At 34.5% G+C, this 144,179-nt stretch overlaps 14 protein-coding genes and 1 non-coding gene across 17 annotated transcripts in view; 8 read left to right on the forward strand and 7 right to left on the reverse strand.

Moving 5' to 3' along the window:
• Positions 1–2,768: 2,768 nt before the first annotated feature.
• LOC132275348 (NAC domain-containing protein 101-like) lies at positions 2,769–5,856 on the reverse strand. The gene is made up of 4 exons (XM_059776814.1): positions 5,772–5,856; positions 4,804–5,122; positions 4,341–4,666; positions 2,769–3,603 (listed from the first exon to the last, which is right to left on the reverse strand). Exons 2-4 carry the CDS (start codon positions 5,018–5,020, stop codon positions 3,190–3,192), a joined length of 957 nt encoding a protein of 318 aa, XP_059632797.1. The 5' UTR covers positions 5,021–5,122; positions 5,772–5,856; the 3' UTR covers positions 2,769–3,189.
• A 5,525-nt stretch (positions 5,857–11,381) lies between these two features.
• LOC132275349 (ubiquitin-conjugating enzyme E2 32-like) lies at positions 11,382–16,354 on the forward strand. Its single transcript, XM_059776815.1, has 5 exons — positions 11,382–11,661; positions 14,245–14,376; positions 14,537–14,621; positions 15,349–15,512; positions 15,586–16,354. The coding sequence occupies exons 1-5, from the start codon at positions 11,551–11,553 to the stop codon at positions 16,003–16,005; spliced, it is 912 nt and encodes a 303-aa protein (XP_059632798.1). The 5' UTR covers positions 11,382–11,550; the 3' UTR covers positions 16,006–16,354.
• Positions 16,355–18,329: 1,975 nt separating this feature from the next.
• LOC132275350 (universal stress protein PHOS32-like) lies at positions 18,330–20,246 on the reverse strand. Its single transcript, XM_059776816.1, has 4 exons — positions 19,953–20,246; positions 18,908–19,017; positions 18,673–18,791; positions 18,330–18,576 (listed from the first exon to the last, which is right to left on the reverse strand). Exons 1-4 carry the CDS (start codon positions 20,128–20,130, stop codon positions 18,492–18,494), a joined length of 492 nt encoding a protein of 163 aa, XP_059632799.1. The 5' UTR covers positions 20,131–20,246; the 3' UTR covers positions 18,330–18,491.
• Positions 20,247–23,335: 3,089 nt separating this feature from the next.
• On the forward strand, positions 23,336–25,051 carry LOC132273177 (DELLA protein RGL2-like). Its single transcript, XM_059774196.1, has one exon. The coding sequence runs from the start codon at positions 23,336–23,338 to the stop codon at positions 25,049–25,051; it is 1,716 nt and encodes a 571-aa protein (XP_059630179.1).
• Positions 25,052–33,746: 8,695 nt separating this feature from the next.
• Positions 33,747–35,320, reverse strand: LOC132273178 (putative F-box/FBD/LRR-repeat protein At4g03220). The gene is made up of 3 exons (XM_059774197.1): positions 34,430–35,320; positions 34,120–34,302; positions 33,747–34,016 (listed from the first exon to the last, which is right to left on the reverse strand). The coding sequence occupies exons 1-3, from the start codon at positions 35,318–35,320 to the stop codon at positions 33,747–33,749; spliced, it is 1,344 nt and encodes a 447-aa protein (XP_059630180.1).
• A 1,996-nt stretch (positions 35,321–37,316) lies between these two features.
• Positions 37,317–38,926, reverse strand: LOC132273179 (uncharacterized). Its single transcript, XM_059774198.1, has 3 exons — positions 38,021–38,926; positions 37,740–37,919; positions 37,317–37,610 (listed from the first exon to the last, which is right to left on the reverse strand). Exons 1-3 carry the CDS (start codon positions 38,924–38,926, stop codon positions 37,317–37,319), a joined length of 1,380 nt encoding a protein of 459 aa, XP_059630181.1.
• Positions 38,927–40,375: 1,449 nt separating this feature from the next.
• On the reverse strand, positions 40,376–41,826 carry LOC132275351 (NAD(P)H-quinone oxidoreductase subunit I, chloroplastic-like). The gene has a single exon (XM_059776817.1). The coding sequence runs from the start codon at positions 41,470–41,472 to the stop codon at positions 40,969–40,971; it is 504 nt and encodes a 167-aa protein (XP_059632800.1). The 5' UTR covers positions 41,473–41,826; the 3' UTR covers positions 40,376–40,968.
• A 3,454-nt stretch (positions 41,827–45,280) lies between these two features.
• TRNAS-GCU (transfer RNA serine (anticodon GCU)) lies at positions 45,281–45,368 on the forward strand. The gene has a single exon. It is a non-coding gene; the product is annotated as a tRNA-Ser (tRNA).
• Positions 45,369–67,497: 22,129 nt separating this feature from the next.
• Positions 67,498–68,130, forward strand: LOC132273180 (uncharacterized). Its single transcript, XM_059774199.1, has one exon. The coding sequence runs from the start codon at positions 67,498–67,500 to the stop codon at positions 68,128–68,130; it is 633 nt and encodes a 210-aa protein (XP_059630182.1).
• A 1,016-nt stretch (positions 68,131–69,146) lies between these two features.
• Positions 69,147–73,151, forward strand: LOC132273181 (uncharacterized). Its single transcript, XM_059774200.1, has 5 exons — positions 69,147–69,607; positions 69,749–70,337; positions 70,493–71,143; positions 71,293–71,412; positions 73,059–73,151. Exons 1-5 carry the CDS (start codon positions 69,147–69,149, stop codon positions 73,149–73,151), a joined length of 1,914 nt encoding a protein of 637 aa, XP_059630183.1.
• A 3,285-nt stretch (positions 73,152–76,436) lies between these two features.
• Positions 76,437–77,354, forward strand: LOC132273182 (uncharacterized). Its single transcript, XM_059774201.1, has one exon. It carries the CDS (start codon positions 76,437–76,439, stop codon positions 77,352–77,354), a length of 918 nt encoding a protein of 305 aa, XP_059630184.1.
• Positions 77,355–100,473: 23,119 nt separating this feature from the next.
• LOC132273184 (putative ubiquitin-conjugating enzyme E2 38) lies at positions 100,474–101,770 on the forward strand. The gene is made up of 2 exons (XM_059774202.1): positions 100,474–100,579; positions 100,767–101,770. The coding sequence occupies exons 1-2, from the start codon at positions 100,474–100,476 to the stop codon at positions 101,768–101,770; spliced, it is 1,110 nt and encodes a 369-aa protein (XP_059630185.1).
• A 3,253-nt stretch (positions 101,771–105,023) lies between these two features.
• Positions 105,024–105,665, forward strand: LOC132273185 (uncharacterized). Its single transcript, XM_059774203.1, has one exon. It carries the CDS (start codon positions 105,024–105,026, stop codon positions 105,663–105,665), a length of 642 nt encoding a protein of 213 aa, XP_059630186.1.
• A 21,076-nt stretch (positions 105,666–126,741) lies between these two features.
• The window catches only part of LOC132275352 (uncharacterized), an 18,240-nt gene continuing 802 nt past the window's right edge, over positions 126,742–144,179 (reverse strand). The window contains exons 1-9 of one of the 3 annotated variants that reach the window (XM_059776818.1): positions 143,314–144,179; positions 142,945–143,109; positions 142,070–142,853; positions 141,262–141,878; positions 140,715–140,835; positions 136,065–137,119; positions 127,567–130,344; positions 127,270–127,311; positions 126,742–127,000 (exon numbers count right to left, since the gene is read on the reverse strand). The exon at positions 143,314–144,179 is cut by the window's right edge and continues 802 nt beyond it. In XM_059776818.1, the coding sequence (XP_059632801.1) occupies positions 142,566–142,853; positions 142,945–143,109; positions 143,314–144,060 (1,200 nt within the window). In that variant the 5' untranslated portion in view covers positions 144,061–144,179 and the 3' untranslated portion in view covers positions 126,742–127,000; positions 127,270–127,311; positions 127,567–130,344; ... (2 more) ...; positions 141,262–141,878; positions 142,070–142,565. The remainder of the gene's footprint in view (positions 127,001–127,269; positions 127,312–127,566; positions 130,345–136,064; positions 137,120–140,714; positions 140,836–141,261; positions 141,879–142,069; positions 142,854–142,944; positions 143,110–143,313) is intronic. The other 2 variants (XM_059776820.1, XM_059776819.1) reach the window with 2 other exon arrangements.
• LOC132273186 (uncharacterized) lies at positions 134,903–135,589 on the reverse strand. Its single transcript, XM_059774204.1, has one exon. The coding sequence runs from the start codon at positions 135,587–135,589 to the stop codon at positions 134,903–134,905; it is 687 nt and encodes a 228-aa protein (XP_059630187.1).

Consider the following 144,179-nt stretch of genomic DNA (forward strand, 5'->3'; position numbering starts at 1 on the left):
TTGGGCATATCATGGTATATGGATTATTTTTGTGGACTTGTTTGTTGATTTTGTGAGATACTTGGGGGTTGTTAACTTGAGAATGCGAGGGTTTGACGCTCGCGGGTGAAACATGAGTTTCCCCACTTTATATTGAGCAATCGGTTAGTTTTCGTCGGACTAGTAATCCGAGAATGACTATTTTTATTTAGGCGCATAGCATGGCTATGTGACCGAGAGTGTGGGTGTGTTCCGAGTTATCCCATTAATTGATTTCGACTTTTATTTTCAAATTGGCATTTATGTGTTATTGCAATTTGTGGATTTATGTACATTACACTATATTATTTATGCTTGTTTTGATAAATGAATTAATATTATTTATGTTAGATTAGAATGATCCTATTTAGGTTTCCCTTGAGACTTGACGTTAGAACGCATGTTCCTTGTATTGTATGGCCATACTATGTTTGTAGAATTTTGAGAAACCTAGTTTATATTCATGAGACATCCTTACGGAGAAATTCATTGCTCACCCCGTTGATTCTTATATTTTTCAGGAAGGACATTGCCCAAGAGGAGGTTCCTCATTCCTAGCTTGATTGGGATCTTCACAATATTTTTGAGCTACTTGTGATAATTTTGACATCCATTGTGTAGCTTACTTTTGAACTTGTATTTTGACACATGGTATATTTTGGATATTATAATTGATAATATGCTCGTTATATTTTTTTGAAGGAGGAAAATAACTTAAGAACTCACCCATCTATCTTTTGGAGTTCTTTTGAAATTTTCTCTCTTATCTCTTCTCATATAATCCCTTAACATTATTTCTCACTTTATGGATTGTAATGAGACCACGGGAGCCGTAATTTCTATTTAGATTATATGCATCCTTATCATCCCATAGCTTTGGAATTAAAGTTATAAATTTGTGTAGTGGGATTGACCAATTCTTACATAATGTATGTAAATGGGCTCACTTGAATAGTTTAATGTATATAGTAAATTAATTATTCAAGCATCTTATTATCATTACAATTATGCCTATATAATTAGCTTTTAATAATATCACTGTTTGGGGCTTTTGATCGATCAGTATAAGTGCATGCCAGGATTCACTTTTGTAAAGCCTTTTTCTTTTCTTTACCTTATTATGTAGGGAAAATTACATATAAATGGAGTTAAAGTTCCATATTTACTTAGAGGCTGAGTCAAAGTTCCATATTTCTCTAAAATGGATTGCTGAGGTGGCACATGGTTTTTTACTGTTTAGAAATTGTGGTGCCTAAAATACCCTTCCGCGAAGGTACTACTTTTTCTTCGAAGGTATTACTTTTTTGAACTGAAGGTACTACTTTTTGGTGTCCAGGTACCATGTTTTTTAAACACCCGCGAAGGTACTACTTTTTCTTCGAAGGTACTACTTTTTTGAACTGAAGGTACTACTTTTTTGAACTGAAGGTACTACTTTTTTGTTAGGGAAGGGCATTTTAGGCACCACAATTTTCTAAACAGTAAAAAACCATGTGCCACCTCAGCAATCAATTTTAGAGAAATATAGAATTTTGACTCAGTCTCTAAGTAAATATGAAACTTTAACTCCATTTATAGGTAATTTTTCCTATTATGTACATGTAAAGTTGCGGATCCCACTAATTGATTCCATTTTTTTTTTTTTATGATTTGTTCACCACTCATATCATGATACTGGTACCATCTAGTCACTTAAAGCCTTGTAGTGTTGTTGCTCACTGACTTTGTTGTCTATATTACCCGAACCAATTGGTGAATTAAATTTCCTTGCTTATTGTATTGTATACCACTCTAGGCATGTGGTCGTCCAAATTATTTGGGAAAAATATGAAGTTGTTCACTATGCTAGCAACAACCACCCCCTTTAATGTTGACGACCATGTATATAATATATATTTAATTAATTATTATTATTGTTATTATTATTATTGTTGTTGTTGTTGTTGTTGTTGTTGTTGTTGTTGTTGTTGTTGTTTATGTGATGAAAGACACCGATTTTTTTTAATTAATTATTTATTTACTCAAGTGAATTTATTTATTTATTTTTCTTTCTTTTCTTCGTGACCCGAGTTATGGGGTTCGGGGCGTGACACTTTTTTCAAAGTTTTTAAAGAAAACATAGACTAAAAATATGTGAATATTTAAGGCTAGGAAATAAAATTTTGAAATACCCGAATCCTTTTAAGTTAAATTTGTATACATTATCATCAGTTGAAATGTTAGGAGATAGACGTGCACATGTTCTATTTTGTTAAATCTTTGGTTATGGATCTTGTGGTAGAATCAACTCAGAGGATTCACTTCTAAGAACCTAAGATTTATGAACTAATTTGAGAAACATAACTGCTAGGATTCAAGACTTTGAAAATTTTCAAGTGAGATTATGTGCATTTTATCAATAGGCCTGTGGCCTAACGGTACAAGGCTCCTACTTCTCAAAGGGAGATTAGGGGTTCGAACTTCAGTGGAGGCAGTGTGTGTGAGTCCCAACTAGGAAAAAAAAAAAAAAAAAAAAAAAAAATTGTACATTTTTAAAAAACCATTACCTTGAAGTGTGTTTGAATATTTCGCTTATTATTTGAAGCCCAATTTTCTATCTTTTCTGATGCTTTTCAAAGCACTACAAAAATGGCCTGTCAAGATTCTGCTTCACAACACTTGCAAACACCCATTTTCCATTCATAGAAGAGTTTCTACTATCATGGATCAAATCAATGGGACTAGTTGCTCCTTTGGTTTCAATAATATGCTTTCTCCAAAAAGTATACAATTTATATATCAAGAAAATAGAATACAATCTCATCATGTCAGATGTTTCTCAGCCAAGGTCATATACATGCGAATGGAGATCAAGGACTCCCTGATTTACAGTTTAATCAAAACACACAAATGGGAATTCATCATCACTCAAATTCAACAGGTCCAGCCAAGATAAATCTTTATAGCTGTCAGATTTTTCTTGTTCTTCACAAGTGGATTTCAGCTCCTGTAGTACTTCTCCCATGTCCGATTTTTCTTGCAGATCTTGAAAGGACATGTATGCAAAATGCTCTCCTTGCTCTTCATGATCACATACAGATTTCAGGTCCATCCAAGATAAATATTCTTCAGTCTTTGCATCTGAAGTTCCCAATTCCATGTCAGATTGTTCTTGTTCTTCACAAGTGGATTTCAGCTCTTGTAGTATATCTCATATGTCTGATTTTTCTTGTAGCTCTTGGTGCAAAATATTTCAAAATGCTGTTCTTGCTCTTCATGATCACCGAAAGATTTCACGTCCATCCAAGATAAATATTCTTCAGCTGCAGTTCCCAATTTCATGTCATATTTTCCTTCTTCACAAGTGGAATTCAGTTCATGTAGTAATTCTCCCATGTCTGATTTTTCTTGCAGCTCTTGGTGGGACATGTTTGCAAAATGGTCCTCCTGCTCTGCAATTGCCAATTCCATATTCGATTTTCCTTGTTCTACACAAGTAGTGGTGGAACTTTCCTGAAAATCATGAGTGCCTTCATTCTTATGTTTTCCTTCTTCCTTGCTTTTCTTACTATTATCCCTTATTCGGCAAAGGACCCATTTTTGGAACTGTATCACACCCAAACAGAACATTTATCAACTATGTCTACAAGTAAATTTCAAAGGGTGACATGATTACAGTAACAATAAATTAAATAGAATAATAAGCAAGCATGTACTAAGCAAAAGAATTTAGTAGTAGAACTGATACAACTAAAACACACCACTAATCAATACCATGTATGCATGGCAAACAGATTTATAATCTATGGCTTATATATATATATATAGAGAGAGACACACACACACGCAAAGACTCAATTTTTTATAGCTTGACATTTTACCATACAATGCTCACATGAATTAATTGAAAACATCTTTCATTCTAGAAAAAAAAAATATATCAGTCAATAACAATTGCATATAGAAATTACATATACATACTTCAGGTTGGTTTACTTATTTTCATTCCGATCTGTCTTAATTTGTGCAGCTCATCACCAAGGATAAATTTAAAAAAAACAATCACAAACTAAGTAGTGAAAATTAGGAAAAATAGGCCTAAGAATTTCTGTGGCTGGTTTCTCCAGAGCACATCATAAAGTAACAAGGGACTATTGACTACACCAAGAGTACTGTGCAACTAGCTAGCTAGCTATTTTCATGTCTAGCTTAAATTTTCCAATTGCAATATCATGATGTAATAATGGAAAACATCCATTGTTAACTGATATTAACTATAATCTCAGCAAAGAATACATGCTCGCAAATTAATTGATTGAGAGTTTTATATATAGAGTAAGTACCGTTTCTCTTGAAAGACAATATTCATGCATAATCCAATCAGTTTTGATGCATTCCTGACGATTCCTATTCTTGTTCTTGTACTTATAAAATGTCAAGGTTTTGATGTAGCCAATGACATTCAGATGTTGGGTGTTTCGAATGCATTTGTCTCCAGTGCTGGCCTTCCAATATCCTCCAACATCAAACTTCCCTTTCACACCTCTTTCCGGCCTCTCCCCTCCATCAGTAGCTGCACATTTCTTCTTTCGATTCACAAAATAACATCTATCACGCTGATGCTCATGCTCTTCATTATCCATATTGCCCATGGACCCATGAATATCATCTGCTAGACAATAATTATAGAAATATATATATATATATATATATATATATATATATATATATATATATAAGAGATTATTTAATCAATAATTGAATTTAAAGAAATATAGATAGATCATGATATAATTAATTACGTACATGAAAGAAACCATGGTTCACATGCGTAGATATCCATATCAATGACTGCATTGGATGGCAGTTCTTGTTCACCATTAAGCTTCCCCTTCAAGTAGCCAGGAATGAGTTCTTCATTTGTTGGTTCAAACCTATATCCAACAGCTAGTACTTGAGTGTTTCCAAAGTAACCACAAGTACTAAGGCATTGTTCTGTTTGATTGAACCGATTAATACTCATGGGATCAGTAATTTGAAGCTGCAAATTCTCAGTGCCTTCATATAATTTCTTGTTTATTCTTTTACTCCCATCCTGGATTCTACACAAAACCCATTCTTGGAACTGCACTCACACCGAAACAGAACAATAAATGAATATATAAATCAAAATAAGTAAACTTCAATTAATATGATAAAGAGAAAATAAAAAAGTCATTCTCACTGAATTAAAAATTTCCTTCTTGTATATTAATACTAATATTTTGTAATTATCAACAAAAAAAAAAAAAAAAAAAATACTAATATTTTGTGTAATCTTTAATTTTTGCATCTTTTTCACATATGCACGAACTTTATATGTCCATTCCTAATTATAGTGAGAGAGCTAAAGGTAGCATGGCTCCAAGTATGCAGACCAAAAGAGGAGGGTGGACTGGGCATATATATACCTAATGTGGAGCTTAATTATCAACAAAGCCTTAAGCATCTACGGAATGGAATATCACAATCAACAACAAAAGTGGCGGTTCAATGGATTCATGACCATCAAATAAAAAACAAGTGTTTTTGGGAACTCAACATTCCTCAGAGGTGCGCTATTGCAGCTCAGACCATTCTTCAAACACCTGGTGTGTGCAAAGATTGATGATGGAAGCCACATGTTTTTCTGGCACCACAATTGGCTCTCTGTGGAGCCAATATATATATATATATATATATATATATATATGTTGCAGATTCAACAGAGAGGAAATCGAAAATTCAGAAATTACCAGCAATTCTAAGCTTCCTCTCCAAGAGCACCAGATTCGCCAGAAGGGAGATGATATAGCATTGTCTTAACCGGATTTCAATTAACTGATGATGTTCAATGGGCTTTCGGGCTAGAGGATGTTATTGGTGTCCTAGGTCAATTTGGGCTAGATTGGTTTTCATCCTCCATATGTTGGGCCATGGTAGGGGTTCATTTGTTTTTTGGCCCTATAATTGGGCATCTTTTTGTTGTTTTTGGCCCACTGGCTCTTCTCCACTAATGTGGTTTGTAGTTTGGACTTTGTACAGTCATTAGTCAATAAATTGATTGAATTTCCGAGGAAAAAAAAAAAAACTCTTCATGAAGCACAAACTGGCAAACAACTTCACCAAAGGAAGCTAACACAGTAACTAAATTTCAAGTCAAGCTTTACACTAAATTAAGTATCAAAATTATTCATGAACATGCATATATATATATATATATATATATATATATATATATATATATATATATTGAATTAATTAATTTTACTTGATCAATTTACCTTATTCTCTCATGCATAATCCAGTCTGTTTTGGTGGTTCCTTCACTTCTTCCATTTATATTCTTGTAACTAAAATATGTCAACGACGTCACGAAACCAATAACACATTGCCGAGCTTGTCTTGAATAGATTTATTGTTGTTGGCCTCCACCATCCTGCACTGATGTATCATTCAACTGTCCGTTTTAGGACTATACCATTTCCCGTTGCAAATTTCTTCTCTCTTTCTACGAAGTAATATTTATCACACATATTCCTATCATGATCTGTTAAACAAACATATACATGATATAATTAAAATATACTATACATTAAGAAAATTAAATCACAAGAATTAATCTAGTGAAAGATAATACATAAAGGGATCATCTTACATCTTTATAAAAGAAAATATAAAAAATGTGTACAAGCGTGGCACTGTAATTTGGTGCCCAGGGGTGCTATTAGACGTACAATATAAAGAATTAATTAATTAAATAATATATGATATACTATCCATGTCAATAACGGCATTAGATGGCAGTTCTCCTCCCTTAACCTTCTTCGAATTCTTGGTCTGTTGGTCTAAACCTATACCCCTCTGCTAACTGCATATTGCCTGAACAATACCAAATCAAGAAATTAAAACAATGATCAGTATACGTGTGTATATATATATATATATATATATATATATACCAAGAATCGAAGTTCAGATTAGCAGCGCTAACAACATTCAACGGCTGTACGTTGCTCTCCGAATTGGAATGATTAACTTGTTCTTGATGATATTCATATGTTGATGCAAACGACGATGAACACAGATGGTCCATCATCATTTTCTCCATACAAGTATTCGTACGTATGTGTTCTCTCTCTACCCGATCTCTGCTAATCTCTCTCCCTCTCTCTATACCCGATCTCTGCTACTCTCTCTCTCTACCCGATCTCTGCAAACTGATCAAATCTTTTCTTTCTGCAACGTGAAATCCAAGCTAGTTATACATATACACACATGTGTGTGTGTGTGTGTGTGTGTGTGTGTGTGACGGTGGTATCTCCAGAAAGATCAATTAAGGGAGCGTGTTGTTGAGTAAACATTCCAGCTAAGACAATTTGTTACGAGGCGAACTTTTGATTGGTTTATCAGCTTTAGAAGTAAAAATTAGAAACAAATGTGAGGTTTAGTTCCACCTTGACTCCTGTTGACTGATCCGCTCATGTTAGACGTTTATTTACCATAATATTATAATTAGAAACTAGTAGATACCATATGAAACACTCGATCACTGCAAGGAGGGTCTAATTTAATTAGAGTACTAATAAAAAGTTGGTTGCCTCAAACCCTAATTAGACTAGATTAATTATCTTCTTAATTAATACTATATAAATAAATATTAACAAAACAATTAAAAGTGATAAACAAACTGTACTTCATAAAAACAAACAAGATTTGAGAGAATTAAAGTAAAAACGCGTGCACATACACTCTTATTTAGGTTTATAAGTTAGGTGGGTTGGAAGTAAAACTCGAGACCAGTCCGATATATGAAATGTTCAATTTAACTTATTTATAATCAAACCTTCAATCCTAACTAGTCATCCTCAGCCTAATCGATGTTTTATTTTTAAATTTGTGTTTGAAATTCGGACAGAGATTTTGGATAAGAAATTTTAGGTAATCTTAATTATTTTTAGATTAAATTACTCCGAAACATAAAAAGTTATTACAATTTTAAAAAATAAAATAAAAAACAAATTCTTAGAAAATTAATTATTCAAAGTGTTAACATACAATAAATTAAGATTTATACAAAATGTCAACCCTATGGATGCTAACTTGAGATCACAAGAATTAGGTTTTTTACAGGTTTATTAATTCCAATCTGGTGAGCACTGAAAAACAAAACTTGAGACAAAAGTATAGGTAAAATGGATTCAGCTGGGTGACAACAATTCTTCCTTTTTGGTCAAGTCCATTAGTGTAAGAAATAAGAGGGGAAAAATTATTTCCCTCTCGGATCCAAATGGGAATATTATTCAAGGATATACCCAAATTAAATATGTTTTCTTTGTCCACTTCCAAAATCTACTACCTAGGTACAAACAACATCTGCTTTCTTAGTAAATCACATATCTTACCATGGATCACAAAGACATTCCCACTGCACATGCTTGATAGTTTTTCTGAAATCCCCTCAAACCATGAAATCCAATCCTTTTTCTCTCACTAAACATCGACAAGCAATAGGACCAAAAGGTTTCAATGTTTTCTTCTATCAGAATGCATGGAATATTATGGGTAGAAACGTCATTAAGGCCATTAATTATAATGTGTTTGAGAAATTTTGAACTAAAAAAATAAATAGTAAAGGAGGGGTCTTTTTTGAATTTTGAAAATTTTATTGGATACGTGAGTTAGAAAATGATCAGGAGTCCTTTTGAATTTTTACTGTTTTTAAGACTTTTTTGTAAATCTTTTGTAAGTTCAATGAGGACAATTTAAGAATTATCAAATTTCGTATATAAAAAATATAAATAAGTAAAAATTTTAGTGGGGGCAATTGCTTTCACCAGTCCCAATGTGGTTACCAATTGGAGTTGAAAAAAAAAAAAAAAATTGTTCAAAGTTTTATGAAAATTTGAAATTTTGACTTTTTTCAAAGTTTTTAAAGAAAACATAGACTGAAAGTATGTGAATATTTAAGGTTAGAAAACAAAATTTTGAAATTCCCCAATCAAAGTTAAATTTTTATACGTTATCATTCATTGCTTTCTCTATTTCTCAACGAATGAATCCGTGGATCACATTTTCTTTAAGCGCAGATTTTCTGCTGAAGTTCGGAAGTTTACACAGCATGTTGCAGGGCTCTATATCCTACCTCACTGTTGGTCTGATTTTTGTCAATCCCCAAGTCTTTTATATTGTTAGTGAGCTCAAGTTGTGAGTCTCAGTTCTTGTCTCCTTTGTTTTCTTGTTTCCATCCTTTCTTTGTACATTCTCTCTTTATTATTTATACAAGCTTACCTGTAAAACCAAAAAAAAAGAAAAAAAAGAAAAAAGATTTAAACAAAATATCAACTCACTATGGATGCTAACTTAGAGATCACAATAATTTGGTTACACAATCACTACAAGCAATTCGAAATTGACTTTAGAGTCAAATCTGTGAGGAAACTTTCAGCATAAAAATGACTTGTCTTAAATTAACATTTTACTTATGATTTTGGATGTCTCTAGTTTTTGCAGATATTAAGTACATTCAGTTTGATTTTATATTTGGAAGAAAGAAACCAAAAAAAAAAAAAACTTGTATAAAAAATACATAATTTCAATAGAAGTGTTGTTTGAATGAGATCGAAGTTAAAACAACATTAATAAAAAATAAAAATGAAAAAAGTCAGAGACAGGTTTCAATCCTGTGGCAGGTGGGTTATGGGCCCACCACGCTACCACTGCGCCAGGCTGACTAATTATTAATAATTTAATATATTACTATATATATAATAACTTTTGCTCATTTTATAATGAAATTACTAATTTAAAATTTAGAATTTTTATTTAAATATTATATTATCTAAGTACAAAAATTTTTCAATTTCAAATCTAAAACGTTGATTCAATATTCTCAAATATTTCGTAATTTTTTTCTTTTTTCTTTTGTAGTAATATTTTAGTATAATACAAAGAATATGACCAAAAAAAAAACAGAGACTAAAGTATAGCCTATTAGGGTAGGTTTTGTACAGTGCCAACTTATTTCAGGCTGGGGTAGAGTTCATTTAATGCAGAGAACATTTCTGGGCCAGGTTGGGAAATACTTTGGGCACAAACTCTTGATTTGCAGCCCAGTCAGATAAATGAAAACTGAGAAACAAGTGAGATGGGCCCAATGGTTTCCAGTTAACCCAACGAATGGTACGAAAGCCCAGCCCGGTAAATATCTTTCATGGAGACTGGAGAGTTATGATGGGCCATTTTGGGATAATATCACTTACCTCATGTTAGGCTTAATTACACGCGGTGTCCCTAATATTTTAAAAATTACACTAACCTTCCCCAAACTGACCGGCATTTTATTCCAATAATTCTCCCGGTTAAATTACTACCATATCCTCTAATATATTATAAACGCGACAGCCATAACTATCATCACCGTTTGCCACCATTTTCACTACCGGCACCACAACACAACCACCATCTTCACCACTACCTCAACGGCCATAGTCGTCATCGCCGCCGCAGCATAGACGCCGATCATATGCCCCTTCTCTACCCTAACCTCACCACTACCAAGATCTGGAGTCTAACGAGGTTCGACAGAGCCGTGTTGTTCGGAGACAACTTTGCGATCAGAAAACTCGTTGAAAATCCTACACTTGTGTTTAAAATAGAGAAGTTAATTCCAATTTTGTTGGTGATTTACCTAGTGTCATTTAATTGGATCTACGTGTATTGAATGATCTCATCTCCAGTTTGATTTTCCCCAATTTCCCTTCTTCATGTTGTGTGTGTGTGTGTGCGTTTTTTTTTTTTTTGACCTCTGTTATATGTATATATACACATATAGATCAAAAGAGAGAGGGACATGTAGTGTGACCAATATATATATACACATTTATATACATATATACATATATATAGAGCGAGCAGTATATTATGTGTGTGTATACACAGAGAGAAGAGTTAACCATGTTTACAAAGAGTTAACCATGTTTACAAAGCATGAGGTTTTGAAGTGTAATTTCTTTTGTGATAGTAATTTTTAATTTAAAAATTAGCGTGTAAATGTCTTTATAATTTTTTAAAGTCTAAATATGATATTTTATACTTTAAAAGGGGTGACATTAGTATAAAAAGGTCATTGACCAGGGTTGACTATTACTAAAAGGGGCAAACTGTTATGCCGGAGTTAAGGTCATTGTAATTTTTGAAACGTCAGGAGTATTATGTGTAATTAGGCCTAACTTTGAGGGAGGTAAGTGTATTATTCTGCCAATTATTTATTCCGGTGAATCGGTGGCACGTAAACAGTGTGTGCTCTCATGACGTGTCGGGTCAACAGCCAATGTAGTGGAGTTAAAATCTCATCAAGCTCTCTTTTTCTCTCTCTAAAAATACATAGATGTGTGTGTGACTCTGTATGTTTGTATCTCTTGTTGATCCCCGTCTCTCGCGTTTGTCTAGATTATACATATACATATAAATAGAGTGGAAATTGATTGTGTGTGTAATCGATATAAGAGACGGCGTAATTGTAAAAGCGTGAAAATGGCGGAGGACAAGTACAACCTGAAGAATCCAGCTGTGAAGAGGATTCTACAGGAGGTCAAGGAGATGCAGTCAAATCCTTCCGATGATTTCATGAGCCTCCCTCTCGAGGTTCTATTTTCTATATATATATATATATATATATATAACCCCGACTTTTAACTCTTCGTAATTCCATTCAATTTCATCCTTTAGGGTTCTAATTCAGGATCTCAATTTTACATTCCTTAATTTCACATTGAATCAAATTAGCTGTGGAAACTATCTTCAGGGTTCTTGGATGGATTGTTCAACTTTTAATTATATGTATTTACTATTTCAATTTCTGGATGTATCTGGGAAGTACCTACAATTTAGGTGATCATGTTTTGTGAGATTTGCAAATAATTTTCTCTGTTCATATTCTTTCATTTGATTAAATGAGCTTATTTTGATTATATAATCCAGGTTTTTAACTCTTAATTATTGTTTGAGGAGCAGTTTTCTTGGAAATTGCTGGAAATCATGGTGTTGATAGTTTTCAAATTTTTTATTTTATTTTTTCATTTTTGAGGACCACTAGATAATGCCCATGGTCTTAATGCAAATTGTTTTCTGTCTCATCGAAGTTGTTAAGGCGAAGGAAATCCTGTTCAAGGGAGATGATGAACTGGCGGGCGGGCGGGCGTGGGGTTGTAACTGTCCTCTCATCTTAAGTCAGCCCCAAAGTTTGTACAGTTCCTCCTTCTCAGCTCTAAGTCCAAGTTGTGCAATCGTTAGTTGTTAAGCTTTACATGATAAATATGCTTTAAGTTAGATTTCAATATATATGACTAGGCTTTATCTAAATAAAAAAAAAAAGTATAAGAAATATGTATACACATATCAAATTTTCAACTGATGACTGGGTGGGCTTAAATTTAAAGGGCTTATGCTTTACATAATACTTATGGCAATGACTAAGAAATATGTGTTGATTGGTGGTGGAAGATCACCTGCAATGGTAAAAAAAAAAGTTGGATGTCCACCCAAGTGATTAGGAATTATCCGTTTATCATCTTATCGTTTCATATGTCTGTTGCAACTCTTTTGACAGTTGTAAGATTTGGCATTAGCCATGACTTACGATACACACTTCAATCAGCTAAAGAAATGAATGAAATCTCTACGAGAATGTAATAGACGGCATTCGTTAAGGAATAAAGTAATGAGTTGTAGGTGGAAGTTCACCCACATGTTCAAAGGTGGACAATCACCCTACCAACTGGCTCTTCTCATTGTTTATTGTGATCTTTGCGTGTGGGGTGATTAAGGGAGGGATATTGAGTTGCCAAGGGCTGGCCCGGCTGGGTACAAAATTAAGTTCTTAATGCATTTTAGTAAACCCACCTTTTAAGGGAATAGATGATAGTTAAGTTTGAGACATGACGATACGTTGGAGGAAGAAGTTGAGATACCTAGATTCACCATTCATGGTATGTAGTTAATAGAAGACCAATCATGCATTATGGGGAAGAATGTAAACTTGAACCTGGTTTATAGGGAGCGCCTAAGGAGAACAACTCGGAAGCTGCATCCTTTCAACAAGTTCTGCTAAGATATTTTGTTGAGGCAGCTGATTGGAAAAAAGAGGGAGAAATTTTTTTCTAGGAAAAGCCTAGAAGTAATTTCCACAGTTGATGAAGTTTTAGGCTGCTACTGTGGTATAGTCTTGTCTAGATGATCAACAACATTGGTGGGAAGGTCAATGTCACCAAATGGGAGGAAGGTGGAAGAGGCCCCAAATACTCACTCTTCAGCAAAAAACTCAACTTTTTTACTCAGGTTAAAATGTAGCAGCATCCAAGCAACCAAGTAAGAAATACAAAAAGGGACTTTTGTCAGTTTAGTTAAATGTGGTAATGAATTAGTTGCATGAGAATCTTACATGAGCATGGACTTTGCTTCCTAAAATTTGAGGGACATGGACATGGGCATATCAGGACTGTGTGAGTAATGTGTCACACGTATATGCATATCAATACATGTTGACACAAACCTGAGTTTATATGGCTGTGCCCTTAATATTTGGTCTGCATGGCACAAGATCATGGATTTAGAAAGTTCATTTAAAAGACATGTTTACATGTGTATGGTCACTACTCTGTGTCCTAATTTTTTTGTTTTTGTTATAGAAAGAGAGAGAGAGTTTTTTTTTTTTTTTTTTTTTTTTTTTTGGTGTTGGGGGGGGGGGGGGGGGGGGGGGGGGGGGAATTATTTGTCGGGTAATCCTGCGTCTTCATTAGCGCTCAACGCCCTCGGGTAATCCTACGTCTTCATTAGCGCTCAACGCCCTTGTCTATGTCCACAAATCAGGCCAGAACTAGAACCAGATTTCCAAATCTAAGCCTTTTTACAGTTCTGTTATCCTCCTTCATATAGTTAGATTCAAATTTATTTTCAATAATTACAGATTCTTGACCAACTATGCTCGACTCTCTCTTTTTTTTTTCCTTTTTCCTTTTGTACTTAAATATCCCAATTAAATTGTTTTTCTTCATTTTATCAATTTAGTTGATTCATATGATATTATGTATCAATCTACCTCATTGAGAACTAAGCAAAATGTGGAATCTCTCTCTCAAAACATATTCTAATTTAAGCTTTTGATTAGTTTTATGCATGAATTTTTTTATTGTCTATTGTAGAAATGAAGCCCATAATTTGTGTTGTCAGGAGAACATATTTGAATGGCAGTTTGCAATCAGAGGACCTGGTGAAACCGAGTTTGAGGGAGGCATCTATCATGGACGAATCCAATTACCTGCAGAATACCCATTCAAGCCGCCTTCATTTATGCTACTGACAGTAATGTTCCATTTTCTATTTGAAACTCGTATCACTTGAATTTGTATAGCTGACGGGAGATGTTATGAATTTCTTCATGTTGGGGCTCTATATCCTTTTTTTCTTTCATTTTTAATATATTATTATTATATACTAATTAGCTTCATTGCTCTTTTTTCAGCCGAATGGTCGTTTTGAAACCCAGACTAAGATATGTTTAAGCATATCGAATCATCATCCTGAGCATTGGCAGCCATCATGGAGCGGTAATTCTTTTTCTTATTGAGACATTATAGATAACTTTTAGTACAGTGATGACCTAGCCACGAGTGATGTTCATGCATTTGAATGTGGTTGCTTCCAAGGCCATTTAGTATAATTCTAACTAGCAATGACACTTTTTAAGTGATTGTTTATATGTTAGACACATGTATATTTACTTACTAGTTACTGCACACTCCAACCTACAAATCTTGAATGTTGAGATATAACTTTCTTTAAGAAAATAAGTTTAATTGTTAGAGAAATCAAATTACTGGTTTATGTATTATTAATAAAAATATGGGAAGCAGAGTAAAATCTGATAGCAGTCACATCATACAAAATAATGTCAAAAGGTTCTGTCTGTTTCCGGTCTTTCCCTCATAGCACCCTGTATGGGCATGATTCTTGGTATTTACCTCTAATATTATCTACAAAAATTATTTTGCATACAAGCATAACAATGAACAGCTAAAAATTATTTAAAACTTATAAATAATAGTTTGACCATACATATAAAACAAAAGTATGAGTCAGAAGGGTTTTAATTGGCCGAGGGGAGGTCAAAATTATGTTCATGTTTGACTTGCCTTGTGCTGGCTGGCTGGTTGGTATTTTTTTTAACAAAAAACGAACTTCACATGCATCGCATTTCTATGATAATTTCCATGCTGTAATTTTGTTCATTGTGGCCATGGTTTTCACCCAGTTGATGTATTATGGCTTTTGCAGTTCGAACTGCTTTAGTAGCTCTAATTGCATTTATGCCCACCAATCCAAATGGCGCACTGGGCTCACTAGACTATAAGAAGGAAGAGAGGCGTGCTCTTGCAATCAAATCTCGTGAAGCTGCCCCAAAATTCGGGAATGCTGAACGTCAAAAACTAATTGAGGAGGTCTGTATAATTCTCCTAAAAATTTGCTTTGTACCAGGGAGGTATCTGACTAACAGGCAACTTCATTTTACAGATTCATGAATATATGCTGAGCAAGGCACCCCCAGTTCCTCAGCTCAGCTCCTCACTTAGTCCTGAGGAACACTCCACCAATGAAGAACGTGAAGCACAGGCAAGTCACCAAAATGTTGGTGAAGCTGCTGGTGAAGGGCTCCTGGGGCCAGGCGTTGGTGACAGGATTGTTGACGAGCCGCATGAGGCTCCTTTGAATGTAAATCCCATTTCTGAGGGTGGGAGTGTGTCAGAACAAGTTCCTGCTGGACGCTCAAATGAGCAGCTTCTGCATAAGCCAGAAGCGAAGGTTCAGAGGCCGGCTGATGATCGGTTGTTCACATGGGCTGCTGTTGGACTTACCATTGCTATAGTCGTTCTTCTATTAAAGAAGTTCATGAAAGCTAATGGTCATGGTGCTGTTTTCATGGATGGATCTTAGATACGGCGGTGTTAGTGCATCATAGTTTGGAAGAGTATACAAATGCTGTGCCAAATGGAACATGCGGTAATATCTTATTACTCATACTACATGTATTGATAACATTAAGCTTAGAAATATGCAATATTCATATTTGTAAGTATGGTAAATCAGTTGTTCTACTTGTGGTAGATTCTGTTTGAAGGGAGAAAAGAGTTTGCATATCTGCAAGTGTGATAGATTAGTAGTTGTGGGAGATCTGCAACAATTATCATGACACATTGATGTAAAATGAAAAATATATATATATATATGTGTGTGTGTGTGTGTGTGTATATATATATATATATGCACCTTAAGTGTTTCCGAATGTCTTCTGCAATACTGTTGAATTATCATCACAGTAGAAATTACTGAAAGCTTTTGCTCTATCAATTTGTAACTAAATCTCTTTACATATTTGGCAGCACATTTTCGAAAATTTCACCTATAGATCCCATATCCTTAACTTTATATAAGATCGCCAGAATTGATGTGAATATAGAGAAGTTTCTCGGATCAAAAATGTCACCTCAAGTTGTCATATTTTAAAAAATAAATTTATTGCCAATGAATCTTTAATTAATAGAGGATTAGAGTAATCTAGCATTGTATATTGCCTGCATTGAGAGTAATCCGACATTGTATAGAATTATCTTTCCATTAGAGTAATCTAACATTTCCATTGAGTATTGGAGTAATCTAACATTATATATCGTCGTGGAAGGTTAAGCCACTTAAGACACGAATATCTTAGCCATTCATTGAACTGTCCTTGACCTGTCGTCGTGGAAGGTTAAGCCACGTAGATCGGTAGATGCACGCAAGCGCACACCATGTGTTGATAGGGAGACGCCACACAAGCACACAACAGATGATGATAGGGAGAATTTGCATATAGCTAAAACATTCTAGACTTCTCTATACTAATGTGGAGTTATTTGTATAAATTTGTATAGTATTGCGTAGTTTATCTATAGCATTGAATCGATGACACACATGTGTTATTTTTTATTTTTTAAATTAATAACTAATATCCACACCCCCACTTACACATACTTTACGCCCTTGGAAGGTTATGTTATTTGATAGTTCAATATTTCTGCTCCCATTATGATAAAATCATGGCTGTGTCACACAAACGAAATTCAGGATTGCTCCCAAAGACTCTGTTTATGATATTTCTTAGTAGGATAAGGAGATTATTCTACATAAGTCGGAAGAACTGATATCAGCATCCAAGTGGAGATCCAAACAATACATGGGATTTTCTGAGATAAGAGATTGAGAAAGGGAAGGCTGACTTTGATACCCTAGTAGCTCCAGTCTGTTATTAATGAGAGTCTAAGTGTAGTAGTTGATCCCCTTAAAAAGTAATTAATGCTCCTATTTATAGAGTTCAACCCTCGGTCAATGCCCGTAAGCCTTTAGAGGTAGCCCTCTCTTACCCATGGGTTCCAGAGTCTTTTCCTCTGATAGATGGGATATTGACAGGCAGCAGGCCGCGGCACTTTACCCCTTGGTCCAAAGAGGTAATGGCGCTCCTAAATTAATGCGGGTCTTATCAAATGTTCCTCCATAATTAATGCTTCTTTCGCTTCACTCAAAGCTCCAGCTAAGGTATCAAATGCCCTTTCCCCCATGTATTGACCCTAAGTAGAGGCATCAAATGCCCTTTCCCCCATGTATTAACCCTAAGTAGAGGCGAGTCCTTGGATCCGAACCACCTGTTCATATGTCCTCAGACTCCCGATACTGAAGATGAGAAAAGAACTCTCCTCGAAGTCCTGCCTTCTTAGCTCCGTGGAGTTCTTTCCCTCGCCTCGAGACCCTTTCAGTTCAAGGGAGTGCTCTGTTAAGGAATGTCCGAGGTTATGTGAAGTAACCTCGGGAAAGAAAGGGAGGAGGGGCCCATCTGACTGGAGCGGGGCGCGTCCACAGGAGATAAAGGGTAACGGTCCCTTCCTCGATCAATGAATTCAAATTTCAGAGCAAGTAGCTCGAGCCTACTTGATCCTTTTAGAGATATGATAGGTCAGCAAAGATCAAGTGTGCCCATTTCCAAGGTGGGTGCCACTTCAATGGGCACTGTGGCACGTATATCAACAGACTCGTATTTCTTTTAGTTGTTGAGCCAATCTTTTTTCACATTTCTTTCTCACTTTCTTTAAAAAATCCGTTCTTCTTCCACTTTCACATAAAAATGGGATTGGTACCACAGGCCGACTTTGCCCTTGACAAGCCCCGGGCATAAGATTTTAAACCTCACCATGGTGGATGAGGGTAGAATAATAAGTAACAACATATACACAAACTCCATCGGTTTATAGTTAACTACTCATCCAACATCAAAGTTAAATTACAAATAGAAGGATTGATTATTGATACAAATCCATTGATACCATGTGAATTAGGAGGAGGAGTCGTCCAACTAACGAAAGAAATCCATCCAGGCTCAGCCGCAAATACTATTCATGGTGCGGACTCTTCACAACGGTAACGGGACAGGAAGCATTATTCACCACATAGTTGCTAACACTGCCCAAGATAGCCCTGCAAAAAGCAAAACCAAACAAAACCTAAAATCATCAAATCCCAATCTCAATTCTGTTACAAATTGAATTAAGTTGGGGTCTGAAAGAGTTAAACCTCTTGATTGTGCCAAGACCTCTGTTCCCTATGACAAGGCAGTTCAGAGGAATTTTATCAACTGCTTCGCAGATCTTCTCCCGAGCATCTCCCCAGTAAATCTTCATCACCGCCACAATCTGCTTACAATATATACACATAATAAACATACATTACTGACTTTATAGAGAGAATTTCACATTTCTTCAAAAAAAATTAATGTCGTCATGAATTTAAGGAAGAAGAAGAAGATAACCTCTTTCTGCCTAGCAGCACAATTGACAATATCCAATGTTTCAGGATCAGGGCTCACCCCATATTTCTTCATGATCGCAGGGTCAGAGAACTCACTCAAAGGGATTAAAGCTGCCAACAGCAAGTAATGAATAAATATCACAAACACGAAAAAAAACAGGTAACACACATACATAAATATACCTTCCCGGACTTCAAAACAGAGAGGAAAAAAAAAAAAAAAACTTGTCCTAAATGGCAGTGCCCAATGTTGGCCCAGTCTATGCGAGAAGCTAGGAAGGGAAAGTGAAAACAAACTTGACCTTTGTCATTATTTTTTACAAAGTGATATGTTATTTCATACTCGAGCCATTCTATCATGTTAGATTAAAATACAATTATGCTATATTCGGTTGCATGAAATTAATGTTTTATAATTGAAATCATAGAAAAAATAGTTAATCCTAAAATGTCATTATTAGGTTTCACTTGTCAACAATGTCACAAAATTTCCAATATGGCTGTCTTATATGTTTGTAGTTTTGGAGCAGGCAATGTTATCAAAATTGATTTGCATATATCATTTCTTGAAATGCAGCATCCCAATAATATATAATAAGGAAACTAATCCATGCTTCATTTTGATAAATTGTGAAATTCTTGTGAACAAGTATATATCCATAGGATCCACTTCAGATATGGCCCAGCGAACTCAGGAGCTTAGCTAGTTTGGGGTTTGGGGTTTGAGTTGCGTTGGGGGTTCTTTATGGTTAACCCAAAAAAAAAAAAAAAAAAAAGGAGGTATATATCCATAGGTGTTCTATTACCATATCTAAGCCAAATTTCAGCAACACCTAGTAAAAAGGATAACAAAATTTGCCTCTAGATTCCGCAAAAACAACCAAAGATGATTTGATCCCAGATTAAATTGCATAATGTAAAAAAGTTCATAAAATCCAGATATGCATAGACATATATATATATATATATATAGAGAGAGAGAGAGAGAGAGAGAGAGAGAGAGAGAGAGATAGATAAAAAAAGTGAAGAAGGAATGATAATCATACGGGAACCGGTGGTTTCCCAGAGCTGCATCTCGCCGCTCTCGTAATAAGCTTCAGGGCGGATGGTAATTAGGATAAGGTGATCCCCTTTGCGGATAACGTTATTCACCGCCCATTGGAGAGCTTTCTTGCTGCATCCAGAGAAATCAACGGCAACACCAATCTTCCTTTCTGCTTCCATTCCTCTCTCTCTGTGTGTGTGAATGCTTCTGATTGATCAATAATACTCAATAATTTATGGGTCAGCGGAATAAATAAGACCAGCCCTCTTTTGCTGCCCTTTATGAGGAAGACAAGGACTGTATTAGAAAAACTATACAGTATGTGCGTGATCTGTTCACGTGGGATGCTGTTGGATTGGATAAATTATTAGGTAGGTCCCATGGACCATGGTCTGACCAATCATAACAAGCCATGCAATCAAATCTGGATTACCACCACCTTTTGTCTTCTTGTAATTCATAGCGGATAACAGCAAACTAATAAATACTACTAATAATTCATAGGAACTAGGTACCGGAAAGCGGTTATTTTAGAATAAATGAGATTAAAAAATTAAAAGTAATTTTTTTTTTTTTTTTTGTACATTCTTAATAGTGTTTTTGAGAAAAAAAATTAAAATTGAATCTAAGTGATAATAATTTTATAAAAATATTTTTTAATGTGATATTTGTCTAATCATCTGTCACGGTAATTAATTACATTTTTAATAACAGTAAATGTGTAACAATAAATAAGATTTTTAAAAAAAAATAGGATAGAATTTTTGTATAGAATATTACTATTAAAACCATAAATACATACCATAAATAGGGTTTTCAGAAAAACCAGGGAATCACATTATAATAGAATGCCTAATAATTTCACCCTAGATTATTCTTTGCTAACCCAACTTTCATTTTGTGATTGATTTCTAACATTAGATAATCGATTAAATGAAATATTCTCTCAAATAAGAATAGAAAACTTAGGGCTAAGTCTTTAGTTGACTTAGTTTCATTGTTATCTGATTACTAAAAATATAATATTTTATGTTAAAATATAAAATTAAAATAGAATTACACGTAATTGGGGTGACATTTGTCAGGATGAGGAACATTTTTTAATGGTATAAAAATGAGTGTGTGAAAAAAAAAAAATAAATAAAGGGACTCTCACAAATGTATAATATGGGCTTAAGAAGATAATGATCTATCATAAAACCTTTATGGGATGATCATCGTGTATTGGGCCTAGTTAGATTAAAGTCACTCCGAAAATTTAATTTAGGCCCATTTTCGAGCCGAGCTTACCCCAATTCATTTACGGACCCTAAGTTTGAAGCGGGCGGAAAAATTGTGGGCCGACTAAATGTCCATTAATTTGGATATATCCGTATAAACAATGAAAAAGCTAAAGCGGAATTCCCAATCATCCAATTATCGTCCAAATTGAATGGGTTCCATTCATACAATGTATATAAAGTCAAAAACCTTGTAATTAAGCCTGTCCTGCTCAAAGCTAGCTTTAAATAAAGACAATATATATATATATATATATCATAAAAACAACAAATCATCTTTGAAGTTCCCTGTTCGCTTCGTCTTGTTATCTTCTCAATTATCCTTTTCAGACTTTGTTTTATTTTGTTGTATCTAGGTGAAGACGAACATCCTTCTTATTATTATATCTAATTTATATTGTTTGCTATATATATGTACATATCTGTGACGTAATTTTCTTGTCCATTAATTTATTAAGTGTTCTGTACCACCACTATACCTTTTCGTAATGATAGGCTGCTGATTTTGGTAGATTAGTTTGGCCGAATATACATGACAGTCCGGGTAAGCAAATTTAATAATTAAAAAAAGAAAATAAATAAATAAAATAAACGGAGAAATAATATACGCGTCGGCAGATTCAACTTTTCAGAATGTCAAGTTCTAGACTAAGTTCTTCTCTTCTAATAGTTATCAAATCTCTTTCTCTTGGTTTTAGTCTCTTCAAACAATATTTCTTACTATCTTAACTTGAAGAAAGAAACAACTTTTGATTTTTAAAATATGGTTGCAACTTCATATCATATGTCATATATATATATATATATATATATATATATATATATATATATATATTAGAGAGAGAAATATAATAAGAAAAATAAAGAAAAAAGAGAGAGAGAAGGAAGTAGTTTTCGGCATCCACGAACCAACTTCAGAACAGATCAACCCACTTCTTGCTTCTTTCCCGGTAAGTGACATATTAGACAGAGAAATAGAATGAGAAAAAAAAATTAACGAGAGAGAAGAGATGAGAGGGAAAGAGATGGAAGTGACCTAGTTGGATAGGCCACGTAGATTCTGCCAAAGTAATTGGTCAGATACTTCGGTTGAAATATCATTTTTCTTTCTTAATTTACCTATAAAACTCCACCAAGTAAAGATAGACAAACTTGCCACGACACCAAAATAAAAAATAATAAATAAAATAATAAAAGTGGAGCCATTGTCAATGGATTGTTTTAGGCTTATTTGATGGGGACTTTACTGCTGCTTTATTTGGTTTAAGGAATATAAATCCATTTAATTTGCTGATTTTTTTTATAGAAAATTGTGTTTTAAAAATGATCAAGAACCAACAGGCCTGAAACTTAGCGATATCAGATTCGTACTTCTTAAAAAGAGATCAGAAATTCGAATCTTAGTGGAGACATGCATGCATGAGCACCAATTAAAAGAAAAAAAAAAAAATTACCAAGAAAACTTCTACTTGATTGTGGTCATTCAGCATCTGTTTGGAATATCCAATTCTTGTGTTTTGGGTGGTGATATAAAAAAATCTTCTAAGTAACATAGGAAGTTGTTTTTAGCCAGCTATTTAATTTGGCATTTCGTTGTTTGCAATGTGGAGGCTGTATGATACTGATACCATTGAACACATCAATTCCAAAATTATTTTCTAATGTTGGGATTTTCAATAAGTTTCTTGTAGTACGATAATCAGCGGGATTTTTTGCTTTATTAAAATCTGGAATTGCTACATCTAAATGCAAGCCGATGATGTGGTGTAAACATCAATTTTGCATTAGGTTGATTTTTTATTTATTTATTTTGTTTTGTTTTGTTTTGTAGCAAGTAAATTCAAATGATATTAAAATAAAAGTCATTGCGCGATAACATCAAAAGACATCACCATCAAACTTGATGTACATATATATATATATATATTTTACCAATAAGAAATTTGTAACAAGATAATCCAAAATTTCCTTTCTTTTATTTATTTATTTTGTAAATTTGTGGAATTTCTATATTTCTAGAACCAGTAGAGTTTAGAGTTTCAGTCTTCAGAACTGAAAAACCAACAACCTCTTGTGATATCTCAATTTTGAGTTGATCAGTGAAATGACATCTTTTGAGCAATTTGATCTTTTTGGAGTTCTGAATAACTATAGTCCTTCTAAGAGCTCCAACAGTAAGGAGGGAGGGAACTTTGTAACAGAAGATTGCGCAGAGTCAAGGGACAGTAATTCATTTTCTGCAACCTCTGGGGTCTATAAAGAAGACACAATTGAGGATGGACTCACATCATCCCAACATCAACAAGAACATCAACTTCAATTGTGTTCTGATTTTGGGTTTTTGGAGGATTTGTATTTTGATATCCTCTCCCCATTCCAACCATCTCAGGAAGAAATTGAAAAGCTCATTAGTCTCCAAACCGATAACTCAGAACATGTTGACCCTCAGAAGGAAATGCCACAACCATTTCAACTGGACTCACTTGGGATTCTCAAGAACTATGGAAGTGGATTCAGACGACTGAACAGGGAAAAGATCAACATTCCAAATTGTGACACAAGGTGTACTAAATTGGGAGGTAAAAAATTATCAACAGAAGCAATTTTGAGACAAGCTGCAGAAAACTTCATACAATCCCCTTCCCAAAGGATTGTTGGTAGTTCTCTGTTTGGCCTCTCTGCTGAGGAGACTAGAGATGTGCAACTTGTCCAATTTCTCCTAGCTTCTGCTGAGAAAGCAGGTCAGCAACAATTTAATCGCGCTCTCAAACTTCTCAACAAGTGCAATGAATCGTCTTCTGATACAGGAAGTCCTGTTCAAAGAGTGGTTTTCTATTTTGCTGAGGCTCTTCGAGAGAAGATTGATAGAGAAGCAGGAAGAATCACACCAAAACGACTCGTTTCTGTGGATATTGAAGAGGCCATGATGAGCTTGAATTCCGCCACTCTTGCATGCCATGAAACCTTGCCATTCTGTCAGATTGGTCAATTCACTGGAATGCAAGCCATCTTAGACAATATAACCCAAGCCAAAAAAATTCATTTAATAGATATTGAAATCAGGAATGGAGTGCAGTGTACAGTGTTGATGCAGGCTCTAGCAGCACGACATGAATGCCCTGTTGAGCTTCTCAAGATAACTGCTGTTGGAACAAAATCGAAACCAAAACTCGAGGAAACAGGTAAGCAGTTGGTGAGTTTTGCCCAAACCTTGAACTTGCCCTTTTCTTTCAATATAGTTATGGTATCAGACATGCTTGATCTCAATGAAAACCTTTTTGAGCTAGAAGCTGAAGAAGTAGTTGCTGTCTATGCTCAATATTGTCTAAGGACCTTGATTCCAAAGCCAGATCAGCTGGAATGTTTGATGCGAGTGGTCAGAAACATTAATCCATGTGTAATGGTGGTTGCTGAAGTTGAGGGAAACCATAACTCTCCAGTTTTCGTGGACCGCTTCATTGAAACTCTTTTCTATTTCAGTGCATATTTTGATTGCCTTGGAGACTGTATGGACCAGAAGGATCAAGATAGAATGATCACTGAATCAATGTACTTTAGTTATGGAATTCGGAACATTGTGGCAGCTGAAGGAAAGGAAAGGAACATTCGGCATGTGAAGATTAATGTTTGGAGGGCATTCTTCGTGCGCTTTGGGATTATAGAGACAGAACTGAGCACATCATCCTTGTATCAGGCGAAGCTCGTGGTCAAGAATTTGAATTGTGGGAATTCTTGCACACTTGATATGGATGGAAAATGCCTAATTATGGGGTGGAAGGGAACACCACTATCCTCTATTTCTGCTTGGAAGTTCCTTTGACGAGTCTGAGCCAAGGTTTTGAATTTTTCACTTGCTGTTGTTCTTTTTCTGAATTCTGTATTAAGTTCTCAGCTTAGCTAATACCAGAAACATTTCTGGTTCTTTGTACAGTTCTAATAACACCTTAAAATTCCAACTTAAAAAAAATGTTTGTCTTAATGACACAATTAGCTTTGTAACAACTTCAATTTGACACTTCTTTCTTACTGAATCGTAATACATTTTCTACAATCTGTCTACATTGATAAAATGACTGTCAATCTTCTCAAGTTTTGTGGGATAGTCTCTTCCCACTTTGTACTTCTGTTATTATTTCTTCTTTTAATAATTTCATGACTACATTAGTTTCAACCCTCCAATACAGACATTTAGCAAGTGCTTGAAAAGAAAATTGGACATAATAATATCAAATCAGCAATATTGCAGTACGAATAATAATATTAAAACCTATTTATTTTTATCTATCAGGGTGTCCATATATAGATCCATTTAATTGGGAATGTTAATTCCTTGATACAAACTCAAGTTCTAATAACACCTTCAAATTCCAACTCAACAAAATATAAGGAGTTAACACCACAAAAAAGTAATTAAACTTGTAACAGCTTCTCGTTTTAACACAAAATGTAGTGCTGCTGAATCGAATCAACTTTTCTGCAATACGATCAACCGGTCTCCAATTACCTCGTGTGACGAAATGACTGTCATCTTCTGCAGTGCATTTGCATGCTTTATCGAATATCCAATTTCAAATTCCTCCTTAGTAATCTCAATCTTTGCTGCCTTTAACTGATAAATAAATTCAAAATCTTGAGATTCCAGTACTTTAAATCAAATATTGATGGTTTTGACTAAAACAAAACATAGAAGCTCATTAATGTTATGTTTGGGAATACCAAATTAGCGCCTTGAATTTAAGTTGAAGGAAATTTAGTTCAAATTTACCTATGACATTTAAGGCATGGATTCAGTGCTCCCAAATGCAACACAAGTGTAATTTTCACATTTGCTCTTATTCATTGGTGCTCTCTCTACTGGAAGGCCAAAACTGATCTCAAGGGCATGCGAAAAATGGCCTTTGCATCGAAATTGTAGTAAATATGGATGGAAAGAAATGCCAGTGTCTTTCAAAATGAGAAATCATCTCAGAATTTGGTCCTTGAGAGAATCATGCAATCCAGGTCTTCTTCTTGGTGCTCGTTTTAAATTTCAACTGATGATCATTATAGAAGTCAGACAGTTTTTTCTGACTGTTATTTGTCTAAGCTAGTGGGCTGGGCTTCTTCTTTGTATTTTTGTTTGATGGTTATTTTGGAGCACCAATATCACCCCTTCTAATCATGCCTTAACATTCCAAACTTAACAATAAACAAGCATCAAAACAACAAAAATGATTATAAATTTGTAACAGAATCTTATTTAAATTAACACAAAGTATATTGTTGCTTGAACAACTCAAAAGAAATTACTTAATCTGACAAGGCGATTTCCACGAAAGACTGTCATCTTCTCTAATGCTTTTGCATGCTTTATTAAATATTTCACTTGTCCAATTTCAAATTGTTCCTCTGTAATATCAATCTCTGCTTCCTTCAACTGATGAATGAATTCAAGATCTTCAGATTCCCAGTATTAACTCTTTTGACTGAAACAAGAAACATAATGATGTTAATTAAGAAAAAAAAAAAAAGTGATCGAGGATAATCAATATATATATATTGAATACACATAATGATTGTGCTCCTTACTTCTTAGAATGTTGAATGAAAGCATCTCACACTCCGCTTCTTCATGATTAGGCACTCTTTTAGAAAAGAAGGCCATTGCAGGTATTTTTTGATGTCTTTTACGAACACCTTGTATATCCAAGTTTTGACATTCACCATGCAAGGAAGACTATTTTGTTTAAACTTCTCCTGAAAATTTAATAATAGTTAGTGAAACAACTCCAATTGAATTGACCATAAGATTCATCTAGTCAAAGTCAAAAATTATTAAAACCTGATGAGTTGATTCAAAATCCCGTGTAGCACTAATAGTTGCAGTCTGTAGATGCGTAAAACTCCCTTGGAAGCAGTAGTTTGCAGCCTGCCGTCCTCTCCACACGAAGTTTTGAAGCTTAGGCGCACTGTAAATTGTAAATGACAACAATTCCTTCAAGTAAGACTCATCCCTAGGGGATGTACGATGCCAAGTGACCGACAAGGTCACGAGCCTCTCGGCAGACACTCTGATCTCGTCAAAGATCCAGAACACCAGAAGTTTGACACACTTAGGCATTCAAGAGACGAAGTGGTGATGTTGAGATTGGTGATTCCCTTCACCCCTTGGAGATTCAACTCCTTAAGACGAGGGAAGAGACATGAAATCCAATTATCAGGCAAGTCCTGATTGAAACACACTCCTTGTATCCACAAAACCTCGACTGAACCGAATGCAAAACTACTAATGTAATCAGATGTTGGAGGCAGTGTGAGACCAACATCGATTAGTATCAATTTAAACAAATATCCACAACAAAATCTGGTACGTGGAGGGGCAAATACGGTATCTCGGCTGATTGTTACATCGAGCTGTTTGGGGTTATGAGCTGTTCGTGCTCTTGCCCCATTAATGAGCAACCTATCTATCCAATTACGTAGGTACTTTCGGCTGCGGGGGTGGACTCCCAAACTAATATTAAGGTCAGGAATACACGTGCAGATATTTCTAAATCTTTTGGAGACGGCACTGATACGAGCAATGTCTTTCAGGGAAAGCCAGGGGAGTAAAACAAGAAGTAGATAGTCTGGAGTAGACATACTAATATATCTAAATCTTTTGGAGACGACACTGGTACGAACGATGTCTTTTAGTGAAAGACAGGAGAGTATATCATGAAGTAGAACGTCTGGAAGACTGCTCAATGGATCCATGACGAAGAAGAAGAAGAAGAAGAAGAAGAAGAAGAAGAAGTATTGGTTTGGCAGCTTTTCCCGATTCTCTTTTCCGGATTCTCGATACCTTGTTTTGCAAACCCTAGTTTATGACATAAATAAAAATTGCCCTGGCCCATTGGGTCCAGTTCTAGTTCGGATTCGCCCTGCCACTTTTTTAGCGAACTGTGATTACCATTATGAAAATCGGATCACCTCCTGTCGGTGAGGATTGCTAAATAAAAACGGTTGAAAGGTAATTAGAAGTAATTAAAATAACTATATTTTTTGGTTGTTAAGGAGGAAAAATTATTGGTTAATTGTGCCATGTCATTAGTGCAATTAACCAATATGTTAAAACAAATTATCCCACAACAGCTTAAGTAAATTATGATGAATCGGTTTTTTTTTTTTAAAGGGCGAATTATGTAATTTATTGTTTTGTTTATGTGGTTAGTGTAATTAGTTTTTAGTTTTTTTATTTAAGTTGTTTTTTTTAATTATTTGATTTATTTAAATTAATTGGATTTGAGCTTAAGGGAATCTAGACCAAAAGATGTGGTTTTGGGCTTATATATTAATAAAGGACTATGGTTATTTAATTATTTAAATGATCATTTTTGTATTAATTATAAATATATATATAATTATATATAAATATAATTAATTAATAATTTTTATGGAAAGATATATATAGAGATATATATTTATGGATATATATAGGTCTATATGATTTAATTAACTCATGGGTTAATTATGAAAGGTATATATATATATATATCTGTAATATAATATATGTTTATAGATATATATTATTTTAGAATTATTATTTTATTTGAAAGTCCTAGTAGAAATAGGATTTGGATTCTAATGTATAAGACTTTAGGTTAAAAGTTTACACGTTAGAAAAATAAGAAAGAGAGAAAATGAGAAGGCCGACAAAGAGGAGGCCGGATTAGAGAAAGAGGGTATCGGATTTGGAAGACGCAATCAAGGCTTAAAGTTTCGGTTTCGTTTTAAAACCTTCAAGCGAGTTCTTCTCTAATTTTCCTCTTAGAACTCATAAGGATTTCACCTTGAGTATTAAAATTTAAGATTAAATTTATTGATTAAATGATGGTTAGAACGGAATCTTTAAAATATGAATTATTATATTTTATTTTTGGAATTTTAGATTTTTATTATTTTATATATGTGTTGTATATTTTGTTTATATCAATCGATCTGCTGGATCTAGACCCAAGAGGGTTAATTAGTGTTTCTAGAATTTATGAAATTTTTTTGTAATTTTCTAAAATTTTTAGATTAATTTTAGAATGTGTTTTATATTTTTTGGAATTATTCTAGAATTATTTTCTATCTTAATTTGGCAAAATTATATAGATAGTTTATATAATATATATATATATATATATATATATATATATTTACAACACTGAAAATCGGCGTCTGTAAGGTGGGCCCAATAATAGGGTAGTAATCTGGTGTAGGACGGTGCATGGTAAGAGGTTATACCACTAATCTGGGCCATTGGAATAGTTTAGATATAAGTGGAATGATTCGGTGCATTGCAGTGTACACAAAAGAGTGCGCATGTGAATCTGGACCATGGATTAGGTTTGGTCAACAGAAGATTGATCTGGTGTGGGTGCATAAATGTGAGCTCAAGTGAGCTAATCTGGTGTGGGTGCATTTGTGTGAGCTCAAGTGAGCTAATCCAGTGTGGGTGCGCTCACAGTAGTGTTTGAGCTCAGCTAATTATTTTGCCTGTTTGTGACATAAAATTAAAATGGTCATAACTTAGTCATCTTAAATCGAAATTGGATCATTCTTGAGTTCAAATTCAAGGATTTTTCGTTCTCTTTCCAATGGTATCAATTTCATTATCAAATTCCCATCCTACTAGAAGATATTTACGTTTTAGTGAGACGGTGTCGGAAAACTATTTAATAAATTTTGCCAAATTATTTCATTATCACATTTCCATCTTTTTAGTAATGGTCTTACCTTTAGGAATCACTCATAAGCCTCCATGAATGACCTCGGAAAATTAGGCTTGTGGGAGCCTCCATTAGATGAGAACATCAACCCTAGAATTTTAAAGAGAGAAAATATATATTCTTTTTTTCCTTCCAAAAGTCTCTCCTAAAATATACATAGACCATATATATATAGGCAACATAAAGATAAGAAAATAAAATAATAAATTCTTCTCAATCTCTAATTCACATGTCTCAAATTTAATAGGATTCCAATATCAAGTTGGGCTATGAGTGAGATTCCTTTGGGCTTATTATTTTATTGGCTACAATAAATTAATAATTGGCCCGATCCATGTACCCAATTCAATTAATTCATAAATTAATTTCTACTCCGCTAAAAGAAATTAATTGAACTTCAATTAAATAATAAATAACCTCTAAGTCAATGTTGCACTTTGACCCCTCTATGCATAATTAGTTATTGAATAAATCCGACTACTTAATTAATATATTTATTTTGGTACTTTTGATTATTTCTGACTTGATCACAATAAAACATTTGTTTGACAAAAATAATAATTTAAATAAATAAATATATAATAAATCATTTTGTCTAAAAATACACGAAGGCCTTCGAATTTAATTTGTGATCAACCATAATCAATACAAAATAAATACAAGTAGCATTGATGCAAATAACGAGAATATAACCCTCTAACTAGTAATTACATAACTACCCAAAGTGTTAGTTTAAGAATCCCGAAGTATCCGCCGAACAAATCAAAGTAATTATTAATTAATAAAAAAGTCTATACTTCTCTCATACTTAAGAGTCAAATGCCACGACAGTGATAGAGAGCAATTGTATACGACGGCTCTCGCAATATATCTCAATCTAATGCGGATCCAGTTCAAGTCTTAATTAATTATGAGTCCACTCATAATTACCGACTACGAACAATTTATGATTACTATTTATATTCATGTATTGATCGCCATCACATATATATATAAATATCTCTTGTAATCAAGTGGACACTATTAATTTCATAATAAATCGAAACATAATACATTGAATTAATCAATTGTATAAAGTATAAATATTTCAAATACGTCAGGAACATATGTCACTTTAATCCAAATAGGATTTCGCTATACCAGGGCATATAAATCCCAACATATATAACATCATGTGTGTATATATATATATAGCTAATCTTTTGTCAATGCATTATTTCAATTTTTTTTTTTTTTTTGAATGGTCTTTAAATGGATTCATTCTTTCCTTCGTCTTCTTCTTCTTTTTATTTTTATTATTTTTTTATTTTTATTTTTACATATATTAAATATTATTTATTTATACTTTATATATGAATTTTAATTGAAGTAAATTATAAAATTAAATTTTTTTTGAAGTAAAATTGTATAATTGAGTTTTATTTTATTTGTAAAAGATAAAAGCAAATGGTTTAGTAAAGACAAAGGAAGAGAGAAGTATAGTGGTGATGGGATAATCACACTTATTCAATTTTAGTTGAAGTTAAATTGTATAATTAAGTTTTTGTTGTTTGTAAATGATAAAAGTGAATGATTTAGTAAATAGTAAGTTAGAAGTATATTGATGATGAGATAGGCACACTTTAGAGGTAAAATGGTTTGATGAGTAATAGATAATTATAAATGATAACAGAAAATAACTTATTGGTTTTGAAAAAAAGTAAAGAATGAATCAGTTTAGAAAGATAATTAAAAAAAAAAGAAAGAAAGAAAAAAGAAAGATATATATATATATATATATATATATATATATATATATAGACACACACACACACACACACACAAACTGACAGGAGGATCACAGTCCCGACTGCAATTAGCATTTCTTTAAAAAATTTTAATAGTATAAAACTTGAATTTTATTTAGTTTTTTTTTTTTTTTGGAACAAATCAAAACCAAAACTCGAGGAGACATGAGTGCCCTGTTGAGCTTCTCAAGATAACTGCTGTTGGAACAAAATCGAAACCAAAACTTGAGGAAACAGGTAAGCGGTTGGTGAGTTTTGCCCAAACCTTGAACTTGCCCTTTTCATTGAATATAGTTATAATATCAGACATGCTAGATCTCAATGAAAATATTTTTGAGCTAGAGGCTGAGGAAATAGTTGCTGTCTACTCCCAATATTTTCTGAGGACATTGATTCCAAATGCCAGATCAGCTGGATTGTTTGATGAGAGTGATCAGAAACATTAAAATCCATGCATGTGTAATGGTTGTGGTGGAAGTTGAGGGAAACAACAACTCTCTGGTTTTTGTGGATCATTTCATTGAAACTCTTTTCTAGCTTCTACAGTGGTTTTTGTAATCTCAGTCTTTGCTGTTTTCAACAGATTAATAAATTCCAGATCTTGATATTCCCAGTACTCTAAATCAAGTATTATGGTCTTTTGACTGTAACAAGAAAAAAAATGATGTTTAAAACAAATAAGTTGAGAAAATTAATAAAAAGGGAAGAAGAATAAAAGTTATTGAATAGTTGATACATAATGATTGCGTTTCTTACTTGGAATGGTGAATGAATGTTCACACTCTGCGTTTTCAAATCAGGCAATCTTCTAAACTATTATTATTACGTGTCAAATATTAATATTTGTGCTAGAATATTAAACACAAATCATAATTTTAGAAAATTGAACTTCATTATTTCACATGTCTATAATGCATAAAAAAAAATATATACATATAAATATAAATACCTCGATCCATGATAGCAAACCAACCAAATGTGCTCTTAGCCTTTTAAGTACATAAACATTATACGCGTTGTTTCATTAGTTTTTTTTACTAAAACCAATTTCACTTTCAATCAAAGTAAGGAACAAATAGAAAAACACTTTTTTAATAATTAAATATAAAAAAGTAATTTATAAATTGACTAAATAATAAAATATCAGTATGATATCAATTTACTTAGCCACCAAATATTAGATATAAATTACTTGTCTAAATCATGTGGGTTACAAATATAAGAAAATATCTTACAAAGCTTGCCAAAAAGAAGGCCAGTGCACTTTATGATGCTTTTTACAAAAAGCTTGTATATACAACACACATTCACCATATAAGGTAGATTATCTTGTTAATTTAAACAGCTCCTGGAAATATTTTCAGGCAACGAGACACATTAGTTAGTGAAAAAACTCCACTTCAATTGATCATGAGATTCATGTAGTCAAAGGCACAAATTGATAAAGCTAAGTTTGCAAGCATTGAATTGGCTGAAAATTAATTATATATTACTGTATGTAAATTATTAATAGCATGATAATTACCTCAAGAATATCCAGGTCTCTAGTGTTAGAGATTTGATCGACTTGGCTGACAAATGGAAGAAGCTGAAATAATAAACTTTTGTAATTGGGACTTGATTCAAAATCCGATGTATCACCAATAGTGGCACTCTGTAGATCATAAAACTCCCTAGGAAGCAGTAGTTTGCAGCCTGTTGTCCTCTCCACATGAAGTTTTGAAGCTTCGGCGTACTGTGAATTGTAAATGGCAATTCCTTCTTTTTCGTAGAATAAGTAGGATGCCAAGTGACGGACAATAAGTGAATGGATACGTAGTAGCATGATGAAAATTGACATAAGCTAATATATTAGTTCTATTAGATCTCAAATAATATGAGTCCAATTTAGTTGAGCAATACAATGTGTAAACTTAAGTTCTCATAATATCTCGAAATTCTAACTTTATGGAAATAAAAGTATTAAAGACATAAAAATAATTTGTTACCAGTTTCATTTCAACACAAAATCTAATGTTGCAATCGGAAAACTCTCATAGAATTTTGATAACTTTTCGCGAATGGACCTTGATCTACTAGGATGAATTTTGCTTGAGAATGTGATTGTCATCGTGTCTAGCACCTTTGCATGCTTGATCAAATATTTTATGAGTCCTACTTCACATTCCCATTTACGAATCTCAATCTTCACTTCCTTTAATTGATGAATAAATGCAACATCTTGAGACTCCCAATACTCTATATCAAAATCAAAGTTGTTCGACTGAAACATGAAAAGCAATGATATCAAAGACAAAAAAAATGATGCAAACAAGAAATAAAGCAAATAAATAAAGGAAAGAATAATGATTGAATGGTAATATTACCCCATCACAACCAAAAGTCTCTCGATCAATGCATCTCATGGTCAGGGTATTCAAATTAGGCAATCTTCCAAAAAAGGAGGCCAATGCAGGCATTTTATGATCCATCTTACAAGAAACTTGCAGATTCAAGTTTTGCACATTATCCAACATAGTATATGGTAGTGAGTCTTGTATAAACAGCTCCTAAAATAGGATCGCAACTAACTAATATTAATAAATATTATAAAGTAATTGTGTGTTGATATAAATAAAAGAAGAAAAAAAAAACTGATAATTAACCATTAATTAGTTGCCCAATAATGAGCTTTACCTTAAGAATATTGGCTCGTAATGTAACTGATTTGGCATGGTTTATAAATTGAAGAAGCTCAAGCCTTGGAGCATCAATGTTCACACCTTTTAGGCACATAAAGCTTCCATTGAAGGAGTAACCATCTGCAGTCCATCTGATATTTTGAAGGTTGGGTGCGTAAATTTTAAATAACCAATCACCACCGGCGTGACATGACACCACACATAGGGTGTGGAGTCTCTCGGCGGACACAACAACTCTGTGAAGGTGACAGGTCTTTATGCTTAAACATTCAAGAGAGGAGCTTGTGATATTGAGATATTTTATATCTCTTACCTCTTCCAGATTTAACTTTTTAATTGCAGGGAAGAGAGATGAAACCCAATCCTCAGATAAGTTGTGAGGATCGAGTCTTATGCCTCTTATGTCCAAATCCTGGAGCAAACTGAAACTGTTGCTGGTAGAGGAGGGCAGTTCGAGAATGCCACCGTTTGAAAGAATATTCAATTTGATCGCTCTTACAAAGGTGAATGGTGGTAGAAGAAAGCATTGTTCTGCATACATTCCAAATGATAGATCGAGCTCTTCTGCTTTACAAATCCATTTGCATACACGAATAATACCCTCATGGTTGAGACAAGCATCCTTAAGAACAAAACGTCGCAATTTCGCCCCATTACGCAGAGTGAGAAACCTATCTATCCAATTACTCACTTTCGATCGATTGTGGGGTATCAAATCAAGAAACAAATCTGGGACAGAGAGACAGAGCTGTCTGAATCTTTTGGAGACGAGACTGCTACGAGCGATGTCTTTGATGGGAAGGAAGCAGAGAATTTCATGAACAACGTCATCAGGAATATTGCTGAATCTATCAAAAGTCTCTCTCTTATTCCATGAGGTAAGCATTCTGGGAGTTTATGCAAAGACTTAACCCCTAATCATAACCCTAATCTTTCATATATGAATAAACAAACAAAAACTCTTAATAAAAAAAGGAAAATGATAGGGTCACTGAATGATTTCCTCGAATGATAAGTCTCAAATTTGACGTGTTTTTGTCCACCTCATTTACTTAAACAGTTTCTAAAAATAATTGTTTAAAACCTGATAAGTATAGCTCAAATTCGATATTAATTCGGGAATTTCTTTTCGGTTCTCCTATCATTACTCATAACAAAAAATAGGTAAAAAAAACTAATTAAATTTAAAATAACTAAATTGTCCATCTTTATATATATATAATATAGGGTTGGGGGCAAAAAATACCCTTAATTGTACGCATATAGAGTATATAACCCCTATCTGTTCTAAAACGTCCTTAATTAACATTCAATTTTGGTCAAACAAGGACTTGAATATTGAAAAGACTAAAACATCCCTCAACAACTTAATAAAAAATAGGTAAAAAAAAACTAATTAAATGTGACAAGTGTATATATATATATTCATATAAATATATAAGAGCATTATCGGAAGAGACCATTGTATCTTTTAAAATTTTATATCTTAAAAATGTTATATGCAATGCACATGATTAAATTTTTAACAAAACAATGGCCTCAAAAGTCAAACCCTTTTTGCTACATTTTTTCAAATTTAATGTACTTATATACTTAAAATAAAGAATAGAAGTGTTATTTGCCCAAAATGTAAACATTATGAGTGCTTTTCTCACTTTGCCCTTATAAGGGCATTATCGAAAGAAATAAATATGTTTTTGGATTTTTATATCTTAATAGTACTTTAAACTCCCTTTTGCTCATTTTTCAAACTTAAGGAACTTATATACACAACATACGCCATTCTTTGCTCATTTTATTTGCCCAAAAGTAAAACATGAAGGGTGTTGTCCTCACGTTGCCCTATATCTATAATATTAATGAAAAATCAGGAAAAAATTCCCAAGCACATCATCGGTCCCGACCCTTGAAAAATTTAAAAACGATTCCATAAATTCTAACATGTATAAAAGAATAAAAAAGCATTCACGAACTCCCGAGTTCATGAAAATGTCCCTAATGAGGCACGAAAAATAAATAAAAAAAATTACGGAAAAATCCGGAAAACATCTGGGACATTATAATAAAAATCTTGATATGTGAAGTCTAGCTCCACTATTTTTGCATTCGACCTAGCCATCACCAAAACGTAGAAGCTCAGAAGTGTAATTTACCTATGTTCTATGCTGACATATAAGTTTAGGGTGATGAAGTGCATGAAAGATAATATAATTGATAAGTTTCAATATGTTTCAAAATCACCAGAAAATTCAATTGGGATGCAAATCTGAACAAGTCATCAATTTGATCAACACGGCGATGTTCAAAATTTTCCATAAATTGTCTCGTTGATTCTGCGAGCAAATGCACATAATTGCATCTTTGTCAAAATCCTTTGTTTGCCATAATCTACGTAGACAAAATTTGCCAGATAATTTCTTCCTATTTGTTCGATAACCGGATGTCTGATACTTTGCCCGACTAATTTAAGGGACTCGTGCACGACTAATTTAAGGGACTCGTGCAAGGCCCCGATAAATCGGGTTAAGCTCGGACTATGTTCATGGTTTTAGCCCCAAAGAAATTGTTTGCACCTAGAAAGAATCGATCCTGACTCCTGAGTCCTTATGCTCCTTGTTTTTCTTGTGCACAGAAGCAATCATCAAAAAATAAATTAAATATAAACAGTGACTGAAAACTTAGTTATAAGACCGACATTGTAGCATGATGGAAAATAACATAAGCTAATATAATAGTTCTATTAAATGTCAAATTATATCGAGTCCAATTTAGTTGAGGATTCGTCATAATACAAAGTGTAAACTTAAGTTCGCATAATATCTTGAAATTCTTACTCCATGAAAATATAAGTATCAAAGACATAAAAATTAGATTTAACAACTTCATTTCAACACAAAATCTAATGTGGCAATAGGAGATGCCTTGTAAAATTCTAATAGCTTTTTGCAGATCAACCTCTTTATACTAGTATCAATATTGCTTGAAAAAGTGACAATCATCTTGTCTAGTGCTTTTGCATGCTTGATCAAATATTTTACGAGTCCAACTTCACATCCCCATTTACGAATCTCAATCTTCACTTCCTTCAATTGATGGATAAATGCAACATCTTGAGACTTCCAATACTCCATATCGATATTAAAATCACGCGTCTCTAGAGCCAACAATACTTTTGACTGAAACATGAAAAGTAAATGATATCAAAGACAACAAAAATAAATGAGTAATGATATCAAAGACAAAAAAAATGAGGCAAACAAGAAATAAAGTAAATAATAACTAACTATTGAATAATATAATATTACCCCATCACAACCAAAAGTCTCTCTATCAATGCATCTGATGGTCAGGGTCTTCAAATTATGCAATCTTCCAAACAAGAAGGCCAGTGCAGGCACTCTATAATTTTCCTTACAAGAAACTTGCATATCCAAGTTTTGCACATTATCCAACGAATGCCCTATCAAATCTTCTGCTAATAGCACCTAAAATAGCACAGCAATTAGAGTTAACTGGTGTAGAAGAAAAATATGTGTGTATATAATTAAGCAATTGTAAAAATAGTAATAAGATTGGGAGCTAATACCTGAAGAATATTGGCTCCTACTGTAACTGATTTGGCATTGTTTATAAATTGAAGAAGCTTAATCCTTGGAGCATCTATGTTCGCATGATATGAATCTTTTAAGCACACAAAGCCTCCCTGGAAGGAGTAACTATTTGCAGTCCAACTGATATTTTGAAGGCTGGGTGCATAAATTTTAAATAACCAATAGCGAAGTAAGTTGCACGACCCCACACATAGGGTCTGGAGTCTCTGGGCAAGCACAACGACTCTGCGAAGGGTACACCTGTTTATGCTTAGAAATTCGAGAGACGAACTCGAGATATTAAGATCTTTTATATCTTCTACGTCTTCCAGAATTAACTTTTTAATTACGGGGAAGAGAGATGAAACCCATTTGTCAGGCAAGTTGTTGGGAAGTTTTATACTTTTTATGTCCAAAACCTGGAGCGAACTAAAAGAAGTGGTAAAAGAGGGCAGTTTGAGATTGCCGCCGTGAAGTCTCAATTTGATGGCTCTCACGAAGGTGGATGGTTGTAGAGAAAAACAATCTTTGTCGAACATTACAAATGATAAATCGATCTCTGCGGCTTCACGAGTCCAGTTGCATACCTGAATAATATCCTCCGAGTAGAGAAAAACATTCTTAAGAACAAAACGTCGCAATTTCGTCGTCCCATCAAGCAGACTAACAAACCTATCTGTATTAAGCAGAGTATTACCCACTTTCGATATTTTGGTGCATGAAAAATTAAGGAACAAATATGGGGCAGAGAGAGAGAGCCGTCTGAATCTTTTGGAGACCACACTTATACGAGCAATTTCTTCGATGGTAAGGAAGGAGAGAATTTCATGAGCAACTTCATCAGAAAGACTGCTGAATCTATCACAAGTCCCTCCACAACCTTCAGGATTCGAGGTACGCATTTTTGCGAATTTGTTTGATGTTCTTGCGAATTTCTTTGATGGTAAGGAAGGAGAGAATGCCATGAGCAACTTCTCTATTGGATTTGAAGAGAAGACTGCTCCCAATTGCTTTTTTCTTTTTTGGTGTTAAAGCTTATTTATGGAGTACAATCATAGAAGAGTCCTTCTAGGACTAGGAGCCCGCGTTTGAGATTGTTTAAAAGCATTTTTATTTTAGGTAAGTAGAGAATTAGAATTTGTAACTTTTAAAACTATATCTGAATATATTCTTTTTATTTGTTATAATGACTTATTTCTTAATAAAGTTGATATTATCAAATATATATTATATTATTAAAGGATATTACTGTAAAATTAACAATAAAAATGTTTAAAAAATATTGTTACAAAATAAATTAAAAAATAATAAAAATGTTTAAAAAATATTGTTACAAAATAAATTAAAAAATAATTTAATTATGAATAGTACTTATTATAATGTGTCACATGTTCGACAGAGATTGCAATACAAGCTTGTAGAGACCGGGTTTGAGATAGTCTCTCTGCCAACACATTTGACTCCATCGATCCTCATATCTGAAATGGTTATTTCTCTCTCATTTAATAAGAATTCTTGTGGTATCCCTTTACTTATTCAACAAATTCGATTGGTTGATACGAGTTGATTTTCGATTACGATAAATTGACGAAACAATAGCCAGTCCAATAGTTGCTTCAGCGGCTGCAATAGCTATAACAAAAATTGCAAAAATGGTTCCTTTTAATTGACGACTATCAAAAAAATCAGAAAAATGTTACAAAATTTATATTAACTGCATTCAATATAAGTTCAAGACACATAAGGGCTCTAACCATATTTCGACTTGTAATCAATCCATAGATACCGATAGAAAATAAATAGGCACTCAAAATAAGGACATGTTCGAGCATCATTAACCAACTCCTTATTGATCTCGATTTATTTCAATATGAACAACAATTCAACCGATTCGATTGACTCGAATATAACAAGTATGGAATGAATATATTAGTAATAGATCAAACTAAAAGCATTTCTATTTTATACACGAATTCAAATAGAATTGAAGGGAAATAAATGTGATAACCTAGAACAAAATTGGATTTTGATTCTTAGTTTTAAAAATTTATTATTGACGGGCTACAGCAATTGCGCCTATTAAAGCAACTAAAAGAATTATTGAAATGAGTTCAAATGGAAGAAAAAAATCTGTTGATAAATGAATCCCAATTTGTTGACTATTATTTATCAAATCTTGTTCTAGAATCTAGTTTGATCTTGTAGTCCAAATAATCCCGTACCATAACGTATCTAGAATAGTAGTAATTAGTGAAACAAAAATACTTGTACAAACCATCGAAGTAACCCCATCCCCAACGGTCCAAAGACAAAAATCTTTGTGATATTCTGAACCATTCATGAATATCACAGCAAATATGATTAAAATATTTATAGCTCCTACGTAAATAAGAAGTTGCGCAGCGGCTACAAAATGGGAATTAGATAGAATATAGAATAGGGAGATACAAACAAGAACCAATCCCAATGAAAGGCGGAAAAAATTGTATTGTTAAGTAATACTACTCCCAGACCTCCCAATATAATACCCAATCCCAGAAAAACTAAAAGAAAATCATGTATTGGTCCAGGTAAATCCATTCTATGTAAAATAAGAAATAAATAAATCGAAATATTTCATGACTTTATTGACCTGACCAGGAAAAAGGTGACTCTATATTTTTTTATGAGATTTCTTAATTGTTAATTGAATTCAATCTTAATGAGTGCGTATTAGGTACAGAAATCTCATTCTTTATCTGAAAGGATAGTTTGAAACTATATATTTTGAAATCATTACGAATATGGAATAAAATATAGAAATAGATTTTCTATCCAAATTGAGCCGCGGTTCTCACCAACTAATCAATAGTTTGGATTTTTAGTTATTGACCAAACAAAAACCGTATTCGTTTAGATCAAAACTTAACCTTAGTAATTGGGAATTGCTCTTGAATCAAGGGGTTTAGTCATTTTTTATTTGAGGCGAATTCCAAATTGTTCGAACCGTGGAATCGTCAATTACCGATATTGGTAAACGACCCAAAGCAATTTGATTATAATTTAATTCGTGACGATCATACGTAGAAAGTTCATATTCTTCAGTCATCGATAAACAATTTGTTGGACAATACTCAACGCAATTACCACAAAATATACAGATTCCGAAATCAATACTGTAATTAAGCAATCGTTTCTTTCGAATATCCGTTTCCAATTTCCAATCAACAACAGGTAGATCTATAGGACATACGCGAACACATATTTCACAAGCAATGCATTTATCAAATTCAAAGTGGATTCGGCCGCGGAAACGCTCCGATGTGATTAATTTTTCATAGGAGTATTGAATAGTTACGGGTAAACGATTCGCATGGGATAAGGTAATCATGAAACTTTGACCAATGTATCTTGCAGCCCGTATTGTTTGTTGACTATAATTCATGAACCCAATTACCATAGGGAACATATTGCGAACATCTATAAAAAATTTTATGCCTGTTTCTTTCTCTTGTTTGAGACAAGTCGTGAATATCGTATTCCTTTACAGTGACATAAGTTGGGAAGAAGTTGTTAATAATAGATTACCTAGAGAAATAGGTAAAAGAAATTTCCATCCAAGATTTAATAGTTGGTCCATTCTCAGCCTCGGTAAAGTCCATCTTGTTGTGATAGAAATGAACAAGAACAAATAAGTTTTAGCTAATGTAATAAAGATGCTAATTATTGTTCCAAAGACTATACCCGCTTTATTTATTTCAAAAAGCTCAGGAACGAGTATGTACGGAATAGAAAGATTCAACCGCCCAAGTAAAGAACTGTTACAAATAATGAAGAAACTAGTCGATTTAGATAGGAAGCAGCGTAAAACAAACCAAATTTGATACCTGAGTATTCGGTTTGATAACCCGCTACTAACTCCTCTTCCGCTTCTGGTAAATCAAAAGGTAATCTTTCACATTCCGCTAGGGAAGAAATTAGAAAAATGATAAACCCTATAGGTTGACGCCACAAATTCCATCCCCAAAACCCATATTTTGACTGTGCTTCAACTATATCAACTGTACTTGAACTGTTAGATAATCATAGTCGGTGATAACATCACTGTTTCCATCGCTATTACAGAACCGTACATGAGATTTTCACCTCATACGGCTCCTCGAGGGTCACAAATAAATTTAAGGACGCATTCAATATTATTTATCTTGATATGTTTGTAGGATAGATAGAGTCAAAATCTATTGTAAGGTCCCGAATTAGACCAATGGAATTCTGTCTGCTCTATGTATAATAAATAAAAAAAGTGCTTCTGAATTGATCTCATCTTTTAATAATTTTTCTTTTTTTGTTGTGTATGAGTAATAACTTAATCTTTCAATAAAATACTTTTTGTAGCAATATCCATACATATTTCAACCTACCATTTTCAATTACGAAAAAGAATTAGACATTACATTAGTTCATGAATCATGATAAAAAGCCCGTCTCTCTAAATATGTATATAGGAAAGAATGAATAAAAAAAGATTTTTCCTTTTTTCTATTTTATTTATTTTTCGTTCCTATTCTCCTTTCTCAGAAAAGGGGGGCTTTCAAAAAAAATAAATAGAGGATTACTTCGTTCCTGATAGTTATTTACCGAATCGGTGGATAGGAGCATACTCTGGATCGAAATCATAGAGAGTACTGCTTGATCGTTTCTACCAACTTAAAGTCCCAATTAGAATTCCTTTTATGCAGAAATATCCTGTTGGATAACTTACATAATCTCTATTACTAATCCTTTGTGTACCTTGGTGTTCCTAACCATCCACTCATTTTTGCCCAATCCCCCATTATATTAATACATGTCTGATAATAAATAATAAAAACCCCATCCAGTTGATCTTTTGAACCCGCTTCAAGACATGATGACTAATCAACCAATCTTGGGGTAAGCAGCCTCTACTGTTTATGTTTACTTTCACTTAACTCTTGTACATAGGAAATGAGACTCAATCTTTTTACTGCGAATTTAAAAGTTGTTTTTCTCGCTCATATAACTATCTGGTTTCATTCATCAACCCAAATGTTGAATAAAAAATATGAAAATATGTATTCAACGCATTTAACTTCTTTCCTATAAAGCAAGGAAATAGGGAAAGTTTTTGTCTCAACGAATCACACGTAGAGATATTGATAACACACATAAAGTTAATGGTATTTCATAACTAATTGATTGAGCAACAGCTCGCAGACCACCTAAAAAGGAATATTTATTATTTGATCCATATCTTGACATAAGAAGTCCAACAGGAGCAATGCTTGAAATAGCAATCCATAAAAAAACACCAATACTGAGATCGGCTAGAACAAGGCGATAGCCAAAAGGAATTACTAAATAACTTAGTAAAATTGATATAACTGCTATGGATGGTCCGATACTGAATAAACGAGGATCTCCTCTAGATGGAAGAAGGTTCTCTTTGAAAAGTAATTTTGTCCCATCTGCTAGAGCTTGAAGAATTCCCAAAGGGCCGGCGTATTCAGGTCCAATATGTTGTTGTATTCCTGCTGATATTTCTCTTTTATGAGATAATTCATAGACCTTACATATTGGACTCATATATCATTGATATTCTTTTTCTCTCTTTCTCTTGTCCTTCCATTTATCCACATCCTTCTTTTATATTTCGCTTCACAATTTAGAATCAGGTTGATTTTTATTTTGTTTATGCAAAAAAGATTCAGTTGCTACAATGATATGATTGATATATCATATCTTGACTGGTTCTTTAGATCCAGATAATGCGAAGTGATGAGTTGGTTATTAGTTCTATAATTATTAGTTCATACTATGGGCTGGTCTTTTTTTTTTAATCCTAACCCGAAAAAAAATTAACGAGTCACACACTAAGCATAGCAATTATATCAAATGGTCAATTGAATTTTTTTTATTCAACCTTGTAGAATTAAGAATTCGAATTACTCATTTTTATTTTTGTTCTGATTGAACAGAAAAAGAATGGACGAGATGAGAATGAAATTACAAAAAAAATTGGACTCATAACATCTATGTCAGCTTTTTGTTTGAATACATTCAAAACGATTTGCTTTCTAGCTGATCCCTCTAGAAGAAGGGGATTATAACAATCTTTCTAGTTACTTCGTTCTCTATTTCTATTTGAAAGAATCTTGAGGAAAAGGATTTTGTTTCTCCAACGAGCTAAAACAATATGTCGATGTCTCTAGTAAACCAAAGTCATCGTTTAATAGTGATTTTGCTTCAATTTTTGATTTGTAAAGAAAAATTGAAGATTTAGTTACGATTCGAAATCTACTTTTCTATCTTCATCCATGGATCCTTTCCTTATACTCATTCAATTGGAAGTATTGATCCAATTCAAAAATTATGTTTCGAAATTTCATAATCCAATTTTTCCATTTTTAATGGATCCTTGAATACAAATTATGAGAATTTAGATTTTTCCTCGAATCTTTTATTGAGAGGTAAAGGATTAAATCCTTTTAAGAAATAAAGTTTTTGATCGGAATAGGAATCAAACCAAAGGACCCCTTAACTATTAAGGGGGTTAATAGAACGAATCACACTTTTACCACTAAACTATACCCGCTACAATCCGATTATTGTATACAAATGGAATTTTTGTCGAACAAGGGAATTGAACGTAATTAAGAAAGATAGGATCATAAAAGAATCATGAAAATGAGAGTGTTGCCGTTTTTCGTGGGGGAAGATTAGGAAAAGAGGGTTCATTTAAATAACAAAATAACACAAGTTTTTTCTTTTCTTTTGCCAACGGAGTTTTTTTGATAGATACGGCTGGCAAAACCGCGGAAATCCTAACATAAAAATGCATTGTGTAAGAATCCACAATTTCCCCTTTTTCTTTATTTCAGTGAAGTAAAAAAGAAAGTAAATAAAAAAGGAAGAAAGTATAATAAGAAATAGCACTTTGATTTTCTATTTTCTATAATATAAAAATGGAAAAAGGGCTCGGCTAGGTACTGACCAGGCCAGGCCATGGGAATAAACTCTTTCGGACAAAATCAAAGTAAGGAGGTCTTCTTTATTTTTATTTATATTGGATTTTTCCAGTCCTTACTTTATCTAAATGGAATTACTAATAAAAGTTGTATATATCTATATACTAAAGATAAGGGGAGAGAAAAGAGAGAGAGAAAGAAAGACTTTTACTACTTTATGTGTAATGTACCTTACTTTGTACATTATGTGTAATGTAACATAGTAATTAATTATCTTTTTTTTTTCAATTGGGAGAGATGGCTGAGTGGACTAAAGCGTCGGATTGCTAATCCGTTGTACGAGTTATTCGTACCGAGGGTTCGAATCCCTCTCTTTCCGTTGATGACTTGATATTTGCTTTATCTTTCAAATTTCCCCAACCCTTGGTTAAACGTGGAATAGATAAAATCCTAATAAATTTGAAAAATCAAGTAAGGAAAACGAAAAGCCTTTTTCTTTTATTCTTCACGTCCAGGATTACGTCCCGGATCATTAGATAGGAATCCAAAGATGAAAAGAGAAACAAAGAATATCACTACTGTGTAAACAAAGAGTTTGAGAGTAAGCATTACACAATCTCCAAATCATTTTTTGGAAAAAAAGAGAATAGATCCTCCATTTTTATACCACATATCCTATTTTGACCCCAAGAAATGAAGTACTTTCTACAAATAGAAAAGAATATTCAGAAATTCAAAGTCATTTGTAATAAGAGTCTTTTATTACAAAAATTTTCTTTCATACCTACAATTCAATATTGTGGGGAACCTTAAGCCTATTAGGGCCTTTCGCTGGAAAAAGGTCATAATGGGGAAATGGGATGATCCAGATTTATCGCAGCTTTCCAAGAATTTCAATGTTTGAATCGAGGGTTCATATTGTAAGACTTATCTGATCTTATCAATTGTTAGAATTTTTTCCTCGAATAAATCATGAATTTTCTAGGATAGTATTAAAAAAGATCTCATCGAAAACTTACAGCAGCTTGCCAAACAAAGGCTAAGAGAAAGAAGAGCATAGGTATGACTGGCATAACATTCACGATTGGATTCAAAAAAGCATAGGACTCGGGCAATTTGGCGATGAAAAAACTACTCGAATAAAGGGCAGAATTAAGACAGATACAGATCAAACTAAAGATATTAAGCATAACAGACATTTTGTTCTTGGAGATAATTGCATTTTGCTTGAGTTATTGATATAAAGAAAAATAAAGTAAAATAAGGTAGACCAAAAAATCTTTCTTTTTCTTTGAACTCACCCAGTCAAAAATCCTCCATTTCTCAAAGGAGAATAGAAGAAATCATACTTTCATACAATATCTTAATTGAATTATATGTAATGATCAATAAATTTAGTTTAATTCTATATCTACACGTGTTAAAATCCTAGCAACAATTGTGAAGCGAAATATAAAAGAAGGATGTGGATAAATGGAAGGACGAGAGAAAGAGAGAAAAAGAATATCAATGATATATGAGTCCAATATGTAAGGTCTCATATCTGAAATGGTTAAACATTCCAGGACAAATTGGTGATGTTGACATTGTTTAATCGACCAAAAAGGGTCGACCAAGAATAAAAAACAACTATTGAATATTAATGTTGTTACCTTATCATAACCAGGGGGAGGTCGATCAATGCATCTCATGGTCAGGGTCTTCAAATTAGGCAATCTTCCATAAAAGGAGGCCAATGCAGGCATTTTATGATCCTACTTACAAGAAACTTGCAGATTCAAGTTTTGCACATTATCCAACATATACCATGCCAAATCTTGTGTAAAGAGCTTCTAAAATAGGACCCTGACAAAAGTCAGCTTTAATATTAATTATTTGGTAGAACTGGTATGGAATTATTAAATTGTTGTCCAAGATATTATGAAGCAATTGTGTGTTCACATAAATAAAAGAAAAGCAGTAATGAGAATGGGAGTACTTATGGAAATGGATCCTCTCCATGCATCTTCAAGCCTCCAACCACCACCAAAAAAAAAAAAAAAAAAAAAAAAAAAAAACCATTGTTTGGATTTAGTTATGAAATCATAATATGGTGGGTGGTTAGCCAAATGATTATCATTCAATGAAGCCTTGGAGATGCTTGGAGAGGAAAATTATTAGAGGGGATCCAAATCCGAGTACGTCATAAGCAGTACCTCAAGAATTCTGCCAAGTAGTGAAACTGATTTGGCATGGTCTATAAATTGAAGAAGCACAAGCAAGTTTTTCTTAGCAGTTAGAAGCCTTGGAACATCAATTTTCACACTAGGTAGGCACAAAACGCTCTGGTAGCAGAAAGGATATGCAGTCCAACTCATTTTTTGAAGGCTGCACAGGTGCATAAATTCTAAATAACCAATTGTCCAACGTTTGATAACTACTAGGATAGCATGCCACCACACATAGGGTCTGGAGTCTCTCGACAGAGACGAGAAGTCTGTGAAGGCCACAGGCCTTTATGCATAAACATTCAAGACACAAACTGGTAATATTGATATTGTTTCTCTCTTTTACCTCTTCCAGATTTAACTTTTTTTAAGCGAACTGAAGCTGCTGCTGGAAGGCAGTTTGAGAATGCCATAGTAAAGTCTCAATCTGATGGCTCTTACAGATGTGAATAATGGTAGAGTAAAGCATTCTCTCTGGACACTGCAAATGATAGATAGCTCTTCGGCTTTACAAATCTCTACAGTATTGTGAATCCAATTGCATACACGAATAATATCCTTGTAGATATGAAAAGCATTCTTCTTCAGAACAAAACGTTGCAATTTCGCCCGCAAAGTGAGAAACAAATATATCCAATTACCCAGTTCCGATAGATTGTTGGATCCAAAATCAAGAAACAAATCTGGAACAGATAGACAAAGCTCTTTGAACTTTTGGAGACGAGAATGATACAAGCAATGTCTTTGATGGGAAGGACGCATAGAATTTTACGAACAATGTCCTTGAATTTCATCTATCACCATTTAGGTTCATGCATTCACATTATTCATGATCATATGCTTTGAGGTGCATGGTAAATCCTGTGATATTTTATTTATTTATTTATTTTGGGAAAACTGATTTTCATGATAAAAATATATATATTATGTTTAGTTAAAGTTTCTAGAGCTTTCTACTGAATATATACGTGATATATATTTACACTTCAACCATGATAAGCTCAGCTGGATTCCCTCTCCTAGATTATTTTCAATTGCTCACACTATGAAGTACCTTAATTGTCATCTCCCCACCTTGCCTTGGCCAAATCTGGCATGGTCAAAAATCTCAATTCCAAAACATCCCTTCACACTTTGGGTGGCCATCAAGCGAAGACTTCCTACTCTAAACAGAATATGCACATCCCACATCAATGCAACACTATGTGTTCTTTGTGAATCTGATCCAAAATCTCACCATCACTTGTTTTTCAAATGCTCCTTTGTTAATCCCCTTATGCTCATTTTTACAAGCACGTTGCGGGTTCCATATGCTACCATCATCTTGGACAGAACTGGTAGCATGGACCTCGTATCACTAGAGGGAGAACTCATCAAATTGCAGCAATTTAGTCTCAAAATTAGGTCTTGCATCTCTTGTCTACAATGTCTAGAGTGAACGTAACAGAAGAATTTTCAAGAAGAAAAAACTCTCAGCAAATTCAGTTATGCACCGTACCTTAGAAGCAGTCTGGCTCAAACTACTATCTTCATCGCTCACTGATTTACCAACTGCGTGATGCATTGTAGAAGAATGGGAATTACCTTCTACTGTCCTTTGACCTCCAGCTAAACCACCAGATCATCTTTCTTGAGGAGCTATGCTTCAATGGCTACTACCGGATTGAGGAACTCTGTTCCAACGGAATGCTAATGCTGTTTGTTGACTGGTATGGGCTTCAACATGGGCTTCTAATTTTGGGTTTGTTCATGGTTTTGGGTTCGGCTTGTCATGTTTTCATGGTCACTTGGACTGACTATATCCCTTTTGGGCTGTAATTATTGTTTATACATATATATATTGAAATTTACCTTTCAAAAAAATAATAATAATAAGCAATCACTAAGGAAACAAAACACTCTTCATCTAAAACTTAGAAGATGAATGTTTGTTCATGGCTTTACAAGAAGTTCCAGAAGCTCAAAATGAAGAAGAGGATGGTGATGATGATGATATTGAAGAGATACTTGGTGATGATGATGATATTGAAGAGATACTTGTTGAATGTGAAAGACTTGCTGTCAAATGTGATTATCAGAAGACTCAAATCAAGAAACCTAACTCCAAAATCACTGATTTCAGCCTTGCTAAATTGGGCCAGAAGAAAAAGAGTATTATGTCGATGGTAGGTGCAAGAGGAATAGTTGGATACATTGCTTCCCTTTGCATCACTTTCGGCTCACCCCTTATTAGTGACTATGCCTTCCAACAAGCTATACTCGAACACCCAACTTGGACTTCTTGTTTTCTACATGTAGCCTCTAATTGTGATCCCATTCCCAAAATTTCATCTCACCCTACCCTTAATGGGGTAGATTTGGTAGTCTCCTAAATGGGTTTGGGACGGGTATGGTAAAATAATTGAAAACCCGAAGCGGGTTTGGGGCGGGGTGGATTTAGTGATGATCCCATCCCGCCCCGCCCCTGCCCCCGCCCCCATAAATAACTTTAATTTAATACTATAATAAAGTTTCGCAAAATAATTGGGGGCCTCGCCCTCCGCCCCTGCATACAGACTTCAACATCACCACCACCACCACACCGTCCACAAGCACCCACAAGAAAACATTTGTATTTTTTTTTTTTTTTTTGGGTTAACTAGTAGTAGTTTACACATTTTTTTAATTGACCCTACAGTTGTTGGGTTGGGCCAAATCGGACCGAACCGACCAGGGTATGTAATGAGGCCATAATTACAAATGAGTATTGCTTCCATCTTATTTTGCTCACTTAAGGATGTATGTTGCACACACATACTTAGGATTCACCACCACATTTTCGAGGCACTTTTTTATCTTTAATCTCAAAGTTGAAATCTTGTAATAGAGGTATCCACCGAATTAAGTAGGGTTTGGTCTCCTTTTTAGACTGGAGATGTCGCAATGCGGCATGATCGGAATACACTATCACCTTAGAACCTAGAAGATATGATCGAAATTTGTCTAGCGCATCCTGAACTCATGCTTCATTGTTGTTATTAACCCTAATCACACACACACACACACACACACATATAATTAGCCCTCTATGAATACAGAACAATGGTGTAAGTGTAACCCTAGTTCCAAACACCTCCAAATATATATGCATAACATCTCCACCTAAATGCATCTATATTAACATATATCAACAAAATATATAAAAAGATTTTTAACTAATAATCCAAAATCAATTTGATTACAAGTTGTAGTACTAAACTTTTCGACTAAGAAGAAAACAAAACCCAATTTTTTAAAAATAACCCAGATTAAACAAGAGGCTAAAAAATTCTAAGACTAAGGTTTCACAACAAAGAGATATACAAAAGTTTAGTGCTACAAATCACAAAAAAGAGAAATAAAGAAGTTTAGTACTACAAAAACTCAATAGCCACATATAGGTTTCACATACAAAACCCTAGATCTAATGAAACAGAACAAAACTCAATAACCACAGATTAACCCCAAACTAAAAGCTAATTGGATAGAAACACCGTATACTCATCAAATATCCATCAATAAGTGCTTTGCCATTCAAAAAAAAATATACATATATATATATATATATATCATCAATAAGATTAAAAAAACGCAGACTTTCATGAATGATTAAATCGCGAGAAAAGAAATAAATCGGTGGGTAATAAATAGCAGAAAACATCCAATCATATGAACAAACATACAATCAATGATCAGCAAGTCCGAAATAAGCATGAACACATGAAAAACAAAAGCTCAAACCCAAAATGGAGTGAAGAGAAGACATTGATGAATCAATTAATACAGTAATGATTGAAATACAAAGAAACAACTTATTATTTATATATATATACACACTTACAGAGAGATTCATTACACACAACTATACAATATATAGACATACCTCTAATTGGTATTGAAACCAGAGAGAAACGGCTGAAATAGACAGATCTCTCATTGGTATATGTCTGGGACGTGTTTGGATGTGAAACTGTACAGAGGAAAGTTTTGGACTTGGGAAGCGATCAAAGTTGGTGCTCCTTGATTAAAAGGGTCCACGTAGTTAAATTGAGGTGAATCGTTCTGTTTTGACGGACGGTTCTGATTGATGGGTTTCTGTTTTTAATTACTCCGTAATTTGTTATAAGGGACTTCTTATTCAAATAGAGAGTAAAATGGATTTATATGGGTGTGATAATACGTTATAATTGCTATCTTAGTTTGGTGGGATCATGTAATATTTCAGGAATTAGAATTTTAGAATTAAATTTGTCAAAATTTGAGAAAAATAATTAAAAAAATTCAACTAATTTTTTTTTATTTTTTTTTATTTTTTTCAAATTTTATAAATTTTAATTTCAATTTCAATTCTAATTCTAATTTTAAAATTTCAATTCTATGTAACCGAACACACCCTTTATATGTTACAAATACCAAGAAATTATAATTTTGAAATAACATAAATGTTTATCACATAAATTTTTTGTAACAGCTACATTAAAGTCTTATTTATACTGTAATAACTTGAATCTTTTTGCAACAGTTTCATTCAAACACAAAGCGAAATGTTGCATTGCGAAATGTGAGGACAATTCTTTGATATGATTTAATCTCCTATCATCAATTCACAATGATATAGTAACAATAATCTCTTCTGCCACTTTTGTGTGCTTGATCAAATATCGTAGTAATCATGTGGTTAATCAATTTTGGGAATGCAAATACGCTATACGAAAATCATGTGCCTTAAAAGATGTCCAGTTGTTCAACTGAAACAAGAAAAGCAATGATGTTAAAAGAAAAAATGATTTGAGGAAACTAAAAAAGAAAAACTACTGAATGGTTGATAGGAAAGGTTTAAATGCTTGAAAATGATTGAACAAGTTATTATATGCATGTTTGAAGATATAACCATTTCTTGAGAATTAGAGAAAAAATTATAACATATTTATAGAGTTGCATATTTATTTGTTCGAATATTGTTTTTTACTTACCAAACGACCAGATCTTGTATTAATTAATTCAAATATATAATTCAACAAAAAATTATATGGTTTTGAAAGAGGGAGTATATAATTCAACAAAAAAAATTAGATATATAGGATTATATGATACTAATTCGTGATGTAAAACTATTAACTTTTCTTGTGACGTTGGTCTGATTTTTTTTTTTCTTTTCTTCGGAAGGTAAAGTTTGCGTCAATAGAAACACTCATAAAAAATTAAATTAAATAGATAAAAAGTGACTAAAACATAGTGGTAACAATGTATCAAACCTGCATTGTAGCATGATGAAAAATGACATAAGTTAATATTTATTTTTTTTATCAGGTGCCAATAACATGTCCAATTTAGTTGGGTATTCTTTTCAATGTAAGTGTAAACTAAAGTTCTCATAATACTTTGAATTTCTAACTTTGTGAAAATATAAGTATTAAAGAGATTAAAAAAAAATCTCTAACAACTTCATTTCAACATAAAATACAATGATGGATCAGGAAAAGTCTCATAGAATATTTCTGATAACTTTTTGTGAATCAGTCTTGATCTACTAATATCAACAACGCTTGAGAAAGTACCTTTCATCCCTTGAGAAAGCGACAATCATCATGTCTAGTGCTTTTGCGTGCATGATAAAAAAAATAAATAAATAAATCTCTAACAACTTCAGTTCAACATAAAATCTAATGATGTATCGGAAAAATTCTCATAGAATATTTCTGATAACTTTTTGTGAATCAATCTTGATCTACCAATATCAACATCGCTTGATCAAAGTACCTTTCAAAATAGAAAAACATTGCTTGATCAGAAAGTGACAATCGTCTTGTCTTGTCTAGTGCTTTTGCGTGCCAGATCAAATATTTAATCAGGCCAACTTCAAATTCTCTTTTATTAATTTCAATTTTTGCTTTATTCAATTAATGAATAAATGCAACATCGTGAGACTTTCAATAATTCGAACTGGATCATTTCCTTGTATCTGAGAAGAACTTACCAACCGGTTGTTTGCCTGAAACATGAAAAACTATTATATATCAAAAACAAAAAATGAGTCCAAACAAGAAGAAAAGCAAAGAAAAACTATTGAATAACAATCTTACTTTATCACTAAGGAAAAGGTAATCAATGCATCCCATGGTCAACGTCTTCAGATTAGTCAATCTTCCAAAAAAACAGAGGCCAATGCATGCATTTTAGGATCCATCTTATGATACTTCTTACAAGTACCACGAAAGCTATGTTTGACAACAAGCACCGGATCAGTTCATAATTACCTCAAGAATCCATTTCTCTAGTTTTAGAGATTTGACTTGGCTGACAAATGGAAGAAGCTGAAATACTAAACTTTCATAATTTGGGCTTACCTCAAAATCGCATGTATCACCAATGGTCGCACTCTTTAGATACACAAAACTCCCTTGGAAGCAGTAGCTTTCTGCTTCTTGTCCTCTCCACATGAAGTTTTGAAGCTTAGGCCTGGGAGCATCAATGCTCATAATTTGGACTTAAATAACAATCGCATGTATCAGCAGTAATATATTTTTTTTGTGTAAATCTAATGTGTAATGATAGATTTACACAAAAAAAGTTAAATTATTTATTTTTAGCTCCAACATTTGTTTTATATCTTTTATGTAAAAATATATCCCCGTTACATAAAACTCCCTTGGAAGCAGTAGCTGTCTGCCTGTTGTCCTTTCCACATGAAGTTTTGAAGCTTCATGATTGTAAATGACATCAATTCCTTCTTTTTCTTAATTTTCAAAAATTCCTTCATAGAGTGACAACGATGTCAAGTGACGGACAAGGTCACAAGTCTCTCCGCAGAAACTCTGATTTTGTCCAGAACACCAGCACCGTCAGGCAGAGGAGAAGAAAGAGAATGGAGATAATTTAGATTAGATATAGTAGTACCACTTCCTGGAAGGCGAGGTCAGAAGAAGAAGGAAGAGAATGGAGATTCCTCTGCCTCTGAAAAGGGGAAAGGAAATACTCCATATCTGTTAGAGCAAGGAGGAGGAAAAGAGAGAGGAAAGTATAGGCTGTGATGATCTCCATGGGGGAAGAGTAGTACCAGTTACTCCGAAGCAGGGAGAGAAAGTTATAGGTTATGATGATGAAAAATTGCATGAAGATTAAGAAAGAAAATGATAGATTTCCATATGGGGGAAGAGTAGTACCAGTTCCTCCAAAGCAAGGAAGGAAAAATAAGGTAGAGAATCAATATTGCGAGAGAAATGGTCTTGTCTCATTGAAGGAAAAAAAAAAAAAAAAACCTACTGGTAATGGAATAGTGAAGGAGGAAGACGATAAAGTTATCCCTGCAAAAAGAGAAGACGCTGTCGGAGAGGAAGAAGAATGTTCAGAAAAAGGAAAACGGTGATTTGTCTATGATGGTGGAGAATGCCCCAGAAGGCAGTAAGAAGAGGGGGACGAAGCCACGGTCAAAAGAGGTTAGGGTTTATCGAGAAGGTGAAGAAGAAGATTTGGGAATGTAAAGGAGAAGAGAATTGACAATGGTTCAGTTATAAGCAGAACCATGGGTTCTGCGCTTAGAGGTTAAAAAAATGTCAAAGAAGAGCCTGTATTGAAGCTGAGGGGTGCAAAAAAGAAGGATGAGAATGTAATACTTCTATTGCTAGTATGATCTTGTTTGGTTGTTTTTACTTGCGGCTTCTCTGTTTTCTAACTTTTGTTTTTAACAGGGAAATGATGTTGAGTTCAATATATGTCAATTTTCGCGACAAAAAGGGCAAGCGTCAGCAAAAAGCCTCCTCTGGCAGATTAGGGTACCTACATATCATGACACAAATAATAATTATAACAACATCAACTGAAATATACAGATAAGGAAAAAATTAGGTTCAATTGCATCACAGAAAACTAAACCATCATACACGTGTGAAGCTAAAAAATGTTTAAACGACAAGACACATGCTTCACAACTCTCACGCCTACATATGAATAACCAGGGCAGAGATGAACAAACCAAGAGGACATAATTCATCAATTTGATATTGAGGTAGATGAAAGCAGCAAATTTTCAACGGTATATCCATGATTCAACCTTTTTTTTTTGGTATATTCCATGATTCAACTTAACCAACAAAATTTCAAACAGTAAATGGAACATAAACAACTGCTATCTTTCATAATTAAGAATGTACATCAAGAGTTCACAACAAACAAGAGGAATAATAAAAACTGCACAAAGATTCATTAGAAAAAAATTGCTTTTCAAATTAAATACTGAAATATAGTTTCGGATAACTAAAAATGAAAGACCTGACATGCCAACTTAGAACCAATACAAAGTTTGAGCAAAAATCTCCTCCATACCATCTAGTCATCCAATGCAAGGGACACAATAATGCAAGTATATATTTTTGTTATGTACTTTTTTCTGAAAAAAAAAAAAAAAAAAAAATGTTTTAGACAAGGGAAGAACTAGTAATGGGCTAACCTAGGCTATAGCTCAGGTCCAATTGAAAAAAAAAAAACTAGTACTATTGTTCTTACAAGCCCATGTATTACTCTTCCTCTTCCTATTAGCCCAGCCTAATCCATAATATTTCTATAAATAAAAAGAGTTATAAAATTTACAAAAGTCAAACCTTAAATATGAGCAAGCCCACGAACCATAGACATGCCCAATCACAAAATAAAACATATTAAAATATAATAGGGCCCAGCCCCGTAAATCAAACACATTGTTAGTCTATGGAAGAAGACCTAAACTCTTCGTGTGTAAGGCGCTAAGGCATAGGTGGATGGATATCATGGATTATTATTGTTAATCCAGTGAAATATTGAATTTTATTTTTGTAAAAAAAATAAAAATAAAAGGGCATTGTTGATGACTTGATAATTTCTTGTTAAATTGGGTAATTTACTATATAATGGATTAATAACTAGTCAGGAGTTGAACACATAGATCTTATTTTCTAATGTGAATTTATTGATAAGGAACATATATATCTTGCATTTTTGTAGTTGTTTATTTTAATACTTGTATGAAGCAAACTTTAATGAATTCTTGACTATGAAAATACGTTAGAGTTTGGAAGTGTAAATGTATTAGAAGGTTGTACATTATTGAGTTTAATTGAATTACTGATGCATGATAGTTATGTATTTAGAGCATGAATGACACACTAAGTAATGATGTGTTTAATTACTTTTAGCCTTCCTTATTTTGCAATCCTAGCTCCGCCCCTGGTTTTAGAGAAATCTTTTATGGTGATTTAAAAACGGTTATATGTTTGTGAGTATAAAAACTAATTTATATAACTGAACAATGTCAAAGCGAGAATGCAAGGCAAGTAGCTTTTGTAAAAATTAGAGTTCAGATATACTTCAGTATATGCTAAACATATGGTATTAACTCACATATTCACATCTGCAATATATTATGCACTCACAAATACTGTATATATGTGTGTTCCTCTTACAATTTTTGCATCGAACAACTCGGCCTTTATTGTTCCATTTGGTGACACATATTGGACTCAACTTCATTTCCCTGTTAAAAACAGAAATTAGAAAACAGAGAAGCCACAAATAAAAACAATAGGATCATAGTAGTAATAGTAGTATTACATTCTCATCCTTCTTTTTTTGCACCCCTCAGCTTCAATACAGGCTATTGTTTGACATTTTTTTTAACCTCTAAGCGCATAAGCTTATAACTGAACCGTTGTCAATTCCCTTCTGCTTTCCATTCCCAAATCTTCTTCTTCACCTTCTCGATAATCCCTAACCCCTTTCGGCCGCCTTCTCGGGCATTCTCCACCATCATAGACAAATCACTGTTTTCCTTTTTCTGAACATTCTTCTTCCTCTCCGACAGCGTCTTCTCTTTTTTCAGGGACAATTTTATCGTCTTCCTCCTCCGCTATTCCATTACCAGTAGTTTTTTTTTTTCCTTCAACGAGGCAAGACCATTTCTCTCCAATCTTGATTCTCTACCTTATTTTTCCTTCATTGCTATGGAGGAACTAGTACTACTCTTCCCCATATGGAAATCTATCATTTTCTTTCTGGATCCTTGTGCAATTTTTCATCAGCATAGCCTGTAACTTTCTCTCCCTGCTTCGGAGTAACTGGTACTACTCTTCCCCCATGGAGATCATCACAGCCTATACTTTCCTCTCTCTTTTCCTCCTCCTCCCTTGAGAGGAGTATATCCTTTCCCCTTTTCAGGGGCAGAGGAATCTCAATTATCTTCCTTCTTCTTCCGACCTCGCCTACCAGGAAGTGATACTACTATATCTATATCTAAATCATCCATCAGTTTTTTCCTGCAAACCCTTACGACATCATCGTTCATAGGTCTGGATGAATTTACGATCTTGACCTTCTTCACCTTGGAACCCGTGAACAGCGTTGTCGAATCTAATTGCTGAATATATTGACATTCAGACGACAATGAATTTACGCAAATTGAGCAACCTGTCTATTTTTAAAATTAAAAAAAAAAAAAAAAAAATTATTGATGAACAACAAATACATAAAATCTAATTTCTGAATATATTGACAATCATAGAATTTAATTGACCAATTTCTTTACATAGACAGCCGTTTACAGTGTAATCAGGGACGGAGGAAGGGAAGCCGCCCCCACCCTAACCCAACTATTTTTTTTGCGAACCCTACTAGTAGTACAAGAACCCTTTGTAATTCGTTTTCAACCATTATAAAGGCCTTTTTATTATAAAGGCCTTTTTATTTTAAAGGTTAATTTGCACTCACACTCTTTCAAGTTTGCAATAAAGATGGGTAGATACAATTTTAGGAAGTTGTGATCTAATTTTTCTCCAAATTTAAAAACTTGAACCACAATACTCCAATCATTATAATAGTACATAATTACTATTTTTTAATTTATCCATTTAATTAATGAAATTACAATATTAACTTTTATAAGTCATTTGATTTGAACAAAATGACCCTTAGCCCAAATTAAAAAAAAAACTCCATCATGACCCTCTCAATTTTTTTGCAAAACCTTATTATAATATTAAATTAAAGTTATTTATGATAATGTTTTACATAAAAATTAAAGTTGCCTCCTCAAATTTTTTGTAACACTCTATTTATGGTACTAAATCATAGATACTAATAGTTATTTTCTATACAAAAATTAAAATTGGTCCCTTTATTTTTTAATTTTTTTTTTCTATTTATGGTTCCCTATAGTTTAATAATGAAATTACGTGTAACCCCTTCAAAATTCAATAAATGGCTTGCTATAAAAGATCAAATTTAGTAAAAATATATATATATTAATTATTATGTTAATCCTTATAAAAACATACTATATTTACACACACATATATATATATTCACACACATACATAAATATTATTTGTTATGAATTAAAAAGGAAAAAAAAAAAAAAAAAAACTTCACTTGACAACAACAATGATGCACTCGACAACTTTTCTCTTCAATTTTCTTGCATATTATTTATAAACACATTTTTAACAATATACATTAAAAATGCACAAAAAAAAATTTCTTACAATGATTTTATATTATTTTAAAATTTTAATTTTACATTACTAGTTTGGCCCCACCAATTAAAAATTTCTGGCTCCGCCCTTGTGTAATATCTCTGTTTTTCACCATTTTCCTTTTTTCAGAATTTTCTGATTTTAAAGAAGGCATTTTCGTCTTTTCTCGTTTTGCGTGCCGGACACCGTGGAGTGTGTCGGGTGTGTCCGAGAGTTGGTTGGGGCATTTCATTAAGTTCAGGACTTTTTGAAATGCAAGGGTTGCCATTTCGGTATTTTTCTGTTTTTCGAGCCGAATTGTCCCGAGTGGGACCCGCTATCTGAATTGTCACGTACAGGGTATTTAATTGAGTCCATTTGCATCTCACTCATTTTTATTTATTGTGTTTTATGTGTTTATTATATGGTTGATATGTGTATTATGTGGGTGTGATAAAAAAATTTAAAAAAGAAAAGTCAAAAGATATTTTAATGGTGGGACCAACCACTTTCATTTGTTTTAAGGGCATAAGGCCATTTTGGCCTCTCATTTTCTTTCTCTCCTGTGAGCTCTCTCTTCCCCTTTCTTCTTTCATTTTTCTTTTTTCTTCCGAGCAATCTTCAAGCTTTATTACTTTTTAACCGGTGGGAATTTTTGTGAGCCGTTTGCTGTAAAGCGGAGAGCTTGACGAGATCTACGTATTGATGTAAGCTATTCATCATTTAGTGCACCCTAGGAATTTTGAACCTAGGGCTTGGATTTGGGGCTTATTGCATCTTTGTGAGGTATGGGTGTTTAATTCACGACTTTTTGGATTTTTGTGAGTTACCTTGTGTAAATTGTTGCCTAGCATGTTTTAATTGTGTTGATTCCTTTAAAGTGACTAAATTGTTGTGTGTGGAGCATATGTTTATGTGTATTAGTTTGTATTATGTGAGAAAACATACTAAAATGTTTACATTTCATGTCAATTATGTTACATGAGTTAAATTTTGTGACTTGGAAGCATAATATCAAATGTTGGAGATTTTCTACAAAGCATGTATATTGTGGATATTTGATTTGCATGGAATGAGATTTCTTGTTGGCATGGCATTTAAATGTAGAAAATATTCATACATTCATTGGGAAGGAAAGGGGAAAATTGGTTTTGAAAGAAATAAAAAGGGGATTTTAAGAAATGGTATTGGAAATGGGGAGAGACATACATGGCATTGCATCCCATTTCACGGCATGTTTGTTGTTGATATTGGTATTGTGATTATTTTCTCCCCGACATAGTATGATCTCAATTTCTGTATTTCTATTCGTTGTGTGGATTCACGAGGTTTCAAGAGGTGTGCCTTAGGCACCTCCTACTGAGCTTTCAGCTCACTCCATTATTTAACATTTTTTCCAAGTCTCAAAAAGGAGTGGCGGACGACAATCCACCACAGCTTTTAGAGAGATTTGGGACTTTCGTTTATTGCCTTTTGTATATAATTAGGAACAAAGTTTCATTTGCAAAGTTTAGGCATCATTTGCCAAAGTTGTATATTTTGAACCTTTGTAAAACCTTGATTTCACTTCAAAAATTGTAAACTTGTTATACTGATAGTTTAACACATGTAAATCATTTCTTTTGATCATATATTATGTATGTAAACTTTCTATTCAAGTGCAAGGAAGATAGTTTTTGTAATACCCCTAATTTTAAAAGGATAGTTTCGGTATTTAGTTTATGTTTTTATTGCATATTTATATTCATTGTTTGCTTATTTGGTATTTGTTAATTATTTAATTGTTTAATTGATGATTGCTTATATGTTTTTATTAAATGGTTAATGTCCTTTGTTATTTTAATTGAATTATCTATTAGGTGATGTTGTTTAGTTTAATTGGTAGCATTTAAAGATTTATTTTATTTTACATTTTATTTAAGGATGAGATTGGATGGTATGGATTCAATGGATGTTTATATATATATATATATATATGGGTATATATATATTTGGGTTAGTTTAATTATTAGTAATTATTAATAATTAAATTAGTATTATTATTCAATATGTAATGTATAATATAGTATTAGGGTTATATATATATATATATATATATATATATATATATATATATATATATTTTGTGCAATCACAGGTTAGCTGACTTAGTGGTATTTTTATTTTATTTTCTTTTCTTTTCTTTCTCTAAGTATAATTAGGATTAGGATTGTGCACGCCTATATATATATATATATATATATATATATATATATATATATATCATATTACGTTTGCTTAGGGTTTAAAAACAACAAAACCCTATTTACAAACAGAGAGCGATTTGAGAGAAAAACAGAGAGAACCAGTTAGGGTTTCGGCCATAATTAAAGGTCGGACCAAGGAAGAAGGAAGGGATTGCTTGTGAGTTGCCAGAGCAGTAGGAGGTTTGACGGTAGTCGGCAGTCGTCGGAAAATTCAGAGACGATAGTACAAGGTTTCAAACTGAAACTTAAAGACAAGTTTTATATCTAACTATCTCCCTTTGACTCGTGTTCTTTACATGCATATTCAACTCCAGGAGTAAATAAACTTTAAATTTAATCTGTTATACATGTTGAATTAGATTAAAGCAGTAAGAATAGTAACGAACTTTTAATTGCCTGATTTTAAGCTTCCTTGCGTGAATTCTTGCTTTGATTGGTTTAAACAATGCATAATAGATTTAAATAATTTCTGGAATACTATGGGACCTAGTTCAAACACTTGGGAACCTTAGCAATGGAGGACAGAGGAGCTGGAAATCGCTGGAGAAGACACAGTGGATGAAAACAGGAAAAGAGTCGGCTCCCTTTTGAAGGGAGGCAGCTCCCCTCTCATAGAGGCCCATGGGGAGCCTGCTCTACACCATTGGGAGGTGGCTCCCTTGAGGGGGGAGCCGGCTCCTTGTGAAAAGAGGCAACTCCCTCTTTGGGGGAGCCGGTTTCTTCACTGAATGATGTTTTTGGATGGGGTTTTTGATACTGGGTTTGGGTTTTTGACATTCCAAGTTCAATTAGGAGGTGTAATGGGGAATTTAAATGATGTCTAAGGTCATATTGAAGCTCTAGAGGGCATGATAATGTATAATAAACCACCTAGTGTTTATAGCATGAACAATATATAATTCTTAAATAAATTGCATACTGTTACTGGATATGGATAATTTAAATTGCTTATCTTTATGTTAGCAATTTTTCTGTGAATGGTTATACAGTGTAATCATGTATCAGTGTTATCAAATAAGCATGTTAATTTACATATTTTTATTATACTTATTGTGAATTAATTGACGTTTACATTTATTATCTGCATTGTCAATTGGTTAGATTAATTGATGTTTAGATTAATTATTTATTTCATCAATTAGTGGATTTATGGATTATATGCACCGGAATGAGACGGTGGCATATCAGGGATGGATTAGCTCAAAACACTAAGTCCTACCTACTATGAAATAAGGGAACAGATTAACTTTAAAAGTTAAGTCCTACTTAATTATATTCATGTCAGGTCAATAAATAGTTGAATGACATTACTTTGGTTTAGATGGATTTTAAATATATAATTATGGTACCTCGATATGAGCTTGAGTCTCAGGATCGACGGTTAGGGAGCGTATATGCAGTGGGATGCATAGCTGGCTATGATGGTTGGATGTGTACCCTGTTAGGTCTAGGTACTCATGCCCACTTCAGGTGCGTTTTGCGTGATACCTACTAGTCAGGTTGAGACTGACCTGTAGTCCAGTGAGAGTCCTTTAGTGTGGATATATATATGTATGGATTATATAGTTATTGTTGAGTTGTTTAGGATGTACATGCATATCGGGTCTTTGTTTGGGTTGTAATAGAATAGAACTTGCTCGTAGTCTTGACCCACTATCATTTTTCAGGTGTTCGACAATTCCAGGCGTAGAGGTTGATCATGCTGAGCAGAAACAGTCACTCACTCCTCCGACTACGTAAGGCTACTACTTATATTTTAGTTTTGGCTTTCCTTTAGTTCAGTTATTTATTTTTCAGCTGAAGTATTATTAGGGGTTCTAGATAGATTCCCGAGTTGTAATAATATTGAAGGTTTTAGCAGTTTTGGGATTATATACCTTTTAAGAATTTTTATTTTAGAATTCTTTCAGCTTATTTATTTATTCATTAAATTCCTCTCATAATTATGCTTGTTTAAATACTTAATTATCTGGTATCCCTCGGATCTATGCTCGGACTTGATCACCCGTGGCTCTAGAATCAAGGGGTATCACAGTTCTTCACTTTTTCATTTCAACAAATTCAGTAGTTGATTTTAAGGTTCGTAGAGCCATTTCGGTCGATCGAAATAGGTACTTCGGTCGACTGATTCATTTCACAGCCTCGGGACTTTGCACTTCGACCGACCGAAACCTTATTTTGGTCGATCGGTTCAGGGGGTCTGCTTCGGCTGACCGAAACATCACTTCGATCAACTGAACTGATGCTGCTTGGCTTTTCTTGTTCCCTGTTTCGGCATAATTTATCTAGAAACTCTGGGAAGTTGTTTAGAGCCTTGTGAAGCATATATAAATATGACCTATAAATGACGTTTTTAACCCTAGACGTGACGGGATTGACTTAGGTGTCTTCGGGTTTGGGTAAGGACCCAGTTAACGGTTCGGACCCACGGGTTCGGGTCGTTACACCCTGTTTGTATCCATATGGGGTTGGGGGCCACAGTGGTGGAGTTTTTTTTCTTTTTCTTTTTTTGTTGCTAAGGGTCATTTTGGTAGAATAAAATGACTTATAAAGGTTAATATTGTACTTTTGTAATTTAAATGGGTTAATGAAGAAGTCAAATGGCAATTACATACTCTTATCATGGTTGGGGTGTTGTTGTTTAAGTTTGTAACCTTGGGGGCAATTGGATCATACTCTCCCCAAGCAGTATATATATATATATCTTTATTGCAAACCTGAGGGGTGTTAGTACAAATTACCCTATTTTAAAAACTTGTGAAACTTTTTAAGTAAGTATTTTTTCTTATACAATTTTATCATTTTTTATTTTTATAAAGACAATCTTAGCCCTTCTTATATAAAGTTGTTATTAACAAATATGGTAACATTATATTAAAGTATATTATTTTAAAATTAAAAATACAAGGGTTTCAAAAAATATTGTTATTAAATAAATTTAAATATAAAAAGTACTTACTATAACATGTCACCAAACTCCTAACAATCTAAAAACCAAAATAAAAAATAATAAAAAATACCAAAAGAATAAGTATATGAGAATAAGTTAGAATGAATTACATTAAGGGCCTTATTGGACGTCAAAGTGGAATTGTGGATGGTGAGGGTTCGAGTCCCAAAGAAGTAAAGTGTGTGTGTTTTTCTTGCCAATGATAAAAACATAAAAATAAAAAATAAAAAATAAAAAAAGAAGAAAAAGAAAAAAGAGTTAAAATGAATTACTTTGATTATATTACTACATATAATGTCTTTTATATAAGCTAGTATAACCAAATGACTTGGACACTTAAGCTCCGTTTGTTTGAGCGTAAAACATTTTTTGTATTTTCCGGTGTTTGGTAGTCCCAAATTCAAAGAAAATTTTTACGGATGGAAAAAGTTTCCCAAAATTTAACCAAAACAACTTTCCAATTAATGCTCGGAAAATCATTTTTCGAGCTTATCAATTTCACTCTTGACCTCCTCAACAAAATCATATGGCATTGAAAACGTCAATCAAATAGGTGAAAGAGTTGCAAATTAGTAGGGATGGCAATTCGTATCTGTGGGTCGTGTTCGTTTCGTATCATATCGATGTAAGGGTATTATACTAAATAGGTAAACCCAAACCCAACCCATTTAATAATCGTGTCAAGAATCTCAACCCAACCCATTTATTAAACAAGTAAACGTGTTAACCCGTTAATGACATTTTTATTAAAAGGAGATATTTAATATTTAATCAAATACTAAATAATAAAAAAAAAAATTGTCATAATTAACCCAATTATTTAAAATAAAAAGAATAATTATAAGGCATAGACAAGGTTTATGTTGAAATGATTTAACTATCTATAGTAATTGGGTTTAATTAAACACGTAACATATTATATAGGTCATATTCACGATTATAACATGTTGAGTTAAATGAGTCATAAACGGAACCCGACACGGTTAAGTAAACGAATAAATCATATCAACCCTTTTATAACCCAAACCCATTTATGTCAAACCCAAACCTTTTTAACTCGTGTCGTGTTCGTATGCGTGTCGTATTGTTGTGTTATAATTTGCCACCCCTACCTATTACAAAGTGACCAAAAAGCGGTCTAGAGAGAGAATTTAAAGAGAGAAACAGAGCGTCTAGAAAGAGAAAGAAATGAGCCATTTAATAAAGAGATAGTTTTTAAAGAGAATGAGAGGAACCGTTATACATGTACCATAGTGATTGGAAACAAAATAACTCCAGAGAAAAGAGCCAATAGCCCGGCGCGAGAAGCGTAGGGATTTTATATAACAACAACAATCATACACTAGTTCTTACTACACTAAAAACCAATCTTCTTCACTCAATCAACTGCACTAAAAGCCAAGTCTTCTTCACAAGGGTTAGCAACCAAGTTAAGGTCTCAATTCTGTCCTTATTGCAATGTGAAACTGGTTCACTGCCAGTTGCTTATTTGGGACTCCCTCTTTCACCCTCATCTATCAATGCTAGAGATTGCCAAACACTAGTTCAAAGAATTACATCAAGAATATCCATGTGGACATCTAGGTTCATATCTTATACTGGAAGAGCTGTGCTTATAAAATCAATGTTGAGCTCAATGCATTCTTTCTGGTCCCAAGCTTTTGTACACGTCATCTCAAATATAAACTTATCTTTGATAAGTTTATGAAGCCCACCTCACTCAAACCCAAATTGAGTTTAATACTAGTCCAAGGTTACTGTTCACAAGCCTAATATTATTGTTATTTGACTGACCGTCAGCCCTGTTGAAACCCGAATCAAGAGATTATCAGCCCAACATGTTAATATTAAACATCCGGCCCATTATTCAAGCCCAACTGGTTCAAGGTATATTCAGCCCAGTTGTCCAAGATTGAACAAATCCTATCGGTAAAAAGATTTACCATAAAAGGAGAATTCTTTGATCGGAAGTTCTATACAAGGCAAGTTCTGCGTAGGAAATATTATACAATAGAAAGAACTCTATTTGTAAAGAAATTCATGTATGGGAAGAATTAGAGGATAAGCAATGCGAGTCCTACCTTAACTCTACCAATTTTTATGTATAAATAGAGGCCCAGACCTCCAATAAAATAATCAAGCAATGTTACACTTCTCTATACATTGTTCCTGTTTATCTTTATTGTTTTTGAGTGAGTTGTTTTATTTTTCTCGATCATTATTGGTTAAGCGAAATTTTACACCTACACTTTGGCACCGTCTGTGGGAAGTGTATGCAAATATATTCCCACTTTTGTTTCTACTGCTACCATCTGGAATGTCGAACCGAGGATCTTTAGCCGATCAACAGATGGAGTTGATGCAGAAGATGCGTGAAGAGTTTCTGCACCAGTTTGAAGTATTTCGTCAAACGAACGAAGCTAGCGTTGCCCATATCACTTTACTTCAACAGCAGAATAACACTCTTCAAACGGCGATGGCTCAGTTGACACCACCGCCACCACCCGGTGATACAGCAGCACCACCCCCTAATCAGAATATCCCTCCGGTCAACGTGCCTCAACTTAATGGGGCACGACCCACTGAGGCTCAGCCGAACGAGGATAAGCAACAGTAGAGGACAAGGACCGAGGCAATTGCTTCGGACAACTTTCCTCGCCACACACAGGATGAACAGGCCGATTCTAGTCGTAAGCTTACGGTATGGTACAATAGTATTCCAGATGGCACTGGTGTACAGGATGCCTTCGATGAGAAAAGGCCACTGAGATGGCCAGAGAACACAAAAACTCCCTGGTGAAGACTTATTTCACTGATGATGCATATATGGTCGAGAGGCCCAAGAAGTTTACCATGCCTTCTTTTACTCAGTTTGAAGGCACAGGAGATCCTTCTCGGCATCTGGATCACTACGCCCAAAAGATGGCCTTGGACGATCGTAATGATCCATGGATGTGCAGAGTTTTTCTTACCAGTCTGACAGGAGCTGTACTTGAGTGGTTCAGGAATAGGCCACACAAATCCATCCTGGATTACGTAACTCTGTGCACTGTGTTCCTAACACAATACTGTGGTAATAAGAAGCAAAAGAAGAGTATTGCTAGCCTCTTCACCGTAAGGCAAAAGAAAGGGGAATCACTGTAGGATTTCTTATCCAGATTCAATATGGAAGCCTCAGAAATAGCAGATTGTCATCCTGCAACAGCTATAGAGACATTCAAACTTGCAATGATTCAAGGGACGAAGTTTCATACTTCTTTGGTTAAGTATTCTCCTCCCGACATGCAGATTCTCAATGCCAGGGCCCAGATCTACATCCGGCTCGAGGAAAATGTAGCCCACCGAGCGCAGCATGCCACCTTCGTGACAGTGGAGAACAAGCCTCGGGAGAGAATTCTAAATTCAAAAATCCAGAAAAGCCAGCGCGTCTCAACGCCAATCACCCAGGCACCCGAGAAGAGGCAAAGGGTAGAGGAAGGATTTACACCTCTCCGAACTACCCTGGCTCGGCTTTCCTAAGAGAATAAGATGAGGTTCACAGCCCCACAGCCAATGAAGCAACCCTTAGAGCAGAGGGACAAAAGCAAGCATTGCGTTTATCATCGAGATTATGGGCATTCAATCAATGATTACAAATACCAATGATTGCAGATCCCTTAGGCGACAAGTGGAGAGCATGATAGCCAGAGGTGAGTTGGCAGATTATCTCCCGGCAAAGGAGTATGTAAGGCCCCGCGAAGTCAACCCTTGTAAAGTAGAAGGTAATCAAGTAAAAGTCATTCACGTAATACATGGCAGATCTGAAGATGATCAAGAGTCTGAGGTGGTATACAGATCCAGGCTGAGGGCAGCCCATAAGCTCAGAAAGTTATCCTCGGTCAATGTTATCACTTCGGGCAGCATCAGTATTGGATTCGGCAATGGCAACCTATCCAGAGTTCAGCTTCCCCATGAGGATCCATTGGTCATTAGTCTCTTAGTGGCGAACTACGTGATTAAGAGGGTTTTGATAGACCAAGGGAGTAGTGCTAACATCATCACAAAGTCAGTCTTTGAGCAGCTCGAGATCCCGTCATCATCAATTCGATCTACTTCTAGCCCGTTGATGGGGTTCGATGGCACCAAAGTAGATCCTCTTGGGGTAATTGACTTATCCATAACCGCGGCAAAGAGGACTCTGAAGGAGAACTTTATCTTTACAGTGATCCACTCTTCTTATAATCTCATTATAGGAAGAGGCTAGATACACCGAATGAATGGAGTCCCGTCCACCCTTCATCAGGTGATGCGGTGTTTGTCTCCGGATGGAAAAAAGGTTATTAATCTATGGGGAGATCAAGTCGCTGCGAAGAATGTTATATGCTGACACAGGCTGAAGCAAGGAGGTTCCCTAAATAGCCTCAACCAAGCATGACTCCAAAAATTACACCCAAATAGCAATTACAGAGTCCTCTGCCCAAGTATCTTAAGGTAGAGGAGGAAGAAAAAACTGCAAAGCCTACCGAGGAGATCCTCAAAGCCATGGAAGTTATCCTCGGCGATCCTCAGAAGGTTACTTATCTAGGCTCTTCCTCCACATCCGAGGAGAATGAAGCATTAATCAACGTCATTCGAAGTAATACAGAAGCTTTTGCTTGGGATCATTCTGATATGGTAGGGATCGACCTTTTAGTTTCCTGCCATAACCTAAAGGTTGATCCGGAGTTCAAACCAGTCAAGTAAAAACACCGAAGGTTTGCCCCTAAACGCAATCGTATTATAGCTAAAGAAGTGAACAAGTTGTTGCAAACAGGTTTCATCCGAGAGGTGTAATATCCACAGTAGCTGTCAAACGTGGTGGTCGTCTAAAAGAAGAATGGGAAGTAGAGGGTTTGCGTAGACTATACCAACCTCAACAAAGCCTCTCCTAAAGATAGCTTCCCTCTGCCAAAGATAGATCAGATGGTATATGCTACTACTGGCTACGAGAGGCTCACGTTCCTTGATGCGTACTCAGGATATAATCAGATTCCTATGAATTCAGAAGATGAAGAAAAAACTGCTTTCATTACAGAAAAGGGTACCTATTGTTATAAGGTCATGCTCTTCGGGCTGAAGAATGCCGGGGCCACTTATCAACGCCTTGTTAACAAGATCTTCAATAATTTGCTAGGAAAAACGGTTGAAGCGTACATAGATGACATGGTGGTCAAAAGTGTAAAGAAGGAAGACCATCCGAAACACCTCTAGGAAGTCTTTGACACTCTGAAGAAGTACAACATGAAGCTGAATCCTTCCAAGTGTTCCTTTGCGGTATCGTCAGGTCAATTCCTCGGCCATATCGTGAATAAAAGAGGGATAGAGGTAAGCCCAACTCAGGCTAAGGCCCTCATGCAAAACCAAGAACTAAAAACTCGTAGGGAGGTGCAAGTTTTAACCGGTCAGATCGCAGCTCTTAGCCGGTTTATATCTCGATTATTAGATAAGTGCAAACCGTTCTTTGATGCCATAAAATCTAAGAACAAAGATATATGGGGACCTCAGCAACAGGTGGCCCTCAACCAGTTAAAGCAGTATATGGCTAAACCTCCAATTATATCCGTTCCAAAATCGGGAGAAGTTCTTATTATGTACTTAGCAATTTCCAGCATAGCGACAAGTGCAGTGCTAATTAGAGAAGAAGGAAAGAATCAATACCCAGTCTTCTACACAAGTAAGACAATGACGGATGTAGAGACACGGTATAGCAAAGCAGAAAAAATCATCCTAGCCTTGGTTTATACGAAGAAGAAACTTTAGCATTATTTCGAATCTCATAGCATCGTGGTACTCACCAACTACCCTATACGGGGTATAATCTCTAAGCCAGATTTATCTGGAAGGATTAGCAAATGGGCCATTGAGCTTAGTTCCTTCGACATAACCTATGAGCCGAAAGTGTCACACAAGGGACAAGCCTTAGTAGATTTTCTCTTAGAATATAAGGACACTCCCGAAGGACCAGAGCTCCCTAAACCACACTGGGAGCTTCAGGTCGATGGCTCCTCAAACCAAACAAGTGCAGGAGTTAGGGTTGTTATATCAACACCCGAAGACACCAAATTACAGCAGTCCATTTGCTTGAATTTCCCTGTTACTAACAATGAGGCCAAATATGAGGCTTTACTCACTGGTCTTCGATTGGCTAGCCGGCTTCAGGTACGGTGTTTAAAAGTTTTTAGTGACTCACAACTTCTTGTAAATCAAGTGACAGGTCAATACCGTCCCAAAGAAGAAATGATGAAAGCATACAAGGAAGCTGTAGAGAATGTTACACGAGGATTCGATCAAATCGAATTCAACCAAGTACCTCGTGTTGAGAATGCTGAAGCAGATCAATTGGCCACAGTAACGTCATCCTCAAATAAAGATCTGACTCGGATCATACTAATTGACATCTTAGACGAACCTAGTAATAATTCTCGGCAAGAGGTGATGGTGATCCCAGTCGTTCTGCTAAAGCCATGTTGGATTGATCCATTGGAAACCTACCTCAAGCATAGAACTCTTCCAAACCAAAAAACTGAGGCACGGAAGCTCAGACTCATCGCAGCTAAATATGCCATCATCAATAATCAATTGAACAGAAAGTCATTTTCAGGCCCTTACTTGAAATGTTTAAGCCCACTGAGGCTCTGGTGGTATTGAAGCAGATTCATGATGGAGATTGTGGAAACCATTCTGGGGGTAGATCCCTCGCACATAAGGTTCTAACTCAAAGCTACTTTTGGCCATACTTGGCTCGGAATGCTGAAGAATACGCTCGCAGATGTGATAAATGTCAGCGCCACGGTCCAATGAAGCATCAACCTGCCGAAGATTTGCACGTAATGGCAAATCTGTGGCCCTTCGCACAATGGGGGATTGATATGGTGGGCCCTTTACCCAAGACCGTGGAACAAAAGGAATACGCGCTACTAGCTACAGATTATTTCACAAAATGGGTGGAAGCCAAGGCTTATTCAAGTGTAACCCATAAGCAGGTAAAAAGTTTCCTTTGGAAAAGCATCATTTGCCAGTTTGGGGTACCAAAGGTCATTATGATGGACAATGGTACAAACCTTGACAATAAGAGTACAAGAAAGCTCTTCACCGAACATGGAATTGTGCAGAAGCTGGCTACAGTTAGTCATCCACAAGGAAATGGGCAAGCTGAAATAACTAACCGCACCATTTTCAGTTGTCTAAAGAAGAAGTTGGAGAAACTTAAAACAAAATGGTACAAGAATCTCCCTCAGGTACTTTGGGCGTACTGAACCACTCCACGACAACCCACCGGGGAGAGTCCATTCGCCATGGCCTATGGTTCCGAAGCTGTGATCCCAACCTAGGCAGCCGTTCCAACCCTTTAGACATTCTTATTACTTGAAGGGACAATGGGCAGCAGCTCAAACACAGCCTCGATCTCCTGGACGAAAAGAGAGATGCTGCAGCAATTAGGCTTGCTTCGTACCAGCAACAGTTGCGCCGCAGTGATAACAAACGTGTCCGGTTCAGGAGCTTTGTGGTAGGCGATTGGGTTTTGAAGCAAGAGATAACTCATGTAAAGAAACTCGAGCCTAAATGGATCAAACCCTATAGGGTTACCGAGGTAGAGGGGAAGGGAGCATACCGTTTGGCCGAAGCAGACGGGCATCCCATTGCGCGTCCTTGGAATGCGATACACCTTAAAAGGTACTACCAATAGATAAGTTTGCAAGAATTTCTTCACATAAATAAAGCTGTTTATGCCCATTATCAGTCCAGTTATTTCTTTCTGTTATCATATTCGATATGGGATACAATTCTACTTCATTTCTGTCTTTCCATAAAAATGGAGGCTATACTGGTACCCTATAACAATTATTTTTATGCCAAGACGCATTATGCAATTTTTATGCCAAAACGCATTATGCAATTTTTATGCCAACTTTTTAGGCCAAGAAGCAATATCAAGGCCATAGTAATTGATATCAAAAGGCCATAATGATTCTTTTTTGCAAACAAAAACCCCAAGCTCTGGCCCATATGAAAAGTACTAGTCTCGATCCCACATCGATAAAAAAAGTACGTTTTTCATTCCATTATATATGGAAATATTAAAATAGTTGAGTGCAGTGTAAGGAGGGCCCACTGGTATTGAAAGCGGCCACGCCTAGTACCAGAGGCATTCCTTACACTGACCTTTTTGTAATACTGGAATTATAGACTTATATTCATCTATGTCCCACATCGAATAGAAGTAGAAAAAGGATGCAGTTGATATATACCTAGTCCACCACATAAGGTCGCCAAGAAGAGAATCTCAGTGGAAGAAAGTCTCCCAAACACGAATGGAAGACTGCACATTCATTGTTATTCTCTTTCTTGGCCTCTTATCATTTTCTGAATCTTTGGCCTCGTAATCGATTATTTGCAAGCCAAAAAAAAAAAAAAAAAAACAAACTTCTGAAACTCGCTTCGGACCCCAAGTGTCCGGTTCAGCAAACATCCCTTCAGGCTCAGCGCCGGGAAGTAGTTCATTCGCTTCGGACCCCAAGTATCTGGTTTAGCAAACATCCCCTCAGGCTCAGCGTCGGGGAGTAATTCATTCGCTTCGGACACCAAGTGTCCAGTTCAGCAAACATCCCCTCAGGCTCAGCGCCGGGGAATAGTTCATTCGTTTCGGACCCTAAGTGTCCGGTTCAACAAACATCCCCTTAGCCTCAGCGTTGGGAAGTTATTTATTCACTTCGGACCCAAAACGTCCGGCTCCGCACGCTTCCCTTCAAGCTCAATGCTGAGGAATAGAACACCTTAGACCTCGAGTGTCTGGTGCAACACATTTCTCCTCAAGCTCAGAACTGAGGAACCAATTGTCTCAGGCTTTAAAATGCCGTAGAGATCATACTTACTGGCTCTAAGTATAGTGGTATGAGCCACAAGGTTGTCCCACATTGAAAAAATACAAGAAGAAACGAGTATATACATATCAACCCCACGTAACTCCATTAAAGAAAGGGTTCCCTTGACGGTTAAATCACTAGAGGGAAAACAATCTTCTGGTATCAGGTAAACCGTCAAAGGAGATCCCTTCTTCATGTCTTATTCATTTTTGCTTCGGACTATAACGAGTATGAAACCCTCAGGCAAGGTACTTCTCTTATTCTCTTATCAAAATACATTCTCATTCAGCAAAGTCTGTGCAATATTAAAAGCAGTCAGGAATATTCATTCGAGGCAAAATTAAGGCATTACAGCCTAAAAGACATGGTTATATCATTCTAAAACAAAATTGTTCTATTACAAAGTAAGGGGTTACATGCTCCTATTTCCTCTTCGGATCAAACAGAGCAGACTCAAAAGCATCCATCACAGCTGGACTTGACGTTGGAGGAATTGAAGGACTAGGAGCCGCAGGAGTTGATGAGCTTGAAGGATGAGCTTTCACCATTTCAGCAAAAAAAACCTTAGCTTCCTGAGCCTTCGGACCTTCATCATAAGGGAAGGATATCCCCATGTTGGCATCAAAGGCATCAGGATCCGTCGTTTTGGGGCCTGATCCTTGATTAAAGCCGGCCCAGTATGCTTTCGCACTGGATAAGCATACAAAGGAGGAATAACGGCTTTACATCTGCCTCCCAGCAATGATGCAAGTGTTGAGAGCATCGGTCAAGCACTATACCTCAGCTTTCAGGGTCGCCACTTTAGCTTCAAAAGTGGCCAGTTGCTTTTTGTAAACATCCCTAGCGTCCGAAGCTACCTTTAAGTTCAAGATAGCGTTGGAGGCTTTCTTCTCAGCATAACCAAGATCTTTCTCCAGCTTCTTGATTGAGAGAGATTGGGCTTCAGCGGTGGCACACAAGGCTATAGTGTGATACAGACCCTACATCCGCAAACAACAGAAATAGCCATATGAGTATAGTGGAAACAAGAAATAAGAAAGCAAGGGAGATAGGGTGGAGCAAACCTCTATGGCACGAACGGGGGCAGAGGGAAGCAACTGTTCCAGCCCCATGTTGCTGATAATTTCCTCATCTTTAGGGAGCCACATTCCCCAAGCCACTGCCAATGTAGCTGATGGGTCAGTGATCATAGAATCTCCAGAGTGCAAGACTGACTTATCAGCCCTAGAGAATGAGGGTGTCCAAGGAGTCCCAGTTTCAGCCAGGACGTAAGCTCTGACTTCATCTTCTGGCTCAACCTCTTTAGGTTTTTTTTCCTTGCTCTTAGAAGGGGTCTTACCTTTGCCATGGGAGGGAGGATTGGACCGATTCTTCTTCATAGGAGGTTCCTCAACCTCTATCTCGTGCTCAGTTGACCTAACGACTATCAAAGGCTAAGCTTCAACAATTTTCTTCTTTTGGGCTTCAGCCCTCTGCATTTCTTCCTCGGTCAATGGAAAGCTGTCAAAGGTTGGTAGAGATAGATCCATGAGGTCTGCAGCTTTGGCTCGGGATGCGATTTCTTTAAGGTTAGTTGAAGTAAGCAAATCCTCGACAGAAGGGGGCTCGCACCAGACTCTACTTTCAAGGAAAGAAAGTCTCTTTTTTGCAACAGAGGAAGGAAATGTCACTGAAATAAGACCAAGAAATTCATAAATATACCGAAAGAGTAAGACTCGATATGGAAAACAACGAGAGCAATTTTTATGTAAAGAGGGGACATATTCTATACCTAATTTCCCAAACTTGCATGGGATCGGGAGTTTGCTCGATTGAGGTACAGCCTATCTCCCTTTAATAATTATCATCCTCTCCTTCCACTTCTTTTCAAAAGTAGGGAGGTCCGTACATATCCTCTGATGCAAGGGAGAGGTGAAATAGAAGCGACCAGGTTCGGTCCCATGCTTGGAAATAGTATAAGTGTTCAGCAAATTAGCCAGAGTCAGATCAAGACTCTCCAGCCGTCGGTGAATCAGGAGTGTCGAGATTACTCGAAGGAAATTAGGGTTTACTTAAAGGGGAGCAATCCCCAATTTATTAAAAACTAAGTGATAAAAAGGATAAAGGGGGAACCGAAGAGCGTTAAGATGCCCAACAGATAGGAGTAACTCGTCATCCCCGACGCCCTCGCCGGCGCAAAAATCAGCGCCCTTGGGGTATTCTATTATTTCTACCCCCTCGGGAATCTCAAAATCTTCCATTACTAATTCAATGGAGAACGTAATACAATGAACAGATAAAATCACATCTCGTTCTTCCTTAGTAAAAATACTATCCGACCTAGAGGTGGATGTCTCAGCCTGAAGTAAGGAAACATCCGGCTGAGTGACCAAGTCATTTGCCGATCTAAGGAAGGTTGAAACCCTAGGAGGAGGAACTCTAATAAGGTTAGGGGAAGATGAGGGCGTGGACTCAGAATCCACGATTTTTATATGTTCAAGAGTATTCAAAGTACTCATAATATAAGAGTGGAAGAAGATAGTGAAGAACTAACCTGGTAATATGAGAATGAGAAGGACGCAAAGGGACGAAACGAGCGCAATGAAGGTGAAAGCAGTCTTGAAGAAGTCCTTGAGTCAGAATAACAATAGACACAAATGGAAACGCCTCGTGCGAAAGTAGCAACTGCACAACTTCAATTCCCTTTTAATTAGGAGCCGTAATCCAATTAAAGGGGAATTGGGGGCAAAGTGTGGAGGGAAAAATCTCCCTCCAATGAGAACTGTACACATCATCTCAAATATAAACTTATCCTTGATAAGTTTACGAAGCCCACCTCGCTCAAACCCAAATTGAGTTTGATACTAGTCCAAGGTTACTATTCACAAGCCCAATACTATTGTTATCTGACTGTCAGCCTTGTTGAAACCCGAATAAAGAGATTATCAGCCCAACATGTTAATATTAAACATCCGGCCCATTATTCAAGCCCAACTGGTTCAAGGTATATTCAGCCCAGTTGTCCAAGATTGAACAAATCCTATCAGTAGAAAGATTTACCAAAAAAGGAGAATTCTTTGATAGGAAGTTCTATACAAGGCAAGTTCTGCGTAGGAAATATTATACAATAGAAAGAACTATATTTATAAAGAAATTCATGTATGGGAAGAGTTGGAGGACAAGCAACGCGAGTCCTACATTAACTCTACCAATTTTTATGTATAAATAGAGGCCTAGACCTCCAATAAAAGAATCAAGCAATTCTACACTTCTCTATACATTGTTCCTATTCATCTTTGTTGTTTTTGAGTGAGTTGTTTTATTTTTCTCAATCATTATTGGTTGAGCGAAATTTTACACCTATAATTACCAAAAAGGATTATTGAGCAGATCAATCAAATTATCAGATCATTTTACTGGTCTGGTATTGAGTTAAAGAAAAGGGGTGCAAAAGTGGCTTGGAGTGCTGTTTGCAATTCAAATAATCAAGAGGGGTTGGGATTTCCAGATATTGGGATGGTTAACTTAATCTCTAATCTCAAAACACATTTGGAAATTGTGCTTAGGGAAGGATTCTCTTTGGGTTGCCTGGACTAGGAGATATCTAATCAAGACCAAGTCAATTTGGAATGCTAAACCTGTTGCTTTAAGTTCAGGATTTTGGAAAAGATTATTGAAGCTGAGGGGAATGGCAAGGGGGCTCATCAAGCATAAAATTGGGAATGGCTCTGACACCAGTTTGTGGTTGGATTACTGGCTTCCAAATGGTCCATTTTATGATCAGCTTCACCTAACTGATATGAAAATTCTTCAACTTAATTCAAGTATTAAAGTTGATAGCCTAATTTTCACTAATCAGTGGGTGATTCCACCTAATTTACAGTATCAACAATTCTTACAATCCAATGAGTTCACCTCTCAATTGCAGGACATTCCCACACCTTTTTCAGAGAATGATGAAACTGTTTGGTTACCAGGCCCTACTAAGCAGTTTTCACTCTCACATACAATCAAGTATCAATCTCCACCATCACTTTTATTCACTTGGTCACACCTGCTTTGGTACAAGATTAACAAACCAAAGCATAGTTGTGTTACTTGGCTTGCATGTAGGGGCAAATTATTCACTTTAGATACTAAGCCAATGAGGAAGAAGCACTACACCAATGCTTGTTATCTTTGCCTCTCTGATGCAGAGTCATTGGACCATCTCTTCTTCAATTGTAGTTTCAGTGCACATATTTGGAGGTTCATTCAACACGTTGCAGGATTCTATGTGGAACCAAGAAGTTGGGGAGAGTTAATCTCTTGGTGTTCTAGTACATGGAGATCAAGACAGTTCAATATCCACAAGTTGTTTTTCAATGCGGCAGTTTACTTCATTTGGCTTGAAAGAAATGCCAGGGCATTTAAGAATCGAGCTGCATCACCACAACACATCATCTGCCTTATCAAAAGTTGTATCCGAGCAAAGCTTTCATCATTGAAGCTGAACCGAGGTGCTAAGCTCAGGCTCATGGGTGAGCAAGAGGACTTGCTGCAGCTTTTCATGCAGGGATGTGTTTTTGCAAGAAATCACACTTGGTGTGCAAATTCATTTACTTAAGTTCTGGAGTTAAAAGATAGGATTGAGGATATTCATTGTTTTGTGTTTGTGGAGCTTGACAGAGGCCTAGACTAAATGAGTGTTTGTTGTATTTTGCCCTGTGAGCTACTTGTTTGCTTGCTCCAAGTGCTCTCACTTGTACATTCTTTTTTTTTTTTCTTCTTTATAAAGCTTACCATTTAACCCAAAAAAAAAAAAAAAAAAAAACAATCATTCGATTTCCTAATTTTGATTTCCTCAAAAAAAAAATATTTTCAAAACTTTTGCCAAACACCGAAAAATAAAAAAATAAAGAAAATATTCTACATGAAAAAGTGTTAGAAATTATTTTACAAATAAATTATTTTACGGTCAAACAAACCAGCCTTAAAGTCAAATTAAATATTTCTCACATAGTTGTTGTCATGTTTACCAGTGACTAGACCAATTTCACCCAATCAATCATACAACACATCTTCATTAAAAATAAAATAAATTTGGGAGTATGATAATGGCTTTGCTAACTTGATTAGAAGAGAGTTTAGGGATTTGGAAAATTTTCTTACAAGAAGCTTGTATTTTCAAGTTATGCGCATTATTCAACATATCCAGCAGAAAATCTTCCTCAAACAGCTCCTAAAATTGCAGAGCAACAAAAATCAGCTTTGAAATCAATATTTATTGGTGTGTGCAATCCTGTGTGTTGTGTACCCTAATGGTATCTCCTCTATCTCCCAAAATGGAAGGTGAAGATTCGAATTCCTATAGGGACAAGCGAGTGTGTAAATTTCTTGCCAATGAAAAAAAAAAAAAAAAAAAAAAAAATTTGAACTGATAAACTCATAAGCCTGTAATTTTGAATGTTAGGCAAGTAAAGCTCCCTTGGAAGTAGTCGTCTGCATATGAATGTCCTCTCCACATGAATTCTTTAAGGTTTGGTATACAAAGAGTAAATAAGAATTTTCTACACAAGCTTGTAGTATACCTGGTTACATAAATATCATCTCTGCAGCCTTTCTGACTCCATCAATCCTCATTTCTGAAATGCTTTAAACACTCAAGTGATGAACCAATAATGTTGAGATTGTTTATCCCATCTAACTTTTCAAGATTTAACTCACATATAAGTGTTAATTTCACCACAAATAACAGCTTCTTATTTTAACACAAAATGTAGTGCTCCTTCATTGAAACTCTTACTGAATCTTATTAACTTTTCCACAATCTGATCAACTGCTCTCCCAATTTCCTTTTGGGATAAAATGACTATCATCTTCTCTAGTGATTTTGCATGCTTTGTCAAATATTGTACGAGTCCAATTTCAGATTCCTCTCTTGTAATCTCAATCTTTGCTGTCTTCATAAAAAGTAGAAATTCAAGATCTTGAGATTCCCAGTAGTATAAATCAGATACTGGTGTTGTTGACTGAAACAAGAAAAATAATGATGTTAAAAACAAAAAGTGAGGGAAAAAAAAATGAAAAAAAGAGGAAGGATTAAAAATGATTGAACAGTTGATACATTATGGTTACTAATCTTACTTTGTGTGTTAAGTGAATGTAGTCTATGCAGCTCACACTCAACGTCTTCAGATTAGGCAATCTTCCCAGAAAGAAGGCCAGTGCAGGAATTTTATGTTGTCTTTTACAACAACCTTGTATATCCAAGTTTTCTACATTAATCATATAGGGTAGACCATCTTTTTTAAACAGCTCCTGAAAATTCAAAAACATTAGTTTGTGGAAGAACTCCAATTGAATTGATGACATAGTTAAAGAAAAATATATATATTAAAGTTATGTTTGAGAGTACCGAATCATTATTATAAATGAATAGCTAGATAATTACCTCAAGAATCCAATTCTCTAGTTTCAGAGATTTGACTCGGCTGACAAATGGAAGAAGCTGAAATACTAAACTTTCGTAATTTGGACTTGATTCAAAAGTACTTGTATCACCAACGGTCGAATTCTGTAAATACATAAAACTCCCTTGGAAGTAGTAGTTTTCCGCCTGTTGTCCTCTCCACATGAATTTTTGAAGTTTAGGCGCACTGTGCATTGTAAATGACATTAATTTGGCAGAGTAAGCACGAAGCCAATTGACGGACAAGGTCACAAGACTCTCAGTAGACACGCTGATTTTGTCAGGGTGACCCAACCATGAATTTGAAATACTTAAGCATTCAAGAGATGAACTGGTGATGTTGAGATTGGTGATTCCTTCGACCCCTTCGAGATTCAACTCTTTAAGACGAGGGAAGAGACATGAAACCCAATTATCAGGTAAGTCCTGATTAAGTCTCAATCCTCCTAGAGACAAAACCTCAAGCGAACTGAACCAAACACCGTTACTAATCATGTGATCAGAAGATATTGGCACTGTGAGAATAACATTGATTAGTTTCAATTTAAAGACCGTTAAAGATGGACAAGAAAAGATGGATATTGGCAGGGAAAAAACAATATCCGAGATATTCTTCTCTCTTCTTTGAGAAATAATAATATCGGCAGAGATTGTTAAATCGAACTCTTGGACGTTACACATAACAGCATTGGCAATCCAGCTTTTCACATGAGCATCAAATCCTTTAACATGTTTGGGCCTATAAAGTTGACATAGCAGACGAAAACATCGTATGGTGGCCCCATTAATTTTACGGAGGGTAAGCAACCTATTTATCCCCTTATAAAGATGTTTTCGGGTGCCGCGCAACTCTCCCAAACTAATATTGAGGTCTGGAATAGATATAGAGATATGTCTAAGTCTTTTTGAGACGACACTGATACGAGCAATGTCTTCCATGGGAAGCGAGGAGAGAATTTGAAGAAGTAGATCATCAGGAAGACTACGAAATCGGTCCATGAGGATGAAGAGGATGAAGATACAAAACCCTAAGGGCCCGTTTGGATGGCGATAACGCTATATGTTATGGTTTGGTATGATATGAAAACAATCGTTTTGGTATTGATATGTTTTTAGTAGAAATCAGAACCATGTTTGGTAACGACTGTTTTGTTTTTTATAATTGTATATCAAAAACATGAAAACGCGTTTGGTAATGGCATGCGTTTTAAGGAATCTGAAAACAAAACACGTTTGGGAAGTTAGTTTTGTTGTCAACAATTCTGAATCAATAACAGGATACCTTGTTTGGTAAAGACTGTTTTGTTTTTGTTTTAAATAATTATATATATGAATATAATTATAAATTTATATGTAATAGTCCATTTTTCTTTATGATTTGAGATAATTTGTTTTATATATATATATATATATATATATATATATATATATATATATCAAAACATTAAAAGAGTTGGGAAAAAAAATTATAAATAAATTTACATGTATAAATAAGATCATGTGGGATGTTTATGAGGCATAAACATGATTAGTGGCAATCAAATTACAAATTTAACTTTGTAATAATCTTTCAATGAGGAGATTTTTGCACTCCGTTATCTTTTTGTTTTAGCTTGCACTCCATTTAACTTTGTTTTGTTATGTATATATATATATGTATATTATATAAATTCACTATGAATGAGAGAGAGGTCCTTGTAGTTGAAACTAACAAGAAGCAAAGCCAAAATGTTGATCTTCTTGAATTGGTCAGAGTTGAGGTTTGATGGTCATTGAAGCTTGTGAATGGGTTTACTTTAGTGAAATTAGTTTGAATTTTTCTGCTGGAGATCCATCAAAGTGCTAATGTTTTTTATTGTTAACTCATGACACCATTTCCCCTTTTGTTGAGTATTTATTTTGATAACCAAACAACCTGCTAGAAAAAATTTTGCCATCCAAACAAGTACTTGAAAATATTTTGTAAGATTTTAATCAATCATAAATAACACACCAGACCACAAGTTTTTTTTGTACATCACAAACTTAATAAATTGTTGTTATGCTATTCACATATATACTTGCACATATAGGGAGCTAGAAATTCCTTAAAAATAATATGTGTGTACACACACACTTCATTATACTTACATAAAATGTACACACAACTGGAGATCACTAAAATTCATTTCATAAAATGTACGCACACTTCTTTATAGTTGTATAGGCCTTCATTTGATTAACTTAGAGATAACTAGCTTCCTAGAGTAGCAGAAACTGGAGAATGCTTCCTATAAATCCCACTGGTGCCACTGCCCACAACTTACTGCCATGGCCTTCAATGTAGTGCCAGTTCTTCCAAGAGCATATATGGATTACATGGTACTGGGTTGACAATAGTTTATGATTCTGCAAAAAAGGATATAAAGAAGCATTAAGAAAAAAGAAAAAAATGAATTTGCACTCCAAAGCAAGATATTACCTATAGTAGCAAAATATAAAGCAGAGTTAGGTTTTCCCACGGAACGGCTGCATTCTACTATGCCTTGAAATAACAAAAATCCATTTCAAGTTTCAAAAATCAACCACATGCCTTTTTGGAATTTTTTTTTTTTTTTTTTTTTCGAAAATCCGGCATGATTTCCCCTTAAAAATGGACATTTACAAAATTGAACCTAACACAATAAACACAAGGGACACCACCCACGAAATTAATTCAACAAGGGACACCGCCCACAAAATTCATTCAATCAACAAGGGACACCGCCCATGAACAATTGAGGCCATGCAAAGTCCAAAGTCAAAACATGAAAATGAACATAAAACTGCCATTTATCTCGTCATTATGTGTCTTACATCCTTTCTTATTACATATCCGAAACTGCACGGCAATAATTATAGCAATCCATTCTTCACTGAAGCACAATAAATAAATGCCATTGTTGTTAATCTGCAAAGTGAAACAACAAAATTGTAAAAAGTGCCTATGAGAAGCAACTGACTGAATGTTCATGTAGAACCTAAACTTTCACCTACTCTGCGTCTAATTTATAAAATGCAACACCCTGTATGAGCTAGATGGATTGCTGAATATACTTCTCTAGTTAGTTATACATTATGCACACTTATGTAGCGAAGCTTTGTAATAATTGAACTACAAATGAAAAGTGAAAAAAAACAGGTCGATAAAATGAAATTTGAAGAATAATAAAAATCTTTAGTTTTACACCACGAGTGCACGAGGTAATGCAAAACAAAACAAAAAAAATCATAACCAATTTTTTTTGGTTTACTTCTGAGTACTTTTTTCTTCCTTTTTTTTTTCATGTTTAATGATTAAAGCATATCCATTTACTAACACCCAAGGAAGGGATAAATCCTTGTCTAAAAGAGCTCTAAACCACCAAGTACTCAGAAGTAAACAAAACCTCTAATGTAGTCAAATGAAATGCAACAACAAAAGCAATCCTCTAAAATCTCCATCTGCTAATATAAACATATATACTAGCCACTAACAATTTGTGTATAAGGCCAATTTCATTAAGGTAGCGGCTGCACAATCAATCAAAAACATCATAAATGACATACAAACCCAAATAGGGAGATAGAGAGAGTCACTGCACAGCATAAATGATATACAAACCCCTAGAGAGAGAGAGAGAGAAATGAGAGAGAGAGAGAGAGAAAGTCGCTACTGTTAAGCCTTCACAAAGGTTTGTTGAAGACCTGTTATTTATTCTTCACAAGGAATACCAATGTGAAATTCTTGATAATAACAAAAAAAAAAAAAAAAAATCCCAGAATATCCTGCACAACTAAGTTTTGATAAATTTTATATTCAAATCACCAAACAAACCCATAGAATTGGTTAACAAAAGATGCACCAAGGTACATGCTTAAAACAATTAATAAGCATCTCTTAACGTACCTAAATGCCACTTGAGAAAATCTTGACCATGCATAACCAAGGCATTTTACGAAGTTAGCATTCCAATGTATAACCAAAGCAACGTAATCAGAACCTCTTCATATCTCTTCAAAGACATGGGGAACAACATATTTTATGAACCAAAAATATAGGACGAAAGCAAAAACTTCTCAAAATTTACTATAAAACCCTAAAATGAAATAAATTTCTTTTCAGAATTTAAATTTCTCTAATGTTCAACTCCTCTTGAGCGCAAACAATTCCTTGAGATGGAGAAGGGGCGCCGCTGGGTGTGGAGTATTAACTAGGGAAAAAAAATTCTCTAATTAATTCTGAATTTTGTCATTTTTTAGAGGCTGCCCTTATTTTTTTAACCAATTAAGCCTGTCTATGAGCATTCTATAACCCTAAAACGAAATTAAAAACTTCTCAGAACCACTTTCTAGTTCACAAGATGTGCTAATAACTTAAGAGCTATTGATAATTGTCACTGTCAATTAAAGAATACCAAAAAATAATTTCAATAATAAGAAGCAAACTCAAATCAGTAAAAGGTCGAACTAATCAAATATCCAATTTCTAGTTCACAAGAAGTGCCAATAACTTGAGAGCTATAGATAATTGTTGCTGTCAATAAAGGAATGCCAAAAATAATTTGAACAGTCAGAAGCAAACCCAAATCAGTAAAAGGTTGAACTAATTAAAGAACCAGTTCACAAGATGTGCTAACAATTAAGAGCTAGTGATAATTGTCACTGCAATAAACTAATACCAAAAAATAATTTGAAGTTTGAAACATCAGAAGCAAACCCATATCAGCAAAAGGTTGAAATAATCAAAGAAACCCGTGCATAAGAGAATTAAGAATCCCAAAAAATAATTTGAACAATCAGAAACAAACCCAAATCAGCAAAAGGTTGAACTAATCAAAAAGCAACAAGGTAGTAACAAGAAAAACTATATGTATATTTGCACAACACCTACCTTGTCATTCCGATCATACTGTCTTTATCTGCAAAAGAATCCTTCTGCATAGAAGATGGCCCACAACCGGAAGCTTGGAATTGACAGCGGTTACCAACGCAGCAAATAGATCAGTGTGAAGCGGAGACGCCATCTGGTATTCCATCAAGCACTGACAAAAAAGACCCCTTCCTCGGATCAGATTCTCAGCAAATAGCTTCTTCGTTGTCCTCCTTAAATCCTTCGAGTGTAGCCTCTTCACTAAGCAATATACGTTCTTCTTCAATGCATCCCACTTCACTTTTCAATTCTCCACGCTACTGTAATCCTCCTCTTTCGAATTCCCTTCCCGCAAAACAAAAGCATCATCTGATTGTCTTTGCCGTTTTGAATTATCATCTGATCTCTCAAAAGCATCCGAGTGAAAACTGTGCTTACGAGCCATGAAACCCTAAAATTGAAAAGCTAATACCACAACAGAGTTGAAACAAACTTACTTTCTTCTCCCATAAATATATATACACAAACAGACCGGATTGATTCATACTCCTTTTCCCCTTCCAAATTCAAAACCCTAATTTAAAAAGCCGATTCGGAGAGGTACGACAGGGACTGGTTTTATGTTGGATCTACAAGCTCTCGAATTTCTACAAGCACAACCTTTGTATATCAAAGGTAGACATGAATTGCCCCAAATCGCCTTTCACACATGCGGGAGAAGAGAGAGAAACGAGAGGCACAAATGACCTAATTAGAGAAAATTTTGATTTTATACCTCATATCACCGCTACAGTGTTTGGTATCACTTGATACCAGCGCTACAGTGTTTGGCCCAATCTGATATCGCCGCTACAGTGCAAAATCAGCCAATATCACCAAATTCTTGATATGGGTTTTGGCCCAAATCTGGTATTGTTTTGACACTATTCAATATCACATCAGCCCACACCAAACGAGATATGGGCCCAAAACCAAAACCAATATCGTTTTGGCCTTCTAAACAGGCCCTAATTATATGACGGGAAAAAGGGACGAACCCTAATTATATGATTTTTTGTTACAATGTCCCTAAATGCAAACCCTAGCTAGTCTAATATAAATAAGAAAAAAGGTTAATTACAATGACACCCCCTGAGATTTGACACAATGACAGCCATATATAAGTTGGCTCATTTTTAAACGATGACACCCCCTTAAATTTAATAAAGTTAACAATAACACCCCTCTCACTTCTTATACAAGGTAAATTGACTCTATTACCCTTTGACTTTTGAATTGACCAATTTGACTAATAAAATTACCATTTTAACCTTCCTAATTATTTTAATAGACAAAACTAACCCTCTATACTCTCTCTCTATCCACTCTGTGCCCAAAAATCAACTCGATTTAGGTTCAATGAATCCACAAAAACAAAGAACAAGAAGCAATATATGTGTGTGTGTGTGTGTAAGACGGATAAAACATATCAAGTGAAACTATTTCCTGTAATTAAATCTCAAGACCAACTTCTTTAGCCACAGAAATATTTTTATCACCAACCTTCAACATCATCATCTCTGCCAAATCCAAAGCCCATTGATTCAAAAAAAATAATAATAAAATGCCCTGCGTGAAGAAGGTGAAAGAGGCGATGGTGAGTGGCATTTGGGGGTATACTGTGATACCCCTCGGATTCGAGACACGGGTTGATCAAGCCCAGGCCCAAACCCGAGGGAATATCAAACAATTAATATTTTATAATGAACACGAAATACAAAATAAATTAAGAAATGAAATTAAAGCTGGAAGGAACTAAAAATAGAATCCGCAAAATATTATAATTATTAAAATCCATCAAACCCAAACTCCAAAACTCCATCAGTTTACAACTTGGGAATCCATCTCTAGTGGACCCCTATTAAACATCCAAACGGAAGATAGAACAACTGTAATAAACGTCCAAAAATAAAACTATAGAGAGAGCCCTACATCGTCGGAAGAGTGAATAGAGACCTCTGCTTAGCACGAACACGTCTAAGCCAGGAACTGTCGTGTACCTGAAAAATAGAAGTGGGTCAGGCCCACGCGCAAGTTCTATAATACTACAATCCAAACAGAGGCCCGATACGCATGTACATCCTAAACAATTCAGCAATAGCTAATAGTCCGTAAATATATATATAGTCACACTAAAGGACTCTCACTGGACTATAGGCCGGTCTCAACCTGAATAGAGGTAACATGCTAAAACGCACACGAAGTGGGCATATGTACCTATACCTAAACAGGGTACACCTCCAACCATCGTAGCCAGCTACACATCCAGATGCATATACGCTCCCTAGCCATCGGTCCTGAGGCTCAAGCTCATACCGAGACACCATAACAGTACATATATAAAATCCATCCAAAATCCCTGGTATTGCCACTCAACAAGTAGTTGCCATGACAATACAAATCCACGGGACTTAACTTTTAGTTAATCCCATCCTTATTCCAAGTAGGTGGGTAATGGTATTATTTTAAAAACCAAACCCATCCTTAGTATGCCACCATCCCATACCGGTGCCTACTTTCCAATCCTCCGGTAGTCAATAATACCAACAAATCAAGTATATATCAACTAAATTCCAACATCCAACATTCAATGTTAGCAGTGATAAAATAAGCATTGATAAACAGGGTCACAACAACAACATATACATGCCCAATTTAAGTTGTTCCCTTTAGTCTGATATAAAGACAGAATTAATTAAAACTTCCATTTAACACCTTACAAATAACATACAGATATGTAGGGTATGTATCACAAAATCCTAACCTCCACAGTTGATACTAACTGTGATAATGTAAGCATCAAAATAATATTCACAGTATGTATGTAGACATGCTCAAATTATAATGTTCCACAAAACCGATCTAGTGTTAAACTCAAATCCTCCTAGTATTTAAATTCCAACAGTTGCTATTACAGAAATTAAGATAGCTATCATTTAGACCCATCCTTCCAATAATTTATACTAGCAGTGGTAAGGAAAAACGTAAACCACAGAACCACAATGCATCCACAAACATGCTTAGTCTAGGTTGAACAAACATACAACACTACTGTAACTACCAGTTTCATAGCAAAACAGATATCATTTTAGTTTGGTTTAATCTTCATTAATCCTGAAATCAATTAAGAGTGCAAAGAGTATGAAGCCTAAGGGAAAGAGTAAGGATAGAATCTTGCCTCAGAAACTTTTGTTCAAAGTTTCAACGTCGTCTTCTTAAAAAATCCCGGCGAGTTCCAAAACCCGGTTACTGTTCACGGGTACGAAACACTATTCCTGAACTCAAAATCTGATCTCCACCGTTCAGATTGTGTGACACTGAGTTATGAACCTATCCTCCAAATTTCAGCTCGATCGGACCACGGACGAAGCGGGATCGGATGTTTGATGAAATCTGGACAGAATGGAAAAAAACCTGTGCGACCCAGTTACTGTTCACGAGTACGAATTACTGTTCCCGAGGTCAAACTCTGATCTTCACTGTTTAGATTCTGCATCACTAAGTCGTGAACCTCTCCTCAAAAATTCAGCTCGATCGGACCACGGACGAAGCGGGATCGGATGTTTGATGAAATCTAGGCAGAATGGGAAAAAACCTATGCGACCCAGTTACTGTTCACGAGTACGAATCACTGTTCCCAAGGTCAAACTCTGATCTCCACCGTTCAGATTGTGCTTCACTGAGTCGTGAACCTCTCCTCCAAAATTCAACTCGATCGGACCACGGACGAAGTAGGATCGGAGCTTTGATCAAACCTTGGCAGAATGTGAAAAACTGCGTTTTTCCTTCTCCACTTCCACAAAACGTGTGCTTTGTTTAAAAAAAAAATCCCTACACAGACGTCTACCTTATACTTATAGAGTTTTTCTAAACCTTAGGTTCATTTAAGTCCAACTCACAATCCTAACCGGCCCATCCAATTAACGTAGAAACCTACAACGGCTATAATATAAAACCCTAATTTATACTGTAATTAAAACCCTAGTTAGATGTATTTACCTAATTACCCTATTCACCATTAAATACTTAACAAATAATCTAATTGAACAAAATAATAATTAGTAAACCTAATTAAACCAAATAAGACACACATAAAATAAGACACACATAGAATAATTAAACCAATTACACTTAAACCATTAATGCCAATTAAATAATTAAAACACTAACAAGTAATTCCAATCAAATAACTAAAAATAAATATCATTTAAATAAATTAAATCACCACAAAAGAAATAAATTAAATCACCACAAAAGAAAACAATTAAGCACCTAATAAAAAAATAATGACACATAATCAAATAAAATACACTTAAATAATAAATTAAATACCATTAAATACCAGGAATATCCTTTTTAAAATTAGGGGTATTACATATACAGCTCAACTCTTATATGTACATATAATACATACAATTACATTATACAATATATATATATATATATATATATATATATATATATATATATATATATATATATATATAACTACACAAAGAAAATGATACTTAAATATATAATAGATACAGAAAGAAGATCCAAAAAAAAAAAATCACCCACCCACCACCAGGAACGTACTGCATATGAAAGCCGAAGATGGCAGCAGCGGAGTCGCCAGGGAAATCAATAATCTTAGCACCCAATTGCAAAACCCAATCCAATAATAAAGGTTGAAAGTTGGAGACAAACGAACATCTGTGATCTTCAATTCCATAGGATACGCTTGATTACTCCACCACCACCACCAGTACCGCCATAACTTGGGCCACCAATACTAACCCAAAATTTTCGATTAGCAATATTTCTCTGCGACTCCCAAAATAGTAGCGATCTCTAAGAAAACACGAAATCAACACAAGTAAGGAAACTATAAGATTTATTGGAACTGACAACAAAATTCGCAATCGGCCGGGGACACCGAGAAGGAGGAGGATAGAGGCAGTGGTGCTGCTCAAAGCCGACAACATCGATTTAGGGTGGATTTTAGTGGAGAAAGAGAGAAAAGCGGTGGGTTATGGCGATGATGGGCAGTGTAAGGGTGGATAAAAGATGGGCATGGTGGGAGGAGGTGGGAGTGGCCATGTTGATGGTGGGTATATATATGTGTGTGTGTGTGCGCGCGCGCGTGCGCATACATATAATAGAAGCCGTTTTTGCTTTATTTGCAGGAGCAAGGTGAATCATATATAGGGCGATCAGTGGTGGCGATGAGTGGAGAGGGAATGGGTGGATGGTAATGGAGGTGGTGGTGGTGAAGAGGTGGGTGGTGGTGGTGGCGATTTAGGAGATTAGGTTAGAAAGAGAAAGTAGGATATATGGGTTAAAAAAAAAATTCCAAGAAGAGTATTTTCGTCACCTAATGGTTCTAATATTTTAGATCAAAATACAAATAAAATATTAAAGGGTAAAGAAGACATTTCACCTCTTTTAAGGGTCTGTTTGGCTTCAAAATATGACAGGGGTGTCATTGTTAGAAAATAAGCTAACTATCATATAACTGTCAATATAGCAAATCTCAGAGGGTGAGAGTGTAATTAACCCTAAGAAAAAAGAAAGGTAGAATACAGAAATAAAAATTGCCCTGGCTCATTGGGTGTTCCACTGCCCCGGCCCAATTGTATCGAACTGTGGGTTATCACGTACGTAGTTAAGTTTCGGATAACTGTAAATCTTTGTATTATTATTTTCATGTACATATTTATTTATTTATTTATTTTTATTACGAAGCAAGAATCATTAGAAGTTTGATTAATAAATGCAGAGAGTCGGTATCAAAATTCACTGAAAGCACTAACCCACTGGTCCATGATCACGATGAACATGAAGGTTGGAGTAGTTGATCTCCATGGGAACCAGAATGAGCGGTTTTTGACCATGTTTAAGTTTCAAAAAAGAACTAGGTAGTTTGGGCTCCTTTGTCTGGCCACAATTGTATTGGTTGCCTGGGGGCGGGCTGTTTTATCTTTGTAATTAGTCCATTATATATATATATATATATATATATATATATATATATATATATATATAATTGAATTTAACCTTCAAAAAAAAAACTTCAATTTGGGACGGATGGAGGAGTTAAGGCCCCAAGCACGTGCCCTCTCTGGATTTTCTCCCACTCTTTATATTTTATATATATTTCTTCTAATTATATACATATTGTTATAAAAATATGGAAAGTGCCTCCTTGAATTTTCTTCTTCCCACAAAGAATTCTAATGTTTCCTATTTTTTTCCTCTAAATTGTTTCCTTAATCCTTATATTTTATATCTGTAAATTAATTTCATCCAAAAATATCATTCTCTCATTCTATATCTATATCTATATCTATATCTATCGTATTTATTTATTTATATAAAAAAAATTATTAATTGATATAAAAATAGTTTTTGCAAAAATAATTCCTGTAAAACTCTAAAAATTACCTAATAAAATCAATCACATTCTATATAAAACCATTATTTTTAGTTATTTTTTACGGATAATTATAGTTTCTATAAAACTCTAAAAATTACCTAGTAAAATCAGTCACATTTTATATAAAACTCTTATTTTTAGTTATTTTTTATGAATAATTATCACAATATCAAAGGTTCGGCCCAATTATGATTATGTCATTATCAGAAAAGGACACATGTTATCATCTTATTCATCCAAAAAGCCTATAAATAGAGGATGGAGTAAGGAGGATAAAATCAATCACATTCTATATAAAACTCTTATTTTTAGTTATTTTATACGGATAATTATAGTTTCTATAAAACTCTAAAAATTACCTAATAAAATCCATCACATTTTATATAAAACTCTTACTTTTAGTTATTTTTTTATGAATAATTATCCCAATATAACTGGCCTGGCCCAGTTATAATTAAAAGGACACATGTTATCATCCTATTCATCCAAGAAGCCTATAAATAGAGGCATGGAGTAAGGAGGGAGGAGTACAGAAATTGAGAATTCTAGAAATCTATAATTCCAGAGTAAAACATAGATATTTATTAATGGATATAAAAAGAGTTTTTATATATAGTATCATTAGATGTGTAAAGAGTTTCAGTATTTATTTATTTATATATATAAAAAAAATTATTAAATGATATGAAAAGAGTTTCTACCAAAAAAAAAAAAAAAAACCCCTCTATAAAACACTAAAATCTACATAATAAAATCTAAATTAACCTATTTATCTATTTATTATTATCAATTTTTTAATAAAAGAAAATCCAATTAGACTACAATTATTAATATAAAAAATATTTATTAATTGATATATAAAATAAAATAATTTTTATAAAACTCTACAACAAATTAGCTTTTATTATGAGTTTCTTAATAAAATTAAATCTAATTAGACAAGGATATATTTAAAGAAAATAAAATAATTTCTATAAACTCTATTACAAATTACCTATTTTATTTTCAATAAAACTCAATCAACAAAGATATATTTAAAGAGTTTCTATAAAACTCCAACACAAATTACCTATATATTTATTTATTATAAGTTTTTTTAATAAAAGGAAACCTAATTAGAGAAATATTATTAATAAAAAAATTATTTATGAACTGATATAAAAAGAGGTTTTAAAAGAGTTTTTATAAAACTCTAACACAAATTACTTATTTATCTATTTGTTATGAGTTTTTTTAATAAAAGTAAATCTAATTAGACAAGACTTATTAAAATAAAAAATATTTATTAATTGATATAAAAAGAGTTTTTATTAAACTCTAACACAAATTACCTATTTATTTATTTATTATAAGTTTTTTAATAAAAGAAAATCTAATTAGACAAGAATTATTAATATAAAAAAATATTTTTAAATGATATAAAAAATAAAATAATTTTTCTAAAACTCTACTACAAATTACATTTTATTATGAGTTTTTTTTAATAAAAGCTAATCTAATTAGACAGGAATTATTAAAATATAAAAATATTTATTACTTGACACAAAAAGAGGTTTAAAAATATTTTATATAACACTCTAACATGTATTACATATTACAATTTATTAATAGAAGAAAATCTAATTTCAAGAGTAAAATACAGAAGCTCTACCAAAGTTTTTCAGTATTTACTTATTTATATAAAAAAAATATTTATTAATTGATATAAAAAGAGTTTTTATCTATAATACTATTAACTGTGCAAAGAGTTTCAGTATTTAAGTATCTATTTATATAAAAATAAATTTATTAATTGATATGAAAAGTGTTTCTTTTTTTTTTCTAAAAAAAAAAAAAAAAACTCTATCAAACTCCAAAATCTATCTAATAAAATTTAAGTTAACCTATTTATCTATGTATTATTATGAATTTTTTAATAAAAGAAAATCTAAAAGAGACATGAATTATTAATATAAAAAATATATATTAATTGATATATAAAATAAAATAATTTTTCTAAAATTCTACCACAAATTAAATTTTACTATGAGTTTCTTGATAAAATTAAATCTAATTAGAGAAGGATGTATATTTAAAGAAAATAAAATATTAAATGTAAAGAGTTTTAGTATTTCACTATTTATTTATTTATATAAAAAATATTTATTAATTGAAATGAAAAGAGTTTTTATAAAATAAAAAAAAATAAAAGAAAAAATATATATATAAAACTCGAAAATCTACCTAATAAAATTCAAATTAACCTATTTTTTCTATTTATTATTATGAACTTTTAATAAAAGAAAATTAAAGTTTCACTATTTATTTATTTAATAAATATAAGAGTTTTTATATTAAAAAAAAAACTCTATAAAATTCTAAAATCTACCTAATAAAGTTCAAATTAATCTATTTATTATTATGAATTTTTTAATAAAAGAAAATCTAATTTTAAAGAAAAATACAAAAGTTCTGCCAAAGTATTTATGTATTTATTTATTTGTATAAAAAATATTTAATAATTGATATAAATTTTTTTTTTTATCTATACTATTATTAGATGTACAAAGTGTTTCAGTATTTCAGTATCTATTTATATAAAAACATATTTATTAATTTATATGCAAAGAGTTTTTAGAAATAAAAAAAATATTTGTCAAATTTTAAAATCTATCTAATAAAATTTAAATTAACCTATTTATCTATTTATTATTATGAATTTTTTAATAAATGAAAATCTAATTAGGCAAAAATTATTTATATAAAAAAAATTTATTAATTGGTATATAAAATAAAATAATTTTGTTAAAACTTTACCACAAATTAACTTTTATTATGAGTTTCTTAATAAAATTAAATCTAATTAGACAAGGATATATTTAAAGAAAATAAAATAATTTCTATAAAACTGTATCACAAATTACATATTTTATTTTCAATAAAACTTTATCACAAAAGATAAAGTTATAATATTTAAAGAGTTTCTATAAAATTGTAACATAAATTTCTTATTTATATATTTATTAAGAGTTTTTAATAAAAAAAAATCTAATTAGACAAATACTATTAATATAAAAAATTATTTATTAATTGATCTGAAAAGAGGTTTTGAGTTTTTATAAAATTCTAACATAAATTACCTATTTATCGATTTATTATGAGCTTTTTAATAAAATGAAATCTAATTAGACAAGTATTATTAATATAAAAAATATTAATTAAGAATTATTAATATAAAAAATAATTTATTAATTGATATAAAAATAGTTTTTATCTATAGAATAGATAAGCTCTGCCAAAAATGAGTTTTATTATTAAATGTGCAAAGAGTTTCAGTATTTCAGAACTTATTTATTTATATATATAAAATATTTATTAATTGATATGAAAAGAATTTTTATACGAAAAAAAACTCTATGAAATTCTAAAATCTACCTAATAAAATTCAAATTAACCTCTTTATCTATTTATAATGAATTTTTAAATAAAATGAAATCTAATTAGAGAAGAATTATTAATATAAAAATATTTATTAATTGATATATAAAATAAAATAATTTTTTTCTAAGACTCTACCGCAAATTAGTTTTTGTTATGAGTTTCATAATAAAATTAAATCTAATTAGAGAATGGTATATTTAAAGAAAATAAAATAATTTATATTAAACTCTATCACAAATTACATATTTTATTTTTATTTTTCTTAGTATAATTAAATCTAATTGGACAAGGAAATATTTAAAGAAAATAAAATAATTTTTGCAAAATTCTATCACAAAGTACATATTTTATTTTCAACAAAACTCTATCACATTAGAGAAATATATATTTAAAGAGTTTCTATAAAACTCTAACACAAATTACCTATTTATCTATTTATTTTGAGTTTTTTAATAAAAGAAAATCTAATTAGACAACCATTATTAAGATAAAAAATTATTTATTAATTGATGAAAAAAGAGGCTTGAAAAGAGTTTCTATAAAATTATAACACAAATTACTTATTTATCTATTTATTATGAGTTTTTTAATAAAATGAAATCTAATTAGACAAGAATTATTAATCTAAAAAATATTTATTAATTAATATAAAAAGAGAACTCTATCGCATATAAGTATATAACCCTTGTATTTATCTTTTTATTTTGAGTTTTTTAATAAAAGAAAATCTAATTTTATAAAGATATATCTAAATGAAATAAAATAATTTCTATAAAACTGTACCACAAATTACCTATTTTATTTTCTATAAAATCTTATCACATTAGACAAGGATATATTTAAAGAAAATAAAATATAACCTAGGATCTTCCAAAAATCACAAACTCCATATAATAAATTTTTATATTAATTTCAATCTAATGTATGATTAGTATAATTGAATTTCTATTTTAAAATTTGATTAAAAATTAATATAATTGAATTTCTATTTTAAATTAAAAATTATACTAAATTTTGAATTACCTAATAAAATTCAAATTACTTAAAAGAATTTGTTACCTTGTAAAAAACTCAAATATTTCACTATTAAGATAAAAAAAAATTATTAATTAATAAAAAATAAAATATAAATATTTCATTATTAATATAAAAACCTAAAAGAATTTATTAATTTACGAAACTTAAACTCTACCACTAATTTCAAAATATTTCAGTATTTATTTATTATATAAAATAAATATTTATTAATTAATATAAAAAGAGTTATTTGTAACGTTTATTGTTAGAAGATTCAAATCAATAATTAGAAAAAAAATATATATGAAAACAAAAATTCTATTAGTTACAAAACATTCAGCATGTGCATCGCACGTGCCTTTTCCTAGTATATATATATAAACATTGACTTAAAAAACTACTATGAATAATGGAGTACAACAAAAGGGGCTATTTGCGACGCCAAAAGGCATAGTAAAAACCCAAAATTGGTGACAAAAAAGTGTATTAGCGACCCAGAATGGGTTGCATATTGGGGTAGCATGGGCGGGCCGCAAAAGGCCTTGTTATTTTCGACTCCCATTTCGCTTCGGGAATAAGGTTATTGCTAACGCCATAATTTGACTACTATGGCCTATTATTTCTGACCCCTAATATGGGGTCGCAAAAGGCTTACTAAATTCCAACACGTAACACTATCGAAAATATGTGTGTTGTGACTCAAAACAACTTATTACCTACCCGTCTTTGACATCATAAAAGGTCAAAAAAAATTATTTTGAAAAAAAAAAAAAAAATTTGGTACCAACAATGCATTACAATTTTTTTAGAATTTATTTATTTTTTAATATACATGCAAAAGATACTTTCAATGGCAAAATTAAATATCATAAACAGTTTACAAATAAAGTAGAAGTATAGTTAAAGAAGATATAAACTATATCAAGTATTTATCCAACTCATAAGCCAAGAACAAAAAGGCTTAGAGAACACAAAGTTTAAAAAAAATCCAAACAAGTCTATCACAATTGTTTCCTATGGAGAGTTTGGTGGTGGAACATTGGTTTGAGAGACCAACTTTTTAGGATCATGCTTATCTTAGCTTCTAATCTTTGCTCTGTATTGGTCGGTCTCCATATCCTTGATCATTTCAATAGCATCAACATATTTCTTTTGCACTAGGACGGGCTGGCCTTTTACTCCATACCCCGAGCCACGAATATATTTGGGCCTCTTCCCAAGAACTTTAAAGAAGGCTTGTTTTTCCTTTCCAAGTCCATCTCCATCTAAAAGATCTAAAGCCTCCACTGTTGTAACTAGCTCCCCCTGCAACATTTGAAAGTTCTTTTAGCTCTGTTTTCCATAGTTGATGTCTTCACATTCATCAACTCAAAGAACAAATGGAATACATAACAGTGTATGATCACAGCATAAAGTCCACCATATGGAATACATAACTCAAAGATTAGCATGAGCAAATAAATATATAAAACACATTTCTTAAACAATATGCCTACGGAATAACGCTTAAAAAATATAAAAATACAATAACTTTTGCCAAATTAGACTATATATTTGATGCACTAAGAAACTCGACACCAACAATCAAACAAATAGAATTAAAAAAGAAAAAAAATGAAGATGCTTATAAAGTTTGCACTTAATTTCATAGTAAATGATCCAACAAAATATCACACATGATTTTCCATTAAGAAGCATAAACCTCAATGCTCTCATATTTCCCAATTTATATACTCTTACAGCAAGAGAGAAAAATCATCAATTTATCTCAATATTAAGTGATAATTTGTGCGAGCACAGTCAAAACTCATTCCTTCTCTTTAATTGGAAAGCACAAAATTCTTATACCAGTCCTTTCCAACTAACTTTTTCTATCCTCATCTTTCTCCTCTCTCTAGATCGCCTCCCATTCTTTTCCCTCTTTCCACACCAATCGGTACCAATCTATGAGCTTCAGTCTTAACTCAATGCATGGCTAAAAATAATAGTTGCTTTACTTGATGGACACTTGTGGGATGGATCTCTTTATCAATCCATCTCAGTTTTTAGATCGATCACTAACCAACTTTCCTCTACATATAGGTGGTACGTTTGGAAGCTGTCCTACATGAAATTATTGAGATCTGCTTGTTCTCTTTTATGTATCCAAATGTGGAGCTGCTGTTTTTTTTTTTTTTTTCCTCCTCTTAATCCAAATACGTGACCCTTAAAATTTGGTTTGGTTTCTGATTCTAACACATACATTACCTAATTTTTAAAACAAAAAACACATATATATAAATTCGCACCTCACAACCGAAAAAAAAACACACTATTTGTTAAGCATTCAGGTTTTGTAAGTTGGCAAAATATGCAAGAAAGGAAAAGAAAAAAAAGTTTGGTTCTTATATACAAAATCAAAATTGATTAGTACTTGCTCATTCATATTTTTATTTATTTATTCTTCTTCATTATTTTAAGTCAAAAAATGGATAAACACTTCTTGAAGTGTCAAATTATTCATTAAAAGTGTTCAAATTTACTTTTTGTGTTCCTTATTATGCCTTTATAGAAGTTCTACCTTTGCAATGCTAAAGAAATTCAACCCAAAAAAAAAAAAAAAATGGCAAGTATTAATGAATTGAAAAATAAATTTTTCATGAAAAAATTGATCTTTCCAAACAGAAAAAAAAGAAAATGTGATTTGCATATGTGAAAGAAAAAAAAAATTAAAAAATTAAAATAAAAGAAAAATTCATGGTATGAGGGGATTTCAAAAAGACTATCAAGCATGTGCAATCAGATTATCATTGTAATGCATGGTAAGAGATTTGATTTGCCAGAAATGCAGAGGTTGTTTGTACCTTGTAGATTCTGGAAGTTGACGAAGAAAACATCTTTGATTTATTTGAGTATACATATATCTTTAAATAAGATTTCCATTTGGATCCGGGTGGGAGATAATATTTGTCTTGTTATTTCTTGCACCATTGGCCTTGGAGAAGAAGGAAGAATTGTTGTCACCCACCCCAAACCATTTTATCATTAGACTCTTTCTCAAATTTTGGAATTAGCAAACCTACTAAAAACCAATTCTTGTGATCTCAAGTTAACATCATAGTGTCGACATTATGTTTAAATATTAATTTATTGTATGTTAACACTTTGAATAATTATTTTTTAAGAATTTATTTTTAATTTATTAAAAAATATATTGAATTAATAAGTTTTAAGTTTAGTCACTATTCATCTTTTCATGAGTTTAAGGTCACTATAAAGCAATTTTATTTAATTTTGATCACCAAAATCTAATTTTTCCTAAGTTATTCAATAAAAATAATATATATATATATATATTGGTTTTATCAGAAGAGACGGAGCAATATTACTCAAATTCTAACACTGTTTATAACTTGAATACAATTACATATAAAACTACCTACACACACATTACTCGTACACGCAATCAATTACACTGTGCAATATTGGTATAAACACATGCAAGTTCTTGTTTTGATCTTCAAACATTGAGATTAACATGACATCTAATAAATGAAAGGACATGTATACTGGAAACCAATTAGGCTTTTTTTATTGAAAAAATTATCTTTTTTTGTCAAGATAGAAGCCTAATTGGTTTCCATTATATATTTTATTTTGATTAATTAGGTGAATTAAAAGTGTGTGTTATCTTAAACTAGAGTTCTCGATGAGCACGGATGGTGTCCAGGGGTGCTCAATGTTATTTGAGGCCTTAGGCGAAAAAAATAAAGTGGTCTTTTAATTAAATCTACTCATATCTTTATGTCAGTATTATGCTAATTATTTGTTTTGTAATTTTTAAACCTATCACTAAATTTTTTCTAAATCCTAGTTCCGTTGTTAATTAATTGGCCATGTGCTTTCTAGTAGACATTTAACAATATAAATAAAAATTTTAAACAAAATATATAATTTTATGACAACAAAAATTAATAAAACTATAAACTAATTTAAGTTATAGAATAATAGAAACCGATTTCAATAATTTGGTATAATACTTCAATAAATTCTTTAATAGAATACTAGTGTATTCAAAATCTTATTACAGAGTGAGATTGTGAGATAAGGAGTAAGAAAAAAAGAGAAAATAAAAGTTAACAAGAGTCTTAGAAAAATATAGAAAGTTTCACCAATTTTCACTTAAATATATATTTAATATTTAGTGTGTCTATATATGCTGATGTAATAAGTGTGAGAGAGAGCAAAAAAAAAAAATTATAATAATACAAGGGCACACTCTGTATTTGTTGAGGTTTAATAATATAAGAAAATAAAATATTTAGGTAAGTTATAATATATAAAGAAAAAAAATTTGGGGACCCCTCAAAAAAAATATAAAGAATAAAAATCTTTTAGGTCAATTGTCAAATTTCTCTATACGTTAAAGGTTAATAATTAAAGGAAATACTATAATTATTTTAGAAAAATTATAATATATAAATAAATAAAAATTTATGAGCCTTCTTATTGGATGGGGCCTTAAGTAACCACCTACCTCGCTTAAGGCTTCAGCGGCCCTGGTGGTGAGGTGTTACAACTCTCAAAGTGTCTCAAAAAATAGAACTCCCTATAAAACAAAAGAAAGCTAATTTCGATTTCGTTTTCTGAAAAGATAGATATGGAACTAGGTATGATCTTCGATTTCTCTCAAATAAGCATTTATTATGTATACCATATACATGTCCTTTCATTTATTAGATGTCAGGTTAATCTAAATGTTTGAAGATCAAAACAAGAACTTGCATGTGTTTATACCAATATTGATTGCGTATACGAGTAATGTGGGTGTAGGTAGTTTTATATGTAACTGTATTCAAGTTCTAAACAGAGTTAGAATTTGGGTTTGGAGCGCCCTCCGATAGGGAAAAAGTTATTGGAATGTTTTCTTTATTATATTCAAAGTTTTTATTTTTATTTTTTTATTTTTTTTAAGTTAAAGTATAATCAAAGTTCTATACATGATTCAATTTTATTTTAGAAACACATACACTTGTGTGCCTCCGTTAAAACTCCAACTTTCAAACTCAACTATTGCTTATTTGATAATTTATTTTAGTATGTTCTAAAATTCTAAATTAGTGATTTCATTTTGATTGTCAATAATTTCCTGTATATTTAGATGATCTCCACACACAAATACACTCTTTTAATTCTCACACACAAAATACACTCTTATATGCATAGATTTGAATGGATTAGCCAGTGATACTGTATGTTTAGTACAATAGTTACAATTTTTTTTTTCCCTTGGATACTCTTTTGTGCCATGAAAAACAACCAAGAGAGTTTTCAATATACTTTGTTATGGAAAATTCTTTTTACACTGAGATTGGCCCTATGCCTAAACACACAAGATTATGTGGAACCAATAAAGGCATCGGTTTTCAGTTTTTAAAATAATTTTGGGATAATCAGAACAGGAAACAATTATCAATTTTTTCTTGAATCAAAAGGTACAAAATTTTCATGGCCACTCCAAAAGTAAAGGGATGAATATGTATCCGAATGCACGTACCGATGCATTCATTGGGATCCATGTGGGTCCTCTCCAAAAGCTTTCCAATGGTGTTAGTGAACTTACTGGTGGTCGTGCATGTGAGAAAGATTTTCTTACATTTTTAATACTTTGTCATCTGTTCAATTGAAGCGTACCTTTCTCAAGGTGCAGAATGCTTTCGACTCTGGTTGAGCCCTCATTTCCGAGTGGCTATCATAACTCTGTAAACAAACAAAACAAAAATAGGGCTCTATAAATTACATTCACTCTGATTTGTTGATTCAGGGGAAAGCAGAAAAGACACCAGCAGCATCCAGTTCCAACAATTCGACATTGTCACCGGCCATTCAGATCATTACTATAGTAGCTCTAAGCAGTCCCGTAAGGAAAAAGATGCCTTCATCAATCCAGACAATGCTGTCCACAAGAAGATCATGAAAGAGTGGAAAATTCTCGAGAAAGGTCTCCCCGAAACCATTTATGTACGAGTCTACGAGGACCGGATTAACCTGCTCCGAGCAGTGATAGTTGGTCCCTCTGGGACTCCCTACCACGACGGCCTCTTCTTCTTCGACATTGTCTTCCCTTCCAACTACCCACACTCTCCTCCAAAAGTACATTATCACGCACATGGCCTGAGGGTGAACCCGAACCTCTACGAAACGGGGTTCGTGTGCTTGAGCCTCATCAACACTTGGAATGGCAATGCGAAAGAAAGGTGGGACAGTTCTGCATCCACAATTCTTCAGGTTTTGGTTTCCATTCAAGGGCTTGTGCTTAATGAGGAACCCTACTTCAATGAGCCTGTCAATGCAGATTGCAAAAACAAAGATGTCAAAAACCAGATTGCAAAGTCTTTGGCTTATAAGGAAAATGTGTTCATTCTATCTTGCAAGACAATGCTTTACACATTGCAAAAGCCGCCCAAGCACTTCAGGGTTTTCATCAACGAACATTTTGGCCGGTGTAGGGATGCCATTTTGGGAGCTATTCAAGCCTACAGAGATGGTGTTGTGAGGGTTGGTCACTACCAACATGATGATGATGATGATGGGTGCTCTAGTTCATCTTCTAGGGTTCGCGTAACGAGTCATTTTGAGACTAATGCGAACAAGCTCTACTCGGAACTCAGGCAGGCCTTCGACAAGAAACTTGGAATGGCAGATGAGAATATTAATATTGTGGAGAAGGAAACTTCGAATGCTTCAAAGAAGCCTAAGTTAGAGGAAGAGCTGAAACATGGGACTTTTCACAAGGTCATTGGCGTATTGAAGAGCTTTTGGAATTAGTGAAGAATGCTGGAAAATAGAACGCGGATTTAATTTAATTTATGATCATCACCAAATTTTCAGCATAGGCAAGAATCTTGAGTCATCAATCAGCTTATTCAAGTTCTTATATATATATATATATATATATATATATATATATATATATATATATATATATATATATCTTTTTTTACACTAATAACTCATCAATCTCTCTTCTTCATTTTTATTTTCTGTGATGGAGCTTTAAATGAAATTTTCTTTATTTAGATTGCTAAGTATAATACTTAATTGATCTATAGAATCTAAAGATATATGAAAGCGTCAATCTTAATGAATGATAATCTTTTCATGCATTTTACGTTTTGAAACTTTACTAATCACATTAATCAAATATTGTAGTTGGTTTCTTGTGATTTTCTTGATACAAACAATGCAAATATTTGTATTTGAATTTGGTGCATAAAACACTGAAAAATTATATTTGTTGTGAGGAGTGCTACAAGAAACCTCATCCATCGTCTAAGAACTTAAAAGCCCTCATTTCTAACACAGCAAACCCAAAGTCTAAGCATGTAACCTTCTCTGCTCCCAAACTCTCATTCCAAGTCTCGATTCATTGATGATCATAACAATGTCCTTGCTGGTGTGGACCCGAGTAACATCCAAGCCATGGTGGACGAAATTTAAAGACTCAGAGTGTAGGTTGCTGAATTCAGAAGCAACTACAAATACTCTTATTTGCTTAAGGAAATATAATGGCTGAGGGAGCTTACTGAAAGAGGACTGGACAGCCAAAGAGCCATGAAAGCCCGTATCAACCAACTAAGTGACAGAATCATTGAGCTCAACCATGATCCTTACACTGATGATGATATTCCAAGTAGTCCTCTGCAACATCCTCCTCCCTAACAAGGCAGCACCGCCTCCCTCCTCCAGAACCACCAAGGTAACGGTCAGGAATCCAACTCTGCTACAGATTCTAACACAATCCCAAATTCAAATTCAAATCCCTTGAAATTAGGTAAGTCCTTACCTTACTTTATCTCCACTCCCCATACTTCACCTCATTTAGTATCACATAGGTCCTACTCTACGAACAAGTTTGACTCTCAAACACCTAACTTTAGCCACCCAAATCTCACCACTTCCAAAGAAAATATCCTCGACTTACTACCCCTTTACACAGTGGTCCACCAACCAACACCTCTCTTGCAGGAATTAACCAGATCTAATCAAAGACAAGTCTCATTCAAAACCTCAATCCTACCTTGAATACACCCACAAAACCAACCATAACCACAAGAACAAAACAGTCAACCTCACAAACATCACCCTTCAACACCAACAATCCCTCCTTGGCTGCCATTGTTTCCAAACCACCCCTAAAAATGACCTTGAACTACCATCAACATAACCACTTAGAGGAGACCATTTCTGCCCCTTCTGAGATTGAGGCTGCATGTCTTGAAGTAATGAATTGTAGGCTACTGGGATTCTTTGTTCATAAAAAGCTTCCATTTGGAATGGTTCAATCTATCTCCAAATCTCTCTGGCATAAATTGGGGCTAATCAAAGTAACAAGCTCTGCCAAGGGCTTATTTGAATTTCATTTCTCCTCCCCCAAGCAGTGTGATCATATCCTTGCTGAAGGACCATGGTTCTTTGCTGACAAACCATTAATTCTAAAGAAATGGGACTCTGATTCAACATGATCAACCACTATTTATCTATACCAATTTGGGTTAAGATCTTTGGGCTACCATTACACTAGTACTGGACCAGCTATGGACTAAGCTTTGTGGCTAGTGCCATTAGCAAACTGCTCTTTGTTGATGCCATCACTGAAGGTAGACTTAAGACAAGATTTGTAAGACTCTGTATTGAAATTGAAAGCACCTCAACTTTTCCAACCCCACTCAATTTTAAATTGCAGTCAAGGAAAACTATTAACCTCAGGTTTCAATACCAAAACATTCCCCACATCTGCCCGACATGCCATTCCTTTGGAAGCCATTCTCATCAACCAGCCAAACCCTCACCTAATTTTACTGAATGGCAAATGGTTCCCTTCTCAAATCATTCACAGTTAGAAAGCACACCTGTTTCACTACCATCATATAGTTATACATTACTTCACTGGCAAAGAGAAACTCATTATTGACCTTGCTCCACTTGGGCCATTGTCAACCTTTAAGTTATCCTATACAGTTCCTGTAGTTGAGGATAGAAGACTTCTCACAGTCAAATTTTGATGATGGCCCTGACTCTGAATCCAACCCACTTGCTGAAGAAAATGGAAAATCCAGTCAAGAAGAGACAGCCATTACCTCCAATAGGAAAATGAAGAAAAAACATAGGGGTTCAGGGAACAGCAAGAAGTGAATAATGTTCCTAAGTGGCAAATTCTTTAACAATATTAAATGGTACTAGCCATTTGGAACATTAGAAGCCTTAATAGCCTTGATAAGTAGAGAGAAGTCAAAGCTCTCATGAAGGACAACAAGGTCCAGGTAATGTCCATCATTGAAACAAAAATTAGCCTGCATAATGTGGAACTAGTTCACAAGTTTTTAGCCAGTTCATGGAACCTAGCCCACAACTACAACCATTCACCGGTTGGAAGAATATGGATCCTTTGGAACCAGAACACAATTGACCTGCCTGTAATCCACCAAACAAGGCAAATGATTCATTGTTCAGCCACCATTCTGAGCTCAAGAACTAAATTTTTTATCTCATTCATCTATGGAGCCAATGCTGCTGAAGAGAGGAAATCACTTTGAAGTGATATTTTAAGTCTTTCACCCACTTTATCTACATCTCCTTGGATCTTGGCTGGGGACTTCATTATCATTAGGTCACCACATAAGAATTTTGGGGGCTCTGATAAGGTCCTCAACCTATGATTGAGTTTAGAGAATGCTTACATAAGGCTAACCTAGAAAATCTCAAATTCACTGGCCTCCTCTTCTCATAGACTAATAAAAGCTTGGGGGTGGCCAATATTTCAAGAAAATTAGATAGAATGCTAACCAATGATGTATGGCACAGAACTTTTCCACTTTCAAGTTGCCATTTCCACCCCTATGGCATTTTTTATCACAGCCCAGCCATCATTACCTTAGGCACACCCAACTCTCAGAGGAAAACCCCTTTTAGGTTCTTTAATTGCTAGAGCAATCATAAGAATTTTTTAGCAATAGTGAAGGCTGCATGGGACACTCCAGTTTCAGGGCATAAAATGTTTCAAGTTGTCTTTAAACTCAAAATGCTCAAACACCCTATCAAGCAACAGTTGGCCACTTCCTACTCAGAAATCTCAGAGAAAGTGAAGATTGCAAAAAATGATCTCCATGCATGCCAATCAACCCTAAATTCTCTTCCCACAAACACCCAGATGAGATTGAAGGAAAATGAACTTTTATGCACCTACAAGAAGCTTAAGAAAGCTGAGGAGTCAACATTCAAGCAAAAATCCAGGATTCAATGGCTCAAGGCAGGTGATTCTAATACTTCATACTTCTTTAAATCCATGAATTCCAGATTCAACAAGAACAAGATCACTAGTATCTTGGATTCTAATGGCTATCTACTTGACACTGAAGTGCTAATCAAGCAAGAAGTAATAAGTTACTTCAAAGGCTCTTTAGGTTCCTCATCTCATAACTATCCTGGCCCTCAAGACCTCTCACCCTACATCAACCAAGCTATTAACCCTGATTACATTCCCTCACTCCTTGCAATACCATCCACTAAAGAAATCCATAAATGCATGTTCTCTATGAACAATGAAAAATCTCCTGGCCCTAATGGATACAATGTTATATTCTTTAAGCAAGCTTGGCCAATCATTGGATCTGCTGTTACTCAAGCTATTCAACAATTCTTCACTTTAGGCAAACTACTTTAGGAAATCAACAATTTATATATTTCCTTGGTCCCCAAAATTCCAAATCCTTCCTCAATGCAAGATTTCAGACCAATCTCATGCTGCTCTATATTGTATAAATGCATATCAAAGCTACTAGCCAACAAGATCAAACTAGTTCTACCATCTATTGTAAGTCAATCACAAGCAGCCTTTGTTTAGGGCAGAAGTATTGATGACAGTATTTTAATGGCCCAAGAGCTTTTCAATGGGTACCATAAGAGTTCTTATTTTTCTAGATGTGCTCTAAAGCTTGATTTGAGAAAAGGTTTTAACTCCATCTCATGGAGTTTTATTCTGGACACCCTAAAATTGTTTAGCTTCCTTTTTACATTTGTTAATTGGGTGCAGGCTTACATTACTTCCCCTTCATTTACCATTTCCCTCAATGGGGAGTTCAATGGATTTTTTAAGTGTGCTGAGGGACTTAGACAAGGGGACCCTTTTTCTCCCTTCCTTTTTTTAATTACAATACAGGTGTTCTCATCAATTCTAAACATGGCCACAACCACCAACACATTTAAATACCATTGGAGGTGCAGAGAGTTGAGTCTTACTCACTTGGTTTTTGCTGATAATGTCATGTTGTTCTGCCATGGAAGCCTTCCCTCTGTCCTAATCCTGCTCAATGCCATAGAAATCTTCACTAGCCTATCTGGACTCCAAATCAATCAACACAAGAGTAACATTTTTCTTGTTGGAATGAAGCTGCAATTCTCAACTTGGTTGGGTTTGAGAAAGGATCACTACCAATCAGATATCTTGGAGTCCCCCTTATCTCAACCATGCTTAAAGCAATAGACTGTAGGGCCCTCATAGACAAAATCATAGAAAGAAATAGGCACCGGACAAGCAAATTTTTATCCTTTGCAGGAAGACTCTAGCTTCTCAAATCCATCATCCATAGCACACAAATTTATTGGAGTTTCAAATCCATACTTCCAGTTTCTGTTATTAATGAATTGACTTGTATTTTTAGGTCATTTCTTTAGACAGGTCCAGAGCTCAAAAAACATGGAGAAAAAATCTTGTGGCCATCTGTTTGCTTACCAATTAGAGCTAATGGTCTGGGAATTCCTTCTCTTAGGCCTTAGAATAAGGTTGCAATCATGAAGCATCTGTGGAACATCATCAAGCAGAAGGAATGAATGCTTTGGGTCACTTGGGTTAATACATATCTTTTGAAAAGAAGAAACATTTGGAAGGTTCACATTTGTGACGGCCCAAGTTTTATAAACCCGGTGCGTCAGTGATGACCAAAAGATGATCCGTTAATGGATCCAAAATAAGAAAGCGAAAGGTGATCAAAGCGAAAGAAATAAAAGGTTCTGAGACATAGACGAGCACTTGTCCAATGCCAAAGCACCGAGGGCTCGTTTGGCACTCATCAAGGCTGAGTACCCGTTCGGCACTTATCAAGGTCGGTCGTTCTGACCTATATGGTCAGACGTTCTGACGGAAGGATCAAGCGTTCTGACTCACATGGTCAGGCATTCTGACCTACATGGTTAGGCACTCTGACGAAATGATCAAGTGTTCAGACTTGCATGGTCAGGCATTCTGACTTATATGGCTAAACGTTTTGACAAAAGGTTCAAGTGTTCGGATGAAAAGATTAAGCGTTCGGACTCACATGGTCAGGTGTTCTGACTTACATGGTCAGGCGCTCTGACAAAAGGATCAAGCGTTCGGACTTACATGGCAAGGCATTTGAACCTACATGGCCAAACGTTCTGACAAAAGGTTCAAGCGTTCGGACTTAAATGGTCTGGCGTTCTGACCTATATGGCCAAATGTTCTTACGAAAGGATTAAGCATTTGAACTTGAATGGTCAGGCGCTCTAACCTATATGGCCAAACGTTCTGACGAAAGGGTCAAGCGTTCCAACTTGAATGGTCAGGCGTTCTGACTGCCGAACGACAAAACAGAAGTCAACAATTTACCGAATGACAAAACAGAAACGAGAAAACAGCCGAACGAGAAAACAGTAAGCAAGTTTAAGGCAACCATGAGGCTATACACGCATTCCCAATTATCCAAAACAAGTTTAACAACATACTTGTGAAATTTTAAAACCAATGGCTCTTGGCCTCATGTTGTACATACAAAATATGCATCAAAAAGTGTCTTAGATACACATTACATATCAAGGAAGCCAGCTTAGCTTTTAAAATACCATAGAACATCCAAACATTTGCATGACATCCAAAAGTACAGCATACTAAACATTTGCATGACAATATATAAAAATGCTTCAAATTGCTCATAAGCCTCTAAGGATGATGAGCATCCGAGAACATAGTCTCCTTACCTCTAAAATAACCCAAACAACTAGGGTGAGTAATCAAATTACTCGTAGGAAGAAGCTTATGCGTATACCCTAAAGTTTCAATATCATTGCAAGATCAATATAGATGAATATAAGGGATCATTCCACTTAACGTCTATGTTCAAGGTGTTTTAAAAGAAGCAGTGGAAACCATTTGGTTCATGGCATGTCACCTATTTCTCTCACCCCAAATGAAATATACTGAAGCTGTGAGACATAACTTGAAAACATACGCCTCCGGAGCCTTGGTACCATCCTTCCACATAGACACTATCTAATTAGTGATCTCATATAAGTTGTAATCTCCAACATAGATACCACAGAGGTGTTGGAAAAACATCTATATCTCGGAATCAAATTTGCACTTGAAGAAGAGATGTTGGTGACTCTGAGCAACCGCAAGGTACGAAGAACAGTAATTTGGGGCAATTTTCTTTGCAAGTGCTGGTTGTCCCTTGTCTTGGGCTTGTGACTAAGCGCAACCCATGTAAATCGCACATAATGTGGTCATGTGTACCTAGACCTATCAGGGAACAACACCTATGTCCAGTTATCCATCCTAGGCAATATACGCACCCTAACCATGGTCCTGAAACTCAAGCTCATACCATGGCACCATTACATAAATATATAAAGTCTGTATACTCCAAATACAAAATATCATCCATCTGGTATAGTGGCTTGATATATGTATAACAATCCATCCAGTAGGTCATTCAATTATTTTATTGACATGACTCTAATATGAGCAGGACTTAAGGTAAGGCTTGCCTCAATCAAGTTAAGAAGGAGTGAAGACTTAAGGAGAGTTGACACAATGGAGGAGCTCCAACAGCTATTTCAGCAAGGTTGTGCTGTTTCCCTCTGACAGCATGACCATTTACTTTGAGGTTGTGCCTCAACCAAGCTAAGAAGTGAAGACTTAAAAGGAATTGGCCCATTGGAGGATTTCCAAACCCATTTGCAACTAATGGGTGTTTTCCCTGGTGGAAGAGAGGTGAGTGTCCAAGTGTTATTTGCTTCAAGGGCCTGAATTTTGGCTTGCATTGCATCTCTCCATTTGGGTTCATGTACAGCCTGTGAGAAATGTTGAGGTTCGCTTGCAGTAGAAATAGAAGCTATAAAAGCTTTATGTGCAGGAGAAAAACGATGGTAAGAAACAAAATGCTATTTTTTTCCATGTAGTGGCACTTCACCTTTATTTCATTATACATAATTAGTTTTTCAATTTCTGGAACATCAAGCCACGATTCATAAATTAAGAGTTTTCCACTACCACGCACTATGATGCCGAGTTCAGCTGTAAATACACCAGCATTATCCCCAGTGACCTTCATGTATTCTGGTTTGATTTCAACTGGAATAGGTCCTCCGTAAAAATCTTTAAGTTGCAGCTTCTTTTCATTTTTTGCAATTCCACGTCGTTTCACCCTAGTCGAAGCTGCACATGATTGGTACAACAGTCAATAAAAAATATATGAATATATAATGAAAAAAAGACGAACATAAGATGATATAAAGCAATTTCCATTTATTTCACTACACACGGACACAATCTCAGGTTGAAATATTGCCAATCGCGTTCGCCCACTTCAATGGTGATATATTGCCATGTAGGTAAAGAGAGATTCTTCTCACTTTTCGATAATACATTCTGAATTCTAACTGCTAAACAGCCTTACCAGCAACAAAAGCACCCTCACCAGATAAATCCCAACTATGGCATAGAATGATAGAAACATCTGGATAAAAAATGAAAGCATTTTTGATATATTGAACCCAACTACCAATGATAAATTGATGCAACCAGAAAATTAGTTTTCACAAACTCAGTAGAACATTACATCTCTACAATTAATTAAGTAAAACTTGGCAATTGTCATAGTCTAAATAAATACTAAGTAGAAGAATTCATAGGCATATTCTCTACTGATGACAGCCATAATCTAATTAATGATTCTATATTCTGTATAGAAGAAGCATAATGAAAGTTTTATGTGCATTGTAGAATAAACTTGAATATTAGTATATAGTTTACTATTAAGATGAGGTTCCCGAGGAAGCTGATATAAGAAATATATGTGATTAAGCATCAAGTTTCAAACTAGAATCCAGAAATTCTTTAAAGACATTAGAAGAATTTTTAGGCAATTTTCATCATAACAACCAATGTGAACCTTTCTCAATGAAAATATAGTTATCACATCCTAAGACTAGAACTCTTTTTCATTTCAAGATGAATAAGAGAACACAAACTACAAATTGAACCCTTACAATAATATACAAAACAAACAACAACGGGATGATGAAACCAATTCAAGGATTAAGTTCTAATATATGTTTTGCCAAAAAAGGTGTATATATAATATAATTGTCTCTCAAACAGGCGGCATCAACTAGGAATAACATTCCATTCTATGAATACAAATTGCATAAGAGGAACCATCTTGGCCAACATATATTATCAGTGTATGAATACAAATAGATGATACATCCCAAATTTTATGCATAAGAGGAACCATCTTGGCCAACATATATTATCAGTGTACTGCAATTCAAAAAAAGTAGAGAAAAAATATGGCTAGTTGCTGTGAGTGCACTTTTAAACAGAATATTTAAAAGCTAAACTAGTTGTTTTGTTGAAAGCAAAAATTAAATGTAGAAACTCTTAATCCAACACAATGGGGTTGTTTAGCAGTTAGGTACTACAAAGTCAACAAAGCAAATAGAGAATTGCTTCAAATTGGAGACTAAATTTAGTACTGATCTCATTCCTCAAACAGGTAAAATAATATTTAAAAAGTGTTAATGATTTACATGCAAAGCAATTTTCAGAAAGAAAATTGATGGAACAGGTAAAATAATATTTAATTTCAAAAAATAATGATACCTGATGAACCATTGGTTGAAGCCATAAGAATACCTGGAAAACAGCTCTTGAAAGTAAGATATATATATATATATATTGAACTAAAGTACAAAGTTTATTCTATTTGCATGTGTGAGTAGGTTTGTATGTATGTATCATGTAAATAAGAGGAGGAAACACTCGAATGCTAGATATTTGAAAAAACGGTGACAAGGAATACAGACCTCATGATTTATGTGCAGGAAAACAAAAAATTGTAGGATACCTGATCCAGCAGCACTTGTTAGCAGATCTAACTCTTTTCAGATATCCTTCAAAAAGTGAATAAAGGCAAAAACAAAAAGAAACAAAATTTAAAAAATCAATTCCAAGGAAAAAGTAAACTCAGTAAAGGAAAACAATAAAATAAAACATGGTATCATTGGTTCATGTAAGCCAGAGATGATATGTAAGAATACAGACCTCAACATACATAAACTGCAACTAAATGGTAAAATCTCACCATATTTTGTTTTAATTTAACCAAAGGGAGAAAGCACTAACGGAAAACAATAAAATAAAAAATTGAAAAACTATCCCTCTTCCCAATCACTCTCGTCAATATCATCATCAATAAGCAAAGTATATTCCTCATCAGTGGTGGAATCAAATAGTTCAACATCTTCATTGTCAACCACATGGGTGTCTTGCCTACACTTGTGAACAACTTCTACATCAATCTGATCACTGGGGATGTCATCCCTATTCAATGACAATTGATCTATATTTGGGCAATCTTGTACAACCCCATCAACAATGCAAGGCTCAGACTCTTGATATGCATCATTCTTAGTGTTACTTTCATCTTCCTCTTCCTCTCTCTTTCCATCTTCCACCACTGAAACATCAAATATTCTTTTACAAGTTATTTTCTGAACCACCTCCCATGAACCTCGTAATTTGGTGTCATTCACATAAAAGACTTGTTGGACTTGTTGAGGTAGAACAAACGGCTGATTCTCGTACGATTGACGTGATACATTAACGCTAGTGAAGTGGGGATTTTTGTGTATACCCAGCTTTGTAGTAACATCCCTCCAATCACACTTGAAAATGAAAACCTTTCTACCTAGAATGTATTTCAACTCAATTACATCTGTTAAAACACCATAATATTCAACGCCTTCACATTTAACAGATATACCACTATTTTGAGTTTTTCGATTTTGCTCCCTATCCTTTATGTGAAATCTTGATCCATTTACAATGCAACCAGAGTATCATTTGACTCGTCGTTCAGGTCCACATGCCAATGAAAAAGTATCATCATTTATTGATGAGTCCTTTAGTTGTCTCATTTGCTTGATCTATAAACACAATACATATTAACAAATAATTACTTCCAAATACAATAAATTATATAATTAGAAACAATAGAGAAAAGCAATAAACACTTACACGTTGTTCAAATCAAATTGGAAATTTCAGTGCATGCCTTCGTTCTACCGTGGATTGTGCTGGTTGTGGTAAAAGTTCCATATATTCTCTACATACATATATATTTTAAAATGTTACATGCAACTGATTATAAAAAATATATGAAGATGTAAAATTATTGAAAATGAAAAATCAAATAAAATTAACTAACCTCAATATCGGCTGGATTTCATCGCAGTTGTTCAAAACATATAAATGAGCCCTATCAATGTCCCTCAAATCCAATGTATCATAACTTGAGGAACCTAAAGGACGAAGGACTTGTCTAAATACATACAAGGAAGCTCCTTGCACAGTTTGATCTCCCTCATAATTCCGTTCCTCACGGTTAAACCGTGTCTCAACTCCACTGAGATACAAACAACAAAAAGTTATGCATTCACTATCCACGTAAGCTTCAGCAATTGAACCCTCCGGGCGTGCTTTGTTGCGCACGTATGACTTAAAAGTGCACAAAAATCTTTCAATAGGGTACATCCATCGATATTGTACAGACCAACTATGAGTGCCTCCAGGGGCAAATGCACAGCAAGATGAACCATGATATCAAAAAATGTTGGAGGGAAGATCATCTCTAACTTGCAAAGTATAAGAGCAATATCCCTCTCAAGAGCTTCTAGCACTTCAACCTTTAACGTCCTACAACACAACTCCTTAAAGAAAATGCCAAGTTCAGCCAATGCATTACAAATATCATGATCTAAACAACCACGAATGCCGACGGGTAAGAGTCGCTGCAGAAGAACATTCGAGTCATGACTTTTCATCCCGTATATTTTGCATTCTGCAACATTAACACACCGAGATATGTTAGATGCATATCCATCTGGAAATTTAATCGTCTTCAACCATTCACAAAACTCCTTTTTTTCTTTCGTTGACAGTGTGTAACGTGCAGGTGGCATCACATATTTTGCACCAGTAGAGATAAGATGCAATTCTTTTCCCATCTCTTGTAAATCCAGACGAGCTGTCATACCCCTCGGATCCGAGACACGGGTTGATCAGGCCCAGGCCCGAGCCCGAGGGAATATCAAACAATTAAAGTATTTATAATGAACACGGAATACAAAATGAATTAAGAAATGAAATTAAAGCTGAAAAGAACTAAAAACAGAATCCGCAAAATATTATAATTATTAAAATCCATCAAACCCAAACTCCAAAACTCCATCAGTTTACAACTCGGGAATCCATCCATTGGACCCCTTATTTAAATTCTCCAAACGATACTGAAATAATAAAAAACAAAATCCAAAGCTAACATAGAGAAAATTCCTACATAATCGAAGGAGTGAATAGCTGTATCTGCTCTGCACGTCCAAACTCTAACCCTGGAACTGACGAGCACCTGAAAAATAAAGAAGTGGGTCAGGCCCACATGCAAGTCCTGATCTACTACAATCCAAACAGTAATCCGATACGCAGATACATCCTAGGAAGACTCAACAATATCTAGAGTAGTCAATATATGTATATAGTACACACTATAGGACGCTCGCTAGTCCAGTAGGTTTGTCTCAGCCTGAATAGAAGGCAAAATGCGAATACGCACCCTAGGGTGGGCATGAGTACCTAGACCTATCAGGGAACAACACCTATGTCCAGTTATCCATCCTAGGCGATATACGCGCCCTAACCATGGTCCTGAGACTCAAACTCATACCATGGCACATATAATAAATATATAAAGTTCATACTCCTCCTAATACATAATACCATCCATCTGTGTGGTGGTCTGGTATATGTATATCCATCCGTCCTGAAACCATATTAAGTCATTCAACTATTTTGTTGACATGACACAAGTAGGTGATGGACTTAACTCATAGGGTTAATCCATACCTTAATCCAAAGTAGGTAGGATTTAGTGTTTGACTAATCCATACCTAGTATGTCGCCGTCCCATACCGGTACATACAATCCTCCAATTAACGAAGTTGACAAAAACAAAAATAAGTATTTATCAACCATACTCCAGAATTAGCATAAATATAGTTTAACATGTATATAACCAACTTATGCATTCAATATAAGATTTAGAATCCCAATTACAGTCCGTTAAATTGATAAAGTAGAATTACATAATCTACCTCTCCAAACAGTACCATAACTGATGCAATGTAAAATAGATTTTAACACCAGTTGATCCCAACTAAGCATACATATAACTATACAACAGTATACTTATAACACAGCTGCAAAACATGATTTATAAATCCAAGTCATGCAGAGAAATAAAATTCCAAAAATAGTAGACAATAGAAATTAATTTTCAAATCATCCACCCACGGGTTCACTGTTTAATCTTAGCTTAATTCCGTTCTTAGTTCCTATTTGTAATCATACTTCCCAACATTTTTACAAGTCTTAAACATTAAATTACAACATCCAGTAGCCTTTAAATAATTTTAGAAAATCCAATTTCAGCCAAAAAGTCCCTAAAACTCAGTTCTGTGCGTTTTAAGATGGAGCAGGCTCTTTAAAAACTTTGAGCCTGCTCAAAACCATTTGGAGCCTGCTCTAAAACTTTTAGAGCCTGCTCTAAATCACTTAGAGCCGGCTCCAACTCTTTGGGAGCCGGCTCTAAGGGTTTTGGGAGCCTGCTCTCCCTCCCTTAGCAGCCATTGTCCGTTCCAGCTTCGTTTTCTCTGATTCCGGTGATTACCAGAGCCTCTGTAACATGTTTTAATTTTTATTCTAGGTTCAATCTCAGTCCTAGGTACATATTTGAACCACTGATATTCAATGATAGCATGCATGGAACATAGGTTTAGGAGCAACGATCACAGAACCTTAGTCTGAAATTTTAAGCAACTCACAACAAATTATTTGGTGACATTCAATACTGTGTTACTTACTTATACAAGGGTTCATTTAATATCTCAAACTAATTCTCAAGCATAAATATATATTCACAACAAGAATTTAACACAAGATTCAAAAACAATCCGCAGCAAAATCAAGTAGCAAAAAATCAACAATTCTTGCAAAGCAGTTAATTCACGAGAGTAAATGAAATTCATACATGCATATAAAACTTGTTATAAAGTTTATGTAAGTCCATTTTATCCTTGTTTTAATCCCTGGAGTCTTAACTAAGTATGCACAGAATACAGATTAAAGGGATAGAGTGGAACAGAGACTTGCCTTTGAATTTCAGATTTGAAATTCTAATTCACCGTCTCTCTGTGATATGTTTGTGTCCTACACTGTAGTTCCCCACTACCACGCTCCTTCCTCCTTGAGTTGCTTTGCTAATCACCCAAGTTCACTCTGTGTTTCCCTTAAATCTTTCTCTCTGTAACGTACGCAAACTCCCTCTCTGTTACTCTGCCCTCACAACTCTCTGTATCACTGTATACCTGAATATGGTGAATAGGGTTTTCAAAAACCCTCGGCAGACGTATACCCATATATTTATAGAGTTATACCAAAACCCTAAATTAATTAAAGCCCTAACTAAATCCTAACCGGCCCATAGAAGTTAAATAAAACCTGTGTCGGCTAATACGTGAATATACAGAAAACACAATCCTACTTTAAACCAATTTAATTAAATAAACCCCATTATCAATTAAGTCCAATAAAACATCATAAAACAATTTAATTTAAAACAATGTAATAAAAGAAAACCAAACAATTTAATCAATTAATTAAAACAAAAAAAAAACAAATTTAAATAACCATGGAAGAAACACACAATTAAAATAATTTAAATAAAAGATTAAACAATTAAATAAATGCCAGGACTATCCTTTTAAAATTAGGGGTATTACACGAGCCTTCAAACTTTCTTTTGTTTTCCCTTCAATATTCATCAAGGTCCCTAACACATTGTCACAGATATTTTTCTCGATGTGCATGATATCAAGGTTATGCCGCAACTTGAGCAATCTCCAATATGGTAATTCAAAAAAAATGCTCGTTTTTGTCCAATTAAGCTCGATTGTAGTATGTTTCCTCTTTTTAATATTTGGTACCTTCCCGAAATTGACATCCCTTATATGATCTAATTGTGGAACTCTTCGTTACCTCGACGGGTTAGGGAACACACTTTGGAAACATTCTCGCAACTTGCGTTTAAGAAAATCGACGGGAGATAAGATCTGGAAACCATACAGATTAACCATCACATCTAAAAGCCTTGAAGACCAAAATTGAAGCAAAAAAATTCACAAACTCTTATTCTGTTTTTCAAATCTCAAACGATAGTACAAACTCACCGTACAAACTCGAGGACGAAGAGTGCAAACGATCGTTGATGAAATACTTGATGATCAGAAGGCAAACGATTGACGATGAACAAATTGCGATTCGAGCTGAAATGGAGTTAAAGAATTTTGGGGAAAATGCATGGTGTGGTTATCGGCGACCCAAAGGCAGTCTAACAAATTATCTAAAAAAAAATTTAAAAGTAATAATAGATCTGGAGAATATACGGTGTCGTTTAGACTTTTTCAACCCCCCTCAGGGTCGGAAAAAACCAATTTTACCATTTTGCCCCCAAAAAAAACTCGGGGACCCAAAAAAAAAGGCGGGGAGGTGAATAAAAAATGGAGGGAATGGTGTATTTCCGACCCCTACTAGTGGGCGTCGGAATTGACCCCCTTATTTCTGACTCCAAAAATTTAGAGTCACTAAAAGGGAGTTTTTCTAACTAAATTTTGGGCGTCGGAAAAGAGTGGCGTCCCAAAAACCACCTTTTGTTGTAGTGAACACCTTTGAATCTCAATCTTTGCTTCCTTCAATTGATGAATAAATGCAACATATTGAGACTCCCAGTACTCCATATCAAAATCATGTGACTCTATGGCCAATTGGTAACTGCTTGCCTGAAACATGAAAAGCAATGTTATCAAAAAACAAAAAACAAAAAAGTCAAACTATATTTACTCCCAAAACAGAAGAGTAGCAAAGAAAAAATTAATATTGAATAGTAATCTTACTTTATCTAAACAAAAAAGGTAACCAACGCATCTCATAGTCAAGGTCATCAGATTAGCCAATATTTTATGATCCTTCTTGCAAGTAACTTCCAAATTCAAGTTCTGCACATTATCCAACATATACGTTAGCAAATATTGTGTACATAGCTCCTATAATAGCACAACAAACTAAAATCAGCTTTAATATTATTTTGTGGAAAAAATAATAATAATAATAATCAGAATGAGAGTACTTAATACTTGTGGGGGTAAAAGGAAGTACCTCAAGAATGCCGCCTCTTAGTGTAACCGATTTGGCATGGTTTATAAATTGAAGAAGCACAAGCATGTTTTTGTTAGCAGGAGTACTTTGTAAGCACATACAACCGTACTTTGGGAAGCCAATCCTCAGATAAGTTGCGAGGATCGAATACTGTGCCTCTTGTGTCCAAATCCTGGAACGAACTGAAGCTATTGCCGGTACTGGAGGGTAGTTTGAGAATTGTGTCATCAAGTCTCAATCTAAGAAGGTGGATAGTGGTAGAGGAAAGCATCCTTCTTCTCCAGACGACCTTCCAAATGATAGATCGAGATCTTCCGCCTTACAAATCGTATTGTACGTGAATCCATTTGCATACACGACCAATGAGGATGAAGAATTCATCCTCAGAACAACACGTCCGAGTTTTGTCCGATGGATAGTCCAATTGTTGGAGATTAACCAAATAGTATAACTACAGCTTCATTATAACAACTCTAAACCTAATTTTTATATTAAATAAATACGTAGCTCGTAGTTAGGGCTGCAAATAAACCGAATTGTTCGTGAACAGCTCCGGCTCGTTTATTAAATAAACGAGCTGAACTCGAACTCATTTTTCAGTCTCATTTAGTTAACAAACAGAACTTGAATCATGTTAACGTCGGCTTGCAAATTTATATATATATATATTTCACAGTTTACATAAATATTTATAATTTAAAATTTTATATTTAAAAACATAGCCCATCCATATAAATTTAGTCCAAATACGTGTAATTCTTTAATTGGCCAAGTGAAAACATGTAAATCTTGAATTGGCCCAACTGGAAGCCCATCTTGCACCTAAAATCCCATTCAACTAAACAATACAATGGCCCAAGTTATGGTTTCAACTAAGAGCAGGTCCAATGGACCAAAATTCGGCGAAGAAGGGCCTGGTTTGAAGATTGGACTGCTCCAATGGGATAGCCAAATATTGGGCCCAACCATTGGATAGCATAATGGGTCGCGGAACCCTGTTGGGGATTCGCGGGCCTGACATACGGACCTGCATCCACTTTCTTTTAATTTTTTTATTCTAGCCCAAATTTGACAGTTAGCCCAGAACACTGGGCGTGTTTGGCTGGAAAAAATCAGTTTTTTAGCTGATTTTGGTCTCTGTTTTTTTTTCCTCAAAATAATTGAACCAAAGAGGCCAAACAATGCCTTAAAGGCTTTTTTGGGCAAAAAAAAGTTTTAAAAAAATAGAGAAAAGTGTTTTTTTTTTTTTAATTTAGTTTTTAAAATATTCCTATTGACATGTAGCCGTTTTAGGCACTGTTTGGCTGACCCAAACAGTGCCTTAACGGTTATATTGGCACAAAAAACTATTTTTGTGTTTTTTTTTTTTAAATAATTATATGCATATTTATTTATTTAAAAAAAAAAAAAAAAAACTTTCATTGTTTATTTCAAATGATATTAGGAACCTTTCATTATTTATTTCAAATATGATTTTTTTAATTAAAAAAAATATGTCTTTGTTTTCACTATAAATTAATAAATCAAATGATATCAAATGGTTGTTTATATAACATGAAAAATATAGCCGTAGCCGTTAAAAATATAGTCGTTAGGAAAAAAATTTTAAATTTTAAAAATATTAATATTTTTGGAGAGTGAAAATGCACCATGTTGGAAATTCTAAAACGCTAACGTAGATATAAGAAATGGTGACATGGCTATGGAAAAATGCTTATGTGGCAAATTCGAAGAGCCTAAATTCGGAGAGTCCATTGGAGATGCCCTAAGCCATGGGATCTTACAATATTGAAAAAGAATATATATATATATATATATATATATATATATATATATATATTAGGCAGACCCAGTTCATGCCAATCAGGGACACATGCCCCTCCTAGTTTGGTCCCGCCCACTATATTATCGTAGTTATTTTCTTAATTTTTAACTTATATATGAAAATTTGTATATAATAATAACCTACTAAAAATTATTTTAGTTTCTAAAATTTTCTTTAATTTTTCCTTATTTTCCTCTTTCTCTCTATAAATTCCCTTAATTTCCTTAAAAAAAAAGTAAAATTTTCCTTTTCACGCTCTAATTCTTTTTCTTTCCAAAGTTATGTCTTTATTCTTTCCTTTTTCTTGTTCTTTTACTACCTAAAATTCTTCGATTTTAACTAGTGATATTTTTTCAATCATGTGTTGCTACTAACTGGCATGACTAATCGCACATTTGCACATTTGCCTTGATCTACTAAGATCAATATCGCATGAAAAAGTGATGCTCATCTTGTCCAGTACTTTTGGGTGCATGATCAAATATTTTATCAGTCCAACTTCAAATCCCCAATTATTGATCTCAATATTTGCTTCCTTCAATTGATGAATAAATGCAACATCGTGAGACTCCCAATATTGTATATCAAACTTACGTTGATCTAAAGCCAACAAGTTGCTTAGCTAGTGATATTTTTTCTATTCGTGCACAATATTAGTCTAACTCCACTCATTAAATAATAAATGAAATAAATAAAAAGTGATTGAAAATATATAGTGGTAATAATATATCATACAACCATTGTAGCATGATGAAAAATGACACTAGCTCATATATTTGTTCTATCAGGTCAATAACATGAGTCCATTTTAGTTCAGCATTCTTCACAATATAAAATGTAAAATTAAGTTCTCATAGTACTTTGAATTCTAACTTTATGAAAATTTAAGTACTAAACATATAAAACTAATTTTTGTAACAGCTTTATTTGAACACAAAATCTAATGTTGAATCAGGAAAATTCTCATAGAATTCTGATAATTCGTCACAAATCTGCCTTGATCTACTAATATTGAAATTGCTAGCAAAAGTGACCGTCATCATGTGGAGTGCTTTTGCGTGCTGGATCAAATATTTTATGAGTCCAACTTCAAATGCCCATTTATTAATCTCAATATTCGCTTCCTCCAATTGATGAATGAATGCAAAATCGAGAGACTCCCAATACTGTATAGCAAACTTAAGTTGATCTAAAGCCAACAAGTTGCTTAACTGAAAGATGATAAACAATGATATTAAAAACAAAAAATATTGAGGCAAACAAGAAGAAAAGCAAAGACAAACTATTGAATAGCAATAATACCTCATAACCAAGAGGGCATAAATCACCGCAACCCATGGTCAGCGTCTTCAGATTAGGAAACATTCTAAACAAGTAGGCCAATGCAGGTATTTTATGATCCTTCTTAGAATAACAAGTCACCTCCAAGTTATGAACATTATTCAACATATATGGTGGCGAATCTAGTGTAAAAAGCCCCTAAAATAGGACCACAACTTAAGTCAGCTTTAATAATATTATTTGGTGCAATTGGTTATACGTACGCACATAAAACAAAAACAAAAACAAAAACAAAAACAGTAATGAGAATGAGAGTACTTGTAGCTTAATAATTATGAGAAGTACCTCTTTAAGAAAGAAGCCTAGTAGTAAAATTGATTTGGCATGGTTCCCAACCTAAGCGCTCCACGGCTTGCCGCGACTCTCCTAGCAAGTTTTTGCTTTTGTTAGCAGCACTACTCTCTACAACAATTGGAGCATCAATGTTCACACTCTCTAGGCACATAGAGTTGGCATGGAAGCTGTAATGACTATCACAGAACATGAGTTTTTGAGGGCTGGGTGCATAAATTGTAAATAACCAATCGTTACGATAGAACATCACACATAGGGTCTGGAGTCTCTCGGCAGACACAACTACTCTGTGAAGGTCACAGTCCATTAGTTTTAAATATTCAAGAGACGAACTTGTGATATTGCGATCGTCTATCCCTGTTACGCCAGTCAGATTTAACTTTTTAATTGTCGGGAAGAGAGATGAAAACCAATCCTTCTCAGAAAAGTAGTTGTGAACAAGTCTTGAGCCAATTATGTCCAAAACCTGGAGCGAACTGTAGATGGTAGAGGAGGAGGAGGGCAGTTTGAGAATTTGGTTGTAGAGAGTGAATTTGATATCTCCATCGGAGGTGGGTGGTGGTAGAGATATGAGAGTATTGTCTATATAGAGTACACATATATTTCCATATCTCATGCACAAATCAAGGAAATCTAAAGGATAAGGATCCTGCATATCCATCATTGGATTAGTTTCTTCTATTTATAATAATGTCATATCAATGATTAGTTGGTGTGGTACGCATTCTTGAAGGTTAAGCAAAAGACTATATCTCCACATTTGCTATAGCAACACTAACCCTTTTTTCTTTTTTTCTTTTTTTTTTTTATTTTTTTTATTTTTAATGGGTTAAGTGTAAAATAATCCCTTGCTATACAAAAGAATGAGCAAAAAAAATACTCCTAATAGAAAAAAAAGTGCGTATAATCCCAATATTATCTATATTTTGAGCAAATTGTCTCGGATGGATCTAGGGGCGGACTCGGATGGGCTCAAGACCACCCCAAAAAAAATATATATATTATTTTTTTTACTATAGTCAATTTTAGTCCAGTTCAAATATATATATATATATTACTACAATCAGCCCACCTAAAAAAATATTAGCTAACCCCATTAACAATTTCTGGACCTATGATGTCATTTTTTAAAAAAAATCCAAAACTACCCTTTTTTTTGCGACTTCATTTTTCCACTCTCACTCTGCCTACCCATGGTCTTTTCACACACACACACACACACACACACACACATATATATATATATATGACAAGTGTAGATTTCTAGAATTTTGTCGTTACTTTACTTTACACTTCGTGTAGAATAAGTAAGGTCGAACCACTTTCAATTTAGATTCTGAACCCAAAATCAAAACCAAAATCTATTGGAGGAAAAAGAATATTTTAAAACAATTTCATAAATTTTTTAATAATGAAATTGAATAAAACAAATAAAAATAAGATTAAACAATTTTTGATCAAATAATAGATAAAGTCTCGAGGGATGAGAATCCACAACCACGGATCCATATAAACAAATTTTTTGTTATTCTTGTCAATATTCCTCTTATAATCAATTCACTTCATGAATCCAATTACTAACTAAAGATGAAGAAAATATAGAGTTAAATAATATTCTCTTAGATACGAGAGAACCTTTTTTTATTTAATCAGGTATATCTTTAGTAAATAGAAGTAGGCATTATCCAAATGACCATTATTTGGCAAAACACGAATCCTTCTTCTAATTTTTTTTTTATCAAATTTAAAAACACAAAATAGAAGAATAAAAGGTATGTTCTAAAGAGAAATTAAAACAAGACATGAAAGAAATTCAATTTCATGTCAATCATGGTGGCTTAATATTTCTCTCGAGCTGAGGTGTTTAAACTAACATATTATCAAGAAAATAAACCACGAAAATACTATAACTTTTCATTGATGAGAAAAAGAAACTACAAGGAAAAAAAAAAAATGCAAGACAATATAAAATCTATATATAACTCTCTCTATTTTCAAAAATATATATATATATATATACATAAAATCTTGCTTTCCAATTTAAAATGATATTTGTTGATTTTATGGAGCGATGTGTATAAAAAGAAAACAATTGTGCTGCAATTAAGTCTAGAACTCATGAACTAAAGATGAAGAAAAATAAACTAACATATTAACAAGAAAATAAACCACGTAAATATTATAACTTTTCATTGATGAGAAAAAGAAACTACAAGAACAAAAAAAAAAAAAAAAAATTGCAAAACAATATAAAATCTATAACTCTCTCTATTTTCTAACCCCCTACCTCCTCTACATATGCCCCTATTTAAGATTTATAGAGTTTAGAAGGGATGAATTAGGAGGGAAAAATAAAAGAATTTGAAAATAAATATAAAAAAAATACATAAAATCTTGTTTTTTAATTTGAAATGATATTTGTTGATTTTATGGAGCATATGTATAAAAATAAAACAATTGTGCTATAACTAAGTCTAGAACTCAAGACCTCTTCTACAATGGTTCTGGTATTCTTCTTTAGCAATAAATACACTCTTATTCTTTTCAGCCATAATTTCTCACATTTTTGCCATTTTACCTCTTTTCTCCTCATTCTAAAATCCGTGCTTGTAAAACATGAAAAATATGAATAATGAGTAATATTTTTTTAATAAAAAAAGTTAATTCAACATTTATTAATACAAGATAATCAAATCGGACAAATTGAAATTCAATGAGATGGGTTTGAATTCCAATATAATTTATTGTTCTTATAAATCTGTTGTCGAGTCGATTTGATAAGTTTTGCTCATTTACCTTCTAATGCTCCTGCTCTCTTCTTGTCTAAAAATAAACTTTATTTGACTAAGCTCACCAAAAACGAAGGTGAAATCATCAAACCATATAAATGTTAATCATTAAAAATTTATATACACAGATGATACATATATCAGTATATACATGCACTACACAGAATTAGCCATTGGTTGCCTTTTTTTTTTCTTTTCTTTTTTTTGTTAATCATAAAGTAAGGTTAATTAAATAATTTTACTGTCAATATTATGATTTGTTCTTATTTCATTATTTGCACAAATTAAAAATAAAAGTAAGAAAGTTTTTCGAACAATAGGCCAAACTTGTACATTTTGTATATTATGATAAGCCTTATTAAAATTAACCTTTTTTTAGGGGGGGCAATTCGTTTTGGCGTGTTGCGTTCGTGTCAACACGATTACGACACGGGCACGATTAGGATTGACACAAACACGACATGATTATTAATTGTGTCTAAGACCCTTGACACGAACACAACACGATTATTATACGTGTAACACGACACGACACGCATAACCTGTTTAATAAATAGGTCAAAACTTGACACGACACGAAAAGATACATTTAAGTCATTTTTGACACTAATACGACATATTTATTCTACACGTTTTGCTAAATGGATCATTTTTTACACGAATACTACACGTTTATCTGACACGTTTAGTTAATCGGGTTAATCGTGTCATAATCGTGTTTACAGGGTCAAACACAAACACGACATGTTTAATTAGCGGGTCAATCCGTGTTGACACGATTATGATACGAACACGATTAGTCCAAACCCAAACCCACTTATTTCGTGTCGTGTTCATGTCGTGTTAGCGTGTCATGTCAAATATTGTCACTCCTAACTTTCTTTAAGGTTCGAAACTCTGAAGTTAGTCGGATTTTCGGTACAAATATGTCCTCCTTTTCTTGGGCTGGCCCAAATGTCGCACATCCTGAATATAACCTTCTTTTATTTTTATTTTTTATTAATTTATTTTTTATATATTTTGTGCAGGTGTGTGTTTTCTCTCTCTTGCCCAGCCCAACAGGAAAATTTGGAATGTAATGTAGGTAACCTTTGGTAGTGTTTTTCTGATATGGGGTAATCATTCTTCAATCTAGAATTCTTTTTGGTTAAATTTTCAATTTTTTTTTTTTTTTTTTTTTGGGCATAAAAAACAAAAATTGAGAATTGAGAATTTGCTAGAATGAATTGCAGATTTGCAGATAGTATAAGGTCTGCTGGAAGGATTTACTTGGTCCTCTCCCGAGACACATAAAGTACTTAGGATAAGTTTCATGAAATAAGAGCTACAGTGAGAGTGTAAATGTGTCAAAATCTAAACCATATGGTATGGAATGGGAAATGAGAGCAACAGAAGCATACTCGAACTATAAGAACGACATTTTATAAAAATTGTGTGACTTAGATCTTCTCTGACGTAGCCTCTAATATTTAGACACCTAAAATAATATATCAGACCAGCATTGTAGCATGATTAAACAGCTAATATATATGTTCTATCAGGTATTAATAACATGATTCCAAATTTAGTTCGCAGTCTTCTCAATACAAAGTGTAAACTTAAGTTCTCATAATATTTTGAAATTATAACTTTATGAAAATATAAGTACTAAAGACGAACATAATTTTGTAACACCTTCATTTCAACACAAAATCTAATGTTGCATTAGGAAAAGTCTCATGATAACTTTCCGCGCATTTGTCGTGATCTACTAATATCAATATAGTATGAAAAAGCGCATTTATCTTGATCTACTAATATCAATATCGCATGAAAAAGTGACGATCATCTTGTCCAGTGCTTTTGCGTGCTTGATTAAATATTTTTTCAATCCAACTTCAAATCCCCAATTATTTTTCTCAATATTCGCTTCGTTCAATTGATGAATAAATGCAATATCATGAGACTCCCAATACTGTATATCAAACTTACGTTGATCTTTAGAGGCAGACAGGAAGAAAAGCAAAGAAGTTGTGTTGAATGGCAATATCACTTCATAATCAAGAGGGTATTTATCGGTGCATCTCATGCTCAGCGTCTTCAGATCAGGCAATATTTCAAACAAGGAGGCCAATGCAGGCACTTAAGCAGCAACTAGTGTCACTCCAATGGACTTCTCATAGGCTGGGCGCATAAATTCTAAATAACCAATAATTACTAAGATGGAAAACCGCAATTAGGGTGTGGACTAGTGTAACGGGTGGGCGCTTGCCCATTTACCCAAAAGCTCGAACTATTGGGTAGTGCTGCATACCCACCCATTTATACCCATGTCACTTCCCATCCGGATCCGATGTGGGACAAGTTTCCCCTTGTAACATTCTCCCCCACCCGAATTCGCAACGCCCTCATTGCGGTTGGGCCACCCTGCCTACCCGGGGTGGCACACCCGGATGCCTTCCGGGCCGGGCGCTTGGCGTGGCACCGGATCAAGGATTGGGTTTGACTCTGATACCAACTGTAACGGGTGGGCGCTTGCCCATTTACCCAAAAGCTCGAACTATTAAGTAGTGCTGCATACCCACCCATTTATACCCATGTCACTTCCCATCCGGATCCGATGTGGGACAAGTTTCCCCTTGTAACAACTAGACACAACGACTCTATGAAGGCCACACCCCATTACGGTTAGACATTCAAGAGACGAACTTGTGATATTGAGATTGTCTATCCCTCCTACATTTTCCAGATTTCAGTTCTTAATGGCGGGAAGTGAGACGAAACCCAATCCTCCTCATATAACTAGTTATGAGAAAGTCTTGGGAGTTTTATGTACAAAACCTGGAAAGCTATGTCAGTTTTTTCTTCTAGCAGAACAAATGGGTTCATTTTTCACTTGTAACAATTCAATTGGTCGCGATTCAATAATGTACCAGACCATAAATGTTCTTATACCCTCTTATTTCCTGGGCAAACGCATATATAGCTTCTTAATTTACCATCTTGAACTAGCATAATATGTTGCCTTCACAATTCACCCAAAAAACAAAAAGTCGCTTCTGAATCCTTAAATTGCAAAACAATTTATCATTTTCCACTGCTCGGTATTCGACTGAAAGTTGGTTTCTGTGAAGCAATCTTCTTTTTCTGGGTGAAGTAAAAAATTGTTGACGCTATAATTAAACTGCCAAAAATTATAGCACCTGCAACCAAAAAAATATAAATTTTAGCATAGAACTGCAAAAGAAAAAGAATACTAATAATAACTTATTGTGTTTGATTGTGTTTTTTTGCAAAAGTCAGATGTATCAGATTGTTTTTTTTGGCGAGTGGAGAATGATATCATGACGTTAAAAATGATAATGTCATAACATCATTCCTTATTCACATAAATTTAGTCAAATGTGTCTGACTCTCGCACTCTGTATCATCACTCAATTATCTTATTCAGTCTTTAGATATAGAAGCTCACCCATGGCCATAAAATTCGGTCTAATTGTTATTGAGACACCACCTGCCAGTTCGATCACATGATCAGTACAGATCACATATGTAATTGAAGGGTGAGCAAATGGTATATATATATATATATATATACACACACACACACACATATAATTATGTACATCTATACTAATGAAAACTTAGCTATAGGTATAACAATCACCCGTATATTATACATAAACTCCGCTAAGTTAAAATAGAGGATAAATCAATTTGCATAAAGCTAGTGGAACAAGTTAATTATACGCATAAATGATAAAATTACCATTGTCATGACAATTAGAGAAATGTTGTCCATCCCTACAAAAGCAAATGAACTTCTGATGGAGACCATCTCTGTAGCCACAAAATCCACCAGTGGCCTCACATGATCGGCACAAACCGTCCGGTATTCGCCATGTTAATTTGAATCCACCAAGCAAGGCTCCTGCATAACCATTAGCCAGAAGAACATGATCCACTGCCTTTTCAATCACCGGAATGGTCACTGCTGACTCACAATATCTCTGCCAATCAAACTCCGGGATTGCTCCCATGATGAACACAAAAGAACGCTTAGCACCGTATCGTAAACAATCTATAGATGGAAGTGAAGGTGGATACAGTGTACAATTATTGAAAAAACATAGCAGCTTATTGTCCATAGTATAGTTTAAGAAAGAAGAGGTGTTTAATGTCACACCATGAGGTGCCACAGGACAAACACTGTTGTTAACTATGTCACTATAGGCCACGGTGAGGGTGTTTTTGGAAAAGTCAAAATTTTGGACACTGTAGAGATGGCCGGACAGGTGGAGAAATGGTTGCTGGCCACTACAAGAGAGGCCAAAACCTGGGTATCCACAAAATTCAGATTGGTGGTCTTGTGCCCAAAATGGGTAGCCAATGACGAGGCCATTACCGCAGTTGAGAGAAGGGCAGGCACTGTTGGATGGTTTTACAGAATTGCCATTGATGGAGGTGTAGAGAAGGGTCATGAAGAGGAAGAGAGAAAGAAGATGGTGAGCTAGAGAGGCCATGAAGTGAATGAACACATACATGACATTGTTTAGGGATGTTTAGTGGGTTATTCAAAGAGAAAGTAAACGTGAGTACTGAATGATCTAGGCCGTCCATTTGTAGTTTAATTAATTCTGAACTTCTTTAATTAATTAATTAAAATATGACAAGAATACAAAACTGATGTCAACGGAGCAAGTAAGAGTTGATCCATGGGAAGATAAGGAATCAATTGATTTGTTTACAGAGTTGATAATGATGATGATTGAAAAGCGTGCCAAATATAAAATTTTAAAATTTTAATTAGCTGACTGGTGGATCCAACCAGCTTCTCATGTGCACAAATCAAATGGATACATGTTTGTGTGTGTGTGTGTGTGTCCTCCTATGATCAATATTTCAAAATTGACAACTTAATCTTTCACCAAGGGTTTTAGATTTATTTAGCAAGGACTTCATTTCGAGTAGTATTTACATCTCACAACCTGATTTACTTGGGATCCAACCCTCAACCTGATTTCAATTATTTACTTGAAATAATCAAAATGGAACTTTTGTTTGAAAGAAAACAGAAGAGTGGAACAAAGGGATGATGCAGTACAAGATGAGAATCTAAATCCGGGTTCAGATGGCAAACGCAACATTTTTTTTTCAGATGACTAAAGTTCCAAAAGCAAACCAGAAAGCTGCACCAACACCGATCCTATGGCTTCTCAGCAGTAAGGGATCAAATTTATGTAAAGATGACCTAACGTTAATCCTAGTTTCATGAGAACAACAAATTTTTAGTAGCATCTCAAACTGTGCACAAAGCGCTGCAGAATATTTGTTAACAACATTATGTTGGTACACATGAATGTGAGATGCATGATGTAAGAGCTTCCATAAACTGTCAAATGAATTTCTAAGCTAGTACACTTCAGGTTCCGATTATATCCAGAATGTAAGAAAAGGTTTACTTGTTATAATACAGGTACCAACAAGGATGCCTCAACGTAATTTCGGATTACAGAACCCCAGTGCTGTTGCATGTGCCATAATTCAACATCCTCGTCTTCAACTACAAAGGATTTCACTAGGGAAACTAGTACATAAGATGCTCGCCACTCAATAAATCAATCATGTAGTAGACTCCATTGCCATATTTCAGGAAAATTATTTTTATAGAACCAAAAAGTCACATAAATGATATAGAATATAGAAAGAATAAATAAATAAATAAAAATAAGAACCCAGTTATACTGTTTGATGTGATATGGTAAAACACCCAAAATAATTAAAAAAACAAAGAAACCAAGCATCAAAAAGGATGACTGACCAAGATTGTCGCCAACACAACCCAAAAAGAAAATTTTAAAAATAGTAATAAAAATTGACGTAGTAAAATTTATTGGTGTTCTCCAGCGGTAGTGCCTTGTTCTTTAAAGCACCGGTCAGCAATTAGGAATATGCAGTTTTTTAACCAGAAAAAAAGTGAATAGATTCTAGATGAAAGAAAAACTACTAAAAAATATATGGTATACTAACCAGAAAAAAAATAAAACAGTAACTCTCCATCGTTATACCATACGAATATACTTGAGTTGTATGAGGAATAAAGCCTCTTGTTTTCTTAGACCCCAAGTTTCCACCATCCTTCACAATAAACCTTATTCTATATCTAAAGACGTAAACCAGGGTAAAACAGGTCTGTTTTGGAGTTCTAATGTTACACGGTACATCTGTTTATCACCACATCATCCATACATGAAAGTTTTAAACCTTGAATATTAGTGCAAGTTTTACAGCTTTCTATAAAGATTGGATCTACAAAGCTGTCCCATTGCAAAAATTCGTTGACCTTCAACTTAAAAAAATTAACAACAAACCTTCTATCTGTCTATACGCATAAATTGAACAACCACATGAAAGCATGATGATTGTTGTTTAAAAGGTAACCATATAATTAGATTACTCAGCAATTCAAGCATACCCCATCAAGTATTGAATCTCATTCTTCTTTGCTATTCAAAGATCATGCTCCAGATCTCCTACATTATAATTCCTGCATTTAAGATCTCTTTCGTTCAGATAGAAAGTGAAATTGTTTAAAGGAGCACACAAAGAAGAGAAAGGACTGGAGATGAAAATACAAACTACAAAACCACTAGCTAAAACAACATGAATACAAAGAGTATTCTTACCAAAAATCAAGTTACTGTATAGCTATAGCAAGTATTTGAAGTTACGTGACCCACTAATATAAATGGCAAGTTCATGACAAGAGTAATCATGCATACATGCAGCCATCTAAGAATATGAACTAAATTAATTATATTTGTTCAAAAAGAACGTTCTGTCTTCCTGTTTCCATATATTAGTAAAATTTAGATACAAATCTGTGATAGTCAAACAGGGATGGCATCGCCTTCCAGGGGTCCATAACGGTAACTATTCCCCAGGGGTCCAAATTTCGCAAGTGTGTACACTGTACACCCTAAAAGATTATTTAACCAATTTTTACAAGACGACTTACTTCCACCTGATTATGCAAATCAAAAGAATTATATAACTGTAACTTAAGGAAAGAGAATGACAGAATTTTGCCCATAAAAGTGCAGTAGGATGAATGAAGTGACAGATTCCTTTTGGAGTACGGCACAATGATGTACTGATTAATTCGAAGGGGAAGTTTTACATGAGAAGTATATGACCAGTCCTTTATGGGATAAAATACTGGGCGGCCAAGAATGTGTTCATAAAATAATAATGGCTGAGTTGCAGATTTAATATGGATGGGACAAGAAAATGAGAAATAATTAATAATGAAAATTTTCAAAAGAAGTTGGAGCTACCTTAGATTGGGGACAGGATGAGTTGGCCATGTGCAAGATGGATTGATGATTGGGAAAACATAAAGGAAGTGGCTTGATGTAGTGAGAACAAAAATGGTCACTTAAAGACTAAAAGGAATCTACAGCTCTAGACAAAGAATAATGGATAAACATGATTCATGAGTTGAGAGCAAAATCTTGAAAAGGCTTTGTTGATCTTAGTATTCATGGTATAAAAGGCCTGTGAAGAGTGGCCTATGCAATTCTGCAGCTTCTGTACAGATCATACTGGAGAAAGATTAGGTGGAGTTAAGACCAAAATGTTAGAACAAGAGTTAGTTGAGTAATGAGCAAAGTATTCCTAGATAAAAGGTGTGCAAGTATATTGAATGAGACAAACTCAAGAAACAACATCTACACTGTTAGAGTTTAAGGACATTATTGTATTTTTGCTTACTTAATATAAATAGGAGAGGTGGTGTGTAGAACTATGTACACGCACTAAATTCTCTTTTCCTCCTCCTCCTCCTCCTCCTCCTCCTTCTCCTCTCTAACCCAAAAGCATGCTGTTATCCAATCTAACTTGGTATCAGAGCTAGGCTGTGAATCCAGGAACACATCCAAAGAGAGTTTCAGTAAATCGGCAGGTTGACTGTCAAAGTGCACACGCTGATGTCATGCTGATGTCAGCACTTACAGGCCGAGAACCATATGGGGTGACTCGCCTGAATTTTCTGATAATTATGGTGGTGTTTCATCCTATTCTTCTACTACCTCCAACATAATTTCAATGTAACAAGGCAGTGGTATGCTCTTCCTCTCTCTCTCTCTCATACAAATTACCACCACAGCCATAGCATGGAAACAACCAACTTATTAACCAAAAAATAATAAAGGAAAAAACACTCTCTCAATCAACCATTCTTGATAGGAAACAATCAACTTCTTAACACCCAAAAACAAAAAAGAAAGACTATTAATCGGAACTTAAATTCTAGTTGACCAAACTCTGGGTTGAATCTGATGTTTGTCTCTTTGTACTCTTTCTGCCGTTGTATTTAAAATGTAGCTAGTTGCCACACAGGTCATAGGGTATCCCGTGTATCACAACTTGACAGCAGCGGCAGAGAAGTTTATGAACAGCAAATGTAGATTTAATTTTTCTACTGGATTTTTTTATTAAGTTTATTGCAACGAAGATAAGCTTGAAACTACAAAATGCATTTAAATGAACAAGCTTTGTATACAACATGGTTTTTAGTAACATAAGCACTTGGCTTGCATCACAAAATCCCAACTAATTGTAAATAATTATTAGACCCATTGAGCAAGCCCAAGTAGAAGCTTTCTAAATCCCATGATCTAATTTCCCTTCGTGTTCCCAAGTAACATAACTTACATGAGCAATCTGCCAATATCCCCAGAAAGTTTATACAAAAGGACAATCACCAAAACCATGTCAATATAAATCTTCAAAGGGTCATGTTCTATACAATTCAAATCCCTAAAGTGTGTTTATCAAAAAAAAAAAAGCAAAAATATTTTTACTTATTATAAGCTTAATATGAATTCATGTGAAATACCAGTATAAGCCAATGGAGACCTTCTTGCTCAACATTAGTAAACCTTGGAAATGATTTCGAGAATGCCTTTATGAAAAAAATAAAACAAATATAGAACTAACACTCAAAATCTCTACAGAAATATACTACGTAAATAAAAAGAGAGGATTGACAAAAGAGTGTAATGATAAATAATTTTTTTTGATAAGTAAAAATATATTAGAAAAACGTTCAAAAGGGGAACGCGTCCCTAATACAAGAAGAAAAAAGGTCCAAGGACCAATAGAATCCAAGAGATCAAAGAAATCATCAATCGAGGAGCATGCATTTCCTCTTACATAATGGAACAAAGAACGAAGAATATGAATTTTTAAATTAGCTAAAGACAATTCTTTTCCTTCAAATGATCTGTTATTTCTCTCACGCCACAAACACCACCAGACACAATGCGGAACAATTCTCCAATAATCAAGAGCTTGTTCTTTAACAGGACACCTTCTCCAAGCTTTAATCAATTGTGAGGAGTGCTTAGGCATTACCCAAAAAACGCCAAACATGCAAAAAATAAACTCCAACAATCATATGCCACGGAACAATGCAAAAGAATGTGATCCACGGATTCACTATCAGCTTTACATAAACAACACCAATTAACAATGATGTTGCCTCTCTTTCTCAAATTGTCCAATGTCAAAATCTTTCCCAATGTGGCAGTCCAAACGAAGAATGCGATTCGAAGAGGAGCTTTAGAACACTAAACAAACTTCCAAGGGAACTCGTGACCAACGAAATTGGACAAACACAATAACATGGATCGGACACCATACCGACCATGAGCTAAAGGAACCCACAAACTATCATCACACCCTCTGCCAATATCCTTCTGCCTATACAACGTATCCAAAAAAACACAAGCTTCCTCCATTTCCCAATCCTGAAAGGGCCACCTAAGCCGCACATCCCACGTAACTCCATTGTTATCTAGATGATAACAATCAATCACGTAGACATGCTTATGGGCTACACCACTGTAAAGTCTAGGAAAGGAGTGAGACAGCAATTGATCGCCGCATCAAAGGTCCTCCCAAAAAGGGACATGTCTGCCATCACGAACTTTGAATCTAATGTGTGTGGAGAAAACATCCCAGCCCTTCCGAATGAATTTCCACACACCAACGCCTCCCATAATAGCGACTGGAAGAGATGACCAGCCCCCACTCTCCTCACCAAACGACACGAGACGACTCTTTTCCACTAACGATGGCGTTCCATTCCAAATATCCATAACCACTTTCCCAAGAGACCACGATTAAAAGGAACGTTTCTCATATCTATTAATCACTGGATCCCAATTCCCAACTCGTGTAGAAGAAACTCCCAAAGGCAATCCTAAGTAAGGAAGAGAAAAAGCACCAACTCCACACCCTAGGACAACAGCTAAGGAGGAAATATCTGGAACATCTCCACTAGGACAAGCACACTCTTTCCGACATTAATCTTTAACCCAGAAACCGCTTGGAAGCAAGCAAGAATGCACCTCAGATATCTGAGTTGAGAAACTTCCGCATCACAAAAGTATCATCCGCGAACAACAAATGGGAAATCTGCATCTAATGTTCAACATCTCTGCCAACTCTGAACCCCCTAATGTAACCCAAATCTTCCGTTTTTCTTATTAACCTGCTCAGACCTTCCATGACAATAAGGAAAAGAAAAGATGATAATGGATCTCCTTGTCGTAGACCACGCGAGCTAGCAAAAAAACCCGCAGGTGAACCATTCACGAGCACAGAAAACATAACTGACGAGATACAAGTTTCAATCCATTTTATCCACCTGTCACCAAACCCCATCCTCCGAAGCAAATACAGAACAAACTTCCAATTAACATAATCATAAGCTTTCTCAATATCAAGCTTACACAAAATGCCAGGAACCCCACTTTTTAATCTAGAGTCAATACATTCCCCTGCAATAAGAACAGAATCCAAAATCTGCCTCACACCAACAAAAGCATTCTGTGATTCTGAAATGAGACCATCCAAAACATTACTCATCCTAGAGACAAGAACCTTGGCAATAAGCTTATACAAACATCCAATTAAGCTAATTGGCCGAAAGTCCTTAATATCAGAGGCATTGCCCTTCTTAGGAATGAGAGCAATAAAAGATGCATTCAGAGATTTCTCAAATGTGCCATGAGAATAAAAATCCTGAAAGGTGCCCATCACCTCAGCTCGCACCACCTCCCAACTCTCCTTAAGAAACCGCATAGTAAACCCATCTGCCCTGGAGCTTTGTCCCCGTTACAACCTGAAAGTGCCTTAAACACTTCCTCCTCCATGAATGGAATCTCAATCCTATCACTATCCAACACAGAAATAGAATTAAATAGAAGACCATCAAGAGTAGGTCTCCAATCCAAAGTCTCGGTGTAGAGCTGCCAATAAAAAGAAGCGATTCCCCCGCGCACCTCGTCCTCCCTCCACAATTCAGAACCATTGACCCGGATACGCTCGATGTGATTACATCTTCTGTGAGCATTGGCAAGTCTATGAAAGAATTTTGTATTACGATCCCCATCTTTTAACCACAAAGCCCGAGACTTCTGGCGCCACGAGATCTCCTCCATAAGAGCAATCTCAGCAAAAACCGCTTGGCAAGAGGCTCTTTTAGAGCGTAATGATTCCCCACTCTGTCCCTCCTCATCAAGACGATCAAGCTCAGCAATATCAGCGAGAACTCTACTCTTCTTCCATTCAAGATTCCCAAACACTTTTTTATTCCACCTCTTTAACTCAGTTTTAAGAAACTGAAACTTTCTAGCTAACACATAACTAGCAGAGCCTATGAAATTCGCTTCCTCCCACCAAGACTGAACCTTCCCTTGAAAGTCCTCGAATCTAAGCCACATGTTTTCAAAGCGGAAAGGAGTACATCCAGAACTCAAACCACCACAATCAAGAACTAAAGGCACATGATCAGATGTGACTCTAACCAACCATAGTTGTTAAAGGCGCCGAAGGCGCGCGCCTGAGGCGCAAGGCGCCTCCAGGCGCCACCTTGGCGCCTTGATTGACTTAAGGCAAGTGGTTTGGGATAGGCGCGCGCCTCTTAGACAAAGGCGCAAGGCTACAGGCGAGATGCAGGCGCGCCTGTGTGAAAAATGGGTTTTTTTTTTTAATTATCTTGGTTGTGTTACTTGTATCTGTTTTTTATTTGTTTATTTGTTGTTTTTATTTATTTATTACAAATCTACACAACTTGCAAGTTAAAAAGCATAAAAAAAAAAAAAAAAAAAAAAAGAAAAGAAAAGAAAAGAATAAAAGAGCAAAAGGAAAGTGGAAAGAATAGAGTCAAGACTGAAGAGACAGAGAAGAGAGAAGTACGAGTGATCTGCGAAGCGCCGAAGACTGGATCTGCCAGATCTGCATCTGCGCCGAAGCCTGGTAAGTTCTCCTTCCCTCTCTTCTTCTTCTCCTTCTTCTTCTTCTTCTTCTTCTCTCCTTCTTGCTTCTTCTTCTCTTCTCAGTTCTCGGCAATTTTTTTTTTTTCTCTTTTCTTCTTCTTCTTCTCTTCAGTTTTTCTTCTTCTCTCGGCTCTAGTGACTCTAGTCACTCTCTTGCTCTTCTTTTTATTTTTTTATTTTATTCTGCTTTGAGCCGAGTCTAGGCTCTTCTTTTTTTATTTTTTTTTCTCTATTCTTCCTTGAGCCGAGTCTAGGCTCTTCTTTTTATTTTTTTTATTTTTTTCTTCTTTGAGCCGAGTCTAGGCTCATTTTTCTTTTTCTTTTTTTTCTTTGAGCCGAGTCTAGGCTCTTCGTTTTTATTTATTTATTTATTTATTTTCTCTATTCTTCTCTCTTGGCTCTTTCTAGTCTCCTCTTCTTTTATTTTTTTTTTTTTATTTTTTTTTTTCCTCTATTCTTCTTCTCTTGGCTCTCTCTAATTTAACTTTCCTATTTCTAATTTTGTGGATTTAATAGGATATATTCCCAATGATATATGAGTGTAACTGATATTTTTAATTTGTTGATTTAATGGATTCTAGTAATCTAGTTCGTTGATTCAACTTAATTGTGTCACAATTTATTTTGCCTCATCTTTCTAATATGCCGATAATTAGTGAATAATGATAATTAGTGAGATAATGATTTGTTGGAAGTTGGCTTACTCACCTAAATTTGTCAAAAAAAAATAATCCGAATCTCTTTACTTCATACTTTATATAGAACAATCAATGCGTTTCTGCTTTGTGCATGAAATTTCTTTAGTTGAACAGACTTGGATCATCACATCACCCATTCCTTGTAATCCCAATTGCACAGTCTCTCACACACACAACTGCAGGTCTTCATTGCATCATTAAATTAACCTTGTCACCAATATAAGATCAAGGTTGAAGGTGCATCAGTCTACACTTACCAAATTTGGTTTTTTCTGGTCTGTGCAAATACAAAACCACAGGAAAAGCAGAGTTACAAACTTACAAGAATATATATGGACAGGGGTAATGAAATTAACTAATATATATACATATTATTTTAATATTGGTTCGTAGACTTACATCTAGCAAACATGGATATCAAGGTTTTGGCATCTTGAATATTTAACATAAGTAATTTATTTAGTTGACTTTTGCATCTTTATATATACTATTGCATCTATAATACTTTATTGGGTGGGTTTTTTTTTTTTTTTTTTCAACGTGCGCCTTGGTTCAGTCGGGCGCGCGCCTCGCCTTGCGCCTCAGGCTCCGGGAGGCATTTGCGCTTTTGTGCGCCTTGAGCCTTTAACAACTATGTAACCAACACAACCTGAGAGACATCCGGGAAATGCTCTTCCCACGCCCCAGAAATCAAAAATCTATCCAACCGGGAAAAAGTAACTGGTTCCCTACCATTAGACCAAGTAAAGGCCGTTCCTTCCAATGGTAGGTCAATAAGGAAATTACTATCAATGAATTCTGAAAACATGGTCATTTCTGAAGACCACCTGCCCCCTGTGGACCTCTCAAATGGGGACCTAGCAAAATTAAAATCCCCACCTACACACTTAGGTAATGACCATAAATCCTTAACATATCAAAGCTCTTCCCATAGGACTGGTCTATCACTATCAGTAACAGGCCCATAAACACCTGAAAACACCCACCTGAAATTGTCTTCCTCCATCTGAAATAGACAAGACACAGAGAAAATACCCTTCCAACAATTCAAACTTGACAACCACCGTCGATCCCACATGAGAAGAATACCACCTGAAGTGTCTGTTGCGTTCAGCACTTCCCATTCCACAAACCTACCTCCCCAAAGGCTCCTGACAATCTCAACAGTGATAGCAGCCATCTTAGTTTCCTGTAAACAAACAACATGAGCACTCCACTTCCTCAAAGCTACCTTGACAACTCTTCTTCTTTTCGGATCATTAAGACCACGAACATTCCATGTTATAAGTCGTAGCTTCATGTAGAACCAAAAACAATCAATTCTCCTCCTCCTCCCCGTTTACCACTTCTGGTTCTTCCCCTTTCTTTAGTCGTCCCATTCTTCCCGTCATAATTAACACAAGAAATCAGATTCTTCACTTCCTATTCGCCTTTCCGATGTGAAATTCTTGACTTTGACTTCTTTTGTGCCACGATTAGGTTCAGTACTACCATTTCCTGCAACAATTTCGTAAAGAATAAACAGGGTTTGTTCCTCATAACCTTCTGCAGAGACACCCAAAGCTTCACTTACTACTCCAATATTCTCAATAACCCATTCCATACCTAGAGGTTCCATTAAATCCACTTCAGATTGATCAAAATCCGTCCCAGAAAAAGAATCTTTAGAACAGTGCTCCTGAGTAGGGACATCAACCACTCCTAACTGCATATTCCCCTCTGTTTCCGAAGCATCATGTTCAATTGACAAAATCACCTCATTCTCATATGATTGACTGTTCAAACCTTCAATTGCAGCAAAGAGCCGAAGCTATTTAAGCACAGCTACAACTGAGTCATTATTCAATTTGAAATGCAGATCTTTCCCAATGCAAACTGTCACACCATTGAAAAAACCCACACTCCCAGTTGTGACTTTTGAAACATCCAACTCTGACCCATCACACCATGAACTGGAAGACCCAAAAAGACTCCTCTGTTGATTCGAAACATCCTCCACAACATTCCTATTACTTACCACTCCACCCGAAGAAGAAGAAGTAGAAGTAGAGAGAGCATTTAGAGAAAGATCAGAACTCAAACCTGGAGAAGAAGTGTGAGATCGTGCAACCCATTTTTGTTTTTCAGTCCTAGTCCACCGAGATCCATGGCGTCCGACGTCCATCATCCTACGCTCGGGTTTCAGCAAATGAGTCGAAGGCTTAGCATAGGCTTGTGTTTCTTTAAATGGCTTAGGGCCAGGTTTAGAGTTTGGGAAAGAGATAAATAAAAAGTTAGGCCCTCTTCGCACCCTTCTATTAGGCCCAGAACTAATAGGCCCAACCTGAATCTGCCCACTTTGCCCGAATCTAAGCGGCCCTTTCTATACCCGTCGAAAAGGCCCAGAACCAAAATGCGCTCTGTTTGGTTTAGGCTGAATGAGCCCAAGATTAAAACCAGGCCCAGTCCTCTTGGCCTGTCTTGACATCTTCTGGCCCATCACACCGCCATCCTCAACCCAAAAAGACAAATCCTCCCCTACCTTATCATCAAGAGATAAGGATAAAGCCGAATCTGAAGAAGTACCCCGTCGATCTCCACGTGTACTCCTTCTCTGCTCATCAACGACGCGTTTGGCCGGCGCGTGAAGATCACTTCGTCGTCTACCTCCTATGAACTTCACTGCTTGCTGAATTTCACGATCCTTCAACCACTGCTAAATTTCGAGAACCCCCTCTTTTCCTTTACTAAGAATCTCATTCCATTTCTCTTCTGACATAAGATGAGATCTGTCACTACCTTCAAGACTCTCCGTTGAAGGAACAAGCTCCAGTGAGATTTCTTCCCAAATCGCGACCTTAAAACAGAAGGTGTCGTCGTTAATAAACACGAACTTCGTACAATCACGACCGGATCGCACTGTTATCCGAACGCTTTCGGCATCCCTAGTCTCATCCGCATCAGATCTCACGTAACCTCCACAAAGCTCTCCCACTTCGACGAACAAAGCATGACACCAGAGATGCAATGGGAGGCCAAACAACCTGATCTGCTTGAGACCTTGATCACTGAGAATGCCACAACACCCAACACAAAAGGACCACACGTCGATCCTAAAAGTTGCAAAACCCCACTGTCGTCGCCCTTCTTTCAACACGTGTTTGGCCTCTGCCTGAGAAGGAAACCGGAAAAGAAGTAGTGAGTCGGATAACGGTGTTACCCCCACTCCACAAGTCGTATTCCAAGCCCGCGCTGCCCATTCTTTCACACGATCACAGCTCCCTACTTCCTTATCAAATCTTCCGACCAAACAAGAGGAGAGGACTGACTTCCTTCCTCCGACGGACTCCCCGTCAATATACAACGACGGTCCTCGGTGAGGAACTGCCGACTTCACTTCCCCACCAAGCGAGATTCTTGGTAATCTTGCAATTTCCATAAAGGATTTCATCCCAACCTAATAAAACACAAATCGCCCCACGAGTCGCCCCTAGTGTGGTGAAATCGCACATAGTGACGTCATACAAATTTTAGATTCAACTTATCCTTCCCAGAACTAAACCATTATTATGATAAATAATTAAAGTAACTTCCATTGCTTATTAGTCAAACATTTCATGTATGTGTCACCTTTTAATATATATATATATATATATATATATATATATATATATATATATATATTAACATCTTATTAATTAAATAAAAGACCAATACTTGAGTAGAGAAGGTGCAAGTAAGAGAAGGCTCCAAAGTATATTCTTTTCTTAGAGAGACTGCAAGAAAGCCGGCTGAATCTAGAAACCTCTCTTTAAAAGTAAAAACAAAGGCAAAAAATATGTGCAAATAGATAAAATAAAATGGGAAAGCAAGATATAACCAACATTAATCACCTCCTTCAAACATGTTGTTAGCAGAGAATGAATACCCAGCTTGAATGAATTCTTCAAATTTAAATGCCTTAATCCTGAGGAAGTTGACTTGTTTGCTCCATCCCCAAAGCTGCTAGACTGACTGGAAGAATGTAGAGTATTAAGAGTTGGGCAATAAGAATAAGAAAAAATACCTTTCAAAAAAAAAGAGAGAGAAAATTGGAAAGGCCAATTGAAGAGTGTGATTCCACATGTCCGGTTCATTGAATTAAAATTTGAGACACCATGTGAAACATGAAACAGATTGAATACATGATAGACACTGCAAATGCGCAACAATACAAAAAATCCTCGGATAGCACACAAAAACAACAGTGGTTCACAGCATGCATGAGAAACTGAAATTTTTTCAGAACAATTGTTGTTATATTAGAAACAAGAAATCTGAATGTCCTATTGAATCTATAGAAAAGTCAACATTCTGGACTCATAATAATTAGTAATCTAGCAATACTAACTCTTAGATACGCAAATATGCAGATTCATACATGCATATAGAGGGATTTACCTTTCCTCACCAATCAAAATCTGTAGATCTGCGTACGATTACAATTCATAATCAAGGCAATTGATGTTGCTGCGACTAGGGTTTTTGAGAGAGCGAGCCTTGCAAGCCAATCGATAACGAAAATTCTAGATCGAGATTTAGGGTTTTGGTAAGGGTGAAGTTGACAGGGAGCCTGAGAATTGAGAGAAGAAAGTGTATGGCTGAACGTGCAGGCAGGCTAAGAGCGGGAGAAGAAAATATTCAAAAGAAGGAAAAATTAAAAATGAGGGAAGGAAAGAGATGAAAGACGAGGGAAAATCTTGGGAAGGGTCTATTCTAAAAACATATACTTGGATTTTTATTCTTTAAATTAAAAATAATTCTCCTAATAATTATTCAAGCATAATAGGACTGAGCGCAAGTCTGAGTATATACTATATATAAGTTAAGAATAGTCTATATATTAGTTTATGCAGGTCTTTCTGGATTAACAAATCCTACAGCTTCATTTGTAAGAAGACTATGATACCATTATTAATAAAGGCCAGGCAGCCTCAAAGAAACCTGAAATTTGAGTAGGACATATCATATTACACATTCTTTAACACTGATCACAGCCAGCAGACACCAGAAATTGCCTGCAATCACCACAAATACTTTGCAAGTTCAATTGGGTGATTGAAAATTTAGAACAAAAACATCACTCCATTATTTTTGCATTCAACCCAGAGATCACCAAAACATAGAAGTTCGGAAGCATAGTTTACCTATGTTGCTAATGATAACATATATGTTCACTAGCTGAATAATTTCACTGTGTTTCAATCACCTGAAGATTCAGTTGATGCAAATTTGAATTGGCATCAATTTGATGATCTAGGTGACAGTTCAAATTTTCCCATAAGTTGTCTCCTTGATTCTGCCATCAAATGCACATAATTGCATCTTTGCCGAATTCCTTTGTCGGTAGCGATCATCTATGTAGACAGAAATTGCCAGATAGTTTCTTCCTTCTTCTTTTTTGTCCACGTTAGTCTAACTCCCTCCAAAAGAAGCAGTCATCAAAAAAATAAAAAATAAAATAAAATTTATTGAAAAAGGAATTGATTGGAAACATAGTGGTAATACTATATCAAACCAGCATGTATCATGATGAAAAATGACATTAGCTAATATATTTTTTCTATCCAAGTGTCGATAACATGAGTGCAATTTAGTAGAGCATCATTCTTCTCAAAAAAAAGTGTAAACCTAAGTTCTCATAATACCTTGAAATTCTAACTTTACAGAAATATAACTAATATAAAAGTAATTTTCTAACAGCTTCAATTCAACACAAAATCTAATGTTTCATCGGAAAAGGTCTCATAGAATTCTGATAACTTTTCTCGAACCCTCCTTAATCTACTAATATCAAAATGGCTTGCAAAAGTGACAGTCATCCTGTTTAGTGCTTTTGCGTGCTTGATCAAATATTTTATCAATCCAACTTCCAATCCGGAATGATGAACCTTAATATTCGCTTCCTTCAGTTGATGAATAAATGCAACATCTTGAGACTCCCAGTACTCTATATCAAAATCATGGGTCTCTGAAGCCAACAACATGTTTGACTGAAACATGAAAAGCAATGATATCAAAAACAAAAAAAAATGAGGCAAACAAGAAGAAAAGCAAAGAAAAACTACTGAATAGCAACATTACTGCAGAACATCGACGGTCCATGCATCTCATGGTCAGGGTCTTCAGATTAGACAATATTCCAAAAAAGGAGGCCAATGTAGACATTTCACGAAAATTCTGACAAAACACTTCCAAGTTTTGCACATTATCCAACATATACCGTGGCGAATCTTGTGTAAACCAGTCCTGAAATTAAAGTCAGCTTTAATATTAATTGGTGCAACAGGTGTTGAATTGTTACGTTGCTGTCTGAGAGAGAGAGAGAGAGAGAGAGATATGCAACAAATAAAAACCCTCGCTATATATATATATTAAGTTGAATTGTGTGTTGCATAAATAAAAGAAAAAACAGGAATGAGAATGAGAGTACTTATAGCTAAAAGCAAGTACCTTGCATGAATAAACGAAGCTTAGTGTAACTGATTTGGCATGGTTTATAAATTGAAGAAGCAGAAGCAAGTTTTTGTTTTCGTTTTGGTTAGTAGCAGAACTCCATATAATGCTTGGAGCATCAATGCTCGCAGTTGGTAGGCACATAGAGCTCCCATTGAGGACATAATGGTCGTCAATCCAACTGAATTTTTGAAGGCTGGGTGCATAAATTCTAAATAACAAATCGTCCGGTGGCAGGTCGAATTCACGATCAGTATAGCATATCACCACACCTAGACTCTGGAGTCTAGGGGCAGACACAACTACTATGCAAAAGGCACACTCCTCTATTTTTAAGCATTCAAGAGAAGAACTTGTGATACTGAGATTGCTTATCTCTTCCACCTCTTGCAGCTTTAACTTTTTAAAAACCGGAAAGAGAGACGAAACCCAATCATCAGATATGTTTTGAGGATCAAGTCTTATGCCTCTTATGTCCAAAACCTGGAGCGAACTGAATCTGTTGCTGTTTGTAGGGGAGGGCAGTTTGAGAATGGAGTGGTAAAATCTCAATCTGATCACTCTTACGAAGGTGGATGGTGATAGAAAAAAGCATTTTTCCGACAGCATTTTAAATGATAGATGGAGCTCTTCCGCTTCACAAATCACCGTAGCATTGAGAATCCAATTGCATGCACGATGATAATAAGTATCATCATCATTCGTCTTCAGAACAAAACGTCGCAATTTCGCCCCATTATGCATATTGAAAAACTTACCTGTCCAATAACCCACCTTCCATAGATCGTGCGATTCAAAATCAAGAAACAAATCTGGGACAGACAGACAGACCAATCTGAATCTTTTGGAGACGAGACTGGTAC

Source organism: Cornus florida, unplaced genomic scaffold (genome assembly GCF_030987335.1).
Source record: "Cornus florida cultivar Cherokee Brave unplaced genomic scaffold, ASM3098733v1 CherokeeBrave_3.0.0_Hap2_Chr09, whole genome shotgun sequence".
Taxonomy (NCBI): domain Eukaryota; kingdom Viridiplantae; phylum Streptophyta; class Magnoliopsida; order Cornales; family Cornaceae; genus Cornus; species Cornus florida.

Coding starts and splice junctions, on each gene's coding strand:
- LOC132275350 (XM_059776816.1), bottom strand. CDS start 20,130: ATGGAAGCAGAAAGGAAGATTGGTGTTGCCGTTGATTTCTCTGGATGC. Junction 19,018..19,952: donor CTGGGAAACCACCGGTTCCC/GTATGATTATCA, acceptor TGCTGTTGGCAG/CTTTAATCCCTTTGAGTGAG. Junction 18,792..18,907: donor GTGCTGCTAGGCAGAAAGAG/GTTATCTTCTTC, acceptor TATTGTAAGCAG/ATTGTGGCGGTGATGAAGAT.
- LOC132273181 (XM_059774200.1), top strand. CDS start 69,147: ATGAAGCTGAATCCTTCCAAGTGTTCCTTTGCGGTATCGTCAGGTCAA. Junction 70,338..70,492: donor GTAATAATTCTCGGCAAGAG/GTGATGGTGATC, acceptor TCAATTGAACAG/AAAGTCATTTTCAGGCCCTT. Junction 71,144..71,292: donor GGTACAAGAATCTCCCTCAG/GTACTTTGGGCG, acceptor AATGGGCAGCAG/CTCAAACACAGCCTCGATCT.
- LOC132275351 (XM_059776817.1), bottom strand. CDS start 41,472: ATGTTCCCTATGGTAATTGGGTTCATGAATTATAGTCAACAAACAATA.
- LOC132273185 (XM_059774203.1), top strand. CDS start 105,024: ATGCTCAAACACCCTATCAAGCAACAGTTGGCCACTTCCTACTCAGAA.
- LOC132273179 (XM_059774198.1), bottom strand. CDS start 38,926: ATGCGTACCTCGAATCCTGAAGGTTGTGGAGGGACTTGTGATAGATTC. Junction 37,920..38,020: donor TAGGAGCCAATATTCTTCAG/GTATTAGCTCCC, acceptor GTGCTATTTTAG/GTGCTATTAGCAGAAGATTT. Junction 37,611..37,739: donor AGACTTTTGGTTGTGATGGG/GTAATATTATAT, acceptor TTCATGTTTCAG/TCAAAAGTATTGTTGGCTCT.
- LOC132275349 (XM_059776815.1), top strand. CDS start 11,551: ATGGCGGAGGACAAGTACAACCTGAAGAATCCAGCTGTGAAGAGGATT. Junction 14,622..15,348: donor TTGGCAGCCATCATGGAGCG/GTAATTCTTTTT, acceptor TGGCTTTTGCAG/TTCGAACTGCTTTAGTAGCT. Junction 15,513..15,585: donor GTCAAAAACTAATTGAGGAG/GTCTGTATAATT, acceptor TTCATTTTACAG/ATTCATGAATATATGCTGAG.
- LOC132273180 (XM_059774199.1), top strand. CDS start 67,498: ATGGGCATTCAATCAATGATTACAAATACCAATGATTGCAGATCCCTT.
- LOC132273184 (XM_059774202.1), top strand. CDS start 100,474: ATGAATATGTATCCGAATGCACGTACCGATGCATTCATTGGGATCCAT. Junction 100,580..100,766: donor ACTTACTGGTGGTCGTGCAT/GTGAGAAAGATT, acceptor TTGTTGATTCAG/GGGAAAGCAGAAAAGACACC.
- LOC132275348 (XM_059776814.1), bottom strand. CDS start 5,020: ATGAGTATTAATCGGTTCAATCAAACAGAACAATGCCTTAGTACTTGT. Junction 4,667..4,803: donor TGAACCATGGTTTCTTTCAT/GTACGTAATTAA, acceptor ATTGTCTAGCAG/ATGATATTCATGGGTCCATG. Junction 3,604..4,340: donor ATTGTCTTTCAAGAGAAACG/GTACTTACTCTA, acceptor GGTGTGATACAG/TTCCAAAAATGGGTCCTTTG.
- LOC132273182 (XM_059774201.1), top strand. CDS start 76,437: ATGGCAAGGGGGCTCATCAAGCATAAAATTGGGAATGGCTCTGACACC.
- LOC132273178 (XM_059774197.1), bottom strand. CDS start 35,320: ATGCTTACCTCATGGAATAAGAGAGAGACTTTTGATAGATTCAGCAAT. Junction 34,303..34,429: donor TACGAGCCAATATTCTTAAG/GTAAAGCTCATT, acceptor ATCCTATTTTAG/GAGCTGTTTATACAAGACTC. Junction 34,017..34,119: donor AGACTTTTGGTTGTGATGGG/GTAATATTACCA, acceptor TTCATGTTTCAG/TCGAACAACTTTGATTTTGA.
- LOC132273177 (XM_059774196.1), top strand. CDS start 23,336: ATGACATCTTTTGAGCAATTTGATCTTTTTGGAGTTCTGAATAACTAT.
- LOC132273186 (XM_059774204.1), bottom strand. CDS start 135,589: ATGTGGCTTAGATTCGAGGACTTTCAAGGGAAGGTTCAGTCTTGGTGG.